Genomic DNA, 108,317 nt, shown 5'->3' with positions numbered 1-108,317 from the left:
AGGAATATTTTCTTTCCAGTATATTGTTTGCTTCCTTTGGGAAATTCTATCCTTAATAATAAAGGACTTTCATAGAGTCTGTAATGGGTTGCTTAAAAACAAGCAAACAAAAATAAAGAAACAAAAAACCCACACACAAATCCTGAGAGAAAAGCCATGAGGGGAATCAAACATTTGTGCTGTCAAAGCATTAAAAACAAAAATACAAAATGTGCTCTATTTAAATTAACTTTAATAAGAAGTACAAAAAGATAATGTTAAGCAATATTTTGCATGTGGTTAATAAATATTCTTCAACAGCAAGCAGTGACACATTCAAACATAAATCCAGTTATTTCTTTTACATTTTAGAAAAGTAACAACTTTTTCCAGTTAAAACAAGGTCACAAATTACAGAATATTATCATCCTCTTTAATTATTTATAACTATGAAACCTACTAAATAAGTGAACTGTCACCCAGAAGATTTTATATGATGCTGATGTTCAAGGTTAAGTATACTTACATTTATCATGCAGTTTCTTACTGTGCATATTTGATTGGTGTTTAATTTTCTTTAAAATTATTGGTTCCATTCTTCCTGTTTCCTTATTTCTTGTTAATATACTGGAAGCATCTATTTTCAAACTCCTACATATTTTCACACCTAAGTAAGTGACTCACTAAAGTAGATTTGTCATACAATGCATAAATGCTCTCTGACTCCAGCCCAGCTGAGAAATTGCTAACAATGTCTGAATCAGACTCCACATTATTTTTACTATTTTTTTTAAATCAAGTATAACAAGATTTAGTGTAATCACTTCCATTAAAATTAAAGTGCCTTTAAATGTTGCCTATTAAAGTGACTATTTGGAGGGAAGAGGGTGAAGGGGTGCCGTTTAGGAACTGATTTTTTAACAGTTTATAGATACGGTGCATATTGTACATATGTATTCTAATAGATGTAAAGTACTACATTGCATTCCATGCTAATGCTAAGCTACAGTAGCCTATAAACTGATAAATTCAGCCAAAATGAACGTCTAATAAAGAATGTTAAAAGCAGTTGATCAAAGCAATATCTTGTTCTGTTCTCTATTTCCATCCATCAACAGCGTAGAAAGATGGATGAAGTACTGGAAAACAAATATAACACTTTAACCTGTTGAAGCTCACCTCTCTGCGTATCAGATGAATGAAAGCACTCAGTGCAATCATTAAAAACCTGGAATGCATAAAGACACGCTCCAGGCTACCTGATCGAGTGAAGTATTCACAACATTATGTAAGGAGTTAAAATCTGAAAGCAAAATATAACCTTTAAATCATCCAACAATAAAAATATATTCATATATATTTATGTAGACACGAACACTAGAGGAAGAGCATAGATCATCTTGCATGTTTTAAAACATCCTACAAATTCCTTTTTGTGAGTGTTATCACCTACTCCTAACTCATAGCACTTTCACAATATTCTTAAAAGGCATTAATATATACCAGGAATGAAACAGACATCAAGTCCTGTATTTCGGTATGGTTGGCTCTTCTTTTAAGGGCTCATTTTTGTGGGTTAAAGAACTAAGCACCTTTATCCAAAGGAGAGCCTAGGCGCCCTCTCAGGTGTACTCCCCTTCTGTAAAAAATCCTTTCTGACTTCAGTGACATAGGCAAATATCCTGAGGATGCTAATCAGTTTTATTCTAAATTCAGTGCAAATTTTGCCCTGATCTCAGTCAGAGACATCAAGCCCTCAAAGTTTAGCCTCTTCCAGTAAGATGTAATCACAGACTCCAAAACATGAGTTCAAGGATTCACCTAGAGAGATCTGAATCTAGAAAATTAAATGGTTTAAAGTAGCGGAAAACAAACTTTCTATGTGATTAACATCTGCCATTCATTGAAACAAACTTTTGAGCCTTTAACTTCTACTACTAAAGGTCTAAAGCAGTGAAGTCCCTCACTGATTCTCAGATGGCTGAAATTAACAACTGGATTCAGAATAGAACTAAAAGTTCTGGTTGTTAGGGAGTTTGGGTTATCTACAGAAATGAGGCAGCGGAGGTCTGCTTGACTAAAAATAAAATCAAGAGAAGGTCATGTTAAAGGGATATAACTTGAAGTTCTATTGCAAACTGGCAGCATTCTAGCAGCAGGTACACTGTCGCTGCGAAGAGGTGGAAAGAATCCTAAAACTCTGCTTTCTGAAGAACCACTCCCTTTACTGGAGGCTGAAGCGTGAGCTGACTTTCATATAAATTCACTTAATTACTTTAACGTTTCAAAGTCTTTAAGACAAAAACTTTATATATGACATCAAATTATACCACACTCAGATTCTATTTAGATGTGTTTAGACATCTGTACATTTATCATGCTCTGTGTTTTTTAAATGAAGCTATTTAACTTTCTGGGCTCATTTTAAAATGTTTTCTTCCCCTGCTTTAAAACCCATTGCATTGCTTTCTAAATTTTAGCATTATGTGTCTGCACATAATCGGGCATAGACTGATGATAGCTTCATATCCATACTGAAATCATCTTTCATGCAAATTTGTTAGGAATGGAAATGTTCAGAAGCATAGACTTCGTCTATTTTGTAAAAGGCCAACTCAAAAACTTGTGCGCCACTAAGCTTTCAGAATAGGAATGAGAGGTATGGAGGATGGATGCTGACTATCTGTGCTTAAGTGAAAGTCACATCTCTTCAGAAAACAAAACCTAGAATTAACAAAGTTCTACTTAATTCCTGAAGCTTCTTTTCCCCCTCTGCCCTAGATGTCCCATACGGCAGGAAGCACACAACACTGCATGGCTCTCACAAAGCAGTCAGCAGAAGCCTTTCAGTTTCAAAGGCACAACTCATGTCCCTCAAGTTCAGCAGAATTATACAAGAAGTATTTCAATTTCATGTGCTCTAGAAGTTACTTTCCCACAACTCACGTATGGTAATGAAGGCTCAGAACTGAAGCTGAAACAAAGCCACGCATTACCTCCCTCAATGGCTTCTTCCTCAATCATCTCACAATCCACTTACTTACACAGTAACAAAGCCATTTGCTTCTTCTCTTTCCCCCTTTCCTCCCCCATACATCCCTACATCCTCCCAGCTGCTTCTGGTTGCTTTCACGCAGGGAGTTTATGGTCACTCCACTTCCAAAAAGTCTCACCACCCCATATGTTATCAGGAAGGGAAGGTGATTCAGCAAGGCTCCTGTTTGGTGTCTAGTGAAGCTCTTTCATGCTCTCTCCTGTGACCATACAGGCAGACTAGCTCCTCAATTTAGCATAACGTTCAGTGGTATGAGTAGTCTCCCAAGCTAAAGCTCATATCGCAGAACATCTACCATAATAATTTTTTTAAAGATGCTCAACATGCGGCAGTTACGAGTTGAATTAACCCAGATTGGAAGATGAAGGTAATTTCATTGGCTACAACATAATTGAGAAGTTTGGAAGCCACTCTTTTAAAAGCAATCTGTTAAGAAGTCTCCAGCAGACAACTCTGGCTGATAAACCCTGCTGATCTCTATATTCTTCATGCTGATTTATAAATTACTGTTAAATTACTGACCACATGCATCCAGAAGTACGTGCCCCAGTACTATGTTGGAAACTACTTCATAAACCTCATTCAGAATTATGGTAATTCCAATCCAAGTTTACCAGTGTTATATCGTTGTATTTATTGTATTCGTTTCTTATGTCACATAAAATATGACACCCTGACCCAAGAATAATGGGAAAAATAAATTAGATTAACACGTCAACCAAAAATTTCACTGGTAGATTCCATGTGCAAGTCTTTGATAGCGAAGTGACTTGCGTTTGCTCACTCATGCTCTCTCGCCCCACTTTAAGTATTTAAGACCAGCAAGTTTTACAAAAATTAAATGAAACTTCTAGGTATTTGGCACATAAATGTGTGAGAACAGTTTTAAAATCCCAGACATGGATTATACTGCTAAATGGAAAGAAGGCCTAACTGTTGTATTCCGTTGCTCCTTGCACGATGCTTGTGTTCACTTAAATCTTTACATTCAAAATCACTTACCCAGTTGTTAGCCTTACAAATTTGCAACTTATGTGTAGCCAGTTTAGTCCCTGTAAGTGTTTCAGAAGTGAAACAATAAAGCAGACTCCTTCCTCCCACAGAAGTAGTTTGCTTTAACATGGACCAACTGAACTAAATGTAAAAGTGAAACTTTTCTGGAGCGTATGCACTCAAAAGCCTTGCTGATGCCCACAATAACTGCATGTGGATCTTTAAAATGTATTATTTTTCACTGAGTGAATTTATATAGTATGCCTATTTTTCTATATTAGTGTGCGATAAAGGTATCTTTAGCATGTGATAAACACCTGGGTTTTTTTGTCTGACTGACTCCAAGCATAACACAAGCATAGAGAAAATGGTCAGCGAATGAAAAAATAATTGCACCCAATAAAAGCAGTAGCAGCAGAGCTGACTAATATGAGGCAGCATCAGGTTTCTTGTGCAAACTGAAGATATGCTTTTTGCATGCAGCTCTGAATTACACAGATGTTATCTTCCAGAGAAGAAGTCTTGTTGAAGACTTGTATTGTTAAAAAACCTTTGAGGGGTCCCGTTCTTGGATAAGGATGCAAAATCCTTCCTTATCAGGTAATCCAACGTGCCCCTGAGCACACTCATGTTTGTAGTGGGGAGAGTTCTGACTATACAGTGTTGTATTGCATGGAGCAATACACAACATTTTTTAAACATTGTGAAGGGTTTGGAGTACCTGGGATGTGGCCAAGGGTGAAACAGAAACCTCTTTCTCATACCCCAGTTCAGTGAGGTTCAGAGAATCCCTAGATCTTGCTGATGTGAACAGAAGGTAAGAACTCCCAGTAGGTCACAGGAAGGAGACCTCAGCTACAGAAAACATAGTCAAGCTACTCGAGTTCAAAAGCAGTTTAGCATGGGCCTCCATTAAACTATACAGTCAGAGCCCTTTGCCAAAAACAGAGTTAAAAGTGAAGGGATTTTTCTACAGTTCTAATATTTACAATTATTTGTACATATGTACATATTTATATATTTATTCATACCTGGACAATGTGATGTTAAAGGGATAATTTATAATTTACAAACAAAACATTTTAAAAATGTATAATTATACCATGAAAAAACCTTTTTTTATTGCTTGCCTTCCAGCCTTATGCTCATAATCACACTATTGCACACGTCTCCATGTTACATGGAAGATCTACATTTATATATAAATATATATGAAAATAAGGATATTTTTATTTTAATGTTCTGAATAAAGTGCTCATTTTTTAACTACTGTTGATGAGAAAGGTTTAATCTGACGGTTTAATTAGAGGGACTTCAAGGGATACACACCTTGTCCATGCTTCTCCCTTTCATTTATAACTTACAAAATGTCTTTATTTTACCGATGTCAACTCTGTCTTAACTATTAATTCTATTCATAATATGCATTTGTGACCTTGGCATCTCTACTGTCACACACAGTACAAAACAGAATCACATTAAAAGCAAAGAAAAAGCACGAAAATAAAACAGCAAATGAAAGCAGTGTTTCTCTTTGTTGTTTTTAGCACATTTCCATGTCTTAAGATACTCTTTTATTTGATTTTAGAAATATTTGTACAACTTTGTTAAACTCTGAACATATCTATTTTATGCACTATACTCAAGTACTGTACAAAACTGCAATAAATGACACTATACGACTACATATGTCTCTAATAGAAGACATCATCATAAAGGTGTATCTTTTTTTTTAAAGGTCAACTAATAACTGCTAATGTATGTGTGAATCAAAATATTTTTGATTGGCCAAGTATACTAAAATCTAAATAGAGTACACAATTATTACTTATGTCATGATTTACCAGGCCTTTAGGGGCATAAAGAATCTTTGCAAAGGCTCAGATGAAAAACAATTTTACTGATCAGTATTAAATGTTCATATAAAATTGCAAATGGCAGCTCCAATTTTGTTATATTTGTGTATATGAAATACAGTTGATACCTACTGATGATGCATGACCTTTTATTAAAAAAATAACATTCAAATCTTAGCAAAACCATTTCTAGTATACAAAGTTGTAAAGTTATGTCAGCGAAATGTAAAGTTGCAATTTACAAAAGCAGCAGTAAATTTTATTATATGGACAATTTCCTGAACTTAAATCATGGTTCTTGTTTCCCTTGAAAACAATGCTTTCTGGGACAAATACAGGTAAATATTTTAAAGGCAGGTTTTAGGATAACATTAAGCAAGGAAAAACAGTGTATTCTATTACTGATACACTTAACCCTGAAAAATTTCTGAATGCTTTTATGAACCTGACAATAATCCAATTAAGAACAAAATCAAAAAGCAAAAAAACCTCAACTTTGCTGAACCAGACAACCTGGCTTAGCAACATCAAATCAATAAAACACTGAAAACAATAAGAATTTCACTAGCGGAAGTTGGTTGATATTGGAAATTTGATTAACACTTGCTTTTCCCTGAAATCAATTAGAAGACTTTATTAACAACTTCAAACAGGACAGAAGTAAGAAACTTGTGGCTTTTGCCATATAGTAGTCTTTACTACCTCTTCAGCCTAACTAGTATCCAGAATGTTTGTGAACAGCAGAACTGTACGACCTCCGTACTCTGTTATGTACATGGGTACTGCTATTGTATGAAACAATTACACCTTTTTAAAAAAATCACTTTTTTAAATGACAGTTTCTTTCATTAAAGTAGAATTAGTTACTTTATAGAAAAATATTTTAACTTTAAATTAAAAAAATACTGTTCCTAAATAATTATGTAGGACCATATCTTCATTTCATTGTACGGAGAGAATATAATTCTGTATATTTGAATCCTAGTTTAAGAGAACTCCCCTGGGTATAACTTTTAAAGAGCTGGCTATATTTGCCATGGGTGCTATCTGTTTACAGACCCATGAATTAACACTGTGTCCCTCCTTTGGAGATACACAGATAAGACATCTATATACACTCTGTACATAATGGTTCACAGATTAGCAGTTATTAGTCGTACTGTACATAGCGAACAACCTATCTGATTAGAATGATGCTTTAAGTCCTCAGTGCAATTCAGCTTTTAGGTTGATGGCGCAAAGCCAAGTAAGACAGGCTCCCTGTTTAAATATGTAGCCCAATACACTAAATTAAAAGTACCAAATAAGACTGGAAACACTATTCTAGACATTCTGTCAATTTTGCTAACACTGTTGAATGTCTTCTTTGCTTCCTGTGGCTTCGCTTCTGGTTTTGCCTTGTTGGGTTCTGCAGTTGTAGCACTCTTGGAGATGGTTGGTAGCACTGAGTCCTTGGTAATATTTGGAGCATAGTTGGCAACAGCCACTGCATAGGCATTGTTTTTCTTAATGACAGACGCTTTTTCTTTTTTCTATTGGAAGACAGCATGAAGTTAAATATTTAATGTGTATTTGCCAGAATAGTCTTAATAAAACATCATTTCAAATGTAAAAGAAACAAATGAGTATGTGTGAGTATGTTAAAATAAATACCAGGAATACCACACTGATAAATTCAAATATAAAGACAGACACTTCCAGTCTATCCAAAAAGAAGGTACAGGTAACATAAGAATGCTCTAAAAACATGGACTCTTGCACCATCAAATGCCTTACTGGAGTTATATGAGGCAGGGTCTGTTACTGCAGTTTTAAGGATAACTGGAAAAGAGTTGGTCTTTCTTGAGCTGCTTTGTACCTGGCTCCTTACAAGAGAACTGCAAGATCTTTACAGTGTTCTCTGTTAAGAGAACTAGAAGGAGTGAATGGGTGGACTGGGAAAAAAAGATTACCTGGCATTGTAATAAAATTAAAATTAGGCCATCTTTCCCACATAAATCTAGCATCATTATTATTTGAACATCTCATAACATACCACCAATAAATAAAGGAATTTCAGTAATGGTCTACATTTTTAAGAGATTCTGGAGAAATATGTGTGTGTTTACATGTATATATGCATAGACACACACACAGAGGTCAGAAAGAGACTGCAATTAAGAGAAAGAAATACTCCAGCCTGGTACTTGGAGAAGTGAGCTGAGAACTAGCCCAAGAACTATTTCTGTTTTTCAGAAATTATTGTTTAAAAAATGCATAACAGTAATGAAAATGGGGAATAGAACCTAAAAAGTAACAGAAGATAAGAAAAATGGGATGGAATGACAAAAAATGTAATGAAGTTCAGCAAAGGGAAATTTAAGTCCTGCACCTGGAGAGGAATAACTCCATCCACCAGTGCAGGTTGGGGCTAATAGGCTGGAAAGCGGCTTTGCAGAAAAAGCCCAGGGGGTCCTGGTGGACACCAAGTTGAACTCAAGCCAGCAATGTGCCCTCACAGCAACGAAGGCCAACAGCCTCCTGGGCTGCATTACAAAGAGTGTTGCCAGCAGGCCGAGGGAGGTGATCGTTCCCCTCGACTCAGCCCTGGTGAGACACATCCAGAGTGCTGGATCCAGTTCTGGGCTCCCCAGTTCAAGAGAAACATGGACATAATGGAGCGAGTCCAGCAAAGGACCACAAAGATGATTTAAGGCCTGAAGTGTCTGCAATATGACAGGCTGAGAAAGCTGGGACTGTTCAACCTGGAGAAGAGAAGGCTTGGGGGGGAATCTTATCAATGTCTATAAATGTCTGGTGGGAGAGAGCAAGACCAGACCAGACTCTTCTCGGTGATATCTGGCAGAAGGACAAGAGGCAATGGGCACAAATTGAAATACAGAATATTCCACTTAAACATACGAAAAACCCTGGTTTACTGTGAGCGCGACTGAGCACTGGAAGAGGTTGCCCAGAGAGGTTGTGGGGTCTCCATCCTTGGAGATATTAAAAAGCCATCTGGACATGACCCTCAGCAACCGTCCCTAGCTGACCCTGCTTGGAGTAGAGAGAAGTTAAATCTGATGAACTCCAGAGGTCCCTTCCAACCTCAGCAATTCTGTGTTTTTACACGATTGTGTATGTTTTCAAATGGCTAAAGTTCAGCCAATAGCAGTCCAATGGAGATGCTATGTCTATAGATAGATACAGGGATGTATAGGTAATGAGTATAGGTAATGAGTATAGGCTTGAGTTTTTAGACATATGTATATAGGTACACAGACTAGCTCTGCAGTAAGACTGTAATGGTATAAACTGATTCACAGTTTTACAGCAATCCCAAACTAAGGAACTTCTAATAACCTACAGGAAAGAATAGAAGGATTGAAGTTTCTCAGGAAGCAGGGGCCTCCATATATAATTTAGAAGCATGCAAATATCAGATTCAGTCCATCTCTTCCACAAAATACAGAATTAAACAGATGAAGAAACAGTTAACTTCTGGGTTTTATAAGAAATCATCAGTTGTTGGTTTGGTTTGATTTTTAATCTAATGGAAGTGGCACAAGTGAGGGCATTCTTGTGACATTTCTTATACAGGTGCATTCCAATTTTTTACTTCCACTGGGAGGCATCTACCCGATTTCCAATTTTGGTTTTAAATTAGCTCCAATTCGATATTTATCAGGGCCATCTACAAATCCTGCTAAGATCTTCGTAGTTATATGTTGTGTCCCACATACCTTGTCTCAGGAGATGGTGTCACATAAAAAGAAACTCTGGGATTGGGTGGGAACTCAGCATTGTTCCTTATTGACTGCAGTATGAAAAAGGACTGATCAAATATGTAGCTTGTCCCTGCACCTGCTTTCCTGTGAGACAAATTCCATGCTGACAGCACTTAAGATGGGAATTTCCATATAACATGAACACACATGACTGTCACTGAGGAAACATATTTCACTTTATTTGGTGAAGGGTAAGCCTGGCTTTAGGTGCACAGATGCATTCAGCAAAAATAAGAGCAAATTACCAAAACAGATTACAAGTTGAACACTCTGATCTATAAATCCTTCCTTTCAGAGAGACTTAGTGTGTTTTTAAAAGGTATCTGTAATATCATTAATGAGACCTGCATAATAAAAATGAACCATATTTTTGTATGAGAAACTATGAATAAGATAGAAGTTTATCTTTTTGTTAAGTCAGTTTGAAGAAAATAGAGAACTAGACATGTGAATAGTATATAAATCTTAAAATGGAATGGCTGATTTTGTCATTCCTAGGGAAGGAATACTACCCAGCTGTTAAACAGCTGCCCCACCTAAGATCATGAGACAACACTGTTACATTAATTTAAAGGAACAGCCAAAGGATGACTGGAGAGTTTGTAAGGGCTCCCTACGTTATTACAATGCCAGGGCAATGTGCCAGTCTGAAAAGCTTCACTCATGACATGCTGATAAACTTGTAGTGATTCGGTATCTTCCTCTAGCATGAGGGAACAGATCCTGAAGCTATGGATGGTTTATGCCCTTCCAGAAGCCACAGGGAATTATAAGCAATGTACTCATTTCCTCTAGTTCTCCTTTACCATTAACTGAAAATGCTTCTTTATGCATTGTGCTTTATGCATTCAAAAAGTGCTGAGAAACCATCAGCTAATTAAACTTTGCTTCACATCTACTATAATCATCTAGAAAGCAAATAATATTCTATCCTATTTTAAGGAGAACCACAGAAATCAGAGTATCCTTTGTCAGAAGAAATCCTTTTCCATTGGTAGAATCAGGGACTGGGATAGGATAAAATTATATAATATAGTATGTCAGTCAAAACAAGAAGTCAGCTTTAACATTTGTTCTGTGTTATTAAAATCATAAACTGTAAAGCTTGACACAAATTTAGGCATATCACCAGTTCATTTTGTTCACAAAATATGAAACTCTATCAGGTTAAAATTTCTTTATGCTATCACACCTACACTACTATTAATACCAGAAAATTAAGGCATGACTGTTTCTGTGCACTCAGAGCACCAATACATCATAGGTGAAAAAGTACTCAGAATTTTGTACAACTGCTATTTAAATTAGTTTAAAAATTAATGTCTACATATCATTAGGGATAAGTTTCAGAATACTCTAAATGTTCATAACCTCTAGATTTTATTAATAGTTTTCACATATAGGGGCATTCCGCTGTTGTTCTGATCCTTAGTAACTAGGAAAATTAATACACATTTTATCTTTCTCTAATCTTTTTTTATTTCCAACTCAATTGGATTAAATAATAAAAAAGTGATCAACCAATATAATCTGGATTAAATTTTCTGAATAACCAATAAACAGTTGTATCTGAGGAGTCAAAAAACAAGTCAGACAGCTCCCACCATAAAAAAACAATGTGCTTTATAACTAAATCTGGATTATTGAGACCAAGTGAGATTAGCTACATCAGGACAGATATATTTTTGTTCAGAACAGAAAATACATCTACATTCTTTTGATCTGAAGCATCACATTTTTTTTATATAGCCAATTTTATCAAAATAATATATTACAGCTGGTTTAGTGCAATTGACTGGAAATAGGGCTATTTCCTTAGGACTTACCTTATCATTCACTACACTTTTTCCATCCCAGGCCCATCCTCGTTTTGTGAAATAATTTACAGTTGCAAATTCAATTAATGCAGAGAATACAAACGCATAACAAACGGCAATAAACCAATCCATAGCTGTTGCATATGCTACTTTGGGGAGTGAATTTCGAGCACTGATGCTCAGTGTTGTCATTGTCAACACAGTTGTTACTCCTGCAAGGGGACAAAAAAACAGCATATCAACAATTTTACTTGGATTTTGATTGTTAACAAAAATACAAACCAAAAATTATTACAGTATGTTTGTGAAACACAATGAAAATTTGCTTATCTAAGTTGGTGACAAACTGCCAGAACCATATTAGAGCCTGCATCTGGAGTTTCCCTTTAAGTATTTTAGCTCAATTTTGTTGTCTAAACTCTTTTTCAATCAGCTGAAGATTTTACTTACAAATGATAGATATTTTTTATTTTTTTTTTTTAGCTATCAGGACAGGTAAGGGACAAAATTAACAATTCCTTAATGGAATCATAATATTTTGCAGCATTACAGTAATAATGATTAATATGTTAATGTTTGGTGGCTGGCTTCACTGCAGTGGCTGCAGGTCTGGCACCCATCTTTACTGACAGTACTGCACAAATTGACCTTTGCTATTAGAAATAATGATTTTTTTTTTTTTGGCCAGTAGCTGTCTCACTAACCATCCGGTGACATAGTTGAAGACATAACAGGTTAAGTTTTCATTCAGGTAACATGGATTTCTTCTAGAACAGCATATTGACCTGAAATGCCGGATTATTATAACTGTGTATTATGTATCATAAAACAAGACTTCATGATCTGGGAAGATTGTTCTTTCACTGTGGCAGTTATTAAAAGCATTTTACAGTACTTTGTACATCATGAAGACCCAGTAGGAAGCCAGGAATTATACTCCAAAAAATCAGAAAAAAGAAACAGGGGAGGAAAGGAAGAGAAGAACAATTTTCTGAATCAGTTTTAGCAGGCAGAAATCCACAGCCACAAATGCAGTCTCCATTCCTTAAGTAAATCAGTTTTCCCACCTCAGGCTGAATCACACTTAGACAAACTGAACTACTCCCTTTGTGGCACACCATTAAATACTTCACCAGAATGAAAAGCAACGCAAAGTGATATACTTAGCACAGATCAGCAAACCTACACTCCATTATGACAGGCAAAGGAGATGCCATGGCAGAAATATTAGTAACAGCACATCACAGCTTCAACAACTACACACTCATAAAATTGCTGTAAGAGGATGCTCAAGAGAAAGTAAGCACTCTCCCTAAGCCAGATCCTCCACTGTCAGCAATCTGTCCCTTGGGTTCTGCAGGATTGACCTAGCTCAGATTTTCCTTCTGCTACAAGAGAAGCATTTTTAACCACTGTGTGAGAGGGAAGAGAGGCAGCAATTACACCTACTCAGACCTCTTCAGGCTTTGCAATTTCCATCCCTCCTGTAAAGAATCTCCACCTCTGAGGGTGCTACATAGGATGACAGAGCAAAGCTAAGTGGACTCAGCCTCAGCACTACTCTCCCTTGATGCACTTCCAAATGCCTGTGCAGCAGGGAAAACAAGGCACAGAAACATCCTCCTGAGTCACACAGTATCCAGATGCCTTAGCAAATATAATTCTCTAGTTGCTATTTTTCAGCCTCCATAAACTGAAGAAGTGGATTTGGTCTGGAATCAGCCGTGACAGCGTTGGGATCTACTAGCCTATACAATGAACAGGAAGCAGCTATCATATGATATTGTATGAAAATGTGTAGACAATATATTTTGTAAAGAACTTATTCTCTTGTAACACTTACACAACATATGGCTTAATTATTTCCAGCACCTCAGGGAAAAGGCAGTCTATCATACATACAAAATTATCACATGCAAATTTTAACACCAGTCCTGAGCTGCAGATAAATCATTTTAATTATACAGAAGTATCAGTAAAGTGATTGTTTCTGAGAGATAAGGTGACCTTATCCACATGTAAATATACACAGTTGCTAAGGTACTGTTCTGCTTAAGTCCTACCTTTTAGAATAAACTAATCTTCTGGAAGCCCCATTGGCTTCTTCAGAAACCTAATTTAAGATTAACTGCTGACCTTTCCTAGTCTCAATTAAAACATCATGAATTTACATCCTGTATCTTGCTACCAGCTGACAATTTCTCTAAAATGTTCAGCAAGCCACACCACTTTGTGACCCAAATGCTAATCAAACAGCACATTGTCAGACAATTGCCAATGCACTTTTATTTATTCCTTCACTCTATAAATTCAGTGATGTTCAAGCTACCACAGTCATTTAACCTGAATTGAGTGGGAAAAAATTGGACAGAAAATTTAATCTGTGATACCTGTCAGTTTAAGAATCTCTAGTATTTTTATACTTGCTATTCTTCAGTCAAAAGACAGATGATTTTGCACATTATAGTTAATTTGAAAAATCAGTATTATCAAGTCTTCTTTACAAAAAAAGGACTGAATGGAAATAACCTGCCTCCTTGTTACTGCTAAACCTGAGAGGACTGAAAAATTATTAATGTCGAGGAATATGGTCAACCTGTAAAACAAAATACATTTATTTCTCAAAGATTTACCTTAAAACCCCACAAAACCCATACACTGACCAGATGAAAAACATTCCTCATTGCATTATCTCATTCATAACACTAGTGAACTCAAATTGGTATAAAAAACAGTGAATAGATTGTCCCCTACAATGAGGTAGTCAAAATATTAGAGGAAAACAATCTTCCCTCCTAAATCATGTACCACTCTGAACAGCCTAAATAATTTAAGAGGCTACGTAAAGACTGCATGATATCTCACTATGATGTAGAAAGACCACAGTTTATATACAGGTCAAGAACTATCTTCTATAGCCTAGCACCCAGCAGATGTGGCACTGAACGGGTGCCAGAAGGACATGGACAGGTATCATCTTGTAAGCGACCATAAGCAGTCATCAGTTTGTCTTTAAAAAGGATCCAAAAAATAAACTGTTGGCATTTCCATTCTCCAAAGAGGACCAAGCATTTTATACTTGACAGTAAATATACCCCTACATCATTACAACTTTTTTTCTTAGCATCATATGCCTATAAAAGCTAAATATCTTCTTTCACTACAGGTTTATCCATTCAGGCCAAGACTGGAGCCATTTGACTGCCTAGGATTTTTTTTATGGTGCTGTTTTTGAAACAGCATCTGCTCACTGAAGAGAGGATATCCATCTCTAGGGCTGTAAATTCAACACTTTTCACTGGCACTAAACTTATATATGTGGAAAATACCAGCTCTGTCATATTTTGGATTCCAGAACAGATGGATACCATTCAAGATGTGTTTAATTAGACAGCCAACTTTGGGCAAACGATTTCTGTCACTCAACAGTATAGAGCACTGCCACGCAACAGCCGAAGAGGTAAACTGAAAAAACCAGAAATGCCTAGCTAAAACCATACAGTGGAAATTGGAAGAGCGAGTACATAAATATTAGAGTTAAAATCTGTCATGATGACTAGCTTATGCCCACATTTGTGTGCAAAAGTCAGGCCACTCCTTGACAGGGACAAGTTCTTTTGGACCCTAATTTCACTCTTGTGTATCAACTGATTTTTCTAATCTGAACAGATTTTAGTCAACTAAATCATGTCCTAGCCTTCTTGTGTTAGAATGTGGACATCTCCTTTGCAAATGGAAGTAAAAGGCCTAATTAATGAGTTACCAAAGGACATTTCTGTAACAAAAGAGCTACTTCAGTTTTGCAAATAATTTGTACAAAATGCTTAAAATGTGTTCCATTTCTTATAATGTCATGCTACTTGCCCCACAATTTTATCTTTTCATCACAGCACTTTGCAAAGATACAAATAATGGTTGAAGAACATATCACAAAAGGATTGATCTATTACTTTTTTTATTAGGGAGCTAATTCCATTGCTCTATTATTTAACTTTTTCTTTTTTCTCAACAATAATTGCAAATTAGGTAATTAGATCACTCAACCTGGTCCAAAAGCTGAATAGATTTATAAATACAAATAAAGAATGCATAAAGAAAAGACTGTTGTGTCTTTTACAGAGATACAGATTACTACTTCATTTTTTCACGCCAGGAGTAAACAGTTGGAGGTCTAAAGAAAAGCTTAAAAATTCTGGAGAGAGTGTAATTTTAAAGTATTATACCATAACATTTGGCTACACACCATACTGTTTCTTCTTTACTTATGAGTATGTATTACTTGAGAATACAATACAAAAGGAGCACACATTGATTCTGCTTAGATACCGGGAAGTAAGTCTGAACAACCATTGAGAGAAAGATTGTAGAAAATAGCTCAAGTGCTCTGTCTACCCTTTTTACTATAAGAATAACACAAAAGGCCAGAAGCCTTTTTAAATAGCATGGGAGGCCAAGGACCATAACATAGTCTATTTTCAGAAAAGTTACAGCCAGTCAGTCAGTTAAGCTACATATACATATCATGAAGTCGGTGCTCATGTTGCTTCCCTGTACAAATATTGAGCAATGAAACAGAGTTCCCCATCCATCGACAGCCAGGCTAATTCCCAAAGCTGAACAGCAAGTGCTATTCACCCAAGCTCCAGTAAAAGTTGCATGTCATTATGCCACTGTTGGAACATGAGCTAGTGTCTTGGCACACCACTGTGCTGAGAAGACATATTAGTTTGTTTGCAGCCAGCTCAGTCTCTAACTAAGGGCTACACTTTTCCCACTAGGCTTGCCCACTGCCTACCACTAGAGTGCTATGTCTACAGCCAGCAGAAATTCCCAATTAAGAAATTATAGACTGAAAGTTGTGAGTGGTGGGATATCACAAAAGGTAATCTGCAGTATGTGAAAGGAGAAGTAAATACAGACAGCTGAGATTTTTTTCAACAAAATGGGAGAAGGTACCTTGTATATTCAGAATTGTTCAAAAGGAAGGGTCTACATTATTCAATTCCCATGTAAAAATAACCAGAGGACAGATCTGAACTCTCTTGGGTTCCCCTTTTTGTAGTCGCACAATAAAATAGTCTGCCTATTTCAGGTCTAAATGGCTTTTTACTTCAAAACGTACTTTAATTAACATAGGTTCAGAAAAGATAAACTAAGAACAAGCAAAACACAGGTATAGGAATGCAGCATAAGAATACAATGATCACAGAGAACAGAGTCCTGACAAAAGAACATAGCTATGTGAATTTAAAATTCCGCATCTTGGACGATGTACTAAAAAATATGACAACTACTAATTTTTGTTCTTGCCTGCTTCGGGTATCAAAGAATATGTATCTAACTACATTCATTTTAACATTCTCATTCCTATTCTGTGTGAGTTAAAACACATAGATAACTGTAGCATGAAGAAAACTAATTTCTGATTTTTCTGTCACCTGCATCTAATGCTGCTATTCAAATATATGTGATGCTTCTAAATGTTATGACCCATTAAAAATGAAGCGAGAATTCAATAAGCTGCACAAGATTAGTTTTGCTAATATTGTTGACACTAAATGCGTAACAATAAACACATTACTAAATGAAACAGATTGTAATCTTGCACTAAATGAAGGCATTATGAACCAGGCTTATTCTCTTTCGTTAAAAATGCAATCAAATGCTTTTCAAACTCATCTGCTAGAGAAAACACATTCAAGACTTATTTAATTAATGATGATAAAACTTTCTTCTTCCAGTAATTTAAAGCAAAGTTGAAACAATATAACATTAGGCCGTAATTCATGTGGGATAGCTTAGGTCAACAATATTAAATAGATGCCATAAAGGAAAGGGATTAAAGAGCTCAACTATAAAAGAAGCCTCATTATACCAAGCCCTTAATGTTAACCTAGAACTTGAAACTACGTTGCAAGAGAATAGAAAGGGGGAAGAAAAGTAACTTCTTTCAAACATGAAATAATAAATGCTAAGTGGTGCTTTGAATAACTGGGAGTTATGTTTCTTTGAAAGGAACGGTACTCCAGTAATTAGCCCTTTCCAGGAGTTTGTAGCTCTCAAGAAGGTACTTGAAATAAAATCCTCATTGATTCTGAAAAACACTTTATCAAAACTAATACTTTCTACTTAATCATATTTTAATATTGATATATTTATTATACCATGCAAAGATGAGCATCTAGCAAGTGACTACACCATATAAAAACTAAAAATTAAGTATGATCAATAAAAATGTAAAGCAAAACCTCCTGCAATTTTTATATTCCATGCTGGAAGTAGCTTGTTTTAAATCATGACATTAACTTAGCTGTAGTATGGGCTTCATGTGTCACTGGGTGGAGTCTACCAGTAAGTACCACCCAAGTGAGACCTTGAGTGTATCTGCCCAGCTCTAACTGTCAAGATTAATTCCGTAGGAGCCAGAAAACAGTAAGAAGCAATAGATGAACTTTGTTATGAAACTGGCTAACTTCACATTTTTGTAACACATGCAGGCAGAAGACCAGAGGGTATCAGAAATCCCAGTGACAACTACTGCCAGTAGGTATGGAGGAAGACTGGGAGATTCGCCTGGGGCTGCATGATAGCTCCTCAGGGGACATCCAACCCAATGCAGAAGGCTAAGCCTGAGGTGCAAATGCTGTATGCAGGGGCTAGGCTGCTCCATCAGGCAGAGCCTGAACATGTCTTGTTCCCCTGGGTTCAGGGTGCCCATCTAAGATGGCCTGGAGGGGATGGAGCCCTGACCGGTCCATGAGGTGCACGTCTGTGTGGCAGAAATAAAATACTATCATAGAAATTGCTATCTCCTCGATATACTCACTGTGCTTAGTAAACAGATTTCAGATTTTATGTCACTGGGTGGTGGTGTTCTGTTCTTGCAGCCATCCTACCCAGTTCCCTCAAGACACCCTGAAACAGGACACTGTTCATTATCCATATATGGATAAACCCCCAGGAGAGTAAAGCAGCAGGCTCCCATGCAGATATTACTTATTTCAAAAAAACATAAATTAAACAATAAACTAAATCAAGAACAAGAAAGAGGTATGCACAAAGGGACACAACATTTCAGGAAAATTATCCTAATGCCTTGTTACTGATGTAGTGCCTTGTTACCAATGACACAGTAACAGAAAGTGCATTTTAGGAAGAGAAGATGTGAGACTTTTTTTTTGACAAACCAGTTACACTGTCCTAAATGTATACGAGGGGGTACAGAAAAGGGCAAAGACAGACATATAGAAGGATTTGACAGTGTACTTGCAAGGCTGGAAAACAGGAATGTGCATTTCGATAAGCAGAAATGGATAAATTCACAGAAGATTTTGAAGAAAGAAAAAAAAAATATCTGCCTGATAACTGCCTGGGAAAACATGGTAGAATTCTGGTCCCATTAAAACCACTGACCCATTTCATCTGACTTCAATAAGGCTCATATTCAAACCTGCAATTTTCACGATGCTTTGCGTGGCATTTTCTCTACCAGGAGAGACAGTAGAGTGCTTTGTTGTGCATCATACTTAATATGCATTCGAGTTTGGCCTATTTTTTGAAGAGCGCATGGTGTTTACTGATGACTAATCACGCGATTTTATGCAGCATTTCTGATGGCTGATTCCACAAAGACATTACTTTCATTTTGTTGTGCTAGTCTGTTTTTCTTTAAAAGCAAACAAATTAAAAGCACTTTAAGTAATGCAAATAAGAATGACATTTGTTACTTTGCTTTATTAAAGAGAGCAAAACCTTATTGTAAGAGAAACACCATTATTTTGCACTTCTGAAGCTGTTCGCTGCCTTATAGTACATTCCAGTATGAATTAGTGAGAAAGTTTTGCCCAGACCCCCAGAATAGTTTCTTTCAAAGAACTGCAGCTTGCAAAGTTTAACACATTCAAATAATTCAACAAATTCAAATTTAATTTGCTTAATTTACTAATATATTTAGAAACATGGTCATCTACCAAGTACCAAAATATTTGGATAATATCAAGGTAAGACATTTCAGAAAATAATCTAAAATTACTTTTTAAATAGAAACATTATATTCTTTTCCATTCTGTGAAAATTTTTCCTCTTAAAAGAAGCAAGGATATATGGACAGTTCTTTCCTATGTGCTAGTTTCCAAAACTTTGGGATTCTCAGGAGATCTGTAAGCTACACTAAAAGCTGTTTGGACTAGAAATAGTATCACATTCTACAAACATGATAACTTGAATGAAAAAGGCCTTTACCAAGCAGACTTCAGAAATGCTTCCTAACAGCTTCAGCTGTTGCAAACAAAGCTAATGCTACTCAGTATACTCACCAAAGACTGTCCTGGCAGGTACAGATTCTCTGTTCAGCCAGAATGACACTTGAGAGAGAATGACAGTCATGATACAAGGGAGGTAAGTTTGAATGACAAAATAACCAATTTTTCTCTTCAAGTGAAAATGAGCCGTCATTACTGTATATTCGCCTAGGTGCCACAAACAAACAAAGTACAATGAAAGAAAAGGTTATCATCTTAAGAAAGTCCATTTCTTTAGTAAAAGAAACTTTGACACATTTATGTGAACCAAACGTGCTAGGGTTAAATTGCATAGAACATATTTTGTAGTCAAAAGCATCCAAGAAAGTTTTTTGAGTACAACTACATCTTATTCCCACTGAACTCCAGTAAAGACCAGTGTTCAGGAACTTACAGGAACTCTCGTATGCCCTGACAAGAACTTCAGTTCTGCACATAAGCAACACTTCACACGAAGGCACCCTGAGAACTTAATCTACCGTCAGAAGGCAATCATGGGGGTCCATCACAGCCTGGCACACGTAGGAACACAGTCTAGAGTCTGGTAGACTAATCCAGTTTTTAATACCAAAAACATGATGGAAGGAAAAAATGGTTGAAACCTGCATGCTTCACCATTTAGTAGACAAAAAGTGTCATTTACCATATGAAATTAAATCATTATCCCAGTCTTGGGTTACAAACATTAGGATTCAAGACTGAGCTCCAGATAGCATTAAAAAACAGTCACTGGGGACAAGTCCACCTCTGCAATTACCAGTTACTTACTAACTTGAAAGAATCAGTAAAGTGCTGCTATGCGCTACTTGTACCATACATTAATAGACTATGCTTTATCTCTCACATTTTGCAGCAGTTTTTTTCAGTAGCCTTCTAACACCACCAGCAATGCTTATGGTCTTCATAGCCGAGTGAGTGCCTTTTTCTTCAAAATACCTTTTACTAACCTGTACTTGATTTAACTGTCTCTTTCCCAATTGTTTGGCCTAAAAGATCATACTGATTCAATCTTGAGCCATCTGGTGCCACCTGCACAGAATCTGAAGCATTGTAAGTCCAAATGTATGTCACTTCTGAGGTTGTGTATGCATCTGTGGGAAATAAGATAAAGTATTTTGTCAGCAATTTAAATGAAACAGCTTCCATCAAAACTCATAGAATTAGAAGAGCTACTTATTTTTCAAACAAAACCACCCCAAAAACTTAAAATGATACAGTAAAAAATATGTTTGGCCATTTAAAATAGCTTTACTATAGCATAAATGCCTATTGCAGCATGGGAACAGGGCACTCATTTGTGATCTTATTAACCACAATTTATTGCTATTTAATTACAAACAACTTCTCTTCTACACTGTTAAAAAACTTGTCAGAGATTAGATATTATATGTATCCTAAAACTTATGGTAAGCCAGATGAAAAGAACAACAATTTGCAAGATTTAGGACACACAACATTTTTGAAAATTCATTCCTATATTGTTCTGACTTTCCATTGTCCCCACTTTTGACTTTGGGAGTGTATCATCACAAGCATTTTGTTACTAGCTTAAATTCTTACCTAAATATGGGAAGCCAGGTTCAGTGGCAATGCCCTTAACAAACTTGTAGTGGCTCTGTGCCTTGCCCAGTGTACCCTCTTAAATTTCACTCATTGGCATTTTTTTTGTGGGACACGCTGACATTAAGCAGGCTGCTCTCTCAGTGCATTCATGATCAAATATACATTTAGCCTAGGGTCTGTCAAAATAAACTAGAATGAAAGCAAATCAACACTGTATTTTAAATAGCATTAATGCCTCTCCAGTAAGAAAGACAGAAAAAAATTGAGTATGTCCTGCAAGTTTTTCCAGTCTAATACTCTACTAACAAATGGAGTATGAAAAGAAAAGGGTAAACCACTGATGGAAAAAATCATGTGTTAATTTTGATTGATTGAGACAAGTACATTTTAAGTCTTATACCATAACTGTAGTGAAGTGAAAAAGAAAAGCAACATTTCTCCTTCGGCTGCAAACGTCTTCACTTGCGAAATCTCTGGAGGCCCAGAAAGAAGCTTCTTCATCCAACTAGCCATAAATTGCATGACTAACAAAATCTAGCAGGTGGGTAGCATGTAGAGATTTTTAACACTTCCCTTCTATCTTTCCAGCTTCCCACAAGAAGACCTCTGCTTTAATGCAAACCAGCAGTATTGCCAACTGCTGATTTGTCCCCACCCTCCCCGCTGTTGGCTAGACTTTTTGATAAGGATAAAGAAAGGCAATCTATTAAGCTACAGCTTCTCCAATACATTCGGTTTGACTTTGCTCTTATGTATAAAAAAGACCCTGAGACATTCGTACAGGCCAACGATCCTCCTAGCAATGTAAGATTAGCGGCATATGAAGAGCTGTGACAAATATATACCACTGGCAGACTTGCCTCGGCTAAACCAAAATCCTCAGGATTCCTGCTTATTTTCACCTCTATTCATCATTCAAATTCTAGAATAAAAGCTGAAAAATGCACAGTAGTCTAGAAATGAGTTCTGGGTAAAGAAATAAAATAAGCGTGAAGCCATTCAAAATGAACAGAAGTAGGAGTCCCCTGGATGTGCCAACAGGCTAGAGCACAGGTGCCTATGGGGGAAATGGAAGGCAGCTTTTCTAAAATCACATTGCTCACAGTTTGAATTCTCCTGTTTACTAGAAAATCAGAAACCGTGGGCAGAGAACAAAGAACAAATTAGCAAGCAAAAAAATCCCAATAAAATAAACGGAGGAAAAAAAAAAAAAAGAAACTGTTCACACAAAGTCTAATATACCTAGTCAGAAGGGTTTCTGACTTAGGAATGCAAATGAAGTCGTACTATAAAGTAGCCTCTTGGCCTAAGTATCAGCTTCATTATTATGGGTTTTTTTAAGTTTTTTTTGAGGCTACATATGAGTCTTTTTTCCTTCCACACCTTATAAATCAAACATGCATTGCTGCGTACATATATATATTTATTGTTAGTCAGTAGCCGATTTTGGCTAACATCTCTGGTGTTAGTTAAGCTATATTATGTATTATAAATATAATATTTTGGGGGCAAAAAAGGCTACATGATACAATTATTAATTCTATGATCTTTTATCTTCATAGGTAAGATTTCCCTCTAGTGTGGAAACATCATCAGAAACACAGGCTTGGTTTAGTTTGCTCCAAACTCCAAGGAAAAGGATATGTCAGGGTTATGGGGAGAGTGTGCACAGTGCTCTGACAATGTTCATCTGGTTCATGATGTCCTTCGTGGCAGCATATCACCTGTTTTGTAACAGCTGCAATTAATGTAAAATCAGTTGGAATTTAAAGGTATTAACTGGTTTCCTCAAAAAAACATTCCCTTTCCTGGGCCCAGCAGAGAACATAGGCTGCAGCCAAAGAAAAAAAGAAAACCTTTTAGTGTACAAAATCCAGGAAATATATATAACGTGATCCTATTTCACGAAGAAGAAGAAGAAAGGCTGTAATATAGGTAAATGAAGTTATCCTGCTGTTAAAACAATACTAGTGAGATCAAAGTCCACTGGTCTATAACACGCAGATGCGCTAATGAGCGAAATTTTTTATCACAAGAAGCCATTTGTTGTTGCCTTCATTGACTAAGAATGTAAAAACAAATATCATTAACAATAAAGAGAAAATAAATGTTTCATAAATGAAAACAAACATTCTTTGACGTCTTTAATCTGCTCTTCATTAATACTACACAGGCTACGTGCACCCAGGTCTGCATTCATCGGTATGGATTGCACTCTGGAATAAAAGTAGCTCAGTGCAGTGCTGAATTAGGTGCATAGCGTTTATTGTTAACTGGAGTCAAGAAAGCTTTAAAATACATTAGAAGACGCAACACTGAATAGAGAAAAGAGATTTCAATGGGTCAGGTTACACATTTTTTAGAAAGTACCGTCTTGTGTTTTAAACCTCTCATCTAACAACTTACTGAAACAAAGTCATGCTGAGCAATGTTAGATATTCACTAACCAAAGGCTATATTTCTCTTTATATACTTACAGCTGCCAAATTTCAGTGGGCATGAGTGAGCATCCATAGGGAAGTCCTCCAAGTGCATTGGACATTCGGCTTGGACTGTAAGCCTAAAAGGCAAAAGACCGCTATGGATTTAAGTCAGTTAGCAGGACAAGAAAATCAATTCCACAGAAATGAACAGAGTTCATGCTGATTTAGGAGATGAAACTGAAATGTTATATTAAACTAATTAAAATTTAAATCAGCTCTTGCTTCTTCCCTTTTATGTGTTCCTTTGGAAGGCATTGACTTATCACATCAAAAACCTAAAAGAGCTGACCTCAAAACTGTGAGCAAAGGCCATTTAAATGAAAATATAAATTATGTAACTGCAGGTTGTTAAGAACACTCATTTTCTTCTCATAATGTTCTGAGGTACATGTGTGATTATATGACTCTCAAAGGCTCATTACAAAAGCACATAAAATACAGTTAATTTGCCAAAGGACTGTGCTCCATAGTTTTCTGAATTTTTTTTTTTTTTACAGTTTGAATGGAAGATGTAGAAAAAAACCCATTTGTGTTCTTTCAAAAGATTGCTGCTACTCATTCTCCATGTTACTTGTGATTATTTTTATTTATGTATAAGCATGACAGTATGTTAACAATGCATTCACTTTTGCTCATTTTGTGAAAAAATCCCACCAATATCCCAGTATCAAATATGGGGATTAATATGCTAAAAAATAATTTTAAACAGTTTGAAGAAAGTTTTTGACAGACTTTTCTTTCCCATTATTTTTAATTAAAAAAAAACAAACACAGCTCTGTTTCTCCTTCCTATCCTGTAATTCTCCTCTAGGTAGAGATTTTTTTTCTGGATGTCTTTGTTCCTCTTCAGCCAGCCTCAAACATCAGCTACATTCTCTTGTACTCCCAGTGGTTCATAGTCACTGTATTCCCCACTATGTTCTCCTACCCTTCCATCCAAAAATATTCAATATTTCTATTCCCACACTCCACAGGAAAGTTTTTCTGAGGTCAAGGGGCAGAGAGAGAGAAGAGTCACCAAACAGCTGAAGGCAAAGGAAAGACCTGCAGAAGCCTCTGATATAAATCACAGTATCATTTTAAACAGAGATAAAAATGGCTGTTTAAAATCTAGACAATGAACAACAGTTTACACATTAATCTCATACCCTCAGAACCAACATACTTAAAGTCATGAAAATGCTTAGTAAATTCTAGCTGACATGACCCTTCTTACGTTCTTTAAAAAAATCCTTCATAATGGTTTCAAACAGTATTTCTTATTATTTATAGCATATGATTATAATACCTTCTGCAGGGAGAGAATTTCAGTCAGTTTATACAAATACAAGTTCAAATATATTCAAAAATACTCAATTTATTTCCAGCAAACTTTTCTCAACCTCTCCAACCACCACACCATTCAACATTATTAGCAGTCTACCCATCAACACTCAATACTATAAGGGTTTGGGTGTTGTATAGTAAATCAGGCTTAAGGGATGCTGGCATGGCTGCATGGAAAAAATTGCACGTTTGCTTTAGAGCTCACATTTTCTATCTTACTTAGGTTGGGGATTTTAAGTCTACATTCACAAACTCAATTTATTAAATATCCTCAAAGAAAAAGAAAGGAACTAAATCAAGGGTTTCTGGAAATTTGGATAAAAAATTTCCAAAAAACTCATATAGGTAACATTATTGCAAAAAGAGTAATCAAAGAAGAAATCAGTCTTAAAAAAATGCTGCTTATGCCTGTACATGATACTTATAATTTTTCATAAATTATTTTCTAAGCAAATTTAATACATTTTACCAGCTAAATGTTTCTCTTAGCTGCTAATCATCCACAGGATGCAAAAATTAAAAAGCTAAGTAAAATATTGTAATTAGATATAAAGAAAGTTATTACAGAGTAAGACATATTTTCCCTGTAGTTCTTGCTGGAAAGAATTTGAGGCCTTATTTCTTCTTCTTCTTTATTTTTTATTGCCACTGATCTTAATATATTTGCTTAAGGGCTCACATGGTCGGTACAATGGCTGCAGTAACAGGCAAAAGTCGTATACAATTTTAATTGTTCTAAGATGGAGTTGGTAAATTTTGAGTATTCTTAATAATTCTTACACACTGGTTCCCATCTGAAGGTTTCAAAGCACTTTACGCAGGTGGTCAGTATCTTTTGTTACATTATAGAGGTATGAAAACTGAGGAAGAAGTAGGAAAACTGATCTAACTCATAATCAGCCAATAGACTTGTAACAGAACTGGAAACAAAACATATGTTTTCCTAGCTTTCTTACCGCTGGGAGAGAAATGAAACAAAGGAGAGTCCTCGTGGAAACATATTTAATTGTTATTTGGAAAAGTAACATACCTGAAAATAGCTTGAGGAGAGAACAGATGAAAAGACTTACCTCATGGTGTACAAGAGAGTCCCATCATCTTGGATTCGTAGAAGCTTGTTTGGCATTGTCATGTTATGAGCCACTGACTTCTTCCCGTTGTGAAAAAATGTATCTGGGGTCCAGATTTTGCTGGCCATTAAGTTGTTCAATCGAAGAATGTTCATTGGGCCCTTAAACTTTAATCTCTCATCCTTCCATCTCTGACGGAAGAAAACATCTATTGTGTATTCCTGCAATGGAATAAAGATATGCTTTTTTTGACACAATGAAACATTCATCTGCTTTTTGAGGGCCAAAACAGAAAAGCTCTGGTTGCAAAAATTCTCTTGGTAAAATTGTCAAGGGAGAACAAACATCACATAAAATTGTGTAACACAGAATAATAAACAGGAAGTCAATTTATTAAGGGTATGACATTCTCCTTCATGACCGTTAGCTGTTGGTTGTATATCGAACCCTTCCAATATTTAGATTTCTGTACCTGATACACATAGTATGTGTGACAAGGGTAATTTCAATAAACACAGCTATTTTATGTTAAGAAGTAAGAAAAAAATACACAGAAGGATATTAAATAGTTCCTGCAGCAGATGCACCTGAAGGAGAGTAACCCAGCATTTCAAGAGCATGGAGAATGGCTGAAACTGAAAGGAAGGAAACAAGGCCACCCATAAAGGGTACAATATATCCAGGCAGACTGACATAAGGAAGATTTTTCCAAAGAGGAAAGTAAGGCTCTGTAGTGGTATGGATTTTATTAACAAAAGTACATAGGCAGGGAACAATAGCTGATGATTAACAGGTGACACACACTGCCTGCTGAGCTTTGATGCCTAGTCTTAGGAAGGAAGTACAGTCTGGAGAAAAGGATGCAAGCAAAACCAGACTGATGACCTAGACCAGATGCCTGTGTCACTCAGCGCTGGGTATCCCATCTGCTGGGTTTTGTTGCTGTTCTAAACAAACAAACAAAAAAGATACTGATTAAACATTGATAATGTAAATTCATCAACTAACTTCAAATTGGATCTGTAAATGGATTTAGTGGTTTGCTACTGTCAGCACAGCATATAAATTGGAAATGGAAGAGCTTTAAAACTTTGTTGGAAGCAAACTGTATTCTGTGTATTGGCAAATGCTATCTTGGTGCAATTTCAGCTTTGTTGGACAGGTGCAAAATGGACCCATGATTTCAAAATACTAGTATGTTACAACAGTCTGTACTATTGCAATTACTCTGCAAATGCTACAGTTTATGTAAACCATTTTTGAGTAAATTATCTTTGAATGGACAAGTCCTGGTAAAATTCAACCAATATAAAATATTCAAGTGATTTCAATATAAAAGTGATTTCAAGGAACTTAGCCCCCATCACTTTCTGCTAGCTCCCTTGTGTGCTGATTAAAAAGGCTTAAGTTTTTTCTCAGTCAATCATAAGGCGGTACAAAAGGAGTGCTGAGTAGACAGCAAGAAACGACAGCCCTTTTCAGCTCCTTTCATCTGTGAGACAAGGAGCTGTGAGGACCTTTTCCAGGTCAGGGCCAGAGGCTAAGACAAGCATGTGGAATAAAGGAAAGAGAATTCTGTTACCTGAAGGAGCATGGCAGGGGCAGGAGAGAAAGCAGTCATTAGGAACTGTGTCAGGTGCTTGGGGAGATCTTTTTGGAACGATGTAATGGGATACTTATAAACTAACCTGACAAAAACCACAGGTGCAATTTTTAGCTATATCAAGAGGTCTTACATTACTACAATACAATTTTGTCATTTTTCTAATTAAAATTATTGTTACTCAACCAAATATTAAATAAAACTAACAAAACAGTACACTGAAAATTAATTTGCTTGGGTTTCTTTAACGCCAGTTGCCATTTTCTCTAATAATATGTTAGTAAATATCTCTGAAATAAATACAGAATTATGCACTTCTAAAGCATGTATTTCTTTGACATTATACCTGATCTTTTACTGTCTCTCATCGCTGCCAGAGCCACTGCCTCGTGACAAGTAATCTGCCCATTTCTCTATGATAGATCACATTCAATTATCCTGTTTTATTTGTTGATGTATATGTTGTTTTATTTGCTAAATATTGTGTGACTTAAAATCCCATTTACAAATTCCAAGTTATCTATCAGTTCCATTGTAGACCACGGTAACTCACAAAACACATAAAATCACAGAGGATCAGGAGCAGCAGGAACAGTGTGCTTGAAGCAGGGGGAATATATGAAATCTGGCAAGAAATACCAGGTAATTCAAGGGAAACAACTGCCCTAAAAGCCTCCTTGTGGTTTCTGTCTGAGGGGCGCTGCCAATAAATCATTGCTATGTATAAGATTGATGTTTCAGGTATAAGGAAGTGGAAAGAGCCTGAGGGAGTAAGACTTTGAAATCCCGCTGAAATTCAGCAGAAGTGAGTGGTAAGTCCTACAGGTTCCTTTGACAAATATCCCTGCACATAAATAATTAGAATATAAATCTTAAGTTTTTGTAATGTTTCCATCAATAGAGAATTTCAAAGGTCCCACTGCTTCACTGTCTTCCAACATATATAAAAAGAATTACATGAGAGATAAAATAGAAAAAAAAGCAGACATGAAATGCCACTAAATCAAAACAGCAACATTTCAAAAAAACCACATCTGATGCATGGCAACTGCTTAGGAAGTGGAATAAGCAGGATAGAATCTGAGCTGCAGCCTTGAAAGATCCCACCAATAAATCTCTGACTGATCCACAGGTAATTCTAATCTCTCCATCCAATCCACGCTGGAAATCTTTATTTGCAGAACATACCATTTAGAAGATGGAAACAGGGAATAAACCAAGGTTTGGTGTGAATGATCATGAACACCTTCTCCTTCCATTTACCACAACAGTAATAAAATCTCACATAGTTCTTAAATAACTTATGTTTCTATAGACCTCAGTGCATTTTTCAAAGGAAGTATTGGGATCTCAATTTTGTTTGAACGGAAACCAAGGCACAGAGATGAAATTAACTTGTCCCGGTCCATTTACAGAGTGATTATGAAAAGCAAAATACAATCCATGCCTTTTGCACTCCAGTGCTATAGTCACTGATCCCATGTTCCCTCCTGAGCCAAATCTGTTCTACTTATGATGATGAATATCCCTTCATATTCATATAATATGAAGATTACCATACAAAACAAACGAAAAAAGAGGAAACTATTAAAGTATTTTGAATATAATCAATGCAATAAGAAGCCAGCATTTATCAAAAGATGCTACATAAAGATTTTGTAACTATTTCCAATTCCATATATGTACCACTTTGTGGTAAATGCTGTGTAATGTTTACTTTCTAAGCAAGACTAACATTCTGTTAGAAATGCAAACCTGGACTCTAGAAAAAAAGACTCAAATTAATACCTGATACTCGTTTCATACACTCTGCAGATATTCTCCTATATGAAAAAACCTGTGCTGTCTTTGGTCATTACCAAACCACTCTCCACTATATAGTGCAGTATCTCCACAAAATCACAAAAGCATACTTCCTGGACTACAAAGGACTCCTGTGATCATTTCTAGACAAGGAAATGCTTCCTCCTGATTTGTGTCTGAAATAGTGCTTTCACAGTTGCGCTCTAACACAGTACAATTAAACATAATCTTTCAAATATGTATTATACCAGCTTACATGAAATTTTAGGTACAGATGATGAGATTCTTACCACAGTGTTAAGAAGCACTTGAGCCTCTGCCAGTTCAATGTTCAGAAGAATAAAATGGTGAAGGAATTTCAATCTTCTTTTAATATGCAGTTGTTGTGCATAACAGTATGCACAGAAAAAAATACATTAGTATCTCTGGGAGAAGCTTTAACTGACCTGAGTATAAGCAATCCCTCCTCACTACATGACAGTCTCCTTTTTTGCTAGGCCAGACTTGTATGGGAAAAGTTCAAACAACAAAAAATGTACTCTCATCCTCTCAGCTAATGGTTGGCAGATTTTGGAAGTCTTTGCATCTGGATTAAAGATGGAAGTGTTCCAAACCTTTCAAAAATTGTGAGTGTCCATTAGCAAGCAGCATTGTCATGGAGCAGACTGAACATTTTATTAATCCATCTCTGGAACACAGCATTTTGTTTTCTGAATAGTTCAGGCCAGAGTTCCTCATTCCCTACTTGTAAAGATTCTTCTCAGTCAATTCTCTAAAAAAAGTTTGGCTTTTTCTTGACCACTGTTAAAGCCATTAATGGACACACATACACAACCATGAAAGCAAATTTTAAATACTGTAAAATATAAAACTTAAAAAAAGCAAATACAAAAAATTAAAAATAAGGAAAGGGAAAAAGGCACACATACCTTTTTATTAATTCCTTAAAGACAGTCAGAAATACTGTGGTTGATATATTGACGAGGTAAACACCTAAGATTCAGGGACCTGTATCTCACCTACCTAATATAGGGGCTTCATATTAATATTTATTTTTACATTACTATAACTTCTTAATTTTAGTTCTTAAAAAGCACATTCTTGGCGTCATATCTACCTTAAGGCAATGTGTAATTTTTCTTTCAGTTTAGCTTAAAAATATTAACAATATTAGTATGCAACTAGTACTGTTGAATACTAACATGGTTGGTATGCAAATAAGTATCAAAACCACTTCCATGAAAACCAAGAGGGAGTTTTAGACAGAAGACTCAAAAAAATGCGATTATTCAAAGCAAAATAATCTTCCCAGTATATGCATTCTTGCTATAATCTGATATTTGTGGGCTTGATAAGTGCAAGTTTGTGATGGAACTTCTGCAAATTAATTTACCAAACTTCCTCACTAAGCATTTGGATCTAGCTTTTTAGTGAATGCTGAAATTAGCTTTACAGTGGGAGGCTCAAATTGTAAGTTTGTTGTCTTGGTCATTTCATTCTCTGTGGGATAGATTTGTGCATGGTGTAAATGGCATACACAAGAGCTAACACACTACAACAGTCTGCAAAACCCCATAGTTCTTGAAGTATGCTGTTGTATGGCTTGGCTTTACCTAGGCCTGTCTACCAGACTGGACAAACAATGTTTCTACCATCTCCATCTCACTTTCTACTTACCTATTCTCTTAAAAAAAAAAAAAAATGTCTAACAGTATCAGTATTGAAAAGAGTTCAGGATGCAATTCTCCTCTCCCCCAAAACCCCTCAGTGCTCCAATCACAAACAGTGACTACTCACACTCTGTAAGAGTACTTCACTAGCTGTCTATCTAACATCAAATCTCACTGCACAGATGTATAAACTGAGTCCATTTGTTCTTTTCCAAAACTTACCTTCTGATGTGTACAAAACACAGAACATAGAAGGAAATAGCAGATGGCCAGAAATTCCTTTTAGGTCTTTGGGAGGTGTGGATCTTATACACTCGTGAATAGAATTCTTGAAAATATTCTGAATAAACTCCCTTATGAAGGAGAGTTGTGGTCTGAAACTGCACTATTGGTTATTTATTATGAAAATCCTTAACAGCCCTGTTAAAAACTTAAACACTATCCCATCACTGCATTTCAAAGGAACATGTACTCATTTTTAAATACTTTTAAATAAAAAGTAATGTCTGCCAGATATATACGACCTTTAATACTATAAAGAATATGTGGTATATTCCTAGGGAATTGTACTCTGATTCTCCTCTATTTGAAGAACTTATTTCAAGCCTTTCATTTCTGCTTCATCTGCCATCTTCAGTCATTTTTGTCTAAGCATTTAATCTAAACATGAAGTATTTGAAAAAAATCTGGAAAAAATGTGTTTAACCAGTTTGAATGATAGTGTCTAGGGAAGAGAATGTCTTCCTATTCATATCCGTTTATGAAAAGGACCTTCTCTGAATGATTTTCTCTCTCTTTCTTTCCATAGAACTGATGTAGAATGAACTCTGAGTCTAAAAAAAGCACTGAGGAGGGATAAGAGAGGAATGTGAAAGATACGAATAGGGATTACTTAGAAAAGAGACTACAGAATATTATTCATGCTGCTGTTACTGAAAATACGAACACTTCTTGTTACCTTTTTTTATTCAGACATGGAGAAAGAACAACCCTGAAACACAATGGGTGCCTGGTGCTAGGGACAGGAATCCAAACAAGAGGTACACCGAGAGCTAATGTCAGCGAAGGGCTTGGACACAGACTCTGAGAAATCAATCTCCAATATTGATCCACTTGGCTTGATAATGCACAGGTGAACAAGCCTTTCCAACAGAATAAAAGGACAGAAATTCTGCAAGAGATCATGTGAGATACCCTCCTCAAAATTTCAGCCCATGGGTTTAACTTGCAAAGGCAATGACCTGAGCCTATAATAAAAGGGAATAGAGCAATCAATTTATTGACTTTTCAGAAACATATCAATGATAAAAAGACAACCTAGATGCTCCCCAACACCCAAGAAGGCCAAGTGTATTTATCATTTCTGTTTGCCTTTTACTCTTTAGTCTTCTGTTACTGAGTTAAAATAAAAGCTACAGTAAAATAATTGCAGTGCTTTTTTTAACCTTTGTGAAAAAAATCATCTTGATGCATTCCCTTATTGTGTCCTGACTTACAAATCATACAACCCCTGTAAAGCTTCTCTCCAGTTAAGGAACCATAGCTAATAATTAGACTTTGAAACAGCTAAAAAATAAGTTTCACAGAAAAAATACAAAATCTGAAATACAAAATGGAATGAGGAAATCTGAAAAATTGACACAAAAAAAAGAAACGCAGTTCCCAGTTCAGCCACTCTCTCTAAAGAACCATCTTCATTTGTAGTGAGAGATGCTGTAACAATCCTTTCGGTCATTTCTGGATTTGACCTTCAGCTTTCATTGAAAATTTCTGTTCTGGCTATATTTGAAAAATCAGAAATGCTTATTGAAAGTTTAATCAAAAACGGACAAGATGGAAGTGTGTGCAGCGATGAACTAGCTGGGTATGACCATCTCTGCAGAGAAATGTTCACGTTTCTTGACTCTTGAGTGAAAAAAATAGAGGTCTATCATCAAGAAACTAGGAAAAATTGTTGTGTACAAACAAATAGGGAAAAACAAAAATGTAATCACAGTAAACAAAACTCCCCAAAGACAATGAAAAGCTAAGGTTGAAAGCTGAAACACAAAACTTCAGAATACTTGTTAGTTTTAATATTCAAGCAAAACTGATTCAGGTCTTGCCACCTACTGTGTTGTAGGAAAGCAGGAAAGACTGTTCCCAGGGACAATTAGAAAGACTGCTCTGAGGCAAAATTTGGCAAAATCTTGGCAAAGCTTGCTTCACAGCAGACCTCATATAAAGGTTCTCAGTGCCTATACGCTCTGTTTTACATACAATAACTGTTGCTTGGGGAGTAAATATGTTTCTCATTTATTATTTATATTATTTTTTTCTACCAAGGACATCAGCACTTATGGCTATCTGGGAAATTTTAGAAGCCAAAGTGTCAAGAGCACCTGGAAAGAAAGTAAGTCTGAGAAAAAGCTGTAAAAGTACCTTGCTTGCAGTGCTAAAATCAGAGTTAGCAGCATATATATTTATAAAGATACATCGATCTACCAGACTTCAAATAATTAATTTTGAAAAAACAGAGAAATAATCAGTTTTAATGTTTAAATTAAATTATTTCCATTTTGTTATCCTACAAATCATAATTCAAGCAGAATTATCCTTCGCCTCAGAATATTAAAATATTAAATATTTTAATTTAATTACAATTTTTTTATTAGCCTCTTTAATCATAATTTAGCCTTATAACTCTTTAGAAAATTCAGATATGCTATGTTTTTCAATTGTTCTGTTCAATTTCTGGTTTGTTTGTTTTTCTAAACAAGGCAGCTTTTCTTCTCTCAGGCTAATGTCAAAATAAATTTGAATCACTGATCTGGTTGGAAGCCTATAAGGCAGAGCATCATAATAGTGAACTTAAACATTTCAGAGCAATAACAGCTCAAAAAGACAGAACAGTGAAAGTAAAATCTGTTTAATCCCATGTTTAGGTTTGCCTTCCTTGATTCTCATTAGTTTGCAAAATGAAGTTGAAAATTCCTGTTGTATATTGGCATCTCCTTTGACATTAAATACTGTGGTTGACATACAATAGCATTTTTATGACACAGCTAATATAGATACACCAATATTTTAGTCACAGCAGTTCATTTGAAGTGCAGTTTGCAACAGAGTTCTGGCCAAGAGTCAACAGATTTGGTAGCTGACTATTTTGGGCAGAACAGAGAGTAGCATGTTTTTAACTTAGTCAAAATGTTAAACCACAACAAGGATCAAAAGTTTTTGACTCTTAAAACATCTGGAGAAAAATCTCAGTCTTTGCTTTTACCTCCTAAATTTATCAACGACAACTTCAGCTAGCCTAAAATCAGGCAAAGATCAAATTCCCCTGGACTTATTATTTTTTGGCAAAATTGTGACACTGGAAAAATACAGGGAAAATGAATAAAAACCTACATTCTAGCAATCGTACTGAGTCACAGATTGCACGTGACACTATATTATCATTAACAGGAACTACTATACTTAGTGAGGAAAACAGAAACGTCACAAATTGCTATCAATTCAACAACAAAGGTTAGAATGGCATTTTATCAACTTTGTGAATCAACACTGCTATGCGACAACTGTGTCCTTAGTTCCGATCTACCCATCATTTTCAGTGTGCCGCCTCCCTCTTCCATACTATAAACACATATTAATCATCTCCCATGGCAGTGAGTCCCCTTTCCATTTTCAACAGGCTTTTCTCCAAAGCACTGTTATTCTTCACAATATGCTAACCAAGGGGAAAAACACCAAAACTGGCAAATAGATCACGCAAAGGAGTGCAGTCATACATCTGCTGACTTTTGTTTCTATGAAAAATCCCAGGGGAAGGAATTCTACTGGCAGCAATGACTATGAGAGTTTTGGGCAACAGCAGTGTCCAGCCTAAAAACCTGATGTGACTGAAGGCCTCACCACTCACACTGTGAAAGCAGAAGCCTCTGGAGCTGGGACCCAACCTTGCTGAAAAGATCTGAGATTCAGCTTGAGATCCTCTGGAGATTTAGGAGGACATGGGCAAGAGTCAAACTTATTGTCCCAATGAGGTCTTTTAAGGAGGAAGCTTATAAAATGAGAATATTCCAGAGCTTCCAACATTTACAGAAGAAAGTATCATTAAACCCTCTGTATAGTAGTTTACAATATCAATTCAGTAATGCAATACCTAAATGAAAGAGTACTCATGCTAAAAACTCTAATGTCACCTTCATGTTCGACAGAGTATGTGATAGTTTGGAAGCTATTATTTCAAAACTCAGATGTTGAAATTTTCTAATTGATTGCTCATACATCTCAAAATTATTTTATAATTATCAACTGAACAAGCTAAATTAACCCTGAAGCTTGTAGCAGTAAGTATTAAACTGCTCTTACTTACCTATCTACTTATCTGCAAACAGACCTACCATTACAGTAACAGCTGCCGTTCTGATGCACTGCACTCTGTTTCAATTAACACCTCTGCACAGAGCTGTTAGCACTGTAGGATCAAATGACGTGACCCCTTACTGTGCCATCATATCTGTCCGTGCAAATGGACACCCAGAGTTCTCCACACATTTACACACTGATGTCAAAAGTGTTTCAGGAGCTAGGGATTAGGCTCAGGGAGCTTTTAATTAAATTCCCATTTAAGCACAGATGACTTGCACAGCCTTGGGTAAGTCTCCTTCTGCCTCAGTACCACCTCTTTAAAATTGGGTTAAGATCATCTCCCCATTTCACAGGAATACTGTAAGTGTCAACACTGTGAAGTTACGAGATACTAGACTAACAAGGTCAAGATGTTCATATCACCTTTGTATATAGCTGTGGATACTTGGTTTTTATAATTAGTAATAAAATAAGAATCATTTCAGAAACTTAACATCATTAGGAAAAAACACCTCAAGAGAATCAGTAACATATACAGTGACAAAAAGAAAATAAATGTCTATTTTTCCTATGAAACAACTTTTCATGTGAAGCCTCAGTAATATATTCATCACAGTCAAAACAAAGCTTGAAAACTGAAACTATAACATACAAAAAACAAACACAAAACCCCAGATTTTCCAAAGCTATGACTACCTGTTAGTCAGTGAGCAATTAACTTTCAAAATGTACAACATACCATGAAATATTTACTTTCATTGCAATGTAGCTTGTAACATCAAGATGTTTCCTGTTTTGTATGATGCATAACCCAAAAGTTTTCACAGAAAAAGTAAATATTGCCTGTTTTAAAAAATATTGGGGTTTAATACCTGTAGATACACATAGGTAGTATTTTATATGTCTCATACATAATCACAAATGTTAAAACACTTCAAAAAATAATTTCCTGCAGGAAGTAATTTCTTGCAGGAACAGCAACGACAGCTAAAGTAACTTTCAGACTGTCCTTCCCTTCTTTCCTTTTAGAGATGTTATATCCATGAAGATCTTTCTCCCCAGTGTGACACATTCTTCCTAATCTGTGTATGATTTGCAGTGAGCCTACAAAGGACCCCTGCCTCAGAGTATTCTCCATTGCTGTTTTCATGAAAAACTGTAATCCAGAGCAATATTCTGACAGTTTCTTTCTTTTTCATGTCACTTACTTCCTTTAAATGGTTACTAAATAGTGCAAATTATGAAGGACAGATCTGCAGAACACCACAATTGTGCTGATGACCCCACTTCCAAGCTATGTCCTTCAACAAGCTTAGTTTAGACTGACTCCAGTCAGGTCCCTCGGACTGTTGCCAACATTAAGTGTGCTCCTACAGTGCACTTTTCACTCTAGTTTCATCCAAGAGGAATCCAGTTCACCCACCTCAAGACTGCTCCAGAATATGAACCAACATACAGTCAGTGGGGACAATCAGAAGAGTCACTGGTCCAAACTAAACAGCTAATACAAGTGTACTTATCATGTAAGGTTTATAAACCAATTTCCATCTTTAGAACTACTGGGATTTGGCACTTCCTGACTTCACTGAAATTATTCCCAATTTGTCTACAATAAGTAAAAGCAGAACACAAGTTTAAAGGAAGTTAATGGTATATATCTTACAACATTTACTATATATGCAAAAGATTCAGAAACTCACCATATCAGTATCTGAAACAGGTCCAAAACTGGTCACATAGATGTTAGTGAAGACTTCAGTAATACTATCTGATATAAAAAAGAAAAAACAAGCAAACATTTTAAATTTATAGTACTTCTTCAAACTCTCTGTGCAAAATTATGGGACATTTTGAACCAGTTTCTGTCATTATTTACTTCTCCTAACCAGTATCCTGTTGTAAATACTGGGGGTCTCTACCCGACCTAACACAGAGGTTATCGGATGAGAGTTTGTCCCACTGAGTAGTTTGTTTCAGTTAAAGGACTATACAACCATTAGCAACTACACACATATTGCCCATTTCTCCACCAGCAAAAATAACCACACTGTCTTGGACTTAACACGGTAGTACAGTTCTAAACATAAAATGCCTTTGTTGCAGAGGTGTTATCTGTGTTGTTGCAGATCATTCCTATTAAAACCTTTCTAGTTCAAGGCTGTTTTCTTCATCCTGAAAGCTTTCTCAAAGCCAAAGACAAAAAAAACCTTACAAAGCAATTATTGACTACACCAAATGTAACACTCAACAGCATCCTACTTTTTAATTGGGTAGGTTTTTAAGTGGCACGTATTTTAACGTAATAGTTCCTTCCCTTGATACACGGTGCTTCTGATACATTGTTGTGGTACTGTAAATACTATAAGAAAATGTTCTTCCTAATCATTGTAGTTAGACAGCCATGAAATTAGAATATTAAATGTTGTACTGCAGGGAAAAATAATTACTGAGTTTTCTATCTTCAGTTTCTAATTAGGCTCAAAATGGAACGATATTCACTAAGAGGGATAGCACACACTTGCAGGAAATTTCTTACAGCAGTTGCCAACTACCGTCTGCATTCAAGACAGTCAACACAAGGAATTCTCTGCCTTAAAGCCAGTTGCTGGCTGGAAAATAAATATCTAAATACAACTAGCTGCAATTTGACTTACCCCAGATTTTCCCATTCCTAAAAATAATACAGCTGCCTGTTATGTGAGTGATCCTGCTGTCATATCATGATTTCCATCTTTAATCACCATTTAATATAGATAGTTAATAGTTTCTATATTCCTAAAAGCTACCTTTTGACAAATATGTGGCATAGGCAGATTTTACTTTTAATTGTATTGAGGCAAAAAGTATAATCGCTGCTCTCTATTGGGAGAAATCAGCAGTGCACTGGGCAGCAGTGTATTTTCAAAGGGATGTAGGTGCACCCAAAGGAAAGATGGGGTGATACAGTACTTTCAGAGAACTTCTGGAGCATGGGGGAGGCACATTCCTGCACTCTCATCTTTAAGGAAACTTGAATTTCCTTCTCCAGTTGAACACTAGACGTGCTTATTAGAATACAGGACTTTGTAAAGCCCCTCCTACCCGAAACAATCTTCTTTCCAGGATCGTCTCTGCTTTTTAAGCAAATAAATAAAGGCTGACTCTTACTATGTGTCACTTGGAAGTTCAAAAGCACACTACCCCTGCACATCCTGAGAGGTGTTTATTTGTGTGATAGAGACTTCTGTAAATCCATATGCAGCATCCATTCACAAGCTGAGTTGATTTCTACTCCAAACATCTTACAAACTAATTTTAAATCAGTGGACAAGAGGTGCGGAGTCTGCATTGTTAGTATTCAACAAGCATAAAGTATGGGTCTGGCTGAAATATCATACAGAAACCACAGCTATAGTTCAGAAGACTAGTGACTGCATGTTGCCTGTGGGAGACTCTCCAGAAAAAAAGATTATTCTTTCCAAATGGTTACCTGGCACAGGCTGAGATGAAATGGAAAAGTGACAAGAGAGCTACTCTTCAGGGGGTAAAACAGTGCTGCAGGGACTAAGCGTGAAATTTGGCCTGTACTGTGAAATTTGGCCTGCACTATAATGACAACACAAAATCTTAATTACAATTCCATGAAAAACACTGGTGTTACAAAAATATGACTGACAATCAAGTATCCAGATAGCAGAGAACCAAGACAAATTTCAATTATACTGGTATAATCTGAAGGAACCCTACTATAGGCAACAAAGTCACTTGGCAAATCTTAACCTGCACACACACCCCCCTCCCAAATGGTGGGAAGCATGGTCCTCTGTAACCTCACCCTATTGCTATCAGTTGTTTGCATCTGACATACTGACACATGGGAATGACTTTACAATTTGCATATAGTAAACTACAGGACATGGAATCTTCAGGCTTGCCTTCCATTTTAAGTTTTAATTAAAAAAAAAAGTCCCATATTCTACCATATCATTTTTATATACTTCTGGATCCATCTTCCCATCAGAAATGAGCAGAGAAGACAGAGCTGAGAACAAACTGACTGCAACACATCGTTGAATGCTATTACAACAGTCTGTAGATTCCCCTTGTTGGTGTGCATCACTCACTTCAAATCACTTCACACCTTTGGAGTGAAGGATCAAGACTTGGGGAATGGAGGGGGGATGGATGGGAAGAAGAAGAGGCTGGCTATCCACAGATCCTCAGCTGCAAGAGCTTCATTTCAGGTTGTCATAATTAAGATAAGCACTTCAGTGTATATAAAAAGTCCTGGGGCAAATTCATCACTGATAGCCTCAGGAATGGGAATGGATGCAAATTAATCATGCGCGTTTCTTTCTTTTTTGCCAAAACTGCCTTAAACCAGCATAGCTCCAGGCAATGGTGACACCAGTGACTTTCAATGCAACCAGTTGCTCTCCCCAGAAGTGAGGGTTGATCCTGACGGCAGGCACTCCACCAGGCTGCTTCTCCTCGGGCGAGAGCCACACTGTGGCAGAGAGTTAAGGGAGTAGGTAGAACGTCTTGAAACAGAGTATGAAAGGGACAAGGGAAGCTGACAAGTTGCAAGAGATGAGAAGACTGAGGGAAAAGAAAGGATAAGGAAACAGAACAAAGGCAGGCAGGAAAAAAAGAAAGTACACAAAAGAGGAGCTGGCAGGTTTTGATTTCTGCCTCCTATTTTCTCTCAAAATTCTGCATATTTTTTAAGTTTCTGCTCATACCCTACATACAAGGAAACTGGTCCTTAAAGACAAAAGAAGCTGAAATGTAATAAATCTTGAATTATTCCCGTTACCATCTGTTAGTGTTAGCAGCCTGAGCCTTGTGTCTGTTTCTTCCTTGTTACTTTACACAGTGTTACAGTAAAGATTCCTCTGAATTGCAAATTTGAACTCAGGGTTTCAGAATCAGTGTCTACAAAAAGAAAAAATTAATCTCCTTTTTTACAACAAATATTGTAATTATTGCTTTGAAAGAATACATGCTTGTCAAATAAAATCTCTATTAAAACATTCTACTTTGTCCCACCAGTAACTTACTGAAAACAATTCAGAGGCACAAAGCACAGTTTCAGATGGACTCTGTAATCAGAATTCATACAGCAGGCATCACAGTTACAGGCTTTTTATAACTCACATTCTGTCAACAACAGCACAAGTCATCACACTTGGCCCACTGGAGATTCAAACAGTTCTGGATCATCAGCGCTTCTGGAAAAGCCAAAGGAATGTACTCAGCTAAAAAATGTTCAACGCAACATGTGTTCGTGTACAAATCTAGAGTCTGGGTTTTTTGAGAAAAATTAAGGACAAGGTTTTTCCACTAGAATTATAAAATCTTTTTCTTCAATTGACATGTAAACACATAACTAAAAGGCCTGATATTCAAAAGTGCTTAAATCAACAGAGGCCTAGTGCTTTTGAAAAACTATCTAGTTTTTAAAGAAGAACCCTCAAACCCTCTGTTGGGAGGATGGGTAGCTGACTCATTTATACTCATGAACTCTTAAGTTATTCTGAATCACTGCCTTTGAAGGTTAAACAAAGAAACAGGAACAGGAAAGGGTAAGGATATAGTTTCTATTTCTGATGCTTCTTTTAGGGGAAAAGATCTCAGGCAAAGAATATGACATGCAGATGCCATCACCACATAAAGTGCTCTGAAATTCAGCAAATGCTATTATAGCATGGTTTCTAATGATGACCAAGGCATGGTCATAAATGTTAAGAGAGAAGCCTTACCTGACTTAGCTTAGGCCAATTTCTCAGAAAATGGAAGCCAAAGGTAAACTGACAAAAAGTCAAGAAAGTTAAGAATAAAGAGAGGAAGAAAAACACATCCTATGGAAGTAGTAAAAGCAATAACTACTAAGATCAAGTTTCACATGGTTCTTAAGCACTGGTTTCTCCTGATTCCCTTTCCTTACTTGAACTGTCATGATATCAATACTGAAAAAAAATCAGAAAGTAAGAAAAAGCAATAAATATAGCAAACTGCAGAAGGCTTATAGATCGTTATCTATCCTTAGCTGGAAGGTTTACTGTGTGTCTTAATTACATTTAGGATTTTACAAACATTAATTATAATAACCTCTCTCTGAAGATAATAACTTTATTAACTTTATTTTTCTGTACTTGAGAAGCTGAGGCAGGAGGATTAAATGACGTGTAAGTAATGTGAAGGACAGGTGTTACCAAATCTGGCTTCAGCTGTCCAACATTAAGTGCCCACACTGGAAAATGTCAACATCATTGACTTGTCAAAAATTAGAAGAGGAGTTCAGAGCTTAGTTAGAGTTGTTATCAGTGCCTTTGTCCATTCCATTACGCCAACTCTCATGCTGCTGGGATACCCTCTCTGATGGTCTGAGTCCTGCTGACTTGTTCCTCAGTAGAAGAGCTGGCTCAGCTGAAGTAGGCTGCTTGGCAGAGAATTTGCAGTGGCTGAAGTCTAAATCAATCACAGGTTGAGTAATGGAGACCGTCAGAAAAGTCACATGAAAAGGTTCCTCATCAGCATTTACCAATTTGTCAAAATTGGAAATTTCCACAGAGGCAATTCAATTTTGAATGAGTTCCTTTGGACTGCTGCCTGCCAGGCAGTTTTCAAAACTTCTCTGCTTTCTTTCAAATGTCCCTTCTCAGCTGCCTGCATCTTTGAAGGGGTACACAGGGTTCCAGTGTCTGTGACATGGGGTACCTAGACATGCAGGGTTGAGCACACCTGAGAGCTATCCCTTTCCTGAAGAACTCCGAGGCAGGATTATCTTTTTTTGAAATAAATTTTCTGAATATTTATCAAACCCTCCTTCTCTCCTGTCACTGAAATAATCTACAATCATTTCTTCGCAGAGAGTAGGGACAAAACATGCATGGCTCGTTCTAGGTATGTTTAAAAGAAGAGAAGAAAGGAGTGCAATCATTGCAAAGTCTTCAGAGTGGACCATCAACAAGGTTCCAGATGTTCGTTTGCATGAAGCTGGCTGTATTATCCATTGTGTCAAGGCTACTTTCACAAGAAAACAGGCTAATAGATTGTGTTGCACTTTTTTTTTTTTTTTTTTTTTATTTTAGTCAATAAAACTGTAAATCCAGGGTTTGGGCAGCTAAAATAAAAGCCAGTCTGTTTGAGGTAATCCAAAACCATCAAAAGTATTCTTGGTGGGACAGAGCTTTTAAAATATACATAAGCAGTTCTAATGCATAGCATGAAACAATTTCTTACAAACATTATTTTACATGTAGAGTAAATAGTACCCAGGAGAACACTGCAAGGCTATAACTGAAGGGTTGCTACAGAAGGAAAAAAAAAAAAAAGAAAAGAAAATATTGTTCTTTAATTCTGTCAACAAAAAATAAAAGAGGAGGTTAAGTTGCAGTGCTGTGGGAGCCTTAACTGAGGATTTCTGAGTTTTTGTGGAAATGCTGTTAAAAGCCTGATGTTACTTTAATTATTTTGCTATAAAAAATTATTTAGCTGGAATTGACATTGTTCTGACATTGTAATATGGTCTCCAAGGGCATGCTTGGCAATGTTGCCCAAAGGCTTTGAAATTGTCATTCATAATACAACGCAGGAATTGCACAGGTGAAACAGCCAGGGTCTTAATCCATCAAACACTGTTCCAACTCAACACGCTGCCCTTATCTGACAAGCTCCTTAGTGTGTCTGCTGACAGCTCAAGACACTCTCTGGCTGGCAGGGAATGGGGGTCAGAGGAGGTCATGCAACGTGGAGCCGTAAGGGCAGTAAAATCCATAAGAATGCAGATATTTCAAAATACGGTTCTGCCAGTTCTTCTCTGTATTTGGTTTTGGTGCTTTAGGTGACAGTTTTATCTATCCAGCTACTCAGCATCTTCGTTCATTATCCACTGTTAAATTACAACAGTTTCAAAGCCACATGTGTCTACATAAATACACTTCCAATTTGTAAATTGAAGCCAACTGTGAGAAGAAATAAATTCAATTCCCTCCTTGACATCAGCGCTTCACTTCCAATAGCCTCACTCTATCCTCAATCTATTGGCAAGACAATTTCTTAATAAGAGCCATAAGTAAACTTCTCTTTCAAATCTCCATCTTTAACGAAGCATAGGTAGAGTAAGCTTACCAGTAAGACCTAGTAATACCTGTAAGTGTTACTGTTAACAGCTGCTCTCTTGGTTCACTTTGGTGTAAAAGAGACCTGAATCTGGTGCTGTACTTGATTTCTCATGGTGTTGACTGAAACAAGAATATATTCTGGAGAAAATATTCTGGAGAAAGATACAGGAATTGAAAGCCAGTAGGCTAACAGACCCCAAGTGATTTCCCTCTGAAGAGCTTATATCTATTAACAGATATTATATCATACACTAAATAGGCAGCTCCATGTAAAGACTATCAGAGACCCTCCAAAGACCTACACAGAACTGGGCAACCCTGTAAAGCAATACCATACTCTTGAAATAAATACCATTACATCATTTAGACTAACCAAATACCTGGTCCTGTGTATAAGCCCATTCTTGAATTGGAATTTTTACTTCAGAAAAGTAGTATTTATTATTCTGAAATTGAAGATAGCTGGTCTGGAATAGCAGGAAAATATAAACTTGAGGGAGAATTTACTGTAAAACAAAACTTCACTTAAAAGTAGGTATATCTTTAGAGATGAGTGAGACTTTTTGACCATTAAAAAAACACACATTAACCTGGAAAAAATATTTAGCTTAACTGTCAACATCTTTTCTTCTGTAGCAGAAGACTTGGGGAAACATTTTCAGACATGTTTTTAGCTGAACAAATGTCTTTTTTAGGTGTAGGTTACTCACAAAATGTGCACAGAATGAAATGCAGGCATATTTGCAACTCAAATAATGTGATATATCTCCACAGTTGGGTAATTACTCAGATTTCTCCTGTATGTAAAAGACATTGGTGCAAACTGTAAGAGCACTGTTTTCAGCTAGCAAATGGAAAATTAAAAAGTTCTCTCTGTGCTGAGTGATATATTTACATGTTACTAAGATGATTTTCACACGCCTATGACAGATTTGAGGTTTAACTCTCACTCAAGAATAAGAAAAGAGTGCAGATCACATACACAGACATTATCTTTACTACTTTTTCTTCTCTCTATCTCTACCAAGAGAGCTTTAATTTGCAAACCTTATTACTTCAGGTAACAAAATTAAACACTTTTCCAAAGGGTCCTATGAATGAAGAGCCTTGGATATAAGTGACACTTGAGGTGCAGTTTTAACTTTATTACAGACTTTCTCTGCAAGTTTGAGAAAGTCACTCAAGGGTAGGGCTAAAGACTGATTTTGGTGCCCAATTATCTCTTTAAGTATATTGGACAAGCTCCACAAAGTTATTTAAGCTCCAGGTTTCCACTTAAATCAATAAAAGTTAATCTGAATGTCTCTGTGGTCCAGGTCATAATGACTAAATTTTGCACTTTTATTTGTCTGAATCCCCTTTAGTCCCAAATTCCTGTCTAACGTTGTCAGTACCTAAAATTCCCTGGCTGCTTATATTTCCACCTTAAGACAAAAATATCCTGATGCTGCCAAGCAGCTTAAAGAACTGGCTCTCAACCAAGTCCCAACGAGTTCTTCAAACTATAAATAATTACAAATTTACTGGGCCAGAAAGACTGAGAGAGAAAGCAAGAAAACAAGCAAGAGACTGATTCCACAGCCTAGCAGTACTCATGGGATATAGCAGACATAAATTGAAGTCTCTGCTCAATATCTAATTATTTACACAAAGCAGAACAATTCCTTCCAAAGACTGAGGAAGCATGCCCTATCTTAGCAAATTCACTTTCGTGGTCAAGACAGACCCTGACACACAGTAACTTGAGTTCATGTCTCTGCTTTAAATCAAAGCATGCACTTGACAAGAGGTGCTCTCTCTCTCACACAAGTTTCCATCATCCCAGGCTATCAAGCTACTCTCATGGCTCTTTTCAGGAAAGGAGGAATGGCATGAGCTCTAGAGGGGGCACACCACTCTGAACAGATGAAGTGGAGACTGGTAATGTTTTCCCACCCAAACTTGGATGTTTCACCTGTGTTGGTAAGAAAAGGATTCAGCTGCATGCCTCTCTTCAGCAGTTTTTAATTAGTTAGCTTGACAGATCCCCACTCAGTTTATTGACTTTATGAACCACTTTTGCAGACAGTTAAGGCCATGCCTACACCATTTCTGAGGTGTGCCAACAAGTCTAGCTTTGCCCATGTTCCACAAAGGAGACCCGGCTGTTTGAAGCAATGAATTCCACTATACATGCTGTCCAGGGGATGTAGGTATTGCCAAACCTAAGGCCTCAGTCTGTATGGGGCTGACTGGCTAAAGACTGTGAATGGCTCTACAGTCCAGCAGCACAAAACATAGGTCTCAGTCCATGTTCTGACAAAAGTGTAGATATTTTATACAAAGTAAAACATCTCCAGTGAAAGAAACCACTCTTCCAGAACAATCAAAAGCCCTGTGTCTAGTTAACAGAGTTGGAAAGTGGGAGACATGGATTCAGATCCCTTTTGCAAATCAGGTAGAGAATAAATAAGATGTTTAAGCTAGAACATACTTCATCCCTGATGAGAAGGCTACTGTACTGACTGGTGCAGCCCATATCACATCGGGCCAACCAATCAACCAGTGTCTAGCTTGAATCCTGCCAGAATTTAAACATGAGAGAGTTCAAAGCAACCCAGAAGTGCATAACTTAATTGGTTCTTTGCAGGGGGAAAAGAAGAAATGTAGATACTCTCAGCCATTAGGTCATTACTGTTGGAATTCATAGACTTTTGGCACCTCAAGCAACATTTTGACAATCTCAGAGGTATCAGCTGCCAAGTGAGTAAGACAGCAATTAACTATCTAGACATCTTTCTGGATTTTTTTTTCCTATCTTTTAAACAGAGTATTCCTCCAATTTACAGGTTCATTGTAAAGATATTAATACAACATAGATGCTTTGGTTGTATAAACATTTGAGACAACTGAGTAATTATAAACAGTAGTCTTGACTATGGTACAATTAACAAAGGGAGAAACAAAATGATGAAAATAGAAACAAGAAGGAGTGAATGAAATCATTGGGAAGGGCACTCTAAGCACATGGGTAATATGAAATCTCTTCCCATAAAGCCAAATTACCATGAAATCCACCAAATCAAAATTTGTTCCCTTTTCATTACATCCTCACACACCAAGAAAAAAAGAATTAAAAAGCATTCAGCTCTAAAATAAACAACAAATGTGAGTCATATTTAGTTGGAGTTGCACAAAATGTTCAATAGAAACATGAAAGTGAAAACGTGGTTGAGTTTGGCTGGAAAAAATGTGATCTTACTGAGATGAGTTACTTAAAATGTTGAAGTAAAATGAACTTAGCTAACACACAACACATTTGGCAGCAAACCAAAACTACATGGCATTCAAATGAAAAATAAAACATCAGCACTAAACCTTATCCCTTTAGACACTACAGCTTCCATCATGATGCAAAGAGGTTGTATATAATAACCAGGCTGAGTAACAAATGGGACTACTGCATTGTTTAGATCAACTGGATGAGCATGATAAAGCTAAAATGAACCAGAGTGCCCCAACACTGTCTAAAGAATGAGACAGAGGAAGACAAAGAAAACAAGAGCACTCAAACAAGGCTGGAAATGGAAAGGAGCAGACTTTGACAAAGTGGAGCAGTAATTATTTGGACCGACCTGAATCGGTGTCATCACACAAGTAGGGATGGCAAAGTTATTACTCCCATGCAACCGTATTTCCATTTACTCAGCTTAGAGGCTTGTGCTATTAGAAAGGAAACCATAACATGCAGGTAAGGCAGAACAATTCCCAAAATTATTTCAGATTTTAGAAACTTATATTCAGAAGCCTTTCTCTCTCTCTCTTTTTTTTTTAAATGTTCGAATTTTGTGACCTCAGTACTTAAGTCATGGAAGACCACGTCAAATTCTGCTGCACTATCTTTCTAGACTAATTTCAGGTTTAATCTCTGTACTTTATTCCAAGTTGCAGCATTTATGAATCATCCCATTTGGTACACTCACTCTGCCAGCCCCTCCTGTACTCCAAAACACTTCTCCCCATAACAGCAGTATCATTTTAAAAAAGCAGCACCTTCAAGTTTCTCTTTGCAGTCATAAAGTGGCAGAGTCTGGGCTTCTTAAGATATGCCTTTATTGCACCTGACTCCCTTGATTTTAGTTGCTAGGTTACTTGCTTGTTCATCTCCTCTTACAGAGGTCCAGATGTTTTTCTAACCAGGATCACTCAGCCTAGATTTTCTCCAGGTTAGATTTCAGGTGCCACTTTTTGGCTTATGCTGGTAACACGTCAACTTGCCAGTGAAAGTACAAGTTACGAAAAGCACCTCTCCTTCAGTACCTTCCCACATTCTAAACATTAAAAAAACCCCAAATTCTCATAATTCCCTGGAAGAACACCAGAGGTCAAAGTCCTTCCACATCAAGGACATGTGAAATGGGCACAGAAGTCACACTGGAATGACCAAGGAACTGTGATAATACATACATAATACATACAGGACTTCACCCTTTGGCTACACACTACTTCTAAGCTAAAACAGACACTGTCACAGTGCTTATTACCCTTGTTAATTATTCAGTGAAGATTTGGGTAGCATGCCAGAACCCACTGAAGTCAGTGAAAAAGGCTTCCCCTGGTGATGGCCAACTTCAGAGGAAGCCTTTGGAGAATGCCTGTCTGTGTGGTCAGCCATGGCAAAAAGAGTTGGCACCCTGGAGCTGACAGAAACTGGGATGAAGCTCTGGAAAGAACAGTCTTGCTTGTTCTGTGGCAAACACTCACTGTCGCCAGAGGTCAGCATTTTCCCAAGGCTTGCTGCTACATATGAATTTCACATGTATGAAATTTCACATGTATGAAGTATGAAATTCACATGTTCCAATGTCCCAAAGGCTGATGGAGCTCCTCTAGAGATCAACAGACTTTAGAAAGCACTGAAAATGATGATCCTTTCAGACAGATTAATTTTACTGTCTGCATATAGTGCCTGGTTAGTCCTGGATCGTACACTCATTAAAAATGGAGCTACAGTTCTTTTATCTTTTGCTAGCCTTGTACTTTGCATTCAAGCATGACAGGAACCAATGGAAGGAAAAGGTAGTGCCTTTATTTAATAGAGCTGTGTATTAGTGGGCACTCTTAATGCATTTTTTGCAGTAGGAGCCTCAAATATATTTTTAATAGGTAACGCTGTATGAAATTCTGTAATAGCATTTCAGAAGATTGTGACACACTGTCAAAAAAACTAGACAGCATTCTAATCCTTCTATCAACCAGCCAGCAGTTCCTATTTTAAGCCAGGTAAAATAACTATGAAGTACAGGAAATTAACATTTATCCAGACTACTCTAATATTTTCAAAAAAGCTAGCATGGACTTACTAAAATCAGCTGGAGGTTGTGTGTATGTTAACACCCTAAATACCCTGGGTGCATAAGAACAGGTAGGCACACTTTTTCTTGTGCACTTCCCTGATCCCCATGGTTGCTGAAGTGCAGGGAAAGGTGGAATAGAGGTATGGGGTTTGAGACACAGCACAAATCAGACTGGCTGCCAAGCTGCTTCTTTTTTATTCTTAACATTTTTTTTGTTTGGCAGGACAACCCCTGGGATGGTCATGGATAATAAGCTTCTTGCTAAACAGGAGTCCTGACAAATGACGAGCTCATGGCTTGACCCAACAGAGAATCATACTAATACTTAAATCAAACAAGTACTCCCCAAATGAGCAAAAAATAATAACATGGACAGTAATGGGGCAATCTTTTTTTAAATCCCACTTTAACATGTTACAGAGTTGTAAATTACTCTTCTGTTACCTCATTAATAATAATAAAAAAAAAGGCCTTAGATTAAGGTTGTGTAATGTGCCTACAAGAAGTGTACTGTAGCACTCAAAAGTCCCATGTCTGAGTCACTTGAATGTCTCCAAGCTACTTTACAGATAGCAGTGTTTCCCAGAATCTCCTCTAAAACATACTCCCAGGATACTCCCAGAGCTTGGATTAAGCAGCCTCAAATTTGTCTTTTATGGTTGCCTGTGACAAGAGAATTCCCCTCTGGCTGTCCATGGGACTTTCAGAACCCATCAGGCTTCTATATGTGGAAAGGCTATATATTTGGGACAAGGATCTGCTTTTAATATTAAATTAACAGGGTTTTTTTAATAGGCAGAAAATAGAAAACAGTATTTTTTTTCTTTGAAACAATGCCTTATATGAGTTTAATTAGAATCCAGTTTCTTAAAGTGCATATTCTTCTACGCAGATACTATAGCTTTGTGAAAATGCAGACAGCATCTACCACAGAATATTATTTTAGAACAATTGGTTATTTTAAAAATAGCATATTATGAATCAGCAAACAAGATTATCTGTTCTTTTTTTTTTAAGGTCAACTAAAGACAAAATGCCTGGTAAAAAAAATAATTCTCTGACAGCTTTTAGCACCCAGCAGATGGAAAGGGATTGTTAAGGATGTGACCATTCCCTTATCTCAAACAACAGACATTTATATTTCTCCCTTCTCATATTTATTTATATATTTATTTTTCCAGGAGGAAATATCTTCCCTTTTGTTCAGAAACTGCATGAGGCAATGCAGTACCAAGTTCACATTTAAAGATCTAATAGAAAGGAGTTCACTGTTTGGTATTCAATTAATACTATAGACATCGATAAGGACAGTCTGTGAGATGCCATGCCCGCAGGATGGCAGAAGGGTTTTATCAACACAGCACTGAATCTAAGCCTCAAACTTCTGTTTTTCTTCATTTATATACTCCACACTACAACTGCTCCTCACCTCTTCTCATCCAGAGGGACTTCATGCCTCATTCAGTAAGCCTATAAATTGTGAAAAATATAAATTACTTCAAATAATAAGAATAAAAAGACATCTACAGTAGCATTTAGATTGTCAGTCAGAAGGAAATATCTAGAACATTAGGCTGGTGTATTCAGAGCAGGAATTGTCCCTTCAATCCACCTCTAAATTCTTGAAGATAAATGAAGACTCTCCTTCCCCCTCCATTCCCTTTATGCTCTCTGGTGTTGTGCTGAAACGCTCACACACCTGAAGGAATGGAAAAGGATGGTTCTAATAACTCCCAATCTCCTGATAGAAGTGGTCTGAAGAACCTATTATCTTAGGACAACTGAGAACAGATACAAGAAGGAAAAAGCAGGGAATGTGTTGGAAGACATTACTTCTCTTGGATGAAAGAATCAGCACCAAGCAATGGAGACCAACAAAGAGAAGAACAACTCCTAATGACAGGGCAATCTTTCAGTCAGAAGACACATTGCTTTTCTGACATTCAGGTATTTAAGGGATCAAAAGGATGTGATTTTTTTAAATTAAAACAGAAGAAGGTGTTAAATGCAGATAGGTAACTCCAGGAAACTGCATTCACATGAAAGATCGCAAATGCAAGTGGTCTGTAAACACTTCAAGAAAAAAACTAGGAGTTTCAAAAAAACAGCTTATTTAGAAGTCATCTTTCCAGGTGGAATATATCTTCTGTATAAACCTCTCCACCCAGGTCAAATCTGTATTAGAAATTATGTGACCGGTAAAACAGAGCACTGTACTGGGGCTTAGAGACATGGATCTGTTCCATTACCAGTGGTGGATCATACCTGCTGGTTATTCACCCTTATGTACCTTTTCTATTTACTCAGATATAAAAGTCACCCCTTTTGCAAAGTAGTCTGAGGTCTCTGATACATTTTCAGTGTCACTGCTGTGAGAAAAGCCATAATGCACATATAATGGACATGTAGGTTTTACAGCGTACATCAGTTTTTAACTGATTCTTATTGAACTATGTCTCAGAACGTAGTGAAGGTCAGGAGTCCATGGCACTGAATTTGGATTGCAATCAACTCCATTAGTCATAACACTACAAGATTACAAGATAGATACTTAACTTACAGTTTGTAGAAGAGACAGATTAAGCAGATGGAACATGGGGCATCCATGTTTTTCCCAAACAAATTGCAGATTAAGATGCATGATCTCTACTGGTTCAACAAAAAAATGCATGTGCAGGACCAAATATGTATGTATGGACATAAAAAATAAATGTCAGATTAAAAAATTTGGTCAGATGCAACTAAATCAATCGCTGACTGCAGCTACACAACTTCACTAAAATGTTTCATGTCCTCTGATGTGCACAATAATCCCAGGTAAAAGGGAAATTGATTTACACTGCTTTCACAGAGTTAACTGCTCTAATTATTAAATAGCCCTCAACATATGGCAAGGAATTATGGAATGTAAATCAAGAGCCATGTGCTACAAAGTAATCACACAAATGGTTCCCAAATAGCACCACCGTTTCCAGAGGGTTAGCAGAATCATACCTTCCTGATGTACAGACAATTTCAGAGAACTAGTGCTGACATATTCTGCATTATAAAGCAAACTGTTCTTAGGATGCCAGTGGCAAACAAAACTTCCTTTAGCTTGTGATTAATTTAATTCAAGCATTAACCTGAAAAAAAAAGACCTAAAAATGTGTTTAAAGATTAATCTTGGCATATTAAAGTGCTTTGATTCTTATCATTAAAATTTATTAGACTTTTGACAGTATTAATTCAAAATCTTCTGCTGATGCTTTAATTTAGCTGGCTGGTGAATTGTACAGCAACACAAAATGTTATCCAATATATCCTCTATAGCTGCTTTTTGAGACAGATGACTCATTGTTGAAAAACATTAATGTCAGAAATTTAAATACATGCATATACCATAATGATAAAACTGCTTATGTTATTCTACTTTCAAGTTTCCAAAGGGTATTTGAAAAAACTATCATTCAGCTGTCTTAATCTGCCAGTGTTTAAAAGTGGCCAATGTTTAGTACCACCATTTTACCTCCCTCCTTCACTCTCCATCTCTATTGTCCTGCCCTCCTGCCCTTTCCCGTGTTCCTTGCTCATAGTGGTTTTTCACCTTGGCTTGTATTACCCTAATGCTAGGTTGTTGAAAAACAGTGTTATGTTCTATTTCGTATCTGTCTCTTGGAGTCTTTAGAAGCTACTGTTAGATACTACTAGTAGCCACTAATAACAGCTACTAGTACCAACAATTAATACAGACCAAAATACTGTAAAAAAACAAAGCAGATGCAGTTTTAATGTACAGGCAATTACAGTGTCCTTCTGCATGATCCTTGTTGATGAAATACCTCTCTCTCTCCACACTGCTAATGCTAAAAATTGGATGCACTAGATTATGCATTGAAAAGGTTATTGTTAGAAATGGTCACGAAATGGTGGCACTCCAAGAAAATAGAAGCAGGAGTGTGTAGTCAGGAATACTGCCAGAAGCAACAGATCTATCTCAGACCACTCACCAACACCAACAAAATTGTACTGGCACAAAAGGAAGGCCATAGAATCCATGGGTAGAGAAGGATCTTTGCTTTCTACCTACCCAGGAGTCTGTCTTCGCATCATTTCAACCTCCCCAATCCAGTTTCATTAGATATGAAATCTTTCAGGCAGCTGGATGTAAGCGACTGTACCTGGGAGGAGGGTAAGGCAAGACTGGGCTTCATACCACAAAAAAAAATTGCAAAATTAGACAGCTCCATCTACATGGCATGTCTGGCCTGGATTTGGGGAAAGCTATATTTAGATGGACTGAAATAAATTCGTGGAATTTTGGTCAAAGAAAAGAGTTGGGCGTTTTCTAGAAGAATATATGAAATAGATAGGTATTTAGAAAGGGAAAAGGCAACTATGAAAACAGAAGAAAAAAGGAAGACCTCCGTCAGGGCAGGATGGAGAGGGCAGAAGGGCAGGATTCTTCAGAAGGGCAGGATTTAGAGGTTCCTGGGTGCTTCCTGAGGAGGTGTTGAGCTCTAGGATACACAGTGTTCTACAGCTTTTCAGTTCCCTGTACACTGCCCATCTAATGATGACAAAGCAAACTGGGAATGATTCAATGAAGTACAGTGCCTCTCCTTTAAAATACTGTCTTTTCCCATATTTAACCCTTTTCAGGACTCCAGGTTACGGTGATAGTGGGAAAAATGTGGCTAGAGTCACTTTTAGTCTGTTAGTCAAGTCCCAGCTTCTGATGAATGTTAGAAAATCCAAGGCAAAGACCATAAAAAAGAGTATGTCCTCTGCATCTTTCCAGACCCTTCCCGTTCACCCCAAATCTTCTATTCATCACAGTGGATTGTTTATTAATAATAAGCCTAAGAATTGTACAACACTGTGCATTCTGCTGTCCAGAGGCAGTCTAAACCTTTCATCTACACAGGTATTTTTATTCAGCTGTATCTTCCAGAACTGACATTCTAAATTTAATTTTTTCACAGTTGCTAATTAAGATGGAAAATTTCTGCCATTATTTCAATGTCTTGCTGGTTGTTAAGTCACAGAATCTTAGGATAATTCAGTTTAAAAAGCACCTTTGGAAGGTCCAAAGCAGAGCCAGCTCTGAAGACAGATCAGGTTGCCCAGGTCATATTCTGCCAAATTTTGAGTGTCTCCACAAAGATGGAGACTCCACCACTTCTCTGAGCAACCATCACCTCTGTGACTGTGTTGAAAACTACCATCATTGGCCTAAGAGTTATGAGCTTGCCTAGTAAAACTAAGGAGGGGGAAAAAAAAATAATATGTCTTCATTTTTTTGTCATTTTAGATTATGTCTTATAAAAAAAGATTATATATATTGTTATATTGTTTTCACCACAATTAGGCCTTGAAAGGAGTAGAAGCCTGTTATGCTACGCAGAATATAAAAACATAGCAAGAGGTGTGTCTCATGGCAGTTTTTCTTTATGGGGTGCTAAAATACAGGAAATAAAAATATATCTTTGCCACTAGACGCTGCAATAACTAAGGTTAAAAAACCCTAATCTATTCTACACAAAGAAGCTGAAGGAGTTCTGCATGTCCATTTAATCCCAAGTTTTTAGTTTCCATTGAAAATAAAATGTCAAAACTTGACAATGAATTGTCTTGAAAGAAGGTTATGCATGACTGTTTGCTTAAATATTGGTTGTTGTCACATGACCAGAAACCATCACTAAAACGGTGATGCCTACTCATATCACAGTATGATGTAACTACCATTTTTCCTTAAATCAAACATACTCCTAAGGTCCATTTTTCCAGCTCTGTGAAGGACGGTGTATTCCAAATATCATCTGTGTCCCATATATCTAAAACCCAAAATTCAAAGAGCGCCAATGCTTTTATTAACTGCTGGTTTAATAATTTGTCACCTAAACTTTCTTAATACCTTTAGGTGATTATACAATTGAATTAAGAGATCTCTATAGCTTCCTTCTTACATTCTTTAGTTAACACTCTTTTTTTGGTATACCTTATTAAAGAAAAGATTTGAAACATAACTTTCTGTGTGTCTCCTATACAAAGAATATACAAAACTGAGTACTCTATGGCTACATCATAGCAGTAAACGTTAAAGGATTTCCCTGATACTGCTTGTAAGTACACCTTTTAGTGTAACCCAGAATACTATTAATTTTGTATTACAAAATGTGTCTTTGTTGCTACAGAATGACTAACATTTTTTTCATTGTAAGCAACATACACATTGATTTCTACATTTTAATTTCACTTTTTGCTTGGTTAAAATCCACTACCAAAAATCCATGAAATCTATGAAAATCCCCCAAAGATATCCTGGATGAATTTCTAATGTGCTTAAATATTTCTGAAAACATTTTGGAGTTAGACTATTTAAATAATAATTATATTTCCAATTCAGGTGGCATTACACAAATTGTATCATTTCACAAGGGTAATAAAAATTTTGGAACTATAGTATTGCAATCCTTTGGTACTTGGCTATTAAAACTAGTCAGCCTGAGTCAGCTGAGAAGGAGCTCTATATTTTGGATAGCAAACTCATTGCAATATTTATGTAACATGATAAGAGGCCTTAGTGGGAAGCAGTCAAGAGTAGAATACCTTGGATATCAGCAAGGCCACTGCTTTTCAACCAGTTTCTAAATAACCCAGAATAAATGTATCGCTGAAGAAAGGCGATGTTTGTCTTAGCCCATCAAATCCAGCTGAAAAATTAAACCACCCCATCAGTCTGATTTACAATGAGCTCCAATGAGCTCCACAGAAATCTGCAGTATCTGCTTTCATGTCTTCCTTGTAGCTGAGATAAAAGTAAGCAAAGCCTTAATTCAGCCTTGGTGTCATCAGCAGTATTTCTAGCATTAGAAGCAATGCTGATGGTTTGCCAGGAAAAAAAAAAAAAAGAAAATACTGAATATATATGTTCAGTGAACTGGGAGATCCTCCCAGACAAGCTCCTTTATAGGCATATTAACTTTACTGTAAAGTACATAGATTTTTGTTAACTCTTGTGAAGCATAGTGTTTTTCCACTTTGCACAGTGCAACACTTTCCCCGATTGCAATACTCTGCACAGTTGTAACTTGAATTTTATTTTGGTATCTTCACTGTTAATTCATCCACAGACTTTCAACAAATAAATAAATAAATAAGCAAGCAAGCTTCATTTAGCTCCTTAGCCACTAACCTATCCTACATCATTTTTGCTGTTTTTTTCTTCAGTATCACAACACTTTCTGAAGGTATTTTACCCTTCCCCTTTCCTACTGATTCATTCCCTAGAATGCTTATAGCTACTGAGTTAGTTCTGTTCCTGGATTTTCGCACCATCTGCATGCCCTGGACAACTAATTAAATGAGATTTTCATACCCTCCTCTCTATTTCTTTTCCATTTCTTACATGGAATGCTTTTTGCCAATATACATTATCCACAACTCTAACATAAATTAATTTGAGTTTCCCACTGACTCCTCTGAAAGCACTATTATGGCCAGATTCCATGTGACCCTTCCAGGTATGCCCAAGAAAGAGCATATAGTAGTTTACTCCTTTGTATCCCAGCATAACTACACAGATAGTGGGCTTTCAGGAAATGCAAGTGCTGCTCTGAATTGCTTTGCACTACCACTGGCAGAGAGACATTGCCATTTCCAAAAGATGAAACTGGAACAAAGAAGGGCTAACGAAGCAACCAGAACTGAGCAGGGGAACTGCACTTTTTCCTTTAAAAACAGTAGTGAAAGGTTTCCTGTAGTGTTCTGCAGCAAAAACAGTTGAAGGACTTTCTTTTAGGATCCTCTGAATGTGTATCAAGCATGATGAAGCTGACAAACACCACTAAGTTTTGAATGCCCAGCTAGGGGACTGCTACAGCTACAAACTCTTCTAAAGCTGATTAAAAACTCTGAATCACAGAGATATATAAATACACTGCCCTAAATTTAACATATTCCAGACACACACACACACACACACGCACGCACGGGGGAAAAAATAGAGTTTTCTGTGAAAAAATGTTTTTTTCTCTTTTAGCTCATATTGGTGAGTACATCATACAACTTCTAATCACTCTACATTACTACACCGATTCTATGCAACAATATATCCAGGGCTGCAAAGATGAATGATCATACCTGCAAGCGCTCACTGTTCATCATCCCTCTGATAGCAATAATCAGCGATAATCCTTCTCAGTTCAATTTTACTTACAAAATGTTGTGGAAAAAGGGTTTTGGTATCTCTACAAGTGAAACGCAATGGAGATTCTTGTTTAAAGCAATCAGAACATCTAAATGTCACCCTGCAGCAGAGACAGATCCTTCAAAATGGAGCCACAGCAGCATTTAGTTTTCACCTACCTACTGTCTGATCTTCCTCAGTTTTTTTAATAACCAACATTCACTTCTTTGGTTACAATAAGAATACTGTTCCTGAAGCTGGTGAGACTGACCACAGTTTGTGGAAAGATCCTCAAATTGTATAAATTTGCATAGCTCTTTTCAATGTTAATATGGCAGTTGAAAATCTGGCCTTCAGGCTATGAAGTCCAGTCCTCTGTCCTTGTAACTTCCCTTTGTGGTTTTTTTCAAGATTTAAATTTTATATTTTCTAAGTCTTCTATTCAATTATATTTTATAAATTTGGGAGAGTAGAACTGACAGAAATTCCGTAGCTGCTGGAAATGACCAATTTCAAATGTGAGAAAGCAGGCTGAATAGCTTATGGAGATGGTAAGACTACTGAAGCATCCAACATTGTATCAAAATCCTAGCACTGTCTCCATTCCTTCTCCCTTCCTTCCTCTTTTTCATCTTTAAAAAGAAGTTACCATTTTAAAAAATATGTATGTTTTTGCTGATGCACCTAATACAGAAGAACATCAACATATTAAAAGAGGGGATTGCCTTAATCTGTCCCTTTTTCCTTTAACAAAAGGAAATGTCTGTGCATGGGGCAGAGGAAAGCAGAAAGAGCAGACAGATAATTCAACCACTTCCAGGTTTGAATACTCCCGTATCTCAGCTTCAACATTCTGTTGTCTCATTATTTGAAGATCTAAGTTCCCTTTTGGTCCCTTACTTAGTTCTAGTGTCCATTGTTTTGTGGATTTCTTTTTCTATATGCTAATAAAAATGAAAGGATTTATGGAAAAGTGCTACCCTGTGTCTTGCAAACATTACAGCAAATAAATAGAAGAAAATACCTTCATGATTTTGAAGAAAATCAGAAACAATCAAACTCTTTATGACTTGTCATTTGCATGGCTGTATTTCATACAAATTAGTGCTAATGACACAGGGAATTTGTTTTAAAACCAAACTTGTAATTTATTTTTATGTCTAAACAGAAATGACATCCAATGTTTGGGTAAAACAGTTCATGTCAGAACTGAAAGTGCTGTCAAAAGTGTTCCAGCTGCAGTCCTGTGCTTAGCATAAAATGAGTACAGAGCATAATTTATCTCCCCTTGAATACCCTCATGCCTATTTGTATCAACACAGTAGGTCGGGGTATTATCTAAGTCATATGAGATGTCTCCGGCTTCAGGGGACAGTGCAGTGTCTTCTTTTCCCTACCCACACCCATTTTGCAGGCTATTTTCATCACTATAGTGTTCAAGCATCATTCAAGGATCCCAGCTGCTAGGACAGCCATTAGCCAACAGCCAAAACCTGTTTATACAACAGACCTGCATCACCAGTGAAAGCTAAAGCTGCCTTAACAGCCTATAGAAAATAGTACTCAGTTCTGAAGTGCATTGATGTATCAGCAAAGCATCAAGTTACATACTGTAAGTACTCACACCGAGTCTCCCAGTAAAATTAATCATAGATCTATCCCTAAATTCAAGAATGAATTCCCAAGCAGACAATTACTTAGTTGGATTTATATCCAGTCTTTGAAAGAGCCTATACATTTCCATTTTGTTGGTCAATAGGTAGCTAAAATGCCAGTGTTAAGCTAACACTTTTCATTATTAAAAACATTTTTGAGATGCATAATTATTTACAACGAGCTGAATTTTTGCTGTAAGACATCTCTGAAAATGTCTTTCACAACAGGTGAAAGCGGGCTGGTGAACAGCTCTTGCTTTCAGAAGACTTTAAAAGAATCCATCTCAGACCCTGGACTATTTCTGTTGTAGCACATGTTAGGCCAGATTGTGATCTCAGTCATAGTAGTGTAGCAGGATAATGCAAGCTGCTATGCTAAAGTAAATGCTCTACTGGTTTCAACTGAATTATTTCAGATTCATATAAATGCACGTAGAACAGAATTGAGACTAAGTATATTAAATTAATGACATGTGGCATGGTCAATATGTAATAGTCTATACAAAAACATTTTTAAAAACTATCAGTACTCACTAGGCACACAGTATTTAAAAAAAAAGATTAATTATTTCAGGTTTTCTTTTATGAGTACAGGTTAATAGAGAAAAAGGAATAAAGTGCTACAAAATTCCTGGAATATGAAACTCCACAATTACTAAGCATTATTTACAAAAGCATTGTTTGTTATATTTCACATCATGGATTATCACAACTGGCTTTTACAACAGTTCTTTTAAACTATGAGAATCCATCCATCTACAACTGAAGTATTCTTGCAGATTAAGATTAATGTATCATGAATCATCACGGTTTAATATGCATGACATGGTTTCATTTCACACATGTTCTGCATGGGTTGATTGCCATGTATGCCAATATCAAACAGATGTTAATTCTTTCATTTTTATGCTCCCAAAGTATATTTTAATTACCTAGGAGGCTTGGCAAAGAAAAAGAGGGAGGTATTTTGAAGTAGATTTAATGGCAAATCTAAAATAAAAATCCACTAGAAAAATAATTTTTAAAATTCATGTTTTCAACAATATAAATTTTAATATGAAAAAGAACACATGACATGCAAAGGAACGGCAGACTGCTCTCATTAAATGGCACGTTCCTTTTTGTAAACAAGAAAAGAATTTTTCATTATTTTTCTAATAAAAAACATGATTTTAAAAGTCCTGCCAATTAAACACAAGCTTTGTGATATGAAATGTTTCTGGAAATCACCTGCAAGGCATTGTATGTTTATAGTATGCCTAAATTCTTAAATCTGGGTATTTTGCAAAGAAACCGAATCTCCATGTAAAACATCACTGTATAAATTCTCACATCAACAGTGCTGTATGTCTCATTTTATGGATCATCTAAATTAAAAAGTCCTTAAATATAAAATATTTCACAAGTCTCCACTGTAAGAGGCCAGAAGTGGAAATGAAAAGGTATACTAGGTTAAGATTAATGTATAATGAGAAAGCTGTTTCCAGCCAGCACCAACTCCCACTTTATGCTGTGTCAGATGCAAGACAAGATTCTCCAGAACCAGAACAGCAGCAGAGCCACAGGTCAGGATGGAAGAGTGTTGGCTAAAAACTGTGAGCTTTAACTAATTCCTAATTTGATCAAATGGACTTGCTAGAGTAATTTCCATGGAAGTTAGAGCAGGTCTCTAGCTTTGGGCCTGATCTTACTGAAATCAACAGGAACAGGAATGGCTCCAAGGGATTTTGCACTAGAATTAGTTTTAGCAAGCTGAAACAGTCTCCAGGTTGAAAATTACAATTACTGAAACTGTTACGAATAATAATAGTAGCAGTGATATATTTGATACATAAATATTTATGTTAGTATAAATAGCAGATTAAAAAAAAAAGTAGATAAAATATTATCAAAAACAAGATATTCTGCCCCTCCCCATACCATGGAGATCTTTTTTGTACAGTAATACTTCCAACACCAAACAAATTATTTAAATTTCTTGCTTACATTCTTACATGAGCTGGCATACAGCTTTAAAATGAAAATGTGAACTGACATTTTGAAAAATAACTGACAGTCATGGCACAAGAATGCAGTGACCTCTGTCCTCCAATATTCCCTTTTTTCTTTTTTTTTTCAAATGCCCAAATACATGCAAGGTACCCAGAAACAAAATGCTAATTACCAGTGAAACCCTAATTCCAAGGAAGTCAAAAGTACCACATTCCCATTGAATTCACTGGGACAAGGAATGAATCTAAAATGTGGATTTTACACACACCACACAAAACACTTGTGCAGATTTCTGAAAACATACACTCATCGCATTGCAGGGAATCAAGTCTGCATTCCTTGCTCAACCAATATTCCTTGACTGGAATAACAGCTTTAGATGTTATTTTTGTTCTTGTTCTGTTTTACTATGTTAAATCACCAGATTGTTTTTCTTTTTACTTAAGATAAATGTGTGAAAGTGCCTCCTTTCCATTCATAGATGTTATCTTCCTCAAACTTCAAATGATTCAGCTGGGTGAATATAGAGTTATAAATAATTTATCAAGATACATACCAGTTGTTAGGAAAAAAAAGAAACCTGAAGGAAGAATATCGCTGCATAAAATCTGAACATTAAAACTGATTTTTTAAAAATCAATCTTTAATTGTTTTTATTACCTCCTAATCCAGGTCTGAGACGATTATCATAACCATCCAGAAGTCTGTCTAGAATTCTTGTAAAGATGGTGATGTTATTCTTAGCTTCATCTTCCAGGGAGTCAGCCAGCACTGATCTAAATGGACATTTTACATTTTAGAAAGTGCTAGATATGTTTTAAAGTACACTCAACATGCAGTTTTGCAGGCTGGCCTTGAATATTTAACTTGCTGCCCTCCAACAGGAAGGGTGTAGTTAAGAGTATATGAATACACAATTTATATGTAACATGTTCAGAAACATAAGAGTCGATGATATACTATTTAAAATTTCCAGGAAGTCATTTTCCAGTAGCCTCTACTTCTACCCAACATTGCATCACCGTGAGTGCTACTTCAAGCTCCACTAACACATTTGGCTGTGCAGGTGCAAAAGCCTCTAAGAGCTTCCCGGGCCTCGGTGGCGCGTCACTACTGGACTGATAACCTGGGTTCCCACGCACAAAACTGTCTCCTGCCAGCTCTACCCTATCTGTCCTCACCTAAGTATACTCAATCTCTGGGTAAATCCTGTGGATATGCTTCCACCCAATGGTCATGTAACGTACATGACCAGAAGAACTAACATGAGGGAAAACTCCAGCGATCATGCTCAGGGAGTCCTCTGATGTCAGTACTTGGTGGGTGGGAACAACGATGCTGACTAGCAAGCTGCAGGATAGCTGTGCATAGCCTTCAGGTTTCTAAAACGCTATTTTGTTATAAAAAGCACTCTCTGATGTTCCACTAGATGCAGACAAACCTTATAAAAGTTGGATAGAAAACAAAATCATAAATGAAGTGTCAAGAAGAATCTCTAGACCATCGATCGTTTCAAACTTCCCCGATAAAGAAAGAGATGTTACAGCCTTTACGGGTCATACCTCTGTGGAAAACACTAGGGGCTGGAACACGAATCTGCTGCCCAGCCAGCCGTGGTGCTGAACAGTCCTCTGGGACCTGGACACCCAGACCAAAGGTTTTGTGTACCAGGGAAACACTCCCATGCAGAAAGCCTTACACATGCAAATGTTACTGTGCCAACAATTTTAAGCACCGTGCATGTGAAATGCGTGAGCTCATCAGCCTTACCTACTTAATACCGCAATATTAGTACCAAGGAAGTAAGCCTCGTATGTCAGACGCATTATCATTTATACCTTTTTCAGCCACCTAAATTTTTAACCTGAAATGTTTGAGTATTTATCATCTCTAAATGAACTACTGATCAAGGCATTCCGAATGCCATAAAACCAAGCATCTTTCCTTCCTCCTCCAAACCAAAAGTAGGTTTGGGTGACATTCTCTCTAAAACAAGCTAGAAAATGATTAAAGACAGGGCTTTATGTTGGTCCCCAATTCAACAGCATGGAGGAAGTATTTAAATGTAAATCATTGCAGTCTGTGCTTTCCATCGCATAAACCACCGAATCGACCAAAATCAGATAACTTATAAAGAACACACCAAAATTTCAGGTGTGATTTTACTGATGTGAGAGTTTGTTCTTAATTTAAATTACTGGGTGGCTCATTTTTCATTTTTAAAATCTATTTCTGTACTGTAAGTCTCTGCTATTTTTTAAGCTTCTTTTTGAGATACAACAGTTTTTTGAACTCTAGATACCACTTAAAAATTAGATCACACAATTAGATCAAATTAGGGTCAAATCCTGCAAACTTTACTCGGGCATAAACTCCTTAATTACGCATGTAGTCTCTTTGACGTCAGTGAAATTACTCACTTGAGTAGGGTTTGCAGGATCAGGCCCACTGTGACTCAACTAATACTGCACCACAGTTAGGCATAAAGTGAAATGGGAAACATAGTTTCAGGAAGTATTTTGTTCACTAGGAAATAGACAAAATAAATGCAGACTTCTTAAATCATTAGGAAACTTGCATTATTTAGCTTACGACCCTTACCATATTAGGACAAGACCTACTGCAGTCAGACCCAAAATAAGTAAACCGAAGTTACAAACTGCAATTAATTGCATGTTTAGGGACTGTGAGCAACACAAAACTATTACGTGATTAAAATTACTTTCTCTTATGCTCTCACTTTAGAAATGGGGAACTTTAAACAACATGAGCAAAGTTGATTAATAAATGAGGCTATTGTTCTATTGTATGTGATTGTGAAGTTGTATGCTATCTCCACCTAGAGGTTTAAAGCTAAAGTATCATTTTGAATTCTGTTATGTTGACCAAAAAAAAAGACCAAAAAAAAAAAGGCATGCCCGTATTAAAAAATATGCAAGCAGTATTTTAGAGACTGTGATTTGCTATTTGACTTCATGATAATCTATCTCTCCATCTTAACTGTTCCGTACAGTACAGAATCACAGTGATACAGTAACTCCAATAAATCTTTAAGAGATCCAGTAAGGCATTTAAAGGAATTATTTTTTTAATGGTGAAACAAAGCATCAATTCACAAACTGTTTAAGGACAAGAGATTAGGCTTATACGGTCCCTAGACCACCATCTACTGCATTTGCTCTGGCAACTATGTAATACTGCATTCAAACAGCCAAGAAAGATTTTTTTTTATTACATTACTACATACTATACTTTTATAACCCCTCACACAAGCTTACCCTCGGCAGATCGTAACATACATGTTTGTACTGAACAACAAAATTAAACATCCTCTCACCTTGTTGGTAGCCACACCAATAAAACGAGAAGAACCAACTGCATCTCGGAGAGTGCCAGCTTCCTCTTCATCGCTGCTCTTTGCAAAACCTAACCGTGCAAGAAAAACACAAACCCACTCTCAGCTACAGTCAGTCTCCGCCAAGCAGTGCTTTCAACTTAACCCGAGGAAAAATATGTCACTTCAGCGGAGAAAGGAAACCACTGGATTTCTGCAGCACTTTTCACTACTAGCAACTTATTGTATCTCCATCTTTCCCAACGATCCTGCTCTGTGCAAAGAGGCAACGCATGATCAAAAGTGGCATGTGAGCAGACGCATCAGATGCTTCCCTTTTCCGTAAGCTGAAAGCCCCAAGACGAAAAGGAACAAAAAATTTAAAAAAAAAAAAAACACAACAAAAAAACCGTATGTATAAAAAGACCGGGCTTTAAGCATTCCTCGCCTCGCTACGGCACACCGCAGCCGGGGGGGGCGGGCGGGGGAGGGAGAGTCGTGCCATTCGCAGGGGCTCGGTGCGGGGACCGCGGGCGAGCCGCCCCCCGCCGCCGCCGCCGCCGCCGAGCGCCCAACACGTTTGACAGCTGCTCGGCAAAACACCGGCGACAGCCGCCGCCGCCGGGGGCGCGGAGCGGGGGCGGCGGGGGCTGGTAGCCCCCGCAGGGCGACAAGTTGCGGACCGCAGCAGAGCCCTGCCCGCCTGCCACGGGCGGGCGCTGCCCGCGGCCGTGGGGGGCCACGCCGCCGGCCCCCGCGCTGTCCGCGGCGGGCGGGGAGCCCCGGGGACCCTACCTGGGAGCAGCGAGCGGGCGGCCGGGGCGGGAAGGGGGGGGCGGGGAGAGGTGGGGGGGAACGGCGGGAGGGCGCCGACGGCGAGCGGGGGGCAGGAGGCGGCGGGCGGCGGGGAGCGCGGGGCGGCGGCGGCGGCGAGCGCGGCCACGACGGAGCGGCTCCCCAGCGGCGGGCGGGCGCGCGCGCGTGCCTGGGCGCGCGGGGGGCGGCGGGCAGCGCGCGTGCCGCTGCGCGGAGGCGGGCGGGCGGGCCGGGAAGGGGGGGGGGGGGGGGGGGCGGGAGGGAGGTCGGCGCGGGGAGCCGCGCGTGCCGGCGGGGGCGCGGGCGGCGGCTCGGCGGGGCGCGTGGGTGCCCCGCGGGGGGCGGTTCGGCGGGGGGGCGTCATGGCGCGGCGCCCACTGTCCCCGGGCCGGTGTGCGGGGCGGGGAAGATGCAAGTCACCCTGCTGAACGGCGGCTCCCGCGCGAGGGGGCTCCCGTGGGGCCTGACAGACAGCCTGCGCGGAGCGGGCGGGCGCGGAAACTTGGCCGGTGCGCGAACGATAACGCGGGCGACGAGCGACGCCCGGGACGACGCACCACGTTTTCCGCGGCCCTTCTCAGCCTTTCAGTCACCTCTTGCGAAGTGCGCGTTCGACAGGGCATCACCCAAACAACCACCCTGCGCGCTTTTCGGTCTGCTGCGGGAACAGCCGCCAGCACCCGGCTCCCACCCTCGCTCCGAGGCTGCCTCATTAATATTCCTTTCCCCACTTGCCCATTGGCACAGTCTAATTGAAATGCAGAGAGAAGAAAAGTCTGTCATTTAAACTGAGCTCAGGATGCAGGCAGCCAAGAAAACAAACCTTGCTTTTTTGCTCAGATTGCATTACTTTCTGTTGTATTGTCTTTTAAAGCACGTCACCCTCCTTTCTTATACGCAGTCCTTCTTTGGTAGGAACTGGACCGCTGCTGGGATTCATTCCCGTTGATTTTAGGTTTTCCAGCGCAAGTAGATCAGGACAGGCTTGGCAATTAAAGATAAGGGTTTATATTTAGTATACCCTCATTTTGCATTGTTAACTCGGAAATAATTAAATAACACCAGCAATAATATTGCAGCTTCTTTTTTTTTTTTTTAAACCAATCTCCATCTACCTCCTTTCCCTTCAATCTGTTAATTGCAGAAAACGCAGCTCTCAATTATCCTCTTAACATCACTGGCCTACCTGCTTATTGCATTTTGACTGAAGTTGTTTTGCTGAAGTTTGCTTCTGAATCATGACCGGTTCCAAAATGAACATGTGAAGTTGCATGCACAGACGTAGTGGGTAAAAAAAAAGAAGAAAAAAAAATATTTTCTTCAGTTAACTATAGAATCAACTATAAAAATTGGAGGATTCTTTTTCCTACTCTCCTTTCTGCTGTTTTTCCTCTGTTGCCTGCTTCCTAATTGTTGCTGCTTGCAACTGGAGGTCCCCTTGTTTTCCTTCTCTAGTAGCTTAATGATTCCACAGCAGAGCAAAAGAAGGAAGAAAAGTGCTTGGGCTGTCAGCATGATCTGCTACTTCCAACTTTGAGATATATCATAACTTGCAGTGAGACTGGGAAGAGAGATGGAGCAAGCTGGATTTCTTTGTTTTTAAATAGCAAGTAAAATGACAGCCCAAACTGTGGGAAATGACAATGGTAAGGACAGAAGTGCAAAACCACTCATTCAGCAGCCATCTAACTCCGGACGTGCCTAAGGTACAAGGCCCTTCTCTTTCCCTTTCCAGATGTGAAAAATTCCTCTGCTTACAGTTCTTCATTATCTGATCAGTTAAGCATCTATGGTCAAGCCAAAGTCTTCTTTGGATCTACCTGCAAGTCCCCACGTATTAGGAATTAACAGCTGCAGAATTGACAACTGATACTAAAGGCAGAATCAACACTTGCAGTAAAGAAAACTAGTTTTAACTACTTGTCCTAAGATAGACTGACTTCACAAATATCAATACACAGAAAAAAATTCACTAAAAGTGAAGAGCCTTCATGATGTATTCTAATGTGAAATACGTTGCATAATAGAAACAGAATACTTTTTTTCCACAGGTATTCGTGGCATTCCTTCCCAAAAGACACTTCAAGTAACCGTAATACCAAACTAGAATCTAGTCTTTGTATGTGAGTTGCATCAAAAAATAGAAAAACCTATTTGTTAAGGAAAGCAGTCACAGTAGCTCCACAAGGAGCTATGTGATAGCATATTGTCATTCTTCAAAAGCCACATGGGGTAGGTATGTATTTATAATGAGCTTGTGCTCAAAGCCTTCACCCAGAAAAATGTGCTGGGTTTTAGGCTCTAATCACAATTATTACCTGTGATGTTCTTTGAGATTTACTATAGCTTCATGCATTGAAGTCACACTTCAGATAAACCACATACCTTAAAAGTATCAGAAACTTGAAAATAACCCCTCATTCCCATTTCAGACAAGTTGGACCGCCCTATGGGGCATCCCAAATCACAGGGAAGTGGAGCACAGGGACAGACTACTGAGGCTGTGAGAGATCAGAGGCAATATAATTACTACCAGAGAGAAAGGTCTTTATGCTAGTCCCATACGCTTATAACCCACCCTGCTGATGAACTAGAAGGCATTTGAGGAGAAAAGTGTGCTACTGCTGGGGTTTTATTGTTTTGTTGGGTTACGTACATGCATGGCTCGCAAACGCTGGATGTGTTAGCTCTTGTTGGTTAGAAACGGCGCGCTTGAGCCCCCCCAGGTGCATAGTCAACAGTGAACTCTCTCTTCCCTTCTGCGTTATAATTTGCGGATTGGTATTGAATGCTGTCATTCATTATTGAATTTCAGTTAGCTCTGAGTCATATGCGGCGTCCAACATGTCACCTGGGTTTGTGAAACTCTCCTGAGTCCTGATGCAAGTGCCCTGGAAGGTGGGGAGTCATGCCATTGGTTTGAATAGGACTTGAAACAGTCCACTGGAAGGCAGCAGGTCTACAAATTGTTACTTTCAAAGTATAACCAAATTATTTTACTCAAAAGGTTTTATTTATTTTCTGCTATATTTGCCAAAATATATAAATAGAATTCAATCCCTTTTTTGATATTTAAAAATATCTTTAAAAAAAGGACCCTACAATCCTATTATTACCCCTTGCCAAGGATCTCAAAGCTCTGCACATGCTGATAAATGGTGTTTCACAATAACTCTGTGAGACTGGAATGACTTCCTCTGTGAGGACAAATTGAATAGCAGGGCAGGTATGAGACGTTGCTTAAGCACTTCTTCCAGTTTAGAGGTAATAGAATCACAGGAGAGGTTAAGCCCAGGCTAGTCACTGTTCATACTGCAAAACACTGAATTGAATGCTTCCTTTAACATTTTGCTTAAAAGAATCATTTAGATGACAAAGTTACACCATCCTTCAGGCAGAATAAATTACTTAAAAACAGTACCTCCGACTTGTAGCCACTAGGGAGGTGGCAGTAAACATTTTCTGTCATGGACATAATCAAGTAATGCCAAACAGAACTTAATGCAGAATGCTGATGTAGGGTACGTTCTGCAGCATACCAGTTCCAGACAAAAATTTTTGGCAGATTGAGGTAATCATCATATACTTTGTGCTGCTTGAGAATAATCCTCACCCTTATATCTAGGCCAGCAACACTCTTAGCTGTAAGCATAAAAACAATAATCATTGGAGTTCAGTGAAGTGATGCATATATGTGAAAATCAAAGTGATATATCAGAAATTTTTATATATGATATAGCAGTGGATTTTTTTTTTAGTATAAACAATGCTTTTTATAAATGTTTTAATCTCTAAAAAGGCATAAAGCACATCTCAATCCATATGATGTTAATTATTGGAAAGTCCATTTTATTTATCCTTTTAAAATTTCTATTTATATTAATGAAATAGTTAACCACCCATGTATAAATGCAAGTGTTTGAGATATGTAACCAAGCTACAATGTCTATGTAATTTTAAACATGTATATTATGTTATTTTATTTTATTTTTGTGAATAATGACAAAATAAATAATTGAAGGGGGGAATTAATTTTTGACCGAGTCAGTTCCTAGACTGGTTCATCATGCCGCTACATGGATGCTAATCTGAGCAAAAAGAAGGGAAGAACTGGCTCCTTTCAGGAGCAGCTCACATTATGCTCCACTGAATCATGATGGAAATAAGATTTCTGTAAGAAAAGAAGACTCAGGTCTCCAAAACTCCTCTAGTTACTGACTTTCTGCAAGATTGCACCCCAAATCCCTCAGAGAGGTGAAATTATTTTGAAATGCACCATTCAACAATAGATGCTGGTATAATAAACAAGAAAGCAAGAAAAATCTTACACCCTTAGGCGGTACCCATTGTTATAAGCGCCTGAGCAACTTTTAATCTTTAGTGTTTTCCATCTAGCTGTGACACTCCCAGATTGGGAAGAGTTGCTGCGCTTGTTCAAAAGCTTTAACTATCATAGAGGCTTCCTGATTGAAGAGCAGAAGTAAATGGCCAGTGGCAGCTTTATTTCAACTGTGTGTAATCAGCTTTAAGTTACTTTCCGAAGTGCACTGGAAAGTTCAGCAGAACAGGAAATTAAAATGAGCTTTCCCATCTTACGTGTTGATGAGTGTTTTTTCTTTGCCAGGATTATACTTATCCCAGATTTGAACCTTAAAAACCATATGAGGATTTTTAGTCTTCTCCAGATACACCGAGATCTACAGAAAGAATGAGCAGAGAGTCTTTGCAGTCTTGCATCATCCTTTTAGAGTAGGTCTTCCTTGATGGGACAAACGTAAGGCAAGCAGCGGAGGGCAATGCAACACATGCACCAGCTGGGATGGGAAAGCTCAGATAAGTAGAATTGGCTCATAACTCTTGGTTTGAGTGAGAGAAAGGGCAGATCTGCTTTTATAAAAGCAAGTTTGCTTCAGCTGCAAATTCCTGTTTTCTTTTCACATCTATGGGGAGTTCACATATCACAGCAGGCTGAAAGTGAGTTTACAGCAAAACAAGACCTTTGCTCTGGGGACACAAGACAGAATGCAGAAAATGCAAATATATGCTAAATAATTTCATAAATATCTTGACATTTGTGTTACTTGTACAAATACGGTCTATTTTATCTTTCAGCTGTTCACTCAAGTATTCCTTGGACTCTGAAGATGTTTTTCACTTAAAGCAACACAGATCTGTGATGTTTCATGTTCCAGGTGTCCAGCTTGGAGCAAGAAGAGCTTGTTTATTAGAGGGATAGAAATATACAGCATTTCTAAAAATCAGCATCACAACACAGAACTACTTTGAGATTCATTTTGTTTGAATATACTTTGAAGTTCAAAGACAAATTCTCTTCTATTGCTACAATGAGATTGATATTCAGAGAAAATTTTACAGATATAGGGCCACTTACAATTGACCTTTTTTCCAGGAATACAAAAAAAGGAGAGACACTAGACTTCTGCCACCTCGTCTTGCCCACGAAATTGCCATGTGCTGACTTTGGAATCTGGAAATACCAGGAATCATTCGTCAACAGCTGTCTTTGCTTATGCAAAGGCCTCATCTCCCCTCTTCACTAGCTAATATTGGCCACACTAAATGATGTTCAGTGCACAGGAATTTATCAATGACCAATGGATTTGCCTAAGCCTCAAGGCCCCAGACATCTTCTGAGAGAATATGCTTCTGCACATCTTTTTCCCCCACCATAATGCAGTCTGTAGGCAGATGACGCAACTGAGCAGTGAATATTTCTGTGTCTAAAATATTTAATTAATTAATTAAAATCTGCTTCTGGAGACTCAGTAGCATGAACAATTAGTAAAAACAAGCAGAAAGTTAAATGGAATATAGCGTGACAAACAAGGGGATTACCAAGGGATGCGTTTCCCAGACAAACTGGTTTAAAAGGTACTGTCTTTTGTGAACAAGCACAAGTCACTCTAGAACAAAAAGCATGATACACACCTTCAGATTGCCTGAAAACTGCTGAAATTAGCTGCTGACAGGTTTGAGCAGGAAAAATCATGGGGTTTTTTTATTCCCACTAAGAGGGCATTGAAATTTTGAATTTAAAAAAATTGATGTTTTTCTGAAGTCCTGATAAAAAATTTCAGCCTTTGCCCTAATTTCAGTGCTGCTTAAAAGAATGGCCAGAATTCATTTAGCAGTCTGCTCAATAACTGCTCCTAGTCAGGAAAGCTTTTGTTGCTGATCCAAGATTACCTTATCTTGGGTGGCAAAAAATCTGCATTTTAAAAATGATTCTGCCTCCCGGGACATCAAAGAGTTTCCTCCTGTCTGTGACTAATGTTAGCTAAAAGACACGCGAAGGTGTTCTTCTATCACTAACAACAAATAATCCAAAGACAGTTCTAACATGAAATGTCTTGCCTAGATTCAACAAGAGCAACAAAATAATCACACTGCTCCATACTGAGTCAACACAAATCTAGCTTCTTTGTCTATGGAGTCTAGATAGTAAAATTTAGGAGGAAGAGCGTTGTGCTGTGTCCCATGTTTGTTAGAAAAAAACATAAACCACATAATGTCTTATGATGTAGTTGTAGCCTGTGACAATTTGCTCACATTTTGCAAAAACATTGAGCTATTTATAAACATATCTGGTTAAATAATTGTCATTATAGTATTTCTATACATTTAAAAGAAGAATTTAGCTTTTCTGCATGCTGCAGGTGACATATTATGCAGGATGACAATTAAATCATAGTAAAGACATTTGCATAAACAAACTGCTAGATTTCAGTACCTGCTGTCTGTATTGCTGTTTCCTAAATTGTCCCTTGCTGCACCAACAGATAGAGAGATCAGGAAGTCCCTAGCCAGGCAGATGAGAACGACCCCAGCTCTTGAGGAGCTGGTTAGATGGATTCGCAGCCAGCCCTCCTGGAGGAGGCTGAAGTAACCAAGGATGCACAAATCCAAAACGCTCCTAGCATGCACCTAAGCTGGCAGTGTGAATGCTTCCCCCACTCATCCATGCTTCAGTGCAAGAGATCTTTAGGTGAATGAAGGTTCTCCATTTCATCTCTACTCAATTCCATACATTCAGGTGCCAAGCACAGCTCAGGGCCTGAGAAAAAGCATCAGACTTTGGCAGCTGTCAGTCCAGCCGCATTCCATTGCTTTGAGTATGCCCTGGGCTAAAATAAATAAATAACCAGATAATGGATGACACTTGGTGTAAACAGGCCTGATTTGCCTTCCTCTCCTTTCAAGCAAGGAATCACCAGTGAAATAGAGGTGACTCACTGAGGGAATCCAAAGCATGCTTTCTCTTTCACATGTGAGTCTGCAGTAGCCGTTCATGCTCTAAAGGGGGAGAAAACTAGGCTGCATTTTAATATTAATTTCCACGACATTGAGTCAAAACTGCCTGTAAGTGCAAAGGGATTTTTAAGGAAAAACAGAGCTGCCCTCATATCTCACTAACATAGTGAGAATGTATAAATAGCTGCACATGGCAGATAGTTTGTGTCAACACAGTATTGTACTTGTGAGCATCTGGGTAGCAACTGCCTGATACAAGAGAGCAACTGAGCAGCTGCTAGGAAAATATTATGCTGCTGTCTACAAAGTAAGTGCTGTGTTACCCAAAAGCTCTGGACGGTGCTATTCAAATTTGCCACACAAAAAGGGGTGCCCAGGGCAAGAGTTTATTAAACATCACCAAGATTTTTTGAGAAGAGGGAACTTGTTATGTCCTTTCTAATTGATCGTGTGGTACTGGCTTTGTGCTCTGAGCTCTTGCTGATGGTCCCTACTGTCTAACTGAGAACTTGGACAGGTCCTCACCTTGGCCTGGCCACTCCCTGGCATGGGTGGACAAAGTTGGTGCCACATTTTGGGAACATGGCGACAGGCTCTCCCCTCTTCCCTGGTGGCCCTCCATGCAATTTTCTCACTGCACCATCTGGCTTCAGGGGCTTGATCTTGTGCATTCCAAGTCCCTTTTTTCCCTGGGAAGCTCTGAGGGATGCTGTGGGGACATACAGGCAGCTCCTCCCCCCCTTCCCCTTCCTGGGGAATGCAGTACCACATCTGATGAAGGAAGCTTTTAGCTAACCCTGAATTGCCACTGTATCGAAAAGCAGGCATGAGCACGGCCAGAAGTCACAAACACGCCTGTTAGCCAGGGCAAGATCCTTCCCCGTGCTGGCCCTCCCTAAAAGCCCGAATCTGTTCTCACAAACAGCAGAGACAGAGGGGCAGTGATCTGGGATGCAAGAGACCAGAGAGACACAGAGAAAAAAAGTCTTTTTTTAATCTAATTTGCCATGTCACATATCTCCAACCTCCAACTCCACACTCTTCACAGAATTCCCACTCCTCTGTTTTGCTTCCCATTTATTACAGGCGACAGTTCATCAGGAACCTCATATCATCATATCCTTGACTATATGTGGCTTTTTTGAATTATGCATTTGCCCAGCAGGATTACTTCCACAGAGAAGTGTGGATGCCTCTTACGATTCCCAACCGCAGTTCCTCTTCGAAGAAAAAATTGTAGCTGAATGGAGTCTTATTTAATTTTTGAAATTTTAAAGGACTAGCAGGGAGCTCTGTTTGCATAAGGACCTTTCTATTGCTCTGAGCCTAAAGACTACATTATAACAAGTATTCAACTAAGAGATCAGTCTACCAAAAACCAGCAACAGACTACATGCAAAAAATTGAAGAAAATATGCAAAGTAGTCTTCATGCACTGTTTATATGACTCTGTTAGACATGTACCTGCAACTCAATTTGGCAGACTTGTAGCTTTCACACATTTTTACCGGAGTAGTTTGGATTGCAGAGAACAGCTTTCTTCCCTGGTTTTATGTTGCTTAATCCAGCCTCTCACGAGTACATTCAGGAAATGGGGGATATTAAATTCATTTTTTCTGCACAGCAGCAGGTCTAACTTTAATTCAGGTATAAACAGAGTGTTTCCTCAGATTCATTCTTATCCTGTATAAAAAACAAACAAACAAACAAAAAACCCCTGCAAAACAAAAATCTGATTGATCGAGCTGTTCAGAGAGACCATAAAGAATTTTTTCTTTAAATACGTCTCTCTTACCCAACTGCCTTCCTTCTTCAGGGTGATTTTCTTCTCAGCTTCCTGCGTCTTCTACCAGCCTGTTCCATCTTAAAAAAGAAATCACAGGCTCCAAGTTGCTCCTCTGTTACATCATAAATACATTGCAAAAATGAATATTTCAAAGTTAAATGTTATTCAATACTTTTCATTTAATTTTGTGTACATTATTTTAAATGGAAAATGAGTCCTTGGTGTTCCATCACTTAAAAGAAACTGAAAAAATATTCTTGCAATGAAGAATTTTGTACTTAAATAATACACCAACAGTGTTGAAAACACGTCTCAAAACGCGTGAACGCTACTTGTAAAGTCATGTAATTCTCCTCAAATGACACAACATGGTTTAATTTGGCTGAAAATGAAAGAGTAAATGTAAGTTGATCCTGGATACTATTCCAACACATTATTTAAACAAACTCTGCTTGTTTGCAATTTTCATGACTTTGTATGTTTTATACTTCAACCCTCTCATAAATGCACTTTGTAAAATGTTACTCTTAATCATATGCATCCAACTGCACATCGTTACTATGTCTCCTCAAGTTCTTAGGTATCTGTGCATTCCAGTCATCCGGCAAACCAAGCTGTAGTGTTAAAATCCCAACCAATGGTCTTGACTTCCACAGGGCCCATAATTCTTTCCAAGACTTTTCACTTCAGAGACTGATTTGAAGGTGAGTCCTTTGGATATATTTCACAGAAGAATGGCAGGGACTAGCACATTATTCCACCCAAATACCTGTGCCCTATTTATTTGAGTGAAGTTATGCTTGAGTGAGAGCATCCCTATACTGCAGTTATTTGGGAGAGAAATGTGAAGAAGCTTTGAAATAGCTCAGATTCTGTTAACAGTGTAGAATTTGGCAGCATGAGCAACAAAAGTTGCTTAATAAGATTAGCATTTTTGAGATGGCATTTTGGGAGGTAGCTTCAGCTAACCATGGCTTTAGTGCTATTAATTCGGGTTTGTCTGCAGATTACTCTATACTGGCTGTATCAAGATGAGTCCCCTTAAAAAGTTCATGATGCTCATACAGTTTTTATGAAACATACTGCAAATCCAAAGTTTTGCCTATGCTCTGCAATCTCTCTTCTATACCTGTTGTCTGATGGACTATGTAGAGGAAAATTAATACATTATCATTAAAAAAAATAGGATTTTCTACATATATTGGTTTTGGAATAATCCTGAAGTATTATAAGATCATGGAAGGACTATTAGCATAATATATTTATACAAGGACAATGTATATTTAATCAGTACTTAATGGTGATATAATAATAGGTTTCCCCATAGAGAATGACAATATGATTTTCAACTTCCTGAATTAATAATCCTGCAGAATACTGAAGACCGTTATTTCACTTCACTCACATGCAGAAAGAAGAAATCTTTTTCTGTGCAAGTAAGGAAACCTCTAAAACAAATCAAAGATGTGGGCAGACAGTACAGAGAACTAATTAACTCAAGGCAAGTAACCCAGGAAAATTAATGTTGAATTGGGGGTAGTTCAAAGACTTTAAGGGTAACAGTTTAAAATGCAGCATTTATGGCCTTGAGTAGTTAAGACCTTGTGATTTACTATATTCTTTTCAGAAGGCATGAAACATCAAAGGCAAGAGGAATAGGAATAAATCTGTGTGTACAAAGTGATAGGAAAGAGAAAGGAAGAGCTCTCATTGTATTCATAGAAGGGCTGGATTCCTCAAGATCCTCAAAGTCTACTCAGGACATAGTGACCACTACTACTGCACTGTGAATAGGGCCATGGATGCAGTGAGATTGTCGAAGGAACACGTGCAGGGGTCCAGGCATTCTGAGTTCCCCTTAGGTGGTGTGCCTGATGTCTGCTCCACTGTGGCAGGGTCTTCAGTGTACAGCAAGTCCCACATCTGTTAAGTAGCTCCTTTTATAGTGTTGCTAAATTCAGTGTTCATTAATCAGAAACAGAGAAGAAAGTTGGTTCTGAATCACTGATGTAAAGCGGCACCATCAAGCAAATGTGATCCAAGGACACACGAGGAAGTTTTCTGCAGGAGAAATAAAGCTTTAGTACCTCTGTATAAGGTGCTTGTGTGACCCTGTCAGGAATAATAAGGATCAGCTTTTAAGTTGGTGTTTCGGAAGGAGGAATTGAAACTTGTAACGTGTCCAAAAAGGCCACTGAAATGACAGGGCTACTTGTATTGCAGAAGAAAGTTGAGACTTGTCTTCTTGTGCCTACTATAGCAAAGGCTGAAGAAGGAGGGGCATAGAGAGAAAAGAAACTCTGATAACGTGTCTCTAGAAAACACCAAAAAAGAGATATTGCCACTGAAGGACAAAAGGAGTGAGTATCCACAGGTCCTGAATAGATGTACCCAAGAAATTAGAGGGTTTCTAGCAAAGTGGAACAGCTGCAACAGAAGAGTGAGAGAGGGACAAACACTATAGTTGGTAAGCAAAAGGGAGCAAAACAGCAGTTTGAACAGAGATCTCCCTTTCCTGGATGTTTGCTATTTTGTGACACGTTTCTCATTCTTTGTTTAAACTTTGAGAGTATTGACTGGAAACCCCTCTTTCATCATCTTCACCGGTATGGTCTACTGAAAGAGAGCGTTTACTGGGGAAGCTTTAAGCAGGAGCAAAGTGTTTTACCTCTATACATCTTAAATGTTTCAGCACTATTGCTTGGTGGTAGAAGAAAAATAAAAACTAGTTAATGATAGCAGTAACATTATAATAAACATGGTACAAAACTGAGGATCACACTTTATCATAAGAGCCTATAGACACTTTTGATGAATGTCAGTCTGCCAACAATGATAACTTCTATTGCACAGGTATTTAAATACCACCTCTGTCCAGTTTTTGGACACAGCTGTCTTTGCAGACAATTGTATTTTAGTAGAACAAATAATGTATATTAATTCCATCTCAAACATACATATGAAACCTGCTCTTTTCCATGCAACCTCACTCTGTCAGTGGTTATGGTTCAGGAAAAGATATAGTATTAAAATATGTCGGGTAAGCATTTTTATTATGCTAAATGTTTACCATGTCTACTCTAGAGTTTTCAAATGTAGAATGACTCTTTTTTTTTTTTAAGATTTCTTAGCTGGTTGGGACAAATTCTAACTTCTCCCAAAAGACACAGAGAACAGACTACAACTTATTCCCTTGTTTAATAAGCTTAGGATTTTCCTCTTAATGCTCAGTATGGATTCAGTGACAACACAGTTGTACTTTTTCTAACAATATATATTCTGAAAACCTTGGAAGGGTAAAAGAAGTGCTTACATAAATCAGAAGTAAATGAAGTTTCTCAAGTTCCCTGAAAATGTATGCATTGGTGAAGATCAAGTGTGGAGCTTTTCTGCCAAATGGGAAAGTATTTTTATGAAACTGCCAAAGAATTTTTAAAACGATTTTTTTAATAATATAGCATCTTATTATAATTTTACTGTATAGTAAGAATTACGGGTCCTACAACATCACTTTAATTTCTTTTAAATGCTATTCCCTCAAATTTATTCTTTCTCCATCATAGCGCGCCGTGGTTTTTATATATATGTATATATATACACACACACACATATACACACTCTACAAAACTGATTGATTAGGCCAGATTTTGATTAAGCAGATATGCATTGTTCATTTCCATCCCAAAGGGGATTATGAAAGTAAAAATGAATGAAAAAGGTTAGCAAAGTCATTTAAGAATTAATGTGATTAGAATCCATATCCCTCTTACTATACGCAGAGCTTTCAAGAGCAAATGGCAAATATATTCCAGCCACTGGGAAGGAAAGAATAGATAATAAATCTCAGAGAAATGAGAAAGGTTAATGGAAGACCATAATAAGGAAAGAAAATTATCTCACAAATTCAATTAGGAACTTCGATATCTAAGGCTAAAAGTAGAAACCAGAGGTTCAGAGATACCTGGACATTGAATTGTATGTCATTGAAACAAGAAAATGTAGAACACAAATGCTTTTTAGTAGAGACAAGTCAGGTTTACAAAGGTGGAAAAGGGACAGAAGTACTTACTTCATTTAAAAAGCTTCTTTACTAGCTGGGCTGGATATTGTTGTTTTGCTATATTAAAGCCAGATTTAACATTTGCAGATTTCCTAATGTGTGATCATCTGACAAAGCCATTCTCAACGGTCAGGAATCCCCCCTCCTTTCTTTTCTTACAAGGGGATGTATTCCCCAAAGAAGACTACAGCCTTCTTTTCAAGCTTGATTAGTTAAAATAAGATAAATAGGTAAGACTAAATACAGAGAACAAAACAGTTTGCAATGACCTTGGGCTGTTATTTACATGGGATGCTGTTAACAGAGTAGCTTGCAACTACTATCAACTCACTTCCAGTTCCTTATCCAGAATTAAGTACCAGAAATACAGAAAAGTTTGTGCAAAATGTTATTCTCTTATTTATAAAACACAATACCCTTATTTTAAAGATGAAAATGTGGTGATAAATGTAGTAGGGCATTTATAAAGCTTGAAGCTAGAATATATGCCTTTCTGCAGCAAAAAGCAATTAAGCATCAGGATAAAATAAAGTGTCTCCTGGAGCTCAAGGAATAGTTGTTCACACACTCGGCCAGGAGAGGGACTGCTGAAGTCTGAGTCATTCTCTGCCCAGCAGAAGCTGCATTAGTTACACAGAAAAGGCACCTCCAGGGCAGTGCTGCTGCCAGGTAAAGAGTTTTGCTTTTGATACTAAACTGCAGCACGAAAGCTGTCCACCTGGAGATTCACTTTCAAAAAATGCACACACACCCCCAAAATACTGCATTTTCCCCTAAGGGATGAAGGGATTTCTTTAGATTTAAAATTACAAAGGCACTTCTCCAAGGCTTAAATTGATTAATTATGCAGTAATTACAATACAGTTAAATCTCAGCAGTATTCAGGTTGTTTGTAGGTAGGCTGACACCAGTAATCAGCCAGTGGCCAGCCTTCCTCTTACTTCCTCTACCTCCCTTACCTGCCAGGCAAGCCTTTGGCCCTTTCTAAGCATTCTCTGTTTCATTTAACAAGTGCAGACTGGACCACTAGTTCTTCTGATACCTATGAAATCACAGTGATCATCTTTCTAACTTCTACACTTTTATGCTTCCAATAAAGGGCCTGGATTTCCAAATAAAGCTTTGAAATACATATTTTTATCATCCTTCTGTCTCTCCTTTTATATAATGACCTAATGCAGTTTGGTTTCAACCTTTTTTCAATTTGCAGACCTGTAAAAACCTCCCAGTGGAGATATATAGTGAATTTAAGCCTTCTAACAAAATACTTTTCCTGGTTCCATTTCTCAGACCCTTAGGGGAGGAATCCATAGACTTTGCAAATTAAAAACTACCATAGTGTCCAAGCATTTCTTGATTGCAACTAACCAGCAAATGTGTCCTGTAGCTCTAATTGTACTATTTGTTTTAACAGGTCTGCCTGGAGGCAGAAGGATGTAATTCCCATTTAAACAGCGTTACACTGGTGAAAATTGGCTTACATATATTGAATAGAATTGTGTATTTCATCATCAGAGCTTTGCCAATGGTGATTCATGTTAAAGGGATATACCTTTTAGAATTCTTCCTTCAGTCAGCTAGAGTCTTTTTATTCCTGTCTGGAAAGGGAAAACGTATCAACAAACTCAAGAAATCAATTTAACTCTATGCAGGTTCTTTAAGGACAGAGGAGTAGTATTCTGGAGAGCAAACTCCCCCTCTGCATGTGCAATTGTCACCTCAGATATGTCACCCAGGAGGAAAATGGACTTGTCATGGTCCAACTTGTCCCTCAATATTCCTGTTATTGGTGTGTGCACAGTCATCAGGTCCTAGGCACACTGTCCTGAGACAGGCAGTTGAGGATCTATCCAAAACAGGACTTAAGCAGAATCTAGACCCCGTGTTAGATAGCTCAACACATAGGGCATGCAGAAAGACAGAGCTCAAACAAGGTCCAGAACAGCCACCTGGTAGTTACACACATCTTCTCCTGAGCTTACAACTACTTTAAGAATCAAGCTGGAATCTATTTTTAGAAAATACCAAGGCTCTTGGTTCTTACATTCTAAGCAGATATTTATCTGGCAAAGACATTCTGACCCACCTCTCCCATGATGGCACCCCAGTTACTGTCCTATTTCCATGTGACACCAGCGAAACTTGTCTATCACTATACAACAACAGAACAAACCCCACTGCAATTACAGGACCCCATGCTATTATGTAGAAACAAAAGGAATGACCAACCAGGGATGGAGATCATGAGAAGGTTCCTGAGCATTGTGAACAAGACAGGTTCGGATGTCAGCCTGCAGAAACTTTGTACAGGTTATTTCCAGACGCTATGTGTTCTGGAGAGAAAAAAAAAAAAAAAAAGTTTTTATTCTCTGCAATTCTCACCCACATTCCTGAAGAAATTGCTTTAAAAAAAAAATAAGAAAAAAATTATGAGAATAGTTAAGTTACTGTTTCTTTTTCCCCATATGCTTCAGAATTGTCTAATTTGGATGAAGGGTGGTGGGTGTTTTTTGTGGATTTTCAAGGACAGTTGATCCAATTGTACATAAAAGCTCGGCATCTATTCCATTTTTGACAGAGAAGAAAGTGTGTAAGTAGCTAGCAAAGTAGAAACAGCAAAATCTGTAAATGCTTACTTGAACTTAACCTCCAGGCTTCTGCCTATAGGTGACAGACTCCATTCCCCATTGATGCAGATCCTTTTAGTCAATGCATTACCTCAAATGAATATACACTATAAAATAAAGGCATTTGTATTTGAATTTCTTGTGCTGCAGGGAAATGCTATTCTCTTCCTATTGCTAAAGGTGCCTCATACCCAAGTCACACAAAACATTTTTTGGAGAAAAAGTTTAAAATCCAATGGCTTATGCAACATGACCCAGGAAGGTGTTGCATGAAAATGCAAGCTGTGCTATGCAGAGGTGATTGCAAAGTAAGCACTAGTTTTTAAAACTAGTTCACTAGAGTACTTAAAAGAGCTGTTAACCCAACTTCTCATTCCTATGTAGGAGTTTCATAATAACTCATTTTAGAATATAAAGCAAATGTCTCCCCAGCCATTTCAAACAGATTTTATCCCTTGTTATTTTAATACATTAAGATGCTGTGCATATGATTTTATGTAATATTTTAATATGCCTAATAAGGTTGAACTAGTGTGTTAAATAATCAGTCTTTAAAATAAGTGTGGGAAGAGACAAACTAAGCAATTGCTGTGTTCCTTTTGCTCTGACTTTATATATATAGTTCTGCTATTAACCTCTAAGTTTTTTGTGATGCATTTGTGATATAGAATGTTTAAGGCAGAGAAAAAGAAATAAGAACTTTTTAATAAGTATTCCAATCCAAATGAAGGCTTAAACAGACAGCTAGATTTTAAACAACTCTTAAATTTCATCAAGCCAGGGACACAAATATGTCAGATTTTATCTGAAACCAGCTACATTAGCAAATTGTGTTCATTTAGGGACTTTCTTAATATTTAAAGGTCACTGTAGTATTAATTTATTTAAGTAGACTGAAAAGTCATTTAGTAAATTCAGTCATCATGGCCCAACAGGAATCTTTCTCTCTTTGATTTCAGGAGAAATGACAGCTATTCCATCTCATGGGTATCTTCTCCAGTGAACCCTTGTGATACGGACTGCACATTTCAGCCCTGGTATGTAATATTTCTTTCCATCTCATGGACACCACTGAGCAAATAAATCACTGCTTTTTGTGCAGAGATGACACTAGTTATACAGGTTAGAGAAATCTGAGTTACATGTAATCCAATTTTAATACTATGCTATGTTATAAAAGCATAGCCTGGGTTATTTTGCTCACTGTTATTCAAGAGATTTAAAAGAACATTTGCAATAATCTCATTTTAACATTTTTGATTGACACTTCACAATAGCTACAGCTGAGTCTATTAAAAGTTTGGGCACCAGGACAGGGGAGGAAGGGGAATTCATTTGTATGAGCAGGAGTTTGTCTTTTCCAGCAATATCAGCTGCTCTATGAAATACATCAATAGCTTGCTTACTGTCATTGTCCTACTCAAAAGGCACTACCTTTTCTGTAAAATATGGTTTTAGCTTCAACACCAGAAAAGAGATGGGAACATAGGAATGTTGAATTATTGACATTAGTTATAATTTTTCATCCTGAAAGTGCTTTATCTCAAAAAGAAGGAAAGAAACTTCTGATAAAACATTTCATTTCAGTAGATCCCAGTGCTTAGAGATCATACTAGACACTGTAGTTGTTAAAAAAACTTTAAAAAAATAAGGGCTCTCTAACTGTTAACATTGTTTCTTCAAATATATTTTAGACAGCTCTGACATAGGGAATGCTATGCAGAAGTGTAAGTGTATGGCTGAAGTAGTTTACACCCTATATGTTTTGCGAGGATACCCTTAAGGATAGCAAAGCTTTTTTTTTTCCTCATGCAAGAAGATTTATCAATTTTTTAGAGCTTGAAAAAGAAGATTACTTCAATCCTTTGAAATTTCAATTTCAAGTCTTAAAAGAATCTGAAGAGGCACCTAAGATATTTTGAGCCTGTATCTTTGTTGTGCTTGGCTGCTGTTAAAGCCTGTACCAACCTGGAGCATGCCCTCATTATTTAATGCTTAGCTCTGGTGACCAGTCTGAGCTCCCTCTCATCAGGGATATGTGCTTTGGCATCTTAAAGAAAATGGATTAACAAATGAATTTTAAAGAAATACTGTCCTATCATGTGTCTATCAATCAGCTCCAATTACTATCCATTCTAAATCATCATCCTTTTAACGTGGACAATTAATAAACATTTCTGACCTCTAGATTCATCTCAAGTTTCTTGTTTCCCATTCACTATTGCACAGGAATTAGTATGGCTAGCATTATAGTCTTCATGGTGACATGTAGTGGTTGAACAGCACTGCACTGTGTACGTCAGGGAGATATTGCTCCCCACAAACAATGTGTCTATGGTGGCACCAGGAGGACATAAGAAGTTAATTTCCCATATTATCTACTGGAAAGAACCATTTTTAAATGAACAGATAGAAAGTACATCAGAAAATTGCTGGTCTCCCAAATTCATGTTATTGAAATAGCACTTAGGGACTGATTTGTGATAATCTGGTGATTCGCTGCAAAGGGCTGAAGGAACGATGTCTCCCCTGTTGACAATGATAAGCAAGAATGAGATTTCTTATTATTGCCAATGCACCTGCTGAAATTACTACTCAAGTACTTTCTGCTATTGCTATTTTTCGTTCTGCTGTAATTAAAGTAACATCAGAGGAACACTGCCTTCTGCTATGTCTCAAACCAAAGTTAGCTTCTTCACTCAATCCTATCCAGGAGGTTTACAAAAGGAACAAGAGACAATCTACTACCTTTAATACTGTTTCAAAGTTTTTAGCATTTTCACTATTTAGTGGCTCCTTTACCTCAGAGAACTACATTTCCAAAGACTCATGAGGACCCAGACGGTTTTATTTTTCCTGAGGTCATGTCCTCATTACTAATCTAACTGCAGTAGGATTGCTGGACAAGCACAGAGGTGCCTAGTATGCAGGGGTTCCAGAACGTGACCTGAGGGTTTATTTAGCAATGACTCAGATAAAATCCCCTTTTCTTTCAGTAGCTGATTCGCCTGAAGAAAAATAAGCATGGAAACACACTCCATGATCTGATCCCAAACTTCAGCCAGATTCACAGACCTGATAGTAAATGTAATTTGAATGCCAAGATCAGGAGTATTAACTAATTGCTGAGCAACATTCCCTTTCTCGGCATGTATAAATTGGGCTTGGCTGTGACTTGGGTCCTCATCCAAGAACCCAGCCTCTTCGTGGATGGACAAGTGAGACCTTGTGCCTGCAGGGGCAAGACCTACTCACATCAGTTGCAAGACGTGGGGAAGGGAGTCTTCACCCAAGTCCTGCACACTGAACGAAGTACTTGACTCCTCAGAGGGAGTACAAAAGGTGATTATTGTTTAAAAGGGCTGGGGTTAAATTACTGCTGTGGGATGTGCAGAGCAATTTTGCCTGGAGATTTTTCTCTGGATCACACAAGCTATGTCTATATTGCTAAATAAAAGCCAGACAGGCATGTGTCCACATGACTAAGGACACTTTGACATAGCCTTAGAAAGTGAGATTGGATGGTCCAAAACAGGGCCAGCTAGCAAGCTAGCTGTTAAATAATGCAGATAGTCAGGAGACCAATATTTGATCTCAGTCTCTGGGCCTCTTTTTTAGCAAAACAGAGGCATGATAGGACTGCTCTAGTACACCCACTGCACAGGACCATGACTAAAGTCACCATCTTCAAATGCCTGCCTTTCTGCAACAGCCACCTCTGCTGTGGATGGCACAGGACTCCCTCTTTTTCCCCAGACTCTTCAGAGATCAGTTGGCTTAGGGCATCAATCTAATGTTTGGGTCATACTGCTGGGAAATGTGCCAGTCACAGGGGAGAAGAGGAAGAAAACAGCAAAAGTGAAATGACAGCGGATGTCAGTAAATATAAAGGCAGAGAAGCTATGTCCATCTAATATCCAGTTCTACTGATACAGCTGTTTCCTTAAAGTCTGTTAGTAGATTTGTATCTTTGTATATGCATATATGTTTATATGCAATTAAGATGCAGTTTCATACTGCAGCTAAGGAAAACTAACCCCTAGCTGCAGTCAAGTGCTCCCACCATTTCCCTTATGCTATTTCCTTATCATTCATCTCACTTGCAGTGAACCAGTCCCAAACACTAAACTAGCACAACTGCACCCTAACTTCCGTTGGCTGAGCTCCCTGAAAAAATTCACCATTGAACAGGACCCCATTATGATGAGCCTGTGCTGGAACCAAAAAGCAAAGTGCTTAACTGGGAGGCAGAAAGTGGAGCAGGTCTGGCCTTTGTATTAGCCAGAAGCTATTTGACAGGCTCAGCTGTACTTCCAGCCATACTCACAGCCAAGAAGATTTTTATTCAACAGTTTTGTTGGACCTAACGAGGTCTACTATTACATACATCATGATACAAGTAGGAACAGATACTTTTTTTTTTTTCCCCTGTAGGGGGGAGCAATATTAATTCCTTAAGACCTGAAAATATGATTCATAAATAGACTTAGGCAGATGGGTCAATTTGAAACTGGAGCACTTTCTGCTTCTCAGGATCTGATGTATATCCAGGCTTATGTTGAACCTCATATCAAAGTAAGATCCCAGCATATACCTGCTCCTCCCTTTCCAGTGAAGGATCCACAAGTACATAAGCAGCAAAAAACTCTGTAGTCTGAAACTTTCACCTAGCCTTTTAGAACACTGCTTTCTGGGCACATCAAGAGTAAATCACATATATGGGCTGAATCTCTCAGAAGGTCTGCATTATTAATGGCTTATTCAATTTAGCTAGTTAGAGGAAGAACAGTTTTTTAAAGTAAGATTGGATTCCAACCACCTTTCTTGGATTTATGTTATTATTTTTATCCTTTAGGACTAATTGCTTTCTGTGCATGGTTTGCCACACAGCTATAATTCCTATATCTCTATAGTGCCAAAACAAATAGCTGTTAGGCAATGCTAATCCTTGCAACCGTCACGGTGGAGATTTTATTGTCACTCTTGTTTGGATCTTTCCCTAAAAAGGCTTTTTAAGTTCGTCTGGAAATTGGGTTGTTGCATTTCCCCAGTCATGCCTTCCCACTTCTACCACCTCCCACCATAGATGCTGCTGCTGCTAATTTTCCATTGCACGCTAGCATCTATTGCTGGGTACCCTCACTGCCAAGACATATGAGGCACACTCAGCCATTCTGATTTGAGAAAGCTGCCAGCACAAGGGCTGTCCTCTACCACCATGGTTTTTTTAACAATGAAATTTGTTCTAAGGAGGAAATTTGAAAAGTAAAAATAATAGCTCAGCACCAAATCCCTTTCAAAAGGCAATAACAGTGGCAAACATATTTCTCTGTACCTTTCTCTAAGAGCAAGAATAAGTAGAGTATGTTCTTCAGCTACTTCTCTCTAGATACAATATTTATATTCCTTCTCTATAACTGAACAACATACAGCAACATTTTGCAATAAAGCCCTAATGATACTGTGCTATGTTCACTTAAAAAACACAATGAGTTTTGTGTCACCAGAGGATATATGGTTTCTGCTCTGAGGCTTCTTTTGACTGAATGACTTCTTCATTCGTCATAGCCTTACTTACATACATAAATAGTAAAATACTTGCACGAAGGATTTAAGTTAATATTTACAAATATCTTAAGAAATGAACAACAGTAATGATTTTTCTCCTTGCTACTTTTTCCATTAAAAAATTGCTATGGATGGTGATATGGAGATCAGTGGATATGGGGATTCCAGGAAAGAGTAATAGCAATAGATTCATAGAGGCAGAGCAGGGAGATGACACTAGCAGCCATATTTTTCTGGAGAAAGGGAGAAAGTGATGGGAATCTTGGGGAAAAAAACAATAAAGCAGTTTGAGTGCTCACAATGTATAAGACTTCAGGCCTGAAAATGTTAAGCCTCTATGTTGAAAAAGAAAGACAAGGCTTTTAGATGTGCTATGAGGAAAAAGAAAAAGTCAAGCATAAAAGGCAGCTTGGACCTTTGGATCCAGCAAGTAGTGAGGGTCATCTTGCATATTTTGTGATCAATCTCCCAAGATAAATAACAACACTCTGAAAACATTTGATGCTTTCAGTTTTATTAAATTACAGCAAGTTATTTTCCCATCGATCAATTAAATAGGCAAGACTGGAACTTGATTATATAACCCTGAGTTGGTCTGCCATAAATCAAGCCCACAGTCGAGTAAGTGTTTAATTATGTGTTCACAAACTGTTGTGTAAAAAGGAACATACCTACCAAGTCGTATTTTTTACTTTTTATCTGGCGGATTTGTTTCTCATTAACCGATTGCTAGCCACAGTGAACTTTCTCTTGAGAATGATAGATAAGAGCCTGGTAGCAGGACAGAACCTCACCTAGGAAGATCCTGTGTTTCCACTGACTCATGTACTTCTGGCAGCTTGAGGAAAGGACTCCATACCTTGCAGAAACAGGATTCATTCATAATCTGAATGTGCATTGCTGGCTTTGTTTGCTTTATTGGGTCCAGGGAACGCTTTTGTGAATGGAGTCCAAGACTGAGGAAAGCTGTATATCAAGATACAGGCAGCAAATACACCCTTACACAAAAGCCAGGAAAAAAAACATGAATAGTAAGGGCTTATTTTATCTATTGCCACAGGAAAAGCCACAGGATAGAATGCCTTCCAGTGCACCCGAGAGCAATAAAGTCCATTCTCCAGGAGGGGTTGTGTGCCCCAAGGGTACCATGACATCCACTTTTTGTAGACTTAGTAAATAGTTGGACCATAGCCAGACCACCATTGTCCACGCTCTTTCTTTATTATTTATTCAGAAACATCAGCCACCTGGGGTTTTTTGCTTGCTTTTAGGAATTTTTAGCCTAATGGGCAATCACGTGTAATCTGTCTGTACTTCCTTGTTAATGCCAACAATTGAGGTTACTGGGCTTGTTAAGGCTATCAGGCTGTTGATGGAAGTATCTAAGACTCCTAATGCAAGTCCTTTCTGCCCCAGAGGCAGATGTTCAGAGACTGAGTTAATACTTTGTAAGGACAAAGTTATTTGGAATGCCAACCTTAAGCTTCACAATCATAATTTGTCTCCTCCTGATATCCTAAGAAATATACTGTTAAGAGCCGTTACCCCATCTTCTCTGTTTGGCCTTTTTAATACATTGTTCTCTTGAGAAGAAGCCAGGAAATCCACATTTCCAGAGTGGCTCAGTGCCTGAAGGGTGACATACGATCATTGTCATCAGTTAGTGAACGACTGTGATGAGTAAGTCATAAAGACTGAGAGGAAAAGAAGTTTCTAATACCAAAACTTATAAAACTTTAAAAAAAAAAAAAGGTACATTATGCAGAATACAGATAATTCATCATCTATGACTCCAACTTTGCTGTGGCTTATGCATGAAGTACTTTAAAAGGAAACTCATCACAAGTTTTCTCCTGATCTTAAACTACCTTCTGTTGTAAAAACATGCCTTTTCATGGCCAGATAATCACACCATTAAGAAACCTGTGTTCTCTTTCTTCCACCATCCCAGCCTAGACTGCTGATCCTTCCCAGAATTCATTTGCTTAGAAATGGCAGGTCTTGGACAAGTTTGGCTGGTCCCAGATGTCATTAGATGTACAGAGAACAGATCACCCTATTACAGTGCTCTTCAAAATCAATAGAATACTCTTTAATAAATTTGCATAAGAGCACAGGCTTAAACAGTAAACTCAAAAATAATGTAGCAATTCTAATTCATGATGCTAAAATCTTTATCCAACATCTTTCACCTCTGCTAATATCTATGAACATATTTGGAATGCATAGAGGTTCCTACTGGAAAATCTAATTTAGCCAGAGATCCCAGAGTTGCCACTAAACCTGTAGCTTAAAATTTTATTGAAGAACTGTGAATTGCATGCCCTTTTGATCAACCTCTAGCCTGCCACAAGAGAACCACACCCACGCTCAAACAAGGTGATCTGAGAGCAGTAAAATTGTACATATAGGGCAATTTTAAAGCTTTCATGGAAGAATTACAGATTAATTTGAAAGGTTAATTTCAGGGTCTTGTGTGAGTCATTAAGGCTGTGGGTCTGGGAGGAGAATGGTCAGCTCAAGGCAAAGCATAGATTTCCAGAAGGCACAAAGGACACAGATTTTTCCATCTTGCACATCTGTAATTAGTACTTTCTTGGCACAGCCATCTTACCATGCCGTAAATGAGACACTGTGCCTATTTTCACCCAGGCCAACGCTTGCTGACCTTGGTAACTTGCTGGCTTCCATCTGCTTTGCATTCTTTACTACTTGGAACCAGATGATGACTGCCCTTGCTACAATATGGGATACTCTTGAATGGAAAAAGGGAAGGAATGCAGGTAAAAAACAGTCTTACGCAGCAGATGGAGTGTGGGTAAAACTGCTGAAATCATCTGATTATTTTGTGTGATTTTTTGGGGTGGGAGGTTCTCCTTCTGCTTTATAATATTGAACCTTGGGCATTGGCTGCATAGTTATGTATCACTGCTTGTACAGAAAGGTGACGGTTGTGATCACTGGTGTACCAAACACCCGTAATTTCAGCTAGTTTCTGGGCAGCTTCATATGGTCAACATTTGTCAGACCTGGCACATGAACAGGTTGATATATAAGTTTAGGCTAGTTTAAATTCCTAGACAAGATTCTTATTTACAGAATCCCAGCATAAGAGTTCTCCTATGAAAAGTCCAAGATTTTAATTTCCCTGCTATATATGTCCTTGCCAAGGACATATCAGAAGCCAGATAAGAGCATTCAACAATTTATTACAGTTCCAAGGTTTTGAACTAAGATAAATCAAAGGTAGATTTTAATTTGAAAGTAGTAAGGCCTTAGTATCACTTTGGTGCTTGGCAAGTGGAATATGTTGGGGTTTTTCAGCGGAGTGGGAGAGGACTGCATATTTTTTCTGAAATCAAAATGTGTTGTATATTCTTTCATTTAGAGCAAATGATTTTTTTTTCCCATTTACCATCTTCGTAATTTGTTCTGATTGAGCAAGGTACTCAAATTTAAGCTTACGAATAAGAACATGGAGTCAGGAGAACTGCTTGTGTCCCCCAGCTAAGGAACATGCTTAGACATAACGATGAATTCAGCCTTAATTAGTTTCTAATACTGCTAAGCACTTTTTAAGACAAGGAAGATATTGAGTGCACTTTGGTTCGAAAGTTTCAAACTCAGCAGCAGTCAGGGTTATCTTGGCCTAGCCATGAATGTACTGAGTAATTAACCAGCTTCATGATGAGACTTATTTATGTATGTATTTATTTTAAATAAGGAGAGGAACGAGACTCCTAAATTTGCAGTTACCCTGACATTACTAATGCTACAAAATAAGTTGTTAAGGAAAATGAAACAAAGAAAACCCCTAAGAGGAATTCAGCCACATCACAAGAAAGAAGCAGCAACTTCCCTGTTGGTGAAGAATTCATTTAAGTCATCACATTAGGTCTCTCTACCTATTTCTTCTTGCAGATTAAACTGCATGAGCAGTTTAAATTCTGTTTACTTAATGGAAGGAGTCACTACATTTGTTCAGTGGAAAGGTGGTGGAGAGAAGAGGATGGGTTGACTTGTTTTTGTCAAATTTATTAATTATGTTTAGACACTTCCGTAAATACACTAGGGATGCTACTAGGAAATCAGGAAAATACAGCCCCTACAGGGCTCCAGGACAGAGATCTTCTATGTCTGCATATGTAAGACTACACAGGGAGAGAGGAGGCAGCTTCAGTAAATGGAAGGAGCAGAAAAATGACGGATAAGGAATGTGAGTTTTAAGAACAGCCTTCTGAACAATTTTTTAACTGGATGCCAAACTAATTAGAAGTTAACAGAACTGGTTTTAAAAACATACCTATTTTTGCATGCCAGCTCATGTCATAGCTTTCTGAAATCTTCATTGCCACTTCCTCCTTTCTCATTCTTCACGCTGTTACGGAAATTGTGAGACCTCTGCAAGTTGCAAGGATGTATGACGCTTCTTGATTCTCTCCTGCTTTATTTCTCTGCTATTGGGTTGTGCATTTTTTTACTTCCAATATTCTTAAGTACTTCCCCTATTAGGGAAAATAAGAGTCAGAAAAACACTGGAGTAAAAAATTTGTTGACAAAGGTAAACATAAGTGAATAAAGTAATGGAAAAAGACAGTGCTATGTATACTTTAAATACAGAAGAAAGCAGCTGTCTGGTGAATTTGCTTTCCCACAGCCAAAGCCATTTAGCTTGTGTTTAAGAAGAGTGGTAAACAGCAAAAATAATTAATAGAAACAGGTATCACTGGGGCTACTTAAGTAAGAAAAACTAATGTGAATAAGTACTTGAGGGGATATAACATTTAATAATGGATACTTATAGGGAACTTTATGTGTTCCAGGAACCACACTTACAGCAATTAATCCTTAGGACACCCCAGGGAGATGACTTGGTAAGAAATAGTCTCCTACTTGGTTTACAGAAGGGGTTACAATTCTGGAAACAAGCTGTCATTGTAATATGCCCAAGACTAAATAGCACTTTGATAGGAGCAGCAGGGCAAGAACTCCTGAGGTTCTGGATTTCTGTTCTGCATTCATGTTGTCAAAAGTGGCAGAACCAGAGTGACATGGGAGATAAGCACACACACTTTCAGTGTGTGTCTGGGCATTCCGTTGCCTAAGGGTGGATCACATACACTGAAGTCCCATGGAAAGATATTATAAAAATATTGGTGTAATTGTTAGGCTGGAAATCCATAGTTTTCTTTCATGATTTTCAGTGCTATGACCAATGGAAATTTAGGCTGATTTCACAAAGTAAAAAAATAAGTTACAAATTATTTTATTTTCAGAAATAGTAGAAAAGAAGAGTATTTGTTTGCTTATGTTTTGAGGATGAGACAAGAGTTGGCATGAGTTGACAATGTCTCATATTTTCCCTTGGGCTTTTAAGTATCAGTGGTTCATTTGAGCAACAGAGGATGGAAAACAAAATAGACTGTGAAAAGGGACAAAGCAGAATATAATCAGAAAAGGGAGAAAAGGAACTTAGCTTGTAATTTCAAATTCCTGTATCACATATATTCAAAATACTCTCCTTTTTTTCCCCAACAGACTCATAAGCAAGTCTTCATCTACCTTATCAAAGTTATTGCCTTCACACAATAATTTTATGTGCTCCCATTTAAAAGCATTTTATTGGACTTCCCAATTATAGACTATTATTTTTATTACTAGCATTGGGTGGGAGTAATAGACCAACATGCCATTATAAAGACAACAACAAAATCATTCCTCTTTCAAACAACTTACATGCTCTTTTTAATGGGATATGTAAAATGTTATAATGAGAACCATTCTGAATTGCAGTGATTTTCCTGATTGAATGATGGCACGTACTTCAATGATAATTTTTTTCTTCTAATTCTTACATCTAAAATAACTAGAATTTTAAAGCAAGCTTAGTAGAGAATTAATATGGACATAGTCATTTTTATTCAGTGGCAATTAGTAACATTTTTGTAAGCATGAGAGTTCTAGGACAAGTAAAAAGAAAGAATCTGATTTTGATACAGCTGAGTGTCCCAAATATTAAAAATTAAATTATCCTGCCATGAGTATCAGTGGCATAAGTCTATGGACTTCAGCTTGCATGCTCAGGATGTTTACAGTGATGCTTTCACTGTTCCTGCACAGGAGTGACGGATAACAGTTTTTCTTGGGTAATATTCTCTATCAGATATGCTCAGACATTGCTTTTTGTATCCTGCGATTCCAGTTGATAATCCATTCCTGCAAGAAAGGCAGAAAAAACCAATCATACTGTGAAGACAAAAAGTCACTCTTGAAATCCAGTCATGATTTGAAATATGGCCACTCACTTACTTACCACACTTTTCTCCTCTAAAAACAAAAACAAACCCAAAAAACCAAACCAACGAACCAACCAAACAAAAAAAGTAAAAAGACGATTATTATGGTTCCTGTGAGGCTATGGGCTATATGCAATTTGAATCTATTCTCTAGTTTTATGGATAGCAGCTCCCCTAATTTGTGCTTTTATTATTTTATTCTACAATGCTTCTCATACGGAGAAACCAGTCATGATTTCTCCATACTGTTACGGACGCACGACTAACCAAATCCAACAGGTGTTAAAACTCAGATTTATTCTTCAGCAAAAGTTAGTTAGAAGTCCAGTAACATTTTATAAAACCACAGGCTCAATGACGTAAAGAGAATTAATACTACACGGCCGACTTAAGAATCCCCAAGATTTAAAGTGATGGCTCAAAACGCGCGTATCACTCACCTAAAAGCTGAGGGCTCTCTCCCTCGAGGAATTACCTCAGGCGGTGCCCTGGCCCGAGGGGGAGTCCACGACTGCAGACCCGCTGCTCTGAGGAGGACTGCCCACGTGTCCTCCAGCGGGACCCCATTTATACCCCTGTCGAATCTGACCTGTGGGCATTTAATTCTATTGGCTAGGAGGGTCACCTCGGTGTACCTGGCGCATCTCGACTGGCCAGTTCAAATTTCAACCTGCAGCCTCCAGGGTTTCCTTCCCCTTCTCCCTTCCTGGAGAAGTTTTGTTTCCTGCTGGCAGGAAGGGGGTGGCGGAATGTACTGCCACACATACTAACTCACAATTTACAGTGCTACATATTGCAATGACAAGAACTTTCCCTGACAGACAGAAAGCAGGAGAGAGTAATTTTGGAAAAACAAGACTCGGAATGTCAGATTTTTTTTATTTTTACTATTTTGTCACGTGTGATCTCTGAAAAAGAAGATAATGGTAAGCTGGAAGTCATAAGCCCTCTGTTGTGCATGAGCAATGAATCCTCCTCCTAATCTAGGAAGATAAAGGTCTGTTATAGTCTTAAAATAATTTGCAGAAAGAGCCAGAAGCCAGAAAAACTAGGTAAGGAACACAGTGGAAATATCTGTGTGATGTTGCCTCAATTCTAGTTAATTAGAGGAGCATTTTGGAGGGAAGGAGAAAAGAAACCTAACTCCTGGTAGCAAGGGATGAGAAACCATCCAGCTTACTACAAGTGTCCAAGTAGCCTCACAAGGGAGGAAGTAACTTCACAGCCATATTTTAAAAAACCAAGAAGGAAAGTCTACCAAGAGCAGAGAGAAACTCAGTCTAGGGACACTATAGTTTTAACAAAGACCAAAAAAGGTCTTAGAGAAAGAGCTGCTAAAAAAAAAAAAAATCAAGCAAATAAAAAACTGTGTTATGGGGAAGAATGGGGTAATCCCCAGCACTCATCCTAGCTGAAATGCTGAGGCAGTGAAAGAGGGAGCTTTAGTAGAATCCATCCTTACAAAGGTACAAAGAGGACCTATAAGAGAGGAAGACCTCAGAGCAAGTTGTATACACAACAGCTGAGCTAGTTGCTGTGTCCCCACACTGGGTAATTTAGAACAACTAGGAAAACCTTGCAGTGCCAAGACTGACACAAAACTGCATTTTGGGGGTTATTGGTTCAGGTTTTTTTTTCTTTTCTGACTTTTATGTCTAAAATTTGTATTTCAACAAACTTACCTCATTTTCAGCCTGAACTGAATGTGCTGATGAGCACTCACAGGTTGCTCATCAGAAATGGCCAGGGCTTATCACTAAAAAATTACCCCAGGTGCTTTCTTCCTTATGGAGCAACACATCAAAATACAGTGAGGACTGAGGGGAGAAAGCATGGCCAAGAGAAGGATTCCTGCAAGTGAATATTCCCAGGAACCACTGGTATTGGTGGTTCACATCAAAAATATCCTGAAGAATTGTGCAAGATGTAAGAGCTGCCTTCACCAAACAGCAACTAAGGAAAACTTTAATGTCTCTCTTCCCTTCCCCCCCCCCCTCCCCCCATTTTTTCCCCCTTTTTTCACTTTTTTTGAGAGGGGTTCTTTGGATCCCAGCACTAATTCCTCTTGGAGAAGGGGCCAGATTTTGCTGGTAAGTGTCAGAGCTATGACTCTCTTTCTTTGCAAATCTGTTTCCTCCAGACTCCTTGTACCTCCAAGACAAATGAAATTCCTAAATAACATGCTTAGGGCTGGTGTTAGCTGTAGAGGTTGGATCCTACACTCCTGTAAAGCATGAGTAAAAATAAGCTCAGCAGGAGCAGGCTTGGGGGTGGGCTTCTAGTCCTCCTGCATAACACCTAGGCCCAGCGCTTCCCATTCGCTGCCATTTGTTTCTGCAGCACTTCAGCAACAAGTAATTCCATATCCTGCAGGTGACAGATACCTTTGGTGTTATTGCTGCTCTGTGGGCAATAAATCCCCACTCAAATATAAGCCTGGGTCATGCCATATGACAACTTCTTTACTTATTTGCATCACTGTAAGGCAGCCTGGCAATTATACAGAAAGTATGTTACCATGGCAACACAGGGAAACTGCAGCATCTAAAAAAAAATTAAGACCGCAGAATTACTTAACATTTTATTCCCCAAAGACTTTGGTATTCTGAGTTTAAATTTTGAACAAAAAAATCATAACAAATGGTGCCTATTTCATAAATAGTGCTTCCTACGCCTTTTAGAAGTAATTGCTTCTTTTCATCAAAGCATTTTATATTTTCATCTTTGTGGAATTATTGAGTACAGACATTAATGAGTAAAATACTCCTCTATCCCCTGTCCAGGATTTTTTTTTTTTTTTGGCAAAAAATACCACTTGATTGTTAGTCAAGTCAAATACAGTAATTATTTCAGCACAGTTAATGCGTAAGTCCCCTCACACACCTCCCACACAAATGACTGCAGACCACTCTGACAGCTCCTGCGTCCTGGTAAAGCTCTGGAACAGCACAAAAGAATAGCTGAGATTTTACTTTTCATAGGACAGGAAGAGCCAAGCAGTCTGAAGCATGAGAAGGGACACAAAAAAGGTGAGAGGGACACAACCATCCAATGCCCAAGTCATGGCCTGGTACCCACCAACTCAAGATAAAAAAATACTCTGGCTTCCACCATAAGTCACAAGACTCATTCTGACTTAGTGGCTAATTGAAGACTGAGGCTCAGTCATTCAAAGATGGCTTTGTCACCCAGGTCCCACCAGCTGCACTGGCTGGGAATGTTGCCTGTCACATGATTAATGCTCTTAAACCTTTCAGTCAGGTGATGGTGATGGGAAAGCAAGGGGCAACGGAGACTGTACTATCTTCCGTATCAACCTGCTACTGCAGATCCCCTTGTAAACCTGGGGTTTGTAATAACTTAGTATAAGCCATTGCTGGCATATCATGACTAAAAAATAGTAGCAATACAATGAAGCACACATACAATACTAATGAAATTCAAATAAATAAAAAAAATAGGTATCACTATACCCCAGAGCATTTTCTCTTGTGCTACTATTTGTAAATTATTTCATATCACAAACATAGTCAAAGCATGTAAAGGCAAAAAATGTTTAGTGGCCTAAGAATGTTTGTTACGTGCTTCTTTGAACAGAAATAAACAAATATGAAGCAGTCATAGTTTTGTGACTTCTTTCTCACAGAGGGTAGTCAGAGTGCTCAGTCTGAGCCCTTTTTGACAAAAATGGAACCGTGTGACACAGATACAAAAATTTAGAGAAGTCCATTAATGCATAACTAATGCTCTACACTGAGGTAAATACTCTGGGTTCAATTTTTTTCTAAATGATTCAACACTGCTAACAGGCTACTTTAAAGTCTGATTTTGAAAAACACCCCATCCATCCATTCATTGGCATAGTCAATAGAAAAGCACACATTGACTTCTGAAGAACAGAGTTTGAAAAACAAAGGTCTTGCTGTTCAGTGTCTGATCCACATTCCATGCTAATTAACCTATATCTTTCAATTAAAAACAGATCTTGGTTCCTTACCAAGAACCTTAATTATGTTACCTGTATTGCATTTCTGAAATAGGTGATAAAGTCCAGTCTCAGATTTAAGTCTTTGTTAACGCCACTAACCAATATGATTCACAGAGAGCCGCTTAGGAACAGAAACTCTAAAAATGACCAAAGCATTTGCACAAATAAAACTTGCAGAAGTCAGCCACTGTGGCCTACCCAGAATTATCTGTTGCCTTAGTACGTACAATAAATATGCAATACAAGAATTCAAAATAACCCATCTTGAATAAAATTCTAGAGCTTGAGGCCAACAATACAATGGGAAATGAAGTAATAGATCAGCAAAAACTCAGAAATAAAATCAGCAAGGAAATGCTGATCCTTATTCCAGACAACAGTCTTGATGAACAAGAACCAGAATGCCAAGTATAACAAAAAGGAGAAGCAGCAGGAGGAAGAGAGGTAACACAAGGAGATACTTGATGTTGTCAGGGAGTCTACTGACATGTCAACTGAAGCAACAAGCTGAGAGCTGTGAAAAGAAAATGGTAAACAAGAAGCAGCAGCTCAATCATTAAAAAGCAACAGCCAGCTAATGGGAAAAGACATCCAGCTATCAGGAAACCAACTGCTTGGAATAAAACTACCACAAAGGAAAGGTGACCACCTGGCACCACTGAAAAGAAAACAACAGCCAGTTGCACATACCAACAAAATTGCTAGAATTATTGAGTGGAAAAAGCAGCAAGAGAGGAAGCCTGAAGGTGAAGCTGCAGGAAGGTCTTGGCCACACTGCAGACATTATTTGAAACTAATTCAATTTTGACTACAGCCTCATGTATTTGCAATGCAGCGTTCACAGTGAAATGGACTGATTTCCAGCTGCTGAAAAATCTGTGTTCCTACTGGAGAACATGCGATATCATCATAGGAACAGGATACTTACCACCTTTGACTAACTGCTTACCCACTTTTTGTGGGAGATTTCATGGAAAATGGGAGACATTTCTTTGAGCCTGATTATTTAGAGTTAGCATAAGTAGGCCGCAGTTAGCATGAGTGGGCCGGAGTACGTGACAGCTGCAGTATAAACGGACTTTGAACCACCAGAAAAACAACGGACATGAGGAACTTGGACAGTGGAGCAATTAATAAACAAGATAACAGAACTGCAGAGGCAAGAAGGAGCTGCAAGAGCTTTAACGCAATTAAGAAAGCTGTCATTTCGGCTTACAGCATTTAGCTGCAGGATGGGGACTTAGGAGTTGGTTTGTATCTTTGTTAAAAATCGGGGTTTCTTTTATTCTTATGTATTTTATTAGGTATAATGTTGCTTTTACTGTGTTTAATTAATTGTGCTCATAGATCTTGTAGGTTACCTTGGCCAACATAACAGGTCAAGATTCTCTGTGCATTGCAACCGCATCACAAAGCCCATGAACCAGTAGACAGGATGGCTATGACTCGTGCAGCGCGCCTGGCCAGCGAGCGTATGCGTCATAGGCTCCCCATATTGCAACCGAGGCGGATTTTGGCACCCGCTGGCCACGTGTGCTTAAATCCGATCCTCTGCAAATGTATAAATACCGGGATTTTCCAAAGAGCATCGGGCTGGTGTACGGCAAGGCCATCGTTGCCTCCATGGGGACGCCCATGTAAAGCTGGCACCTATCAATTGCTGGGCTGAGTTTGCGGTGCAAGACGGCATGCAATGTTGCAGAATTGAGCTGCTATTGATTTTCTATTGCTAGCACATGGTCATGGTTGTGAAGATTTAGATGGAATGTGTTGTATGAATTTATCTGATCACTCTGAATCGGTCCATAAAGCTATACAAATAATGAAGGACCAAGTTCAAAAACGGCAGGTTAGTGATGGTTTGGGATGGTTAGACAGGCTGTTTACCCATTGGGGAATTATGGGATGGATAAGAGATCTGTTAAAAATGTTGGGAATTGCTTTGTTAGTATTGGTAGTCTTGTTATTAATTATACCTTGTATACTCAGTTGTTTAGGAAGGATGGTACAGAATGCAATGGCTAAAGTCTGGATTGTTCAAAAACAAAAAGAGGGATTTGTGGGATACTTGGAAAGTAATGGGCACACAGTGAACAATCCAGACTCGATAGAATTGATCAATTTGTGAGCCAAGGATGTTTTGTAGGCAGCAGACTTCAAGGATGCTTTGCTTGTGGACACATATTTAGCTAACGGTAGTAAGAGCATTCCAGATGCCTTTAGAAGGCCTTGAACAGAATAAACAAGAAGACAAGAAAAGAAAGATGCCAATTAGAAGAACACAGGTGCGCATTCCACGATAAAGGGAACTTGGCAAAGAACCTCAATTCCACAGCTTATCTTGACCAATTAGACTGAGACAAGTTTCGCATGTTTTAGTTAATACAACCAATTATGCCTTATGTTTATGCGCGTGTACAGTGTTGTTATAACCAATCACTAGGTGTAACTAGGCGCGTGGACAGCTCATGCTAACCAATCTCTAATTTGCTTATGCGTGAACAGTAACTAGAATGAACATATAAACTGAGATATCTTGGCAATAAAGTGGCATCTGCTTGATCATATTGATTGTGTGCAGTGTCCGTGACTTCCGCGTCAACAACTTTTGTTTGTAAAAATGCTTATTTGAGTGATATTTCTGTTCATAGGATAGGATTCCTTTCACACCATGGCAGTATTTCCATTTGGTCATGCCAAGCCCCAAATAGAACCACATGTCTAACTAAAGAGGAGGAGGAAAGAAGGATGGCACAATATCATTAGCATGGAATGTGAGAAGCCAAGCAGGTTCAATTCCCTGCCCTGCCACTCCCGGAGTAAACTTTTATAGGCTGCTTTAGGCAAGTCTGCTCCTTCCAGTAGACCCTGGTTCAAAGAGCCTTGGCATGGCTTTCCACTGGGCTCTGCAGGTGATGTGCAAGCCTACCCTGGGGGATGTACATGCTCCTGCAGTCACACTAGAAGCCTTCCTATCTGTGAAATGAAGATAACTATCTTCTGTGTCCTATAAAGATGTGATCTGGACAGAGATATGGACGGCAAAGAACTAATGAAATACTAAGTCTGTATATTCTCTTTATTCACAGAGCGCAAGCTGTTTGGTTAAAGATCTAGTGGATATAGGCTGAAAGGAATGTACAGCCACCTCTACAGAAAACATATGGCTGAATTCAATCTTGGTGTAAACAAAAATACTCTAAGTATCACACAATTTCTTTTCCTCCTTTTTATTTCACACTTTTTCAATAGCTGCAAACTATCGTCAAAGCCCATCACAGCCAAAGTCATTTCTGAAGCCAAGCTATGCATTTTTTAACGCCATTTTATCTTTTTCCATATGTCAGTCCTTCTATTTCTGTTGCTCTTCTTCACCTGTAAGCCAATTATATATCCGGTAATTTGCTCTCCAGTAAAGTCTGATTCATCTGTAACCGCGTAAGGACAGATTCCATGATGAAATCTTTAGGTGAGACAGTTTAGAGAAGGAAAACTTCACAGTTTCCCCTAAAGATATTTTTCCAAAGCATTCCACTTCTAGGAAAAAGCTCTCTAAATCCTGTGGAATTAACGTAATACATATACAATCCCTAAGGCCAAAACTGCATATAGAGAAGCCTGTTTCTGGACAGGTTTTCTTTCATGCAATATTCTCCTGTGCACTTTATTCCTTTTTAAAGACACTCTTGAGAGGAGTAAGGTATATTTTACCATGTCTACAGTAACTACAGAATTATTTCACCCATTTTAACAGACATCTCTCCACATTGGCACTCTCGTATTTTTTTGCCTGTGCATCCAGTCTTTTGTCCCTAAATCACTGTTTTCTCTGCTACTTACTTTGCCTGTTTGAAACTCATGGATATGCTTTACCTTTTCCATAAGAAATATGTTACATTAGCTGCTAAATTATTAGTCCCTGAGATAGCTCATCTCCTACCTTTGACATATTGTTATTTTTAATACATCTGGTAGTCTTTCAGCCCTTTTTTTGGAACAAGTGGTACTACTTTTGTTCAAGTAAATGTGAATTAATTCTTGTCAGCTGATTTCATAGGGTGAGATAAAACTCTGAAATGAAATCCAAAGACATTTCATCTGCTGCAGTCTGTACAACCACTGATTTTCTACTGTACTTTCAATATAAAAGAACAATTAAAAACATGCCTGTTAAAAAAACAACTTTTATAAGAATCATGATACTTCCGCTCAAAGTGTTTTTATATGTTTAGAGAGACATTTTTCCCCACTATTCTATTATGCTCTAAAAGCAGAAGTTAAATGTAAGAAAGTCCCATGACTATCTTTCCCCCCTGCCCTTTCGTCTCTACTCCCAACTCACGAATCAGTACAGCTAGATGTGTTTTCTCCCATTTTAACTGAGTGCGAGGGGCTGCTGCACCTTCTCCTGGCTGCAGAGCCACTTCCACTCCTGTACTCTGGGATCCCAGTGCCACATGCAGGCAATGTCTGGTGTGCACACTCCTGCAGCAGGATGCAAGAGACACAGGTACTGAGGCAGAGGAAGAGATCAAAGTGAGCAGTTCATGCTCAGTCCACATCTTAAGTTGTCCCTGAGGGTTCCTCAAAAATAGCTCATGATACATATATTTGGTTAAGTGTTCCCCCCAAAATTGCATGCCATAAATTCTCCAGAACAGCAACTCCCCCAGGCTCTGCTACTTCAAGTGTTTCCTCACTTGCTCCCTTGTCCTCCACTGAAATCATTTCTGTATGACCTTACCTTCTTTCCAATTTGTGTGTGCACATATGACAAAGAAATTTTGCAGGGAATCTCAATCTTTGCCATTTTCCATTCATAATTAATTCACTCCTTTTCATTTATTAATGAACTAATTTCTTGCTAAGGTTAAAGTTACTCAAAAAGGAAAAAGGCAGAACTTTTTCAGTGCATGAAGGTCTCCCACACATCAGTAAAGAAGCCTGTTTTGGTGGCCTGCTGCCTAGAAGAGTCCACAAACAATAGTTGCACATTTAGGAAGGTTGGGACCTGGCATTTGTTTTGGATTTTGTGTTTGCCTCATATTTCCAAGCCCTGTAAGTCTGATTAGACTCATTAGAGGAGGAAAATAAAAACAAACCCCTCAACCATTCCTCTATAATCATCCTCAGAGAAAATCTTTTTCACGGCTTCTGAAGATGTGCCTCCCACTTTCACATCTGGGGTTAGTATTTCTTTTCTGAGGACCAGGAAAGCAATCATTTGCATTTGAATACAAAATACCTTTTATGATCATTAGCATCCTGGAATGAGAAGCTCAGGATTTCAGGGATCTAATTCAGATATTAGAAAAATGCAGAGCAAACTGTATGTCCCAGTGCAATTTTTCCCATGTTGGAGCAGCACAGTTGTGCAGGTTTGGCTCACACTTTACATATAGAATCATAGAAGAGTTTGGGTTGGAAGGAACCTTTAAAGGTTATCTAGTCCAACCCCCCTGCAATGAACAGGGACATCTTCAACTAGATCAGGTTGCTCAGAGCCCTGTCCAACCTGACCTTGAATGTTTCCAGGGATGGGGCATCTACCACTTCTTTGGGCAACCTGTTCCAGTGTTTCACCACCCTCATCACAAAAAAATTCTTCCTCATATCTAGTCTGAATCTACCCTCTTGTAGTTTAAAACCATTACCCCTTGTCCTATCACTGCAGGCCCTACTAAAAAGTCTGTCCCCATCTTTCTTATAAGCCCCCTTTAGGTACTGAAAGGCTGCAATAAGGTTTCTCTGGAGCCTTCTCTTCTCCAGGCTGAACAACCCCAACTCTCTCAGCCTTTCCTCATAGGAGAGGTGTTCCAGCCCTCTGATCATTTTTGTGGCCCTCCTCTGGACTTGCTCCAACAGGTCCATGTCTTTCCTGTGCTGAGGACCCCAGAGCTGGATGCAGTACTCCAGGTGGGGTCTCACCAGAGTGGAGTAGAGGGACAGAATCACCTCCCTCAAACTGCTGGCCACACTTCTTTTGATGCAGCCCAGGATATGGTTGGCTTTCTGGGCTGCAAGCACACATTGCTGGCTCATGCCCAGTTTTCATCCACCAGTACACCCAAGTCCTTCTCCACAGGGCTGCTCTCAATCCCTTCATCCCCCAGCCTGTACTGATGCCAGGGGGTGCCCCAACCCATGTGCAGGACCTTGCACTTGGCCTTGTTGAACCTCATGATTTTCACATGGGCCCACTTCTCAAACTTGTCCGGGTCCCTCTGGATGGCATCCCATCCCTCAGACACGTCAACCGCACCACTCAGCTTGGTGCCATCTGCAAACTTGCTGAGGGTGCACTCAATCCCACTGTCTATATCATTGATGAAGATATTAAACAGTACTGGTCCCAGTACTGACCCCTGAGGGACACCACTTGTCACTGATCTCCATCTGGACATTGTGCTGTTGACCATTACCCTCTGGATGCAACCATCCAACCAATTCCTCATCCACTGAACAGCCCATCTGTCAAATCCATCTCTCTCCAATTTAGAGAGAAGGATGTTGCGGGGGACCATGTCAAAGGCTTACAGAAGTCCAGATAGATGACATCTGTAGCCCTTCCCTCTTCTACTGATGTAGTGACTCCATCCTAGAAGGCCACTAGGTTTGTCAGGCAGGACTTGCCCTTGGTGAAGCCATGCTGGCTGTCTCAAATCACCTCGCTGTCCTCCATGTGCCTTAGCATAGATTCTAGGAGGATCTGTTCCATGATCTTCCCAGGCACAGAGGTGAGGCTGACAGGTCGGTACTTCCCAGGGTCCTCCTTTCTACCCTTTTTAAAAATGGGTGCAATGTTTCCCTTTCTTCAGTCAGGGGGACATCACATGACTGCCATGACTTTTCAAATATCATGGAGAGTGTCTTGGCAACTATATCAGCCAATTCCCATCTGAATTCTCCCCTATACAGCCCCATCATTACGCTGAGCTACACGTCACTTTGTGTGGGCAGTATATTGCAAGGTGAGGGGAAACATGGGTAAGTGAAGATAATCTATCCATACTACTTGCAAAGAAGTTTTTGAATATTGCATGTCACTAGGCACAACTGCTGGATTACACATGCCTCCTGTTCTCCCTGCCCTCTTCTGTGACTGCATGTTACACACTGATTTCAGATTAGGCTCACTCTTCACTAATATTAGGTTCTCATTTCTAGGTTCTCTCAGAAAATAGGTCTTTAGCTCACCCAACTACGTGGCATGCACATTTCTAAAACAAAAAATAAGGTCAACCAAGGTCACCATTACTAATGGAGCCTATTCTAAAATTATGTAGCCCAGATGTTGGGTTTCTTTTTTTTTCTTTTCTTTTCTTTTTTAATCAAATGTAGGACAAGAGTAAAGAGTACTTGAATTGACACATTAATATAGGATGGAGACTATGAAGATGGAATTACAGTTATAATCAAAGCCTGCTGCATAAGAGCAGACTGCTGCAGCTATGTTCAGAGTGGAGTATGATTCAAGCCATCTCTCCACATTTTGATTTCTTCATTGCTTTGTTACTGAAGACTTATATTGTCTTTCTATACACAGACACACAAGCTGTAAGGGAGAGATCCCAGTCACTATTGGTAAGGAAACAAGTTACTGGGTGCTGAAATCCACATTTTAAAATAGAATTATATTAAGATTTGAGGCAATTAATACTTATAATTGTCAATGAGTCTTTATTTGTATCTACATAGAGCAGAAAATCATTAATTGAGCTAATATATTTGAAGGAAACTTAGTTATTCCAGTAGTGTTGAACTCAAGAAAGGATATAAGAAATAAATTGCTGAGGAATGTGTGCGCATTCCTGTACAAAAAATCAAGCACATAAAATTGCAATACCTTGTTTCCCAAAACTTTCAGTAATTTTTGAGGAACCAAGACACCAAAACCCAGCACTTTTTCTTTGTTTCCATGATATTACTGCTATAGACTGCACTTGAATTATCTCATGAGCAGGCTGCCTTACCACATTTGCTGTCCAGAAAGAAAACAACTGAAACTCACCTTCCTCCTATTCTTGTTCATGTCATACTCATGCAGCCTTCCTTGTAGCCTTCTGTTGAGGTCCCTCGAGTATTGTGCAGTCGTTGCAACTAATTCAGCACCTCATTTCACCTTATATTTTAGGACAAGACAAGAAAAGGGCATGGAAATATCCACTGGCCTGAGGTTGTATAGACCTGGCAGCAAAACCAAAAGGAAGAAAGTTACTACTTATGGCTCTTCTGAGGGCTTCAAAAAGCAGCCAAGAAGGGACAGCCTTTGTGTACCACACATTGCTAGGATAATGGCAGCATTTTCCTGCCAAGTACTGTTTGTTACCAGAACAAAGTCCAATTACATGGTCGTTAAACAAATTTTGTTGTTCCTAGATGGAAAAATTCGAACCCGAACAGAACAGTAGTGCTTTATCAGCTCTTTCTGAAGTAACATTTTTATTTTTCTTCCATACAGCAATTAAAGAGATTCAGTAGGGATTACTGAAAATCTTACTAGTTTATGTGAAAACATTAAATGTGAAAATATGAAGTGTTGGCAGTTCAAGTGATAAGTGGAACAAGTCAGCATTTTAAGTTTTCCACATATAAATCAGTTCATCACATATATCTAGTTAAGACATTATAGCTGAAGAAACTATAATTCATTTCCCATCCTGTTCTCATGGTAAAGCTGGTATAGGCTGGGGATGTATCATCTCTGCTTGAACCACTTCTTCTGGGAGTTACATGCATGCTGTATAATGAGAATAAAACTTCATGTCATATTTTGGAAATGGCATTTATGGTCTATTTATGGCTTCACAATTCAAGGTCATTTACAGGGATCATTACCTCCACTTATTCTGCCAATTCTTTCAATAGTTTGACATAGTCAACTAATTAGGTTTCTGAAAGTATTAAAGCACAAGTTGCCTTAGTTTAAAATAGGTGCCCACTTAGATACATTGATGAATTTCAAACTAGAAAAAAGCATATATATTTTAGCAGGGTTTATATTATAAAACTCAAGTGTATATAATTAACTAAGGCTCTTTAAGCATTTGTTTGTAAAGAGAGTCTCATATGCCTGGAATAATTATTAAATGCTGTAAGAAAAATAGGTCTTTTAACATTATGTCTTTATGAAAAACAAATACTCCTTAGAATTTTAAGCTCAAATACCTTTTTGTTGTTGTTGTTGAATAGAGTGTTTTTATGAAATAATGAACTAGAAAAAGATACTTAGGAACAAGGTATTCAGTCCTACTACATGCAGGAAGATGGGTCTAAATCTCTTGGACGTTTTTCAGCCAGCAATGTGTCAAGCACTTATTTTGTTATGAGCATTATTTCATCTGAATAGCAGGAAAATTCTTCCTGATTTACTTCATTTACTTTGCATAGTCAATGGCAAATTTAAAGAATGGATTTATTAGGGAGTTTTCCATCTCTAGGGACAAATTTTCCCTCTCTTTCCAGCAAGATGTGCAGACTTGCCTTACTACAAGCATTAACTTCTCAGCATCTACATTAATGATACATTTTCCTGCTCCTCTCCTAATAAAAATAATTGAGGCTTTGAATACTGTAATTATTACTACTTAGTACAAATGAGTCTTTATGCAAGTAAAGCAAATAGCACCAAACTATCAGCACTAATATACATATATAACTCCAACAGTGAAATTGTTTGGCATCAGGTACTGTTCAATGCTGTGATTTTTATTATTTAATCTGCATACATCTACAAAGAAGACTTATTTGCCTACAGATGATCAACAGAAACAAATTATGGAGCAAGTTCATTAAATATATACATCTTTTTTTAGTAAGTACTAGTAAGTAAGACATATAAAGTAAAAATATTTGTATTTGAATGTAAATACAGGCACTGGCTACACTTTGGTTACCATCTCTCCTGCAAAGTCAGGCAGAGAGGTGCTGTACTGTTAATGTCATCCCACCTTCTGATATCTTCGCCACGTGAGCTTAGAAAATCTTAGTTATTTTTAGGGTGGTTGCTTGCCTCACTCATCAAAGGTGCCTCACACTCTAATGATGCCAATATTTATCCCAGTCATGTTCTCAAGGGACTTCAAAGCACCGAACACCATCCATTTCAAATGGAAATACTTGGCTTTTTCAGAAATACCTTTAATGTTTATTCAGCTACATTCATCCCAGGATCCCAGTGCTTTATAAACAGTACTGAACATAGCACAGTGCTTTGTTAAGGCATGAAGGTATGGACAAATGAGCCAAATCCATCAATATCTCACACAGGGGTTCTCTTACAAAAGGCCAAGAAGGGCTTTCTTCTGCTCTAGCCAGAAGGACAGAGTTTTGGTGACTCTCACAGTTAATTTTTGTAGTTACAATAGCTAATGATAAATGACCATGCCTTCTGCACTGCTAGTTAGTAAAACAAGTCTCCTGTCTCTCTCTTGGATTTCTCTTTGAGCAGGTTTCGAAAGTGGGATCCAGAGCCATGTGTTCGGTACCCCCATGGCAAGAGGAGCATTTCCAAGCCTGCTGCGTTTCAAGCCATGGGCAGAAGGATGGGTGCCTGAACAGGCTGAGGAAAAGAGGGTCTTTCTGAGTCTCCAGTCTTCATCAGGAGCATGGGATTTTGTGTTATTGGTGAGAAATCAAGCAGCAGGAAGCCAAATGTTTAGTCGACTAGCTAAAATGTATTCCAGCCCTGGTGGTACTCTTTTTTTTATCCTTACTTTGAACCCCTTTCCTGACCCTCCTGAAACTTCCCATTCTCCTCTGCTGTCTGCTTTCACCAAACCTCTCACAGTAACCAGTTGTTCCATTTGTGGAAGATAATTTCATTTTATATTGGTACAGCTAGGAGAGGCAATGGCCCAGATGGAAAGCTACAGAAGCATTTGCTGGGCACAGTTTTGTGGAGGCCTATGCACACCAGTATTTGTATGCACACAGTGTTTTCCTCTTTCCTCTCAACCAACCCCAAATCGGAAGTAGGGAATATTTCTGAAAAAATTTGCGAAACTCTATACATTAATTTTAAACCAAAGCCCTTTTGTGTCCCCAGAGTATAGGCAACAACACTGGCAACTACTGTAATTGGGTCTGCAGTGAGTAGTTCACAGGAGTCAAGCTGATTGACAGCTCTCTGTGGGCTAATAACCACAGAAGCTGAGACTTTTTTTTTCTACAGCCAAAGTACTCCTATGGAAGCTTAAAAGAGCAACACAAACTTTTGCTTTTTCTCCACTTTAAAAATATTTATTTTATTACCTGTTTAGAGCCCACTGGGGTACTCTTCTGCTTTCTAACCAGATTTCAGTGGCATGCCATCCTCAGCACAATGAGGCATACATCATCCTCATAACAGACTTCCTTGCATTTCTATTCCTTTTAGGTCATCTACAACACAATAAAAAAATAAATAAATCCAAATATGATATGAGACTGCAAAAAACCCAGAAGGACTTTGTTTAGACTCAAGAACAGTTCCCAAGATCCGAAGGCCATTTCTGAAATTACAGTTGGAGTTTCTCTCTGTTCCAAAATCTGGGTATATTTTCACACATTCCCCGACTGATTCATGGGATAGTCGCTAAGTTGATGGAATAGCCCTGAGGGATTTGAAAAGATTATACCAATTTAGTTAGCTAAAACACCGGGAACACATTAAAATCATCAAACCTATTAC

General features: G+C 38.1%; 1 protein-coding gene across 1 annotated transcript; it reads right to left on the bottom strand.

Moving 5' to 3' along the window:
* Positions 1-215: 215 nt before the first annotated feature.
* Positions 216-65,103, bottom strand: GABRA2 (gamma-aminobutyric acid type A receptor subunit alpha2). The gene is made up of 10 exons (XM_052780144.1): positions 65,029-65,103; positions 64,237-64,325; positions 61,560-61,675; positions 37,342-37,409; positions 26,210-26,430; positions 23,808-23,890; positions 20,715-20,858; positions 19,783-19,935; positions 11,477-11,679; positions 216-7,415 (listed from the first exon to the last, which is right to left on the bottom strand). The coding sequence occupies exons 2-10, from the start codon at positions 64,305-64,307 to the stop codon at positions 7,107-7,109; spliced, it is 1,368 nt and encodes a 455-aa protein (XP_052636104.1). The 5' UTR covers positions 64,308-64,325; positions 65,029-65,103; the 3' UTR covers positions 216-7,106.
* Between the last annotated feature and the right edge of the window lie 43,214 nt (positions 65,104-108,317).

The sequence above is a fragment of the Harpia harpyja genome, chromosome 2, assembly GCF_026419915.1.
Source record: "Harpia harpyja isolate bHarHar1 chromosome 2, bHarHar1 primary haplotype, whole genome shotgun sequence".
NCBI lineage: Eukaryota > Metazoa > Chordata > Aves > Accipitriformes > Accipitridae > Harpia > Harpia harpyja.
This window is presented reverse-complemented; position numbering and strand designations above follow the sequence as displayed.

Bases quoted from the DNA above. Each gene is read 5' to 3' on its own strand.
- GABRA2 (XM_052780144.1), bottom strand. From the start codon at position 64,307: ATGAAGAGGAAGCTGGCACTCTCCGAGATGCAGTTGGTTCTTCTCGTT. The intron at 26,431-37,341 runs GTGAGTTTCTGA...ATTCCATTGCAG, and splicing joins CTGTTTCAGATACTGATATG to GAATACACAATAGATGTTTT. The intron at 19,936-20,714 runs GTTAGTAAAAGG...TGTGGCACCTAG, and splicing joins GACAGTTAAATCAAGTACAG to GCGAATATACAGTAATGACG.